A 108,290-nucleotide genomic window follows, 5' to 3' on the forward strand; every position below is an offset into this window, starting at 1 on the left:
AAGATTTCTTAAAATTCTTAGAAATGGCCCTCATATAATAGCTATGGTTCTTTTAGTGTCCTAATAATTTTCTGTCTTATACCAAAAATAGCTCAGAGGAGCTATATATTCTCTTACTCTCTTCATATATATTTTGGGATAATTTTTTTTAAAGATTTTATTTATTTGAGAGAGAGAGAGACAGAGATAGAAGAGAGCATGAATGGGGAGGAGAGGGAGAAGCAGGGTCCTGCTGAGCAGGGAGCCCAACACAGGGCTTGATCCCACAACCCTGGAATCATGACCTGAGCCGAAGGCAGACGCTTAACCAACTGAGCCACCCAGGCGCCCCTATTTTGGGATAATCTTTAATGATGTTTAATTTCTTTTATACCCTTAAGATTTATCTTCATAAAGGAGGAAATATTTTTCTTTTACCTATTATCTATTAAATGATGTTTTCCAAGGGATGGGACTGCCCTCTTCTTTCTTGCTTTCCCTAAACCCAAATGATATTAAAAATACTTTATAGCAAACACAACTTATCACCAAGACTAATAAAAAAAGAGAGAGATATGAAGGAATAAATAATGTCAGGAAAGAAAAAGAGACATTACAGATTCTCTATACATTAAAAATATGTAAGAAGATATTAAGAAACTTAGGCTGTAAATTTTATTTTATTTGTTTTTTAAAAAGTAGTTATTTGAGAGAGTGTGTGCACACGTGTGCATAAGCAGAGGGAGAGACAGAGGGAGAGGAAGAGAGAATCTCAAGCAGAATCTGTGCTGAGTATGGAGCCCAACCTGGGGCTCCATCTCACCAGCATATCATGACCTGAGCCAAAATCAAGAGTTGGACACTTAACTGACTGGGCCATCCAGGTGCCCCTATTTTATTGTATTTTTTTTTATTTCAAGTTTTTATTTAAATTCTAGTTAGTTAACATATATGGGTTGGCTAGTAAATTTTAGAAATAAATATTTAGATGAAATACACAAATTCCTAGGAAAAATAAACTTACCCAAATGGACACATGAATAAAAAGAATAGTCCTATGTACTAAAAACTTTAAAACCATATTTAAGAATTTTCCACCAAACCACTTGGGCCAAGTGGTTTCACCATTGAATTCTACGAAATATATAATGAAGAAATGGCACCATTCATAAAGTAATTTCATGTATACATATTTAATATATAAAAGCCAATTATACTTTTACATAATTTAAAAGATACTAATTAAAGTAGCTTTCAAAACTTCATACTGGGCATAAATCTAATCAGAGATATGCAACACTGTTACATAGAAAAAAAATAACAGATAGTAAATAAATGGAAGAATATATCTTTTTTATGGATTGAAATACTCAAGAACATAGAAAAGTCACTTCTCATTTATTTAAAAAAATTTTTTTTTAAAGATTTTATTTTTAATAGTAACCTTACAGGCAATACAATGGCACTAAATTCAAACCTTTCAGTAGTTACCCTGAATGTAAATGGGCTAAATGCCCCAATCAAAAGACACAGGCTATCGGATTGAATAAAAAAACAAGACCCATCGATATGCTGTCTGCAAGAGACTCATTTTAGACCCAAAGACAACCCCAGATTGAAAGTGAGAGGGGGAAAACCATTTACCATGCTAATGGACACCAAAAGAAAGCTGGGGTGGCAATCCTTATATCAGACAAATTAGATTTTAAACCAAAGACTATAATAAGAGGTGAGGAAGGACACTACATCATACTTAAAGGGTCTATCCAACAAGAAGATCTAACAATTGTAAATATCTATGCCCCTAACACAGGAGCAGCCACTTATAAGGGCCAATTAATAACAAAAGCAAAGAAACACATTGACAACAATACAGTAATAGTGGGAGATATTAACACCCCCCTCACTGAAATGGACAGATCATCTAAGCAAAAGATCAACAAGGAAATAAAGACTTTAAATGACACACTGGACCAAATGGACTTCACAGATATATTCAGAACATTCCATCCCAAAGCAACAGAATACACTTTCTTCTCTAGTGCCCATGGAACATTCTCCAGAATAGATCACATCCTAGGTCACAAATCAGGTCTCAACCAGTACCAAAAGACTGGGATGATTCCCTACATATTTTTAGACCACAATGCTTTGAAACTACAACTCAATCACAAGAGGAAAGTCGGAAAGAACTCAAATACATGGAGGTTAAAGAGCATCCTACTGAAGAATGAATGGGTCAACCAGGAAATTAAAGAAGAATTTAAAAAATACATGGAAACCAATGAAAATGAAAACACAACTATTCAAAATCTTTGGGATGCAGCAAAGGCAGTCCTAAGAGGAAAGTATATAGCAATACAAGCCTTTCTCAAGAAACAAGAAAGGTCTCAAATACACAACCTAACCCTCCACCTAAAGGAGCTGGAGAAAGAACAGCAAATAAAGCCCAAACCCAGCAGGAGAAGAGAAATAATAAAGATCAGAGCAGAAATCAATGAAATAGGAACCAAAAGAACAGTAGAACAGATCAACGAGACTAGGAGCTGGTTCTTTGAAAGAATTAACAAGATTGATAAACCCCTGGCCAGACTTATCAAAAAGAAAAGAGAAATGACCCAAATCAACAAAATCATGAATGAAAGAGGAGAGATCACAACCAACACCAAAGAAATACAAACAATTATGAGAACACATTATGAACAACTCTATGCCAGCAAATTAGACAATCTGGAAGAAATGGATGCATTCCTAGAGATGTATCAACTACCAAAACTGAACCAGGAAGAAATAGAAAACCTGAACAGACCTATAACCACTAAGGAAATTGAGGCAGTCATCAAAAATCTCCCAACAAACAAAAGCCCAGGGCCAGATGGCTTCCCAGGGGAATTCTACCAAACATTTCAAGAAGAATTAATACCTATTCTTCTGAAACTGTTCCAAAAAATAGAAATGGAAGGAAAACTTCCAAACTTGTTTTATGAGGCCACTTATACCTTGATCCCAAAACCAGACAAAGACCCCATCAAAAAGGAGAATTACAGATCAATATCCTTGATGAGCGTGGATGCAAAAATTCTCACCAAAATACTAGCCAATAGGATCCAACAGTACATTAAAAGGATTATCCACCACGACCAAGTGGGATTTATCCTTGGGCTGCAAGGTTGATTCAACATCCTCAAATCAATCAATGTGATACAATACATTAATAAAAGAAAGAACAAGAACCATATGATCCTCTAATAGATGCAGAAAAAGCATTACAAAGTACAGCATCCTCTCTTGATCAAAGCTCTTCAGAGTATAGGGGTAGAGGGTATATACCTCAATATCATAAAAGCCATCTATGAAAAACCCACAGTGAATATCATTCTCAATGGGGAAAAACTGAGAGCTTTCCCCCTAAGGTCAGGAACGTGGCAGGGATGTCCACTATCACCACTGCTATTCAACATAGTATTAGAAGTCCTAGCCACAGCAATCAGACAACAAAAAGAAATAAAAGGCATCTGAATTGGTAAAGAAGAAGTCAAACTCTCACTCTTTGCAGATGATATGATACTTTATGTGGAAAACCCAAAAGACTCCACCCCAAAACTGCTAGACTCATACAGGAATTCAGTAAAGTGGCAGGATATAAAATCAATGCACAGAAATCAGTGGCATTCCTATACACCAATAACATGACAGAAGAAAGAGAAATTAAGGAGTCGATCCCATTTACAATTGCACCCAAAACCATAAGATACCTAGGAATAATTCTAACCAAAGAGGCAAAGAATCTGTACTCAGAAAACTATAAAATACTCATGAGAGAAATTGAGGAAGACACAAAAAATGGAAAAACGTTCCATGCTCATGGATTGGAAGAACAAATATTGTGAAGATGTCAATGCTACCTAGAGCAATCTACACATTCCATGCAATCCCTATCAAAATACCATCAACTTTTTTCAAAGAAATGGAACAAATAATCCTAAAATTTGTATGGAACCAGAAAAGATCCCGCATAGCCAGAGGAATGTTGAAAAAGAAAAGCAAAGCTGGCGGCATCACAATTCTGGACTTTAAGCTCTATTACAAAGCTGTCATCATCAAGACAGTATGGTACTGGCACAAAAACAGACACATATTTCAATGGAACAGAATAGAGAGCCCAGAAATGGACCCTCAACTCTATGGTCAACTCATCTTTGACAAAGCAGGAAAGAATGTCCAATGGAAAAAAGACAGTCTCTTCAACAAATGGTGTTGGGAAAATTGGACAGCCACATGCAGAAGAATGAAATTGGACCATTTCCTTACACCACACACAAAAATAGACTCAAAATGGTTGAAAGACCTCAATGTGAGACAGGAGTCCATCCAAATCCTAAAGGAGAACACAGGCAGCAACCTCTTTGACCTCAGCCACAGCAACTTCTTCCTAGAAACATCGCCAAAGGCAAGGGAAGCAAGGGCAACAATGAACTATTGGGACTTCATCAAGATAAAAAGCTTTTGCACAGCCAAAGAAACAGTCAACAAAACCAAAAGACAACCGACAGAATGGGAGAAGATATTTGCAAATGACATATCAGATAAAGGGCTAGTATCCAAAATCTATAAAGAACTCATCAAACTCAACACCCAAAGAACAAATGATCCAATCAAGAAATGGGCAGAAGACATGAACAGACATTTCTGCAAAGAAGACATCCAAATGGCCAACAGACACATGAAAAAGTGCTCAACATTGCTCGGCATCAGGGAAATCCAAATCAAAACCTCAATGAGACACCACCTCACACCAGTCAGAATGGCTAAAATTAATAAGTCAGGAAACGACAGATGTTGGCAGGGATGCGGAGAAAGGGGAACCCTCCTACACTGTTGGTGGGAATGCAAGCTGGTGCAGCCACACTGGAAAACAGTAGGGAGGTTCCTCAAAAAGTTGAAAATAGAGCTATCATATGATCCAGCCATTGCACTACTGGGTATTTACCCCAAAGATAAAAATGTAGTGATCCGAAGGGGTATGTGCACACCGATGTTTATAGCAGCAATGTCCACATTAGCCAAAATATGCAAAGAGCCAAGATGTTCATCGAGAGATGAATGGATAAAGGAGAAGTGGTATATATATACAATGGAATATTATGCAGCCATCAAAAGGAATGAAATCTTGCCATTTGCAACGACGTGGATGGAACTGGAGGTATTATGCTGAGCAAAATAAGTCAATCAGAGAAAGACACGTATCATATGATCTCACTGATGAGGAATTCTTAATCTCAGGAAACAAAATGAGGGTTGTTGGAGTGGTGGGGGGCGGGAGGGAGGGTAGCTGGGTGATAGACACTGGGGAGGGTATGTGCTATGGTGAGTGCTGTGAATTGTGTAAGACTGTTGAATAATAGACCTGTACCTGTGAAACAAATAATACATTATATGTTAATAAAAAAAAAAAAAGAAGAAGAAGAAGATAGCAAGAAGGGAAAAATGAAGGGGGGGATCAGAGGGAGAAATGAACCATGAGAGACTATGGACTCTGAGAAACAAACTGAGGGTTCTAGAGGGGAGGGTGTGGGGGGATGGGTTAGCCTGGTGATGGGTATTAAAGAGGGCACGTACTGAATGGAGCACTGGGAGTTATATGCAAACAATGAATCATGGAACACTACATCAAAAACTAATGTAATGTATGGTGATTAATATAACATAACAAAATAAAAAAAATAAAAATAAAAGATTTTATTTTTAAGTAATTTTGACACCCAACATGGGGCTTGAACCCACAACCCTAAGATCAAGAGCCACATGCTCTATTGACTGAGCCATCCAGGTGCCCCTCCCCAAATTTATTTTTAGATTAAATCCCAATTAAAATTTCAGCAAATTTTTTTCCTGAAAATTTTCAAGATAGTTTTAGAATCAGATTGAAAATTCAAATGGCCAAGAATAGCCACGCCCTGCCCCCAAAAAGAAAGAAAAAGTAGAATCAAGTTGGAGGATTTGCACTATGATAAAAACAGGCTTTATTATAAAGCTACAGTAATTAAGGCATTGTAATATTTTTATAACAATAGACAAATAGACCAATGGGTCAGAAAAAAGAGTCTAGAAATCAACCAACACATATAAATCAAAATTTGATTTATGGCAACACAGGAGAACAGTGAGGAAAGAATGGTCTCTCGATAAAATTGGATATCCACATAGAAGAACAATAAATTTGGGCTTCTATCTTATAAAATACCCAGACATAAATTCCAGATATATTGTTTTCAATGTGAAAAGTAAAGTATTAAAGCTCTGAAAGATTACATTGAAGAATAACTTTGTGATTTGGGAGAGACAAAGATTTCTCAAGACACAAAAAAGCAATAACTATATGAAAAACAATAAATAGAACTACATTAAAATTAAGGGCATCCCTTCATCAGAGGCACCATTATGAGAATGAAAGAGCCACATGTGGGAGAAAATATTTGTGATCCATATAAACAATAGGCTCATATTAAAAACACACAAAAAACTAAAATCAATAAGAAAAAGAGAGATAACCCAAGAGAAAAACAGGCAAGAAACTGAACACACAGCTCAGAAAATGGAATCTTCAATGACCAATAAGTATTTAAAAATATGCACAACCTCATCAGTCATCAGAGAAATGTGGGATATAATCCCCATGAGATACTACTATATGCCCATCGGAATGGCTACAGTGACAAAGACTGATAATCCGAGGATAAAGTCTAGAGCAAAAGAAGTCCTCATACAAATGTAGTTTGTGGGGATATAATCGGTACAACTGTTTTGACAAACTGACAATATTAGCTGAAGACAGACCTGCACAGATGTGATGCAGCTATTCCACTCTAGGTAACAGAAATGGATATATATGACAAAAGGTTGAGTGTGACTGTGTGTGTGTGTGAGTGTGTATGTGTGTGTGTGTGAGAGAGAGAGGAAGAGGCAAGGCAAGGTGAGGAGAGGAGAGGATGTTCACAGTAGTATTGTTTTCAATGGCCACAAATTAGAAACAACTTAAATGTCTATCAATAGAATTAATATGTAATTTGAGATACTCAAAGTGGCTCATGAATTTGTCGTATTTACAGAATATGAGGGCAGACATCTAGGTACAAAAATAGCTAAATAATTTGATTGTGCCCAATTAAAAGCCTTCCGATAGTGAGACAAAATGGAGAAAAGTCTCACCAAATAGCTGTATCAGTTGTGAAGAGAATATCTGACCATAGCTCACTTCAGAATCATGTTACAGGGGATGTTGTTTGAAGGGCCACCAGGTGATCCCTGAGTAATTGGGCACTTTGGGTCAAATGGTCTCAGTCTTGAGTACATGGACAGAAAGTCATGGGCAAGTTGTAGTTTCTCAAAGAGAAACTTCAGTAAAGGCAGGAGAATGTCTCCAAGGGAAACTGGGGCTTTGGTTTCTCTTCTCGTGTTTCTGGGTCAGGAAAAACTAAATTCTGGTTCGTAAATTCTTTTAAAAAATAGGTAAGAGTTTCAGGTGAGGAAATCACTATTCAGAGAAGAAGTAACAGAAGCCTAATAAGCACAGCATAATTGGCCTGTAGAGATTGTCTCTCTGAGGGAAAAGAAAGTTACTTCTTCCAAATCCCCCATCTTGCCCATCTCTGCTCTTCCTGGGGCAATGATGACCTCCTGTCCCAGAGGTAAGACAGTCATGCTCAGAGGTGTTCCCCTTGAGTTCTTAGGACCAGCATCAGGAAGCCAGGGTATCCTTCACACACAACTTCTTCCTTGGCTCATGTGGCAATTGGATTGAATCGGGCTACTGGAGAAATAAATGTCCCATTTTGGCAATTGGTTTAAAGAAAACATATATATCTTAATTTTATTAAGTTTTTAAAAAAATTATTAAGTTTCTAATTTAAATTTCAGTATAGTTAACGTTCACTATTATGTTAAAAGAAAACATATTTGGGGTAGCCAAACTGGGGAGAAAGTTCTTTCTGGTACCTCTGAGAAATGCAGCACCTAGCACAAGGCTTTGGCCACAACGGTAGGAAGCATTGGGCTTAGCTACTACAGGTCATGTCCCATCCACCACTCTGTACTCCTCCGCACCTACCCGCTCCTGGAAATCTGCACCAGCGGACAGGTTTGTGTTGACCAACATTCTTAAATGATGATGGTCGGAAGGTGATATCATCTGGATAGCTGGCTTCAGACTTTCTGTTGACCTAAACAATATAGGTATGCATAAGGAAGTGGGGATGGGGTGGAGAGAGCAACTTAGCCAATTAACTTTTGGGAAATATCACACTTTCCAGGTGCTCCTTTTTTGAGAAGAATACTTGTAATGTGTAATTTCAGGGAGCTTGAACCACCATTCCAGGAAGAAAAGGTGATGCATGCTTGCCGTTAAATAGGTTACAACACCTCCACCTTACTTTTGAATCCGCTTTAAACTTTTATTTACATATCAAATTTTCAAAACTGTTTTGAACTTTTATTTATTTTTAACCTCTTTTTTAACCTTCCTTTTCTTATTGATATTATGTACTTATTCCATCCTTGTCTCTATTTCCCTCCCTCCAGTGAATTAGGATAAACCTGAATGTATGATCCCTTTAGACAGATGGAGAAACTAGGTAATGAGAATTGAACTGGGAAATGCATGTTTATTGGCAAAGCAGTTCATTCATTCCCAGAGAGAGGCACTTTAAAAACCATGAAGATGATACAGAAACATGATATTTTAACTATGTTTCTTTTTTTTTTTTTAAGATTTTATTTGAGAGAGAGAGAGCTTGAGCAGGAGGGAGAGGGAGAAGCAGACACCCTGCTGAGCAGGGAGCTTGCCACAGGGGCATCTCAGGCACCCTATTGATCTGTGGTTAGCTGCCCTTACTCTCATGAATGCCCTCAATACAAATTGGGATTTTCATAACATATTCAATGGCACTATCTGATCACAGACAACAAGCAGGTAATATCTCCTTGGGACAGCTATGAATGAGTTTCACTTTCTCCATCCAAAGGGCAGAGTAATTAGAGGATGTGGGAAGTTGAGAGTGGACTTCATTTAGTCCATGAGTTTTTTAGAAATCACTTGTGATTTTTTTTATTTTTTTATTATGTTATGTTAATTACCATACATTACATCATTAGTTTTTGATGTAGTGTTCCATGATTCATTGTTTGCGTATAACACCCAGTGCTCCATTCAATACGTGCCCTCCTTAATACCCATCACCAGGCTAACCCATCCCCCCACCCCCTCCCCTCTAGAACTCTTCAGTTTGTTTCTCAGAGTCCATAGTCTCTCATAGTTCGTCTCCCCCTCTAATTGCCCCCCCTTCACTTGTGATTTGAATTAAGATGCAAATAAGATTACTAAGAATTCTAAAGAGAATTTCTGAATACTAGAGCCTTTGAACTTTCTGAAATACTAACACATCAGCAGGATTAGAAAGTTTAGAGATGTTATTGAGCAGACTAAGGTATCACCTTCTGCTCGGGTAAGTTATGGTAGAGGGAGCATTAACACAAGGATGGACTATGACAGTTTCCTAAGAGGGGAAAATAGTCAACTATTTCAGATGGAGATCAAAGTAAGAGGAGATCAAAGGAAAAGATAATCAACAGTCTTTTCACTGAGTTAATTCCAGTTAATGATGTTCCATCACACTATTGTCTCCAAACCATAACTCTCACTACACAGGATACATACAGAGTCAGCAAATGTGCAGCCAGTTTTCCATTTTGTCTTAGTTAATAGGCAAATATGTGTGGCAAGTATTTGAGCTCCTATCATTTATTAGGGAAGCAAGTTAATGCATCTTTGACTTTGATTTGTTTCTTCACAGACATACCCTGCCTATCAGTGCTATGCTGCTCTTCCAAAGGAGGATGAAAACATTACAGATTCTTTCCTCTTACCCTCTCACACTGATAAAAGACAAGCAGGTGAAGATTTTCAAAACAGAGGCTGATCGCCCCAGGTCTTCATTCTTTACTTCCCTGACCCTGAAATGTAATTTTGACAATTTGTTCCTACTGAAAAATCTATTTTATATTTGCTACCTTCTAACTTGCAACCTAAAATTTCTGATTTTAAAAGGATGGAAATTTAGTATTTCATTTTCATAGAGACTCCAGAAGTAAAATAGTAAATTAAAAAAAAAACAGTTAATACCTGTTAGGCCCCATTCAATATGGATTTTGAGGCGAGAAGAGGGAAATACTTGCATCCAACAAAGAAGTAAACAAACTCCATGCCTTGGAATGGGCCCTAAATAAGAGAAGCATGTTTTACAGTTAATCATTTCATCTCAAATGTCTAAGCATTTTCATAAAACCTTTCCTATTTAAGGAAGGAGAAGAGTTTTCTCCTTCCTTGAATCTGAGCCATATCAATGGGTTCTATTGTGGTCCCAAACCCTGAAGGAGACATATAATCTGGGAAAGCACACAGTGCAATGTCACATGGCTGTTTGGTCGAAATGACCTCGTCAGGCCCCCTGCCACCTTAAGTATCTGGTGCTCATTGATTTATAACTTGGATTTGGTCCTCAGAGTCTCATGGGCAGAGAAAACCCAGACATGGATGAATGAGTTCATTCTGCTGGGGCTGTCCAGCTGCTGGGACACTCAGCTCTCCCTATTTGTCCTTTTCCTGGTCATGTATCTGGTGACCATGCTGGGGAACTTCCTCCTCCTCCTCCTCATCAGACTGGACAGCAGGCTACACACACCAATGCACTTTTTCCTCAGTGTCTTGTCATTTGTGGACATCTGTTATACCAACAGCACTGTCCCACAGATGGTTGTTCACTTCCTGTCAGCCTGGAAGCCCATCCCATTCTACAGCTGTGTGTTCCAGCTCTTCATCTCCCTGGCGATGGGCAGCTCTGAGTTCTTCCTGCTGGGAGCCATGGCTTATGACCGCTCTGTGGCGGTGTGCCATCCACTGCACCACAGTCATCATGCATGGAGGACTGTGCCTGGGGCTGGCTGCCGGCTGCTTGGCGGCTGGTTTCATGAATTCAGTGATGCAGACGATCATCATCTTTCGGCTACCTTTGTGCCGTAATGTTATTAATCACTTTACTTGTGAGATGTTGGCTGTGCTGAGGCTGACCTGCGTGGACATCTCCTTCAACAAGGTCATGGTGGCCATCTCAGGATTTCTGGTGATCATGCTTCCCTGTTTCCTGGTTCTGTTCTCTTATGGCCGTATAGTTACTGCCAATCTGCATATTCGCTCTGCCGAAGGACGCTGCAAAGCATTTGAGACCTGTGCCTCCTACCTCACTGTGGTTTCCATGTGCTTTGGAACAGCCATCTTCACGTACTTGAGACCCACTGCTGGTTCCTCAGCAGAGCAAGAGAAGTTGGTTGCCCTGTTCTATGCTGTGGTGACCCCAATGCTGAATCCCTTAATCTACAGCTTGAGGAACAAGGAGGTAATGAGTGCTCTGAGGAGACTGTTGGGGAAACTTAGTGAAAAAAGGTAAAGATTCAAAAGATTTCTCCTTCCTTCCAATAGCCCAAATAACAATATTTCAAACAAAGAGGAAATGATTGACATGCCCTTTTCCCTGGATTAACCAATAAGGTGGATCATGGTGAACACATTTTTGAAGACCAACTTTTCACATTAGTCCAGATTTTCACTATGTATTACTGCCCTACTGTACATAAGGTAAAAAAAAAAAAAAAAAAAAAAAAAGCCTTCAATTATTAAGCTTGGGCCTGCTGGGTTAGCTGTCCTTCTAGAGCTCACATTCCCCCTTCTCCTTTCTTATTCCTCCTGCATTTGCCCCTAGGAAATGCAATGTGAACGGTGAAAGTTTTGGAGCATTGACATCTTTATAATACATTGTCTCATCTGAAGAATGTCTTTGAGGTTATTTAGATAATCTTTTTTGTGCTATTTAAAGTTTTAATATTTTCTCCATATTTGTTTAACAGATATTTGTTAAACATACTATATGGCAGACACTCTTCCAGGTATTGTGGATACAACAGTGAAAAGCAAGCAAAAGTCTCTGCCTTCATGGAGATTACATTCTACTTAAGGGAAATAATAAATATAAGAAACAATTAATGTATATAGTATATTATAGGTATTACTTGCTACAGAGGAAAATGGGAAAAGAAGAGGAAGAATACTGGAAGGACTAAAAGTTTTGGCAAAGAGCTCCATAGAAATCATGTATTCTCTCTGCTGAGAAATTCCTAAATACTTTATAATTTATGTTGCTATTATAAATAGTAGTTCTTTCTTATTAAATCTAATTGTTGAACATTTTTTTCAGATATATAATATTATCTGTAAAAAATGGTAGTTTTCCTTATAATCTTTGTATGTCTCAATGTACTTCTTTTCTCATATATCGTAGCTCAGGACCTCTAACGTCAGGTCAAACAATAGCTGTGATAGCAGGTATCCTTCTGGTTCCTGATCCAAGGAAAGCATCTACAGATTCTCCATTAGGTATAATGTTCACTGTGGATTTAGGGCATTTAAATTTTATTAAATTTAGTTTTTAAGAAAGAAGTGTAATAAAGTGAGAGAGTACCTGCCCTCGTATGCATCAAAGCAGATTATATATAAGTACAATTAAAATTGTAGTATTGTTGTAGAAAAATTCATGAATCCAAATATAATCCCCAAAGAAACTTTTACATATATGAATTTAGTATATCATAGATGTATAAATTCAAGGTAATATAGGAAAATATGTACTACTAAATAAGTGATGTTGGGACACATGGCTATACTAACAGGACAAAGAAATGTCATCTTTCCTATTAATATGCCATGAAAAATTCCAAGTATCTAAAGGTGAGGAAATGATTTTACAAATGAGTTTATATTTGCTCCCTCCTAAAAATGTACTAAATAATGGTAAAAGCATAAGAGACAAGATAATAAATCCATAAAGCAAAGAGGACAATAAATTTAACAAATATATTTTATGGGAAATGCCAACAACATTTTGGAAGCTAGAAGCAACTTTTTTTCTCTTCTCTTGTCTTTTTAAGGTCCAGAGCTAACAGGCTCTACTACATTTGCCCTTCCAACTCCAGCACTCACATAGGCAGCACTCTGCAGGCACATTATTTTGTTCAGAAAGTGGGTCTCAGGGGCACCCAGGTGGCTCAGTTGGTTGAGCTTCTGACTCTTGATTGTTGGCTCAGGTCATGATCTCAGGTTCTGGAGCCCCACGTTGGACTCTGCACTCACTGGGGAGTCTGAGGATTCTCTCTCCCTCTCCCTCTGTCCCTCCCCCTGCTTGCTCTCCCTCTATCTCAAATAAGTAAATAAATCTTAAAGAAAAATAAAGAAAGTGGGTCTCAGACCATTGGCTGGGAGAAAATGCTATTGTCAAAGCTCCATTCTCCCCACCTTATTGGGGAGAATGAATCAGAATAAGTTGGGGAGAATGAATCACAAGCCCATTCCTGGGGCAATGCCACGTAGCTGAGCAGAGGGTGAGAGCAGCCTAGTCACACTCACAGGGACAAGGCACATGAGTGGAAATCTCCCTCCCTCTTGGAGAAGGGAATACACTGGGCTTCTACAGGTTTCACTACATCCTCACTCGAGTTTTCCCACACAGTATGGCTGCACTTTTATTAAGGATTCTGAACACTGAAAATCTCTAAGTATAAACCAGGGTATGGAAGATTATCTCCCTTAGAGGAAAAGTCAAAAGCTCTAAGAAGTTTACAGGATGTGGTGGTAGAATTCCAAACCTAGAGAGCAGCCCTACCCTAGGCTGCATCTGTCCAGGGACTGGCATAAAAAAGTCTCCCTGCCCACACTAAGAGCAGACAGTGAAGCACAAAGCATCCCATTGGCCCCCTGAGTTGCCTGGCTGGGGGCTATTGTTCAAAGGAATGTGGAGATGGGTGAACTGCAATGAGGAATTTGAGATGTAATCACATTTTCATGCTCATAAAGTGGAATAAAATTTCCACCATGTAAAGGTGGTGTCACTGAAGACTCCAGATGCACCCCATCCCCTTGAGAAATTAAAGTTTGGAGAGCTCCTTCCCATGCTCTGGGGACAAGGAAACAAAACTTGGGATTTGCAAAGTTGAAATGTAGGTTAGGCTGTTTGATGCAGAAGCAACCAGACAGAGGAGGAGGGAAAATAAAATAAATCTAACAAACAAAGCATAATTGGCCCCTTGAGATTTCATCACTAAAGTTAGAGAAAGTTACCTGTTCTAATTGCACTTGCCTCAAATTTCACAACTTGCCCACCTCTGCCATCGCCTCCTCCACTCTCCAGAGGTGAGTCAGCCATTGTCAGTCTCTTTTAAACACGTATTTAGCAACATGATTTATGAAACCAGGTTCCTGTAATCCGTAGTCCCTCCTGTATTCTTCAAGCCTAAGAGCATGGCAGCTTGACATGGTTGTCCTCTCCTGGAGATTTGTCCAAAGAACATGTGTTCCGGCTATTCGAATTAGGAAGCCAGAATTTTCAAGTGATTTAAGGGTCCCCCACCTGTGGTGGCCTGAGCCTGCTAACAAGTTGGCACTGGTCTTCATCTTTGCTTTTCACCCATCGACTCCTGGAAAGAGGGTCCAGGTGCCAGGTCTGTGCTGATGGGCCTTTTCTTTGCTGATGCCAGTAGAAAGATGACTCCCTCAGAGACTAGCTCTTTCCCCTGTACACGAAATTTCTGTTTTGAGAACAAGTCTTTAGAGTAACATCCTTGTCTGAAATGCTTCCTGCAACTGTCCATCTGGGGCTGGTCAGGAATCTAATATAGCTTTGCTAGGTCTCACTGTCCACACTTGCATGCTGAATGGGCTGCTTAGCTGATGCATGTTGTTAAAATAGTAATTTTCAAGTTTATTTCCATTTGTTTATTAATTTAATAAAGCATTTTATTACGTTTTTTATTGCTGGATAACTATGTGTATATTCCTCCAGGAAAGGCATAGTTTATGCCATTATCTCTATTTTACAGATATGAAAACTGATGTGCTAGGATTTTAGGGAAATATATGCGTTTCCATAATGCTTCATTCCAGTGGAAGAGGTCTTTCAAAATGAAAATCAAATGTTCAAGCTGCATGAAAATGATCCAAAGATGCAGAGCTGTTGGTAATGATAAATGCAGCTATTCTGCTTGAAATAAAAATTTGTGCGGGTTACTCACCATGCCTGGTTCTAGCTTAAAGCTCATTCTCTAAGTAGTCTGGGGCAAGGTAGAGAAAACAGTGTAACACTGGAGCAGGGCTAGATGGGAGATGAGCAGAGGGGAGGGGAGGGGAGGGGAAGGAAAGGGAGGGGAGAGGAGTCCTTACCTGTAGGAGGCAGCTGTGCCATCCCCCTCTTTCTTTCCTTTTACTTCACCTTTGCCCCATGTCCCTCTCCTTTCAAAACTAATCTAAAAGCTCAGAGGAAAGGGATATGGGTTTCTGATCATCTCTGGTGTGCTTTGGCAATGCTGAGATGACTGGTAAAGTATTTCTCCTCTTTGCAAAGCAGATTATGATAAAGTGGCTGAAGACAAGAAATAATTCAATAATGCCTTAGCTAAGTGTCTTTGAGTCTTCTATCTTTTGGCGAGGAATTTGGGGTTTTTCAATAATGTAACTGAGGAAAAATTTGTCCTAAAGAGGTGTGTGTGTGGGGGGAGGGGTGGGTGGTGGGAGGGTTGTCCTGAAAGATCTCACTGTTCATATTTTCTGAGAATTCATCAATTTCTCTGGTAAATGTATTTTGAGCAGGATTTCTTTTTTTTTTTAATTTCTTTTTTATTTTTTTTATTCTTATGTTAATCCCCATACATTACATCATTAGTTTTAGATGAAGTGTTCCATGATTCATTGTGCATAACACCCAGTGCTCCATGCAGAATGTGCCCTCCTCAACACCCACCATCCAGGCTAACCCATCCACCCACCCCCCTCCCCTCCAGAACCCTGTTTGTTTTTCAGAGTCCATCGTCTCTCATGGTTCGTCTACCCCTCCAATTTCCCCCGCTTCATTCTTCCTCTCCCGCTACCTTCTTCTTCTTTTTTTTTTTTTCTTAACATATATTGCATTATTTGTTTCAGAGGTAGAGATCTGAGATTCAACAGTCTTGCACAATTCACAGCGCTTACCAGAGCACATACCCTCCCCAGTGTCTATCACCCAGTCACCCCAACCCTCCCACCCCACCCCCCACTCCAGCAACCCTCAGTTTGTTTCCTGCAATTAAGAATTCCTCATATCAGTGAGATCATATGATACATGTCTTTCTCTCTTTGACTTATTTCACTCAACATAATACCCTCCAGTTCCATCCACGTCATTGCAAATGGCAAGATGTCATTCCTTTTGATGGCTGCATAATATTCCATTGTATATATATACCACATCTTCTTTATCCATTCATCTGTCGATGGACATCTTGGCTCTTTCCACAGTTTGGCTATTGTGGACATTGCTTTGAGCAGGATTTCTAACATGATAGAACCAAATTCTAGAAAATTTCACTGCAAAGGACTAAAAATAACACTCTGGGATTGAACACTAAGATAAATAAAATATGGGAAGCTCTGGTATATAAAATATTGGATAATTTTAGCAATGTGTTAATTGATTAAATGTCAAGAAAAGGTCATCGATAAATATTTTTTCTTTTCTCCCATTTTCATTGTTCCTTTTCTTCCTCATTTGATTTCATTTCAATTTCCTTTACTTTTTCACTGTACTCTTTTTTTAATTTTGTCTTCCTTTCTGGTTTCTTTTTTCCTGTCTGACCATTAATTCTCTCTCTGACTTTTTTCCCTTTTTCCCTAGAGAGCTTCTCAATGACTTTGCTCATTTATTTATTCTTATTTGCATCTCAATATCCTCTCCTCTTCCTCTGCTTACCTTTTGCATACGTTTCTCCTTCAGATATTTATTTACTACTTGTTTATTTAAGTTTGGGCTAGTTTTAATTTTTTTAAAGAAGATATTTAATGAAAGACATTCAATGAAGATTTTTTAAATTGGGTTATAATTCATATCACACAAAATTAAGCATTTTGTAGTGCATAATTCAGTGTCAGTACATCCCAGAGTTGTGATTTTATGTTGTGAAGGTACAGCTAAATAGTTATCAAAGAACTGTGAACAGCTTGGGCATGAGAGAGTGTATGGGACCATTGTGTGGGACCGCAAGAGGGCGCTCTGGAAGCATTCCTCTGACCGGAAAGAACTGCATCTCTTCGCCTGTATAATTCTTGGGCTTACCTACATGGACACTCAACATTTTACCTCTCTGCCGTGGGTGTGATTACCAAATGACCTGGAAACGTAGCCTGCTTTTTATGTTATTGTGACAGTAACTATTTACACAAACAGAGGGGGGGATATGTTGGCACTATTTATAAGCACTCACCACTAAGGAGAATAGAGTCCAAATTACGTATGGGATGCAGATCAGAAGGGACAAATCTCCCAACCAGACAAGACTCATCCCCACAGTCCAGGATCCTTTGTCGTGACTCATCTTTTCCTTGTTAGGGATAGTCCTTTGGCTAGACAAAATTATACTTAGGTTTAATCATCTTTTGCAAGCTGATTTTAAAAAACTAGCACATACCTTTATCCATTTCTGATATTAGGTGTCCATTATTGTCCACAATCATAGCCCTTCATCTTTTCCTAAGGGAGGAAGAAAGGACTCCCTGCCATGGACCCATCTTGTAGTCATCACTATATGAGACACAAAGTAGAAGCATGATCACCTTTCCAAGTCTGTAAAAGAGGCCAGTGAATCATGTTCTGCAAGAAGAAGAGAGTTTCTAAATGAAGGAGATGTGCTTTGTTTCTCCTTGTCCTGTTATTGGCGAGGACTGAAAGCCAGACTTCAACTTCCCAGGTAAGCGGGAGGCACCTACTCTGTTCCACCAGGACTCAGAGGTGAATGGGATCAAAAGTAGGAGCTCAGTCCTCTTGACATGTCTTGATTTTTTTTTTTTTAAGATTTTATTTATGGGCGCCTGGGTGGCTCAGTTGGTTAAGCGACTGCCTTCGGCTCAGGTCATGATCCTGGAGTCCCGGGATCGAGTCCCACATCGGGCTCCCTGCTCGGCAGGGAGTCTGCTTCTCCCTCTGACCCTCCCCCCTCTCATGCTCTCTAACTCATTCTCTCTCTCAAATAAATAAATAAAATCTTTAAAAAAAAAAAGATTTTATTTATTTGTCAGAGAGAGAGAGAGAACACAGGCAGGGGGAGCGGCAGGCAGAGGGAGAAACAGGCTTCCCTCTGAGGAAGGAGCCCAATGAGGGACTTGATCCCAGGACCCTGAGATCATGACCTGAGCTGCAGGCAGATGCTTAACGGACTGAGCCACCCAGGTGTCCCAATATGTCTCCTGATTTTATGTTAGGTGAATCCATAGCCTTTAAACGGTGACTATCACTGTGCAGCACATGGGTTATGTTGTGCATAGAAGCACTAGGGATGTGCCCCAGGTTATCAGGTAACCCTGTTTACTGCTCACTCCTCCTCTGTCTAGTCTCTTTATCTCCTTTGACGCCTGAAAATAATAGGCCAAAATTCAGGGTGTTGTTGTCAAGATTATTATATCATATTAATTATTAGATATATAAAGTATTTAGTATAATTTGGTACAGAGTAAGGAATAAATAAAATGTTTGTTTATATCAACTTGATATAGAAACAAGTACAGTTACAGTTTTTAATTCTTCTCATAACATTTTTTCCCACCCAGGGAATTTTTGCACTCTCGATGGGCAAGAGTGTTTCAGGAGCTTGTTTTCTTCCCACCATCTGCCCCCAAAAGAACAGATAAGATTAAGATTTTCTAAAACTGAACTGACTATTCTGTGATTCACAGGGCAATTGATTTGGGTAAGTCATTTGAAACAACTTTACAAAGAAACAGGATTTACTTTGACTTTAACACATCACTTTTTTTTAACACACCACTTTTTAAAAATATCAAATATATTTTATTTAAAAAAGCAAAATCACTCACATAAATTATGTATCACTTAGAGATGATTATGTTACTGAGCAAGCATAACATGGCTGTAATAACAAATGCCCCCCCTTTTGTATATGTTTTTGGAGACAGGTAGGAAAACACTACTTGTTTTGTTATTGTTTGTTTGATTTGTTAAAGCTGACATTTGAGTCCTGGTTATAGAAGTGCAAAGAGTGTAAATGAATCTACCATGACCCATCACCTTTGCATTTCGGCCACCTGTGTGCACCTTCTGATATAACTTGGAAAAGTGGCTGCATCACAGTTATATTTGAGCCCTCGTCAGACAGGACTGAAGAGAGGTTATCTGGAGTAAGTCTTACATACAATGTGGTACAAATCACTGGCATTGCTTTAAAGAACAGGTTACAATAGAAATACGCCTTGGAAACAATTCATCTCACTTTGGTATATTTCAGGTCTTTTTTTTTTTAAGATTTTATTTTTATTTATTTGACAGAGAGAGACACAGCTAGAGAGGGAACACAAGCAGGGGGGAGTGGGAGAGGGAGAAGCAGGCTTCCTGTGGAGCAGGGAGCCTGATGTGGGGCTCGATCCCAGGACCCTGGGATCATGACCTGAGCCAAAGGCAGACTCTTAACGACTGAGCCACCCAGGCGCCCCGGTATATTTCAGGTTTTATTAAGTGTGATTTATACAGTTGTTTGGTTTATTTCATGAAATCCTAACACAAAGCAGTAAGCACGAAATACTTTTTTCAACATCTACCTTTTCAGCAATTCTTGAAATATATATGTGTATGTATATTCACACGTGTAGCAAGAGAGAGAGATAATTCTCTTCAAAAACTGCAGATTTATGGATGTCAGAGAGAGACCTGTATTTTCTAGTGTGATCTCCTTAGCTATTGGTGAATCTCTAAAAAGCATTGGAGTGCTAAAAATACATTTACAGAAGGATAGGAAAGCACTATAAATGTATCAGTCCGTATTTTTATCAGGGTTTTCATGACGAGGAAATTTTCTAACCAGTATAATGATATAATAATATTTTGTATTCAACGTAAAATATGGCAAAATGAAAAGAAGCTGATGTACAAATAGGTATAGTGCAACAGAAATTACAAGCAAGGGAACACAAAAGAATTAAGACTATGCTATTGGTTTCTAGCCATGAAGCTAAACAACCTATTAATTTTGAACATTCTGGAAAAATATAACTCTTTTTTTTTTTTAAGATTTTATTTATTTATTTGAGACAGAGAGAATGAGAGAGAGAGAGAGCACATGAGAGGGGGGAGGGTCAGAGGGAGAAGCAGGCTCCCTGCCGAGCAGAGAGCCCAATGCGGGACTCGATCCAGGGACTCCAGGATCATGACCTGAGCCGAAGGCAGTCGCTTAACCAACTGAGCCACCCAGGCGCCCCGAAAAATATAATTCTTGAACTACCTATTTGTCCTGAAGATTTTGAATCCTGTATCTTATTACACAGTGAGGAACTTTACTTACACTTTAAGAGTTGTGAATCTCTTTGCCAATCTTGTAGCTAAGTATCTTGTTCCGGTTAATTCTGGTGTGAATGACTGGAAGTTTCCAGTGCAAGGTCTTGAATGGTTTCTTTTTTTTTTTTTTTAAAGATTTTATTTATTTATTCATGAGCGAGAGAGAGAGAGAGGCAGAGGCAGAGGCAGAGGGAGAAGCAGGCTCCCCGCTGAGCAGGGAGCCCGATGCGGGACTCGATCCCAGGACCCTGGGATCATGACCTGAGCCGAAGGCAGATGCTCAACCGACTGAGCCACCCAGGCATCCCTTGAATGGGTTTCTGATATTGTTTGATCATTTCCACTATTTTCTGTGTAACACCCAGTTTCCGAAAGCTCAGTTTTTAATAAATTCCTTGGCATTTTGGATATTATTCAAAACAATACTAAATCCTGAATATTTAATGACTAATGGTCTGAATATTGCTCTTTTCATGACAATGACTTTTAATCTTAAGTCCCACAGCCCTTTATGTTAGAAGAAGTATGACCTCTAACAATTATTCTAAGTTTTTAGGCTGAAAGTGGAAGTTTTTTTTGTTTTTGTTTTTGTTTTTAATTTATTTATTTATTTGAGAGAGAGAATGAGACAGAGAGAGAGAACATGAAAGGGGGGAGGATCAGAGGGAGAAGCAGACTCCCCGCCAAGCAGGGAGTCCGATGCAGGACTCGATTCCGAGACTCCAGGACCACGACCTGAGCCGAAGGCAGTCGCCCAACCAACTGAGCCACCCAGGCGCCCCGAAAGTGGAAGTTTTTGATAAATGCAGTTATAGTCTGCTGTCCATCAATAATTATAGCATGAATATAGCTTAGGCGCCATTGGAGTAATAATCTTTTTTTTTAGTTTTTATTTAAATTTCAGTTAGTTACCATACAGTGTAAAAGTAATAATCTTTTACATAAATCTTTCATGTACCATCACTAAAATAGCAGCTATATATACTTTCTCTTCATGCAATACCTGATTCTTGAAGTTGGCTGTCTTGGGTTGATCTCACCCAGTGCAGCCACTGTTGTGACCTAGGTAGAGAGGAGACCTTCTACTTGACACTCTCAAAATGACAAGTTACAGCAAATACATTCAAAATCATTTATTAATAAAAATGTAAGAATATTATTTAAAATATCCAGGGTTTCATGGATGCATTCCACTGAGGAGGGGTAAGTAGGGTTGTGTCTGAGATATCTAGAGGGGAAATCCAATAAGCAAAAGGAAGTTAAATAGGACTGGACATCATTCAGGATTCAGAAAAATATCTCTCATGTGAACCAAAAACTTTTTCACCAAAAAGACATGAATTCTCTATAATAACTACAAATTGAGTAGGATTTAAGTCTAAATACTTCATTAATTTCCTTCCTCCATTTAAAAGCAGATGTTTCAGAAAAGAAATTATGATCTAATAAATTGAATTAAAGAATGTAACTTCTTTACTCCTTGATTTCTAGCTGCACAGCTGGGTCCCATTGTGTTCCTCATCTATGGATACATTCAAGCAGGGTTTGGATGATGATTTGGCTGAGATGTTCTAGGAGAACTTTGGTTCAGATGGGTAGGCTCTCTCTATATGGTCTGAAAGTCACCCTTCTAATCCCAAGTTTTTGTGATTTGGCTTTTCAACATCTTCAGAGTTTGGTCCTTGGAAACTCATGGGCCAGGAAAATAAAACCCAGACATGGGTGAGTGAGTTCATCCTACTGGGGTTGTCCAGTGACCTGGAAAACTCAAGTCTTCCTCTTTGTCCTCGTCCTGACAATGTACTTGGTGACTCTTGTGGGAAATGTCCTCATTCTTATTATGATCAGACTGGACAGCAGACTTCATAACCCCATGTACTTCTTCCTTGGTGTTTTATCCTTTGTGGACCTTTGTTATGCAAACAGTTTTGCCCCACAAATGCTGGCCCTCCAGCTCTCAGGCCAGAAGTCCATCCCATTCTATAGCTGTATGCTCCAGCTCTACATCTCCCTGGCATTGGGTGGGTCTGAGTTCTTCCTGCTGGGAGCCATGGCTTATGACCGCTCTGTGGCGGTGTGCCATATGCTGCACCACAGTCATCATGCATGGAGGGCTGTGCCTGGGGCTGGCTGCTGGCTGCTTGGTGGCTGGTTTCATGAATTTGTTGATGGAAACAATCATTACCTTCCGGCTTCCCCTGTGTCACAATGTTATTAATCACTGTGCCTGTGAGACTCTAGCAGTGCTATGGTTAGCCTGTGTGGACATCTCCTTCAACGAGGTCATGGTGGCCATCTCAGGATTTCTGGTGATCGTGCTTCCCTGTTTCCTGATTCTATTCTCCTATGGTCGTATAGTTACTGCCATTCTGCAAATTCGTTCTGCCTAGGAATGTAGCAAAGCCTTTGGGACTTGTGCTTCCCACCTCACTGTGGTTTGCATGTGCTTTGGGGCTACCATCTTCACCTACCTGGGTCCACAGTCAGCCTCCTCAGTGGAAATGGAGAAAATTGTCGCTCTATTCTATGCTGTGGTGGCACCTATGTTGAATCCCTTGATCTACAGCTTGAGGAATAAGGAAGTTATGGCTGCTTTTCAAAAGGTTCTAGAGAAATTCAGAGATTAAGAGTAAAGACTGTTAAGAACTTCTTGTTAGCTATCATCAAAACCAAAAGGGAGATAGGCTGAGGGTATACAGGACTCCCTTACTTACACTAAGGAAGACTAACATGGCCTTGCATATGGATAAAGCATCCCTCCACCTGATTAATGAATTTCCTCATATAGGCCAGTGCAAGATAAGTCACATGTCAGTGATCCATGAGAGGACTTCTTCTTAGATCATCTTCCCTCAGATATCCAGTGGTATTTAGACTTCATCTGCCCATTTTAAAAATTTTATTAGCATATCAATGTATAAAGAAATGATCTGCAGCTTTGTCCAGCAGACCTGGTGTGGAATGAATGGAGAGATGAATTCCACCAATTAGTTTTGCTTTTACCTGGTGGAGCAGAATGGAGAATGTATTTTCCTCTTTCTATATGACAATGCTCCATTTATTGTAGAACAACCTTATTTCCTCCAGGATAAACACAAATGGTTTCTTTAACTCTTTCTCAAATGATGGCAGTTTTAGAACTTTCAACACCATTTGTGCTTTAGTCTAGAGTATGACATGATATTCTGAAATAAATAATATATGATGCTATATTTGTTCACCCCAATATGTTGGTTCTCATTTTCTTCTTTTTTAAAGATTTTATTTATTCATTTGAGACAGAGAGATACAGAGAGAGAGCATGAGCAGGGGGAGAGGCAGAGGGAGAGGGAGAAGCAGACTCCCCGCCGAGCAGGGAGCCTGACATGGGGCTCCATCCTAGGACCCGGAGATCATGACCTGAGCCAAAGGCAGATGCTTAACCATCTGAGCCACCCAGGTGCCCCTCTTGTATGCTTTTCAAGGATCAAATTTGTTTGTAATATGCAAAATATCTGTGGCTTCACTATAGTCTTTTTTTTTATTGTAGCAATATATATATAAAACATTAAAATTTGCCAATTTAGCCATTTTAAGGGTACAATTTGGTGACATTAATTACTTTCTCAATGTTGTGCAAACATTACCATTATTTCCAAAATTATTCATAACTGTAGTTTTTTATTAAACTAATTTCCCAAGACCTATAAACTGTTCACAAAATCTCCATACCCACTGCATTCTTATTTTGTTAAAGCTTAAATGAAGACATGTGTATTTAGCTCTGCTAATTATTATTATTGATTTTCATGCATTACACCAGCCCACCAAGAATATTTTGAATCTTGATTCTCAAATTTATTCCATTAGTTTGCTTTCTCTGTTTCATAGACATAATAAACACAAAAATTATGAAAAGAATTACCAAGTACTACATGTCAGTTTTATATCACTGTGAACCTATTTCCACATTGAAAACCTTTATTGAGGAGATTTTGTACATGCTTTTAAATCTACTTTAAAATAGATTATTCAAGCATATTTTAATCATTTTATCTAGAAGCATATAATAAGACTTTGTCAAATACCTTTTTAACTGTTATATTCTGGTCCTCGCCTGTTTGCATATAAGTGTGCTAAATTTACATAATAACAATTCCTGATGTTCTGAGCTCCATCTGATTATAATCTGGAAGTGGAGTATATTCTTGTACTTCCTATGCCCAGATCTTGAACATCCCCAGGGATGTTAATGTGTAACTTGAAGGTCTTTATATTGCACTCATCTCTGGTTCTCTGGAACCCCTGCAAGGATGGGTGTCAGGTGAAGTAAAAAATGACCTCACACATCAAAGCCAATGCCTATGCCTCTGTAAAATTCCTCTAGATTCATCTTTTAGTAACAGATTATCTTCAGTTTCTCAAGAGTATGTTCTTCAAAGTACAGCTGTAAGACTAATGAATCTAGGTCTTTTATGCTAGAGCTCTATACATTTATTGAGGGTGGAATAGAGGGAGAGAGGGAAGGAGGGAGGGAAAGACTGGCAAGTGGTCAACCATCGCCTAAAATGGTTGAATGTGACATTAGTACAGACTAAGTCAACTATAGTGAAATTGTTTACCAAAGGAAAATCAAAGACTAAGTCTGGGTATTTGTGTCTGTGCACTGGACATTCCATAGCAGTAAAAAAGTCCCTTTGACATTCTTTGATACTCAGAGACTGGTCTGTCCAGCCTTCCTTGAAGACATCTAGTGAGCAATAGATGCTGTATTAGTTTGCTAGGGCTGTCATAACAAAATATCACAGCTTGAGTGGCTTAAACAACAGAAATTTATTTTCCTACAGTTTTAGAGGCTGGAAGTCCAAGATCAAGACATTGACAACGTTATTCCCTTGGAGGCCTCTCTCCTTGGCTTGCAGGTGGCTGCCTTCTTGCTGTGTCCTCAGATGGTCTTTCCCCCATGTATGCATGTCTGTGTCCTAATCTCCTCTTCTTATAAGGATATCAGTCATATTGCATTAGGGCCTGCACATATGACCTCATTTTACTTTAATTACATTTTTAAAGCCCTTTTCTCCAAATACAGTCATATTTTGAGGTACTGGGGGTTAGGGCTCTAACATATGAATTTTGGTGGGACATAATTAAGGCTGTAACAAATCGGAACCCCACATCCTGAACTATCAGCCTGTCTGCTCTGGTCGAACCAAAACTAACCTATACACTGTGTTGTTAAAAAGAAAAAAAAAACTTATTGTATCAATCTATCAACCTATTGATATAGAAAGCATACATAGTTAGTATGCATTATTTGTTCTTATTGAACTTCAACTTGTTCCTGGTGAGTGCTAACAATAGGCTACTAAATGCTCACAGTGTTTGATAGTTAATCCTAGAATTTTGCCATGCTAATATGTGTTTTCAAATCCAATGTCCTGATAATTTTGAAAATTTTAAGTAAATACTCTATATTTGTTTGTCCTTAACTTCCTGGTACAGATCCTATTCTCTGTGGTTCCTCACAGATTACAATAGGGAGCAGGGAAATAACATATACTAGTCTTCTAGAATCCTGGGATAAAATTCAGAATCCGGATGAATGCAATTAACTTAAAATAGCCAGTTTGTTCTTTTGTGCATCATGGGAGGAAATCATTTTCTTTCCTTTATTATATACAGGTCATTTCATTTGATGAAAAGATTAGCTTAGCCTTCTGTCTCACACCTTTTATCTGTGCATTAACATCAGATCTTCTTCTCTAAAGAGAGCCCTGTTTTTTTTTTCTTCTAGGTCTTTTACTTAAAATATCATGAACTTCTTAAATTCTTCACTTTATTTATTTATTTATTTTTAAAGATTTTATTTATTTATTTGACAGAGAGTGAGAGAGGGAACACAAGCAGGGGGAGTGGGAGAGGGAGAAGCAGGCTTCCCGCTGAGCAGGGAGCCCGATGCGGGGCTCGATCCCAGAACCCTGGGACCATGACCTGAGCCGAAGGCAGCCGCTTAACCGACTGAGCCACCCAGGCGCCCCTCTTCACTTTATTTTTAGCATTTTAAGTCACACCTTGCTTAGTTTTCCTGTTATTAACTGTAATTACTGAAAACTTCATTTAAATTAAGGAGGAACTGATGTTGTATATGAAAGAGTCTCACCATATTAAAAAAAAGTCTATAGATGCATTGGTGAAATAACTGAACTTCAAGTGTAATGAAAATTTACAAAGATCTAGAACATAAAACAAAAGAGTCACTTAGAAAATATTTTTTCTATTGCTGTATAACAAATTATTACAAATTTAGCAGCTGAACACCACACAGATTTCTGTTTCTGTTGGTTGGTTCTATTTCTGTTGGTCCAGGCACAACCTAAACACGCTGTCTGCTCAGGATCACACTCAGCTCAGGTCAAGGTGTCAGTCAGAGCTATGACCTCATCTGAGATTCAGCGTCCATTTCCAAGTTCACTCACTGTTGGAAGAATCCATTTTCTTGCAGCTGTCTGACCGAGATGCCCATTATCTTGCTTGTTGTTAATTGGTAAAAGTTTATAATAAGCTCCTAGAAGTCTTTGCTACATGTCTTTGCTACATGTCTCTGTCCTCACAACATGGCAGTTTGCTTCTTCAAGAGCTGCAGGAGAATCTCTACTGTTTTGAATCTCTGACTTCGAGGAAAGCCTGGATACCTTTAAAGGGTGCACTTGATCAGGTCAGGCTCGCTCAGGATATCTCTCTTCTGAATAAATAAAATCCAACTGATTAGGGGTCTTAATTACATCTTCAAAATCCCCTCTTCCATGTAGTGTAACATTATCACAGGAGTGAGATCCTATCATATTCACAAGTCATATTCATACTCAAGGTGAGAGAACTCTACAGAGCATAGACACCAAGAGGTGGGAATCCCAGGGGCCAAATTAGAATTCTGCCTATGAGAGCTGGAATCAGTCTTTGCAATTTTAGATGACAGAAGGCGATGGAATATCTATATACAGAATCCTGAGAGTAAATGTTAGTAAAGAAAAATTCTTTATTAGATCAAGGCACTATTCACTATTTTTAAATAGGCTTTATTGTTTAGAGCCATTTTAGGTTCACAGTAACTATGAGCAGAAGATACAGAGATTCCCTATATCTTCCTTGTCCCCTCCCATGCATAGCCTGCCTCATTACCAACATCCCCCACCAGAATGGTGCATTTGTTACCTCTGATGAACCTATATTGATACATTATTATTCCAAAATCCATTGTTTACATTAGGGTCCACTCTTATTGTTTACATTATGTGGGTTTGGACAAATTTGTGATGACATGTATCCACTATTATAGGATTATACAGAGTAGTTTCACTGATCTAGAAATCCTCTATACTCCATCTTTTCATCCCTCTCTCCCCGCAAGTCCCTGACAACCATTGTTTTTTTTTTGGTTTGTTTGTTTGTTTGTTTTTTATTGTCTCCATAGTTTTGCCTTTTCCAGCATGTCAGAGTTGGAATCATACAGTATGTAGCCTTTTCAGATAGGCTTCTTTCACTTAGTGATATGCATTTATGTTTTTTCATGGCTTATGGCTCATTTCTTTCTGGAACTGAATAATGTTCTGAATATTCTGAATAATAATTTGGAACTGTATAATTGTCTGCATGTACCACAGTTATTTATCCATGCACCTACTGAAGAACATCTTGGTTGCTTTCAGATTTGGGCAATTATGAATACAGTTACTATTAACATTTGTGTGCAGGACATAAGTTTTTGACTCCTTTGGGTAAATACCAAGAAGGATGATTGCTGGATTGTATGGTAAGAATATGTACTTTTGTAAGAAACCTCCCAGCTGTCTTCCAAAGCACTTGAAAGAGGTTTAACTAATAGGCCAATAAGTGTAAAACAAAATAATTAGGATAATTAATATGAAAAGGTAGAAAAGCAGAAAGGGGAAACAAAAAAGTGAAACAAAAATAGAAAGCAAATAGAAAATCAATAGATTTAAATGTATGTTTACTCATAATAATATTAAATTAAAATGGCCTAAATACAGTTATTAAAAGACAGAGGACATGATGTAGGATAACATAGATCCAAGTATGTGCCTTCTAAAATCAATCCATTTTTCGTATGAAATTTCCTTTCCCTCCAAATCTTGAAAATACTGTAATTTTTCCAATCTTTACCAACTTGAAAGAATATACAGATCTCATTCTTAATTGCTGTTCTTTGTTTACCAAAGATCAAATAAATTGAACATTTCCTTAAAAAAATAAAATAAATCCATTTTTTAAAAGATTTTATTTATTTATTTGACAGAGAGAGAGACAGCGAGAGAGGAAACACAAGCAGGGGGAGTGGGAGAAGGAGAAGCAGGCCTCCCGCCAAGCAGGGAGCCCCATGCAGGGCTTGATCGCAGGACCCTGAGATCATGACCCAAGCCGAAGGCAGTCGCTTAACCAACTGAGCCACCCAGGTGCCCCGAAATAAATCCATTTTTAATATAAAGACATAAATGGATTCAAAGTAAAAAGATGAAAAGTATATACCTTGCAACACTAAAATCAGAAAGCTGGAGTGACCATATTAATATCAAATGAAGTAATCAGCAGAATAAAAAATATTACCAGGGGAAAAAGTATGACATTAATGATAAGAGTATTGATTAATCAAGAGCACATAAATATTCTAATAATCTAATAACAGAGCTACAGATACATAAAAAATAAATAGACAAATCCACTACTATTATTGGAGATGTTAACATCATTCTTCCAGTATTTGATAGATCAATTAGACAAAAACCGATAAATATATGCAGACTTGAATCAACCTGACCTAAATGGTGTGTTTAGGATAGTCCATCCAGAATACAAATGTCAATACATTTAACTAATTGAAATCATGCAGAGTATTTTCTTTAAACATAATGGAATTAAATCAGAAATAAGTAATAGAAAGACCATAAGAAAATCCCCAAATATGTGAAAATTCAACCCCATTCTTCTAAATAACCGTTAGTCAAAGAAGTAACAAAAGAAATTAGAAAAATATTTTGAATTGAATAAAAAGAAAATGCAATATATGAGAACTTTGGCAGCTGAAAAAGGGCTTACAGGAAAATTTTAAGCATTAAATGCTTATGTTAGAAATGTCTCAAATCAATGACTCAAGCTATCACTTTAAGAAACTAGACAGAAAAGATCAAATTAAGCACACAGAATACAGAAGGAAGAAAACAAAACAAAGACAATTTAAGAAATTCTCAGAAAAAACAACGGAAAAATTCAATGGAACTAAACATAGTTTCTTTGAAAAGTTTAATTACATTGAAAAACCTCGAGCCAGATTGATCAAGAAATAAAGAGGAAAAACACAAATAACCATATCAAGAATTAAAGAGGGCATATTTCTACAGACCCATTAGATATTGAAAAAATATTATGGCAATTTTTTCATAGATTTATATCAATCATTTCAAGATTTTTTCTTAGATGAAATAAATTTCTGGAAAATAAAAAAGCTACCAAATCCCTCATTAGAAGAAATAGGCAACCTGCAAACTTTCTATCTATGAAAGAAATTGAACATAGAGTTAAAAATTTTTCCACATTGAAAACTTCAGGCCCACTAATAAATTTTATGAAACACATAAGGAGCATATAGTATTAGTGCTATACAAACTCTGAGAAAATAGAAAAGAAGGAAACATTCTTTTGGCAAATGCCACTGTGAAGCCAAGATTACCTTCACACCAAGACCAAACCAAGGCACTAAAAGAAAAGAAAGCTACAGAATGATAACCTTCTGAACAGACACACAAATTTCTAATAAAAGATTATCAAAATTCAATGACTTACAAAAATATAATAGATCACCACCTTGGGGAGTTTAAGCAAGGAATGCAAGTTTGGTTCAACAATCAAAAATAAATCAGTGTCTTTCATTATATTAATAGACTACAGGAGAAACCCAGTTTATTATCTTAATAGAAGCAAAAAACTAGCTAATATAATTACAAATCAATCATAATAAAGGTCTTTAAAAACTAGATATAGATAGGAACTTTTTAAATCTTAATAAAGTTATTCAAATAACTTAACAGCCAAAATCATACTTAATGGTGGAAGACTGAATGATTTCCCCTCAGAGATTGAGAACAAGACCTGGGTGTCCATACTCATCATTTTCCTTCAACTAGAGATACTAGTCAAAGTGGTAAGGCCAGAAAAGAAAAATAGAAGGATGCAAATTAGAAAGAAACAAATAGAATCATTTTTATTCTTAGGCAGCATTATCATCTACATAGAAAATCCCCAAGAACATACAATATAGGTCCTAGAATTAAAAAGGGAACTTGGCAAGTTTGAAAAATGCAGGCAATATATAAAGTATGTATACCAATATACTTAAGTATAAATTTTTACTTTAAGGTAATGATGTTTCAGTAAACATCACTGAAAATGGTGGAACAGAGAATCCCAAGACTCCATCCCTCTATAAAAATAGCTAATAAGCTATCAAAAACTTTCAGAATTGCCTTTTGTAGGACTCTGGGATCTAGTATAAAAATGGCAATGATGGGAAAGATTATGAAGTTGTTGCATTGTGGTGCCACGGGGCTGGGACATCCAAATTGCCCACCTATCATCTCCCACCTGTCTGACCATGACTGGTTGCAGCCATGAAGGTCATAGCCCACACTCTTGGTGCAGGTTGGTAGCCAGAACCAGTAATATGGACCTTACTTTCAGAGAATTTTGGTTGAATGTTTCACCCTATATGGCAGCTATCTGAAGGATTGACATATAGGTTACCTTTGCTTCGCTGACTCAGAGCATTCTCAGGGCTGGGGTGGCTTCCCAGGTGGCATTTGCCAAAAGTATTTAAAAGTAAAAGAACTGGCTACAGCAGCTTGAGGCTAGCGATAACCATTGAGATGAGCAATAGGCTGACAGATTGAGAAAGAAGAGGTTGGGAATGGACATACATGGCAGAGCAAGGGCTTTTAAAACCTCAGGTTTATATCAGGGAATTGAGAAGACTACACGCATGCCCAGGACTGAACGTATGCTTAGAAAAAGCCTGAAAAGACCCTAAGATTTTACCTCTGGGTGACCTTCAAGGCTCTGTATGCAAGGGAATAAAGTTTGAGGCCGAGTTTTACATGACTAGGTAAGGGTTGAAGGAGAGCTCCAAACAGAACAGTCCATCAAGAGGTGAATGCATAACACGCAGCGAAAATATCCATATATTGGGATATTACTCAACAATATAAAAAATGAACAGCCCCTTACTGTTACAAAATCTGGATAAAACACAACAGATACAACAAGACTGACCAAAAAAAAGACAGATAGCCAAGGGATCTGGGGACCTGAAGAACAACACGACAGTGAGTTTCTTGGATTTCCTTATTGCTTCCCAACATATCCTAGACAGGGGTCTGCAGAATTCTCCAATCTGGACCTGCCAACAGGTACAAGTGGAGAAAAAAAAAAAAAAAACCTCCAAGGAAAGCCTACATAGCTGAATTCTAGGATAAGATAGTGCTCCATTAAGATACTCCATTTGTATCAGCTGAACATCTCCAACCTACTTGGGGGATTATTTGTAGGAAATTCTGACCCCAAACCTCTTGTATAAGGGATCGTGGTCACAGTAGTTCATAGAACCCGCTCACTACAGATGTGCATTCCTTGTCTTTGAGGGAGAAGTATGCCCCCTGCAGCCGGGTTCAGTCTGCCTAGGGCACGGCCACCGCAATAGGTGACCGGAACAGTTAGCTCAACTGTTGTTTGGTGGGCGCTCTGTCATTTCTATTTCTATCACAATATATTTAAAATCCATATTAGAAAATTGTGGATAATACCAAATTATACACTTTAGGGGAAGTCGGAGTTTTTATAGAACTTAGAGATAGATTGAGGCCAGTGATTTGAAAGACATGGCTTAGTTTTATTAGTTTTATTTGTCACGGTAATTTTGTTTTACACTTCAGTCCTATAAGGAAACTATGTTAAAGAGTGCTGTGAGTCTTTTCGTGGAATGTTCTTAAAATTAAAATAATAAAATGTATCATTTCCTTTAAAAAAAGTAATTGCCATAACCTTGTGTTGCAGACTGAATTGCTTATAGCTGTCAGCATCTCCATTTACCATTTCACGGAGGCACAGTGAATTTGACAACTTTTCTTTATGTGAAAGCTACTTAAGATTTCAGCAGGCTGCAGAGAAGTGATGTTTAGTAAAATAGAGTTTTGTTTCAGAAAATGAAATATTGGTCAAGGGGTTCCCAAAGGCAGCTGACAAAGTAAGGATGATCACATCATGATAAATGTATTTGGGATACAGTTATGGCACAGCATTTAAAACAAAAACTTTTATTTAAAATTTTAATGAAGAGTGGAGCCCCTGAGTGGCTCAGTTGGTTAAGTGACCGACTCTTGATTTCGGCTCAGGTCATGATCTCAGGGTCATGAGATCAAGCCCCGTGTTGGGCTCCATGCTCAGCATATGGAGTCTGCTTGGGATTCTCTCCCTCTCCTTTAGCCCCTCCACCCACCACTCTCTAAAATAAATAAATAAAATTAAAAAAAAATTTTACTGAAGTGTAGCAATATAAGTCTACTTTGGGTACTGATGTCTCCCTTGAAGAACCGATCGATCATCTTGTTTTAAGTAATGTGAAGATTGAATAATAATTGAAAATCTGCAGAGAGATTTAAAAGTAGTCATTTTTCTTCTTCATGTTTCAACAAAGAATAAATTCAAATCTGGTTCTTTTCAAAGTGTGTGACCGTAAGTGGATTTTTCCCCGTGTGGAACTACTATTATATAAAACAAATAAGACTGTCACAATAGGCAGATAGAAATTTCTCATGGTTCCCACAAGAGACCTACTGCCATCATCAAAGTACTTTTCTCCTGGGTCTTGGCAGAGATGTAGAAAAAGTCTTGATACCATTTAAAGCCCTCAGAATCCAAAGCTCTTCACAGCTTGGTGAGTCTAAGACCACTGCAGCTTCCACCAGGAAGGCAATGGGTGCTCTGGCCCCGCGGTGCTGGGAGAGACAGCCTGGTGACATATCAGGCACAGATGTGATCCTAGAGCCTGGTGCTCACCTCTCAGTTAGTCCTGGCTCTCAGGCTGGAAGCATTTGGGTAATCTGTGCCCATTTACTTGTAGGTTTAGGGAGTGGGTTCCTCACATCTATTCAGTACCTGAATCATTCTTTTGTACTTCTTCCTATTTTAGAATCAGTGAAGAATTTCTTTTCACATTCCACCCCAGCAGAGGCTGCTGAGCCAAGGTAAGTGTCTCCTCTCAGAGCATCACTTTCTAACTATGCAGGCAGCTCCCCTTCAGACTCCCATGGCACAGGAATGTTTAATCCTAAATATTTAACACTATCGTTGTGCCCCTCTCTTATATTCACCCCCAGTTCCCATCAGTGGGTCAGGGTGATACTCCCATCTGTCATACTGTAAGTACGGCCAGGCATGCAGTGAGCAGAGAGCACACTCACCCTGCTGTTTTTGAGGGACATCTCTTGGTGTTTCTCAGAAATAGGCACCCCAGATTCTGACGCCAACCTGCAGATCCTGTCCATACCTCTTGGGGTCCCTATGCTGCTGCCTCCTCCCAGTAATTCATTTATGAAGGAGGTTACAAAACCACTGGACTTTTGGCAGGGACAGAGGTTATGTTTTCATCAAATTTAAATTACTGAAACCTACAGTTGTACAGAATCCAAACAAAATGAAGGGAAAGTGCATACACAGCAGGCACAAGAATGGAGAAGAAGCTAAAATGTTTGATTCTAAATCAATGGTAAAAATCTGCCATGAGGGATCACTCTCATGGAATAGGAACTATTATGAGTGAAAGGTCACAAATTTATGGTGAAATAATACATTGACAATGAATATGGCCAGCTCAACTTACTAGTATCCATAATTAGTGCCTATATACTCTTCCTTTAGTTGAGAAATAGGACAATCTTTTTTCTTCTTTTTTGGGAGCTTGTGGGGAGTCGAGCTTCCTCTAGGAATGCAGTTACTTGTGTAATTTGTGAAGAGGTATGTCTAAAGGTTAACTTTGTTTCTTTAACAAACATTGTAAGTAGGGTGATTGTTCTCTTGTGTGTCTTCAAGTGTCTGCTATGAGGGTGTTTTCCAACTAGTCTCTTGATCTCTGGTTTACTAGTTCTGTCCCATGCAAATCCATCTCCCTGCATCAAAAGCCAGGGTGAAATATGAGGATGTTATCAGCTACTGAAAACATTCAGCAACTATTTTTTGTTTAGACTACAGGACAATTTTTAAATGCCTTAGTATTTCACATGGAGGGCTCCATCATCTGGCCCTCGACACTATTTCTCTCTGTCTCTGTTTCTCTCTCTCTCTCTCTCCATCCCTTTTCTACTCATTCATTCTCTCATAATTTTCCCACGCACACAGCAAATAGGTCTTAATCAGCTGCTTCCCTGAAAATGTCAGGCTGTTTCATTCTCCTGTGTCTTTGTTCACTCTGTTTCACCTGCCTAAAATGTCTCATCCTCTCACTTATTTATGTTTCAAGTCTTAGTCCAATGATTGCCTCTTCTCTGATACAGTTACTAAGCATTTCTATATGTCTATTTCTGGTTTTGTGTGTGTGTGTCACTGAATATGTATTTATGTCATATTAATATTTTTTAAAATTTGGGTTCATCTCTCATAACTGGTGTCTATAATGAAATTTCAGTAGAACTAGAGGATATTTCCTAAAATAGCCAGACACTTTAAATATAACAAGGTGGTGATGAGCCTCAAATCTGTAGTCAGCCTAGGTGGTCAGGCCATGCCTTTCCTCTCAGACAGCTCTCAGTTTGGCTGTCAGGATGATCTCACCACTCTCTAACTTGGAAATGTTTCTTACTCTGTCTAAACCAGTGTTTTCTGGGGAATTAGAATACAATACCTCATTAGTATTGTCTTGTGGATTAAATGGGATATTGTATGAAAAGTACTTTTAACTGAGCAAACTTCTCAGCAGCTAGTAAGTGCTCAATAAATTATTATTAGAGAATATTCTGGACTGACTGTTTAAGCTTCACATTAAAACGAATCAAAACACAACCCTACCTCTCTGCCATTTCTTCAACTCTGAGGAAAATGCCTGTAAGCATCCCAAGTTGTCCCTTCCATGTCACCAGCTGTATATCTGAGAGTCCTATATCTCTCTTTCCCTTATCTTCTGTATTCAAACCATCAATTACCATTAAAGATTCTTCTAAGATGCATCTGAAACCACTGTATTCAGGGCTACCACCACCTTCTCTGAATAGCCTGCTACCAGGCTCCCCACCACTCTTGCTTCCAGAGACGTGTGCACTGACAGAGTTATCTTTGCACTCATAAATCATAAACCATACTGTGTCCGTACTGGGCTTTAGCCCTTCTCATACTTCTCATTGTATTGAGATCGCCATTCAGAGCCCTTATTATGACCTCCAGGGCTGCCTATTTTTCCCATCTCTTGTGTCCCTTACCTCACAGACCACAGCACATGGTGGTGGCCCCTTTTCAGGCAGTGCTGTCCCTCCTCAGCAACAAAGGACTGGGGCCCTGGAATCCTTCTCTGCCCGGGTCACCTCCTCAGAGGTCCAAGTGAACTTCCCTGATCACATTCGTATCACTTTCTGTTCTGTAATCTTCCTAGAGAATGTCTCAAGTTTTATTATGCATTTCTTTTTGCTTGCTTATTTTAAAGACTCTCCTCCCAGAGACTCCCAGCCCCACCTGTGAGGACTTGCAGCTGCCTGAGAGCAAAGCCCATGTTTGTGTTATCTCTACTCTGCTTGGCTCACAGCAGCTCCTCTCCTCCCTCCTGTTAGCCCAGGTTCCTTTCCTCTAATAATAAGGGGTCAGAGCCCCTTTCACACTTGCTGTCATTTACAGTTCATATAAACTTTCATTCACATGTTTCCATTTGGGTTTTGATCCATGGCGACATAAGCTGAGTGAATATTAATATTCACGTTACAGAAGAGAAAATTGGGTTTCAGAGAGGATAAGAGGTCAAGGTCATATAGCAAACCGGGGCAGACCCGGTGCTTGACTGAGGTCCAGGTCTTTAACACGGAAAGCCTGACTCTCCTGATCTCAGCGCTCACGTAATGTGATCGTCATCATTAGCTCGTGACAGCTGCACTCCATCTCCATGATGGTGGAGGGCAAGGATGTAATGGTATGTGAGGGGTAAGTGAGTCTTAAGGAAGAACTTCCAAAGCACTGTGTAGACATGGGCCAGGAGCGCTATGCATATCCTTTGGAACTGGCAGTGGTAACATGGAACATGTAGACTGGATATTGTTTAATTTGGGGGTGGTTGTGAAGGCAGTGTAGAATAGAGCATGGGCTTTGGATGAAGACTTCAAGGTGATTCCTGCCTTGTTACCAGTGGGAAGTTGGTAAGTTGCTTAATGTCTTTCCAAGACTCAGTTTTCTTATCACTAAAATGGGTATAATAACATGTAAAGAAGCTATGTAAGAATTAAATTACGGGGCGCCTGGGTGGCTCAGTTGGTTGGGCGACTGCCTTCGGCTCAGGTCATGATCCTGGAGTCCCTGGATCGAGTCCCGCATTGGGCTCCCAGCTCAGCGAGGAGCCTGCTTCTCCCTCTAACCCTCCCCCTCTCGTGTACTCTCTCTCATTCTTGCTCTCTAATAAATAAATAAATCTTTAAAAAAAAAGAATTAAATTACATTAGTGCCTACTGTACCCAGTGTATGGTCTAGTCTATAATATGTTATGAATAAATGATATATTACTATTACTGCTAGTCAGAGAAGGCAGAGGATGGAAGAATCTAACTGGACCATGGACTCTGACCAAGTGATTTTTTCCCCCCAAGAGAGCTAAGTCCTGTATCTCCAATATGGAAGTGGAGAACCAGACCCAGGTCACCAAGTTCATTCTGGTGGGGTTCCCTGGGAACTGGGGCATGCGGGTAGCAGTGTTCCTGATGTTCCTCATGGTCTATACTCTGACAGTGGCCGAAAATGTGGTCATTATCCTGCTGGTGCAGCAAAACCAGCCACTGCACAAACCTATGTACTTCTTCCTGGCCAACCTGTCTTTTTTGGAGACCTGGTACATCTCTGTGACTGTGCCTAAGTTGCTATTTAGTTTCTGGTCTGTGAGCAACAGTATCTCCTTCACTCACTGCATGATACAACTTTACTTCTTCATTGCCCTCATGTGCACAGAATGTGTGCTCCTGGCTGCCATGGCCTATGACCGCTATGTGGCCATCTGCCGTCCATTCCACTACCCCACCATTATGAGCCACAGGCTTTGCTTCCATTTGGCTCTTGGCTCCTGGGCCATTGGCTTTGGCATCTCCTTGGCTAAGATTTACTTCATCTCTCGCCTCAGCTTCTGTGGCCCCAATGTCATCAATCACTTCTTCTGTGACATCTCTCCAGTACTTAACCTCTCCTGCACAGACATGTCTGTAGCTGAGCTGGTGGACTTCATCCTGGCGCTGGTCATCTTTCTCTTCCCCTCTCTATCACTGTCCTGTCCTATGGATGCATCCTGGCCACCGTTCTGCATATGCCCACCGGAGAGCAGAAAGCATTCTCTACTTGTGCCTCCCACCTCGTGGTGGTCACCATCTTTTATTCAGCCACGATTTTCATGTATGCCAGACCCCAAGCCATCCATGCCTTCAACATGAACAAAGTGATTTCCAATTCTATGCTGTTGTCACCCCTGCTCTCAACCCTTTCATTTATTGCCTAAGGAGCAGAGAGGTCAAAGAGGCTCTGAAGAAACTGGTCTATTGCCAAGCTATGCAATCGGACTAGTCACTTACAAATTATTAGAAAGAAATTATTTGACTTGGGGCCTGCTCTTCCCTCCTTGGTCCTTCTCCTTTAATGCCTGAGCTCATAGTACTCATGCTGATATGATATCACCACATCCACATCAACCACAGGCTCTTGGCTGCGTTGTGTTGTATGCATAAGCACACGTGGTCTGTGGTCTGAGGGCAGATCCCTTGTAGAGAGAGTTCTCTTTGGCTGAGACCTAAAATGGGGTTTCTGACACTGTGGGTAAATCCCTAATGGGTCAAAGTGGGTGAGCAGGTTGGTAGTATCTGAATTAGCTGTTTTGGGATGTAACAAGCCTTAAGCATTGTGGGCCAACAGATTTGAGATGGCTTCCTGACTGAGACAGAGGTAGCAGCGTCCTCAACAGTCCCATCCTGGGGATGTTGTGCTGGCCATCAATCTTGGTGGCAGAGACTAGAGACTGCTCCTCTAGTCCCCCCAGCACTTTTCGTATGTAGCCGTTTCCCTGCCTTACACACATTTCTGCTGCAGGTAGCTAGAGTGCTTCCTGTTATCTGTACATGAACTATACTTAAAGCAATTGTAATTTGTCTTCTGACATAACTTATACTGTTGCTTTGTCCTGAATTTCACATTTCCCTTCTAGATGTTACAGTATGTTTGTATCCTCTAGTGGTTGAGCAGAAAGTAAATGATAAATAAATATCAGCAAATATGTTATTTGCTGAAGGAAAACTTTGCCCTCATTAATCATCTTTTCTTTTGACCTCAATGTTCTCCTTCCTCTTTAATCTACTTCTACTCCCCCTGGCCTTCATCTCTCAGCACATCATCTCAAATACAAGCAACTAGTCCAAGTTTAGGACTTGACAGATTATCATCCTATGCCACAGTGACTCTCAGCTCCCCTACTTGTTTATCTGACACCCTACCTATGAACACTAGACTTGCTGATCAAAGGTGCCACACCCACAGAAGGTATAGATGTGCCCACTCTTGGTTCACAGTTTTGTCAATGGCAAAGGGAGCCATACTTTAAGCTGTATTCAATATAATATGCCAATGTCAGCAGGAATTTAAATCTTCCATTAAAACAGTTGAAAATAGAATGGCTTTTAGCATTTTCAACATCTTTTACCTAAAAACAAATAACATTTTCAAAAATGTTTTCTTTTTTTTTTTTTGAAGTAAGAGGCATTAGGAAGGATTCTTTGCTACATTTTACAAACTTGTGGAACAGAAGCTTAGGAAGTAAATACGTACAATCACAGAAAATCACAGACAGTGGGGAGCAGAGGTCAAAAGCCCAGGCTTCCGGACTCTGAGCCCTGGGTCTGTCCTTAGCTCATGGGATCTTTCTAGAGAGAAAACATGCTTCTTCAGCAGACTAAGTGTGTAGGGGTTTGGTTAGAAACATCAATTGCTATACCTGGAGAAACTGTTAATAAAATAAAAATGGACAAATGTGAAATATATTCCTTAAGAAAGCAAAGAAACAAAGATAACATGCAAGCCTACCTTACTTTAGAGAATAAACATACAAAAGGCAATGACTCTCATAATGGAAATGATTTAATATTTGCTCCTGGAGCATATTTTGGTTTCTTGATGCAGTAAAGAAGTGATTATACGTATATTTCCACTTAAAACCAGACATATAAGGGAAAGTGTTTATTTTGTGAGCTAATTCAGATAAACCAGTCACAATGTTGCAGTGTAATAGGGCTATCAAATGCATGTGCTGAAAAACAGGAAGTAGTGAATGGGGGATAAAAATTACCAACTGGCTGCTGACGATCTGAGTTCTAGTTCTGGATACATCTTTGTCATGTGACGTGGGACAAACCATCTAAACTCTCTGAAACACTGATTCTTCATATGTAAAACAGAAATAATAATGCCTGCTTTGCATCCCTTCCACAATGGTTATGAGGATAAACTGACATGATTCCAAAGACTTTGGTTGTTCAAGATCTGGGTCAGTGTAAGATCTAGGCAGGCCAAAACTTGGTTACAGTTTATTGGGGGAAACAAGCTGCAAAGTGTCTGTAGATCTCCCAAACCATCCTGTACTGACTGAGCTCCACATCCCACGGTCTGGGAGACTCCAAATATAAGGGCTGTTTGTTTCTTTATTATTTCTCATAAGTGTCTGGGTGAGAGAGGGTGTAGAAGTAGGGTTTCTTCACCAGTTCTATTCAATTGTGTTTCAAAGAGCAGATGGGAATCAGATCTGTAATCTTGACCTCGTTGTTAGAGGAACGCCTAAATGCATAAGCTAAGCAAATTAGAGGGTACAGATCAGACCAACGTAGGAATCAGCCTCAACAGAGGGAAGATGATGTATAGCAGTGTAATGGATAAATGCACCCAAAAGAGTATTATTTGTAAAGTGAGCCACATAAAGCAAGGCGGACATTTTGAACAAGACTGCATGGGGGTAGGTAACCACCTTGTAGATTCTGGTAGTCAGTTTTAGCGGTTTACTTGGAGACCAAGCCTCAGGATTCATTTTTGACCAACCAACTCATAATGGAGTTCATCAAATCAATGAAAATGTATTTTTATAACAAAATATAAAAACTTGTATTTAGGAACAGATGGCAGACAATATAATTATACATACAAAATGCATACATAATATACGTAATGTAGCGGGTTAAATGGCAGCTCCCAGAAAGATTTGTCCCAACTTCAGGCTGGAATTTTTGATTATGAACTTTTTTGGAAAAGTGGCCTTGGAAATGTAATTAAGTTAAGGATCTTGGGGTGTCTGGGTGGCTCATGTTAAGCATCTGCCTTCAGCTCAGGTCATGATCCCAGGGTCCTGGGATTGAGCCCCACATCGGGCTCCCTGCTGAGCAGGGAGCCCGCTTCTCCCACTCCCTCTGCCTGCCTCTCACCCTGCTTATGTTCTCTCTCTGTGTGTCAAATAAATAAGTAAAATCTTTTAAAGTTAAGGATCTCAAAGTGAAGCCATCTTTGATTATCTGTATGGGCCCTAAATCTAATGACCAGTGTGTTGTAAGACAGAGAAGGGGAGAAAGCAGAGGTGAAGGCCATGCGAAGATGGATGTAGCATGGACTTGAGCATCCACAAGCCAAGGAATGCTTGCAGTCACCAGAAACTGGCAGAGCAAGGACTGATTCTCCCCTTGGGCTTTCAAAGGAAATGTGGCCCTGCTGACACCTTGATTTTGAACTTCTGGCCTCCAGAATTGTAAGAAAATAAAATTGTTGTTTTAAGCCACTGAGTTTGTTGTAATTGTTATGGCAGCCTTAGGAAAGCAGTACTCATACCAATTCTGGTGGCAGTAAGCCCAGTGGTGCATGGGGCGGCGGGGGGCGGGGGGGGGGGGGGAAAGGGAATGACAAGTGCTGGTGGAGATTTTAAGCTTTAAATCCAATGGTTACAAAAGCCCTCACTGAGAAAGTAAAGTCTGAGCAAATAGAATGTTGCCAAATGGTTTATTAACAATTTACAACAGACAAAGGTACAGAGTTTAGAGCCCCATGCAGTTAGAGGTCAACTTGTAGACATTGATGGGATGTTAGAATTTTGCAGCCTAGTTAGAGAAATTGAACCAAAGAAGGTAGAATTAATGAGATTTAGGATGCAGAGGAGAAAGTCGATGGTCAAATATTCATCAAATGAAAGTTTAAGAGTCCCTCAGTGTTTGAGAGAACTGAGGCATCTACTACCTCTTAGCACCTGGGTGGCTAATTGAGTTAAACGTCCGACTCTTGATTTTGGCTCAGGTCATGATCTCAGGGTCTTGGGATTGAGCCCCAAGTCAGGATCTGCACTCAGCAGGGAATCTGTTGAGGATTCTCTTGCTCTTTCTCTCTAAAATAAATGAGTGGTAAATATATACAGAGTGATGTTGCTCTTTTACTTTTGTTCACTGCTAGATTCTTCCGAGGTCCAGAAGTATCAATGGGTTGAGCCAGTTATGACCCCATAAGTCTATACATAGGGAAGTGTTACACTGAACTATGAAACTTAGGTCTTTAAGGTTTCTGCTGTATGACAGAGTGTGCACAAAGGTTGGCTCTGGTTTATTTGATATTAAAAATTTTGAAACCTCCAACAGCAATGCAAAGCTTCTGGATCAAGGCAACTTCATCAACCTTGCCTTTTGCTGGGAAAGTTGTCATGGTAATGGTAGGGCTCAGAAGCAAGAGCGGCTAACACAGCTATTACAACTCTACACAGAACGTATCAACACTTGGAGCATTTCCCTTTTGATTCATGGTTAGCCTGGGACGTTGAAAGATTCCATGTGTGCTGAGACCATGTGGTCAATAATAATTTAATAAGAAAAAAATCTGGAGGTCTAGACACAAAATTTAAGAATTATTTGTTTAGGAGTATATGGATTACAAGTGTTTGTCTTTCTTCCTCCTCGCCTGGTCTTCCTTCTCCTTTTTCACTTACCTCATATTTTCTGCTTTTTTTTTTTTTCTGTGTAAAAATGTTGTATTGCTAGTTTCTAAGATAAAATAATTCCTCCAAATTAAAATGCTGCTGTGCTCCCATCATACTCCTCTTTAAAACAGTGTTTCGCTCCACCTTCTGCAAAGATGTGGTCCTTAGCTTGGTCAGAGGCTCTTGTGCTCCTGCTTCTGCATCCAGACTCAGCACCTGCTTCTCCAGCCTCTTTACTCGGTTCTCCCACCTGCACTTGATGTTCTCAAACTTCTGTAGTTTCTACAATACAAATGCTGTTTCAGGCACCCCATCTTTGCTCCAGCAATTTCCTGGGCTTACAACATCTTCTTTCTCCAGCTTTAAGATTAGTGTTTGTTTGTTTGTTTTCCCTTTCTTCTAATTCAGCTTAGACATCACCTCCTCCAGGAAAATTACTAACTAGTGGCTTCCTTTCCTACCTGAGTCACAATCAGCTGCCCTATATTCTCTTCTCTAAGCTCAAAGGAGGAGGAATTGTGTCTTATTCGTCTCTGTGTCCCTAGAGTCTACCACTGCACCTGGGATATAGTTGGTGCTTCTGAGAAAAATGAAAGGAAATAAGAAGTTTCCCAGGACCATGCATGGTATTTCTTTCCAACTATTCTAAATGTTTTGAAAAGATTCCTTAAGGATCCCAAAGGTCGGGGCACCTGGGTGGCTCAGTCGGTTGAACATCTGACTCTTGGTTTTGGCTCAGGTCATGATCTCATGGGTCATGATCTCATGGGTGGTGGGATCCAGCCCCATGTTGGGCTCCGTGCTCAGTGGGGAGTCTGCTTGAAATTCTCTCCCTCTGCCCTTCCCCCAACTTGCTCTCTCTGTCAAAAATAAATAAATCTTAAAAAAAAAAAAAGAATTCCAAAGATCTACACATTCTGTAGCTATTACTAACAGTCTCATCAAAGACCAAGCTATGAGTTATTTGCATTGGGTGGTGCTGCAGTCATAACATTTATTCACCAGATCTCGGAGCTTTTTAAATCCTCAGCAAACGTGCACCATGCTACTAGAACAGAAATTGGGAACTGCCACTGTTGCTGAGCAGAAACTGGGTTTACTGACAGAGAAGCTGTAGTGTCTGCTTCTAAAACTCAAGATGTTCAAATTAATCCTTTTCAAGTTCCTTCATAACCCACAGGAGCAAAACTGACTCCAGTTTTCTCCAGTTGTTATCCGGTTATTACCTTTGTTCTCATTGTGTTCCCTGCCTGATATGCTTCATCAAATGGCCTTCACCATGGCCACCATTCACCTTTAAGCTGTTGTAACCCCTCACGTGAATGTCCTGGCATATCCCTTCTCCCGTTTCCATCCTCCTATTCTCATCAAATAGCCACACCCCAAGCAGATGTATTTTTTTAGATTGCTTTATTAAGGAATCATTGACATGTAAAGAGCTGTACATCATTAATGTACACAACTTGATGAGTTGGGGATAAATATACACCTGAAAGTATACCACCATCATGGCCATAGACATGTCCATCACCTCCTAAAATTTCCTCGCACCCACCCTGTTTATTACTGCTGTTATTATTAATTATTGTTATTTCTGTAACAATATAAGAGCATTTAACATAAGATCTATCCCCTCAAAAACTAAGTATACAATGCAGTATTGTTAGCTATGGGCACTGTGCTGTGTACTGGATGTCCAGAATTTATTTTTGTTGCCTAACTGAAATTTTGTACCCTTTGACTATCACCTCACCATGTCCCCTGTCAATCACCACTCTACTCTCTGCTTCTGTGAGTTTATCTATTTTAGATTCCATATGCAGGTGAGATCATGCAGTCCTTCTGTGAGCACATGTAACTTTAAAACACAGCTCTGATCATGAAACTGTGGAAAAGGCTTCAATTTTGTTTCATTATCTGCTGAATGAAGGTCACAGACCTTAGTTTGAAATTCAATATCCTCCACTATCTGCTTCAACATGCTTTTTGTTTTATGTGACACAACAAATCAAAACCATAACCTAAAATTAATCTAAAATACCCCAATTCCCTTGAAGACTATTGCTGATTTCTGTAGCTGAAAGTAGTATCTGCACCCTCTGAATGTTCTCATTTTTTTACTTTTATTATAGTTTTTTTTAAAAAAAATTTATGTCTCATTTTCCTTTATAAGAGCATCCACGTGTGGTGTGTCTTTGGCCACAAACAACTCTCACACTGCACTCAGTAAATATTTGCTTAATAAAGAATTTGGGGTTGATTTAATAACACTACTTCAAATAATATTTCCTTGGGGATATGTGTTAAGCTGCTTTACGGTTTTAAAAGTGGGAAAAAATCTGATTTTCTATAATTTATTTCACAAATTATAACTATTATACTTAATAGGCTACCTGTTCTGATTATTCATTTCTCCAACTCACTTTAAAAAATGGTCAGTTTTTTCCAGCAGTGTATATTTGGTGTTGGTACCATCTAGTGGGAAGTACGAGTAATGCTCAACAATTAATTTGGCTTTGGAGAGCTAGTTCTGAGCCCAGCTTGAAGATCATCTGGTCCAATGCTCTTCATTATACAAATGATAAACTGAGATTTTGAAGAATTAAGCAGTTTCTCACAGTCTGCATATGGCTGAGCATCTATTATGTGAAATGAACTTACATGGGCTACTAAGAATCAAAGCATGCTTCCTACCTCACATAATTAACCACCAACACAGCGACATAAAACATTAATCTGTAAAAAATGGCAATAAAAATATTTGAATTATTCAATATGAGTGAAAACAGCTGGGTAAAATACACAGACAAAAATCCCTGTAAGAAAAATGTGCTGAGAGCACAGTGCATTAAACAATAAAGTTTCTAGAAGAGGTGGGGTTTGTGCTGAATCCTGAAAGTTGTGTACATAAGGATTTGGACAGTGAGGGGAACAAGGAAGGAGCATTTAGTGCAATGGAAAGGATAGAACAAAGACATATTTAGGGGACACTGAGCATGAGAATAGAGGAGGTAATAACAGCATTAACTGCTTTAAGTGGAATGGAGGCTGGTGCAAATAAGATATAAAGAAATGCTTTGAATCAATTTGGTGTGAGAAGGCAAACAATAAACTGATAACTTGAATCACTAAATTGAGTCAATCTTGTGAATGTACTCAAAGGCAAAATCATGGAGTTGGAATTTAAATTCTTTTAAGTAACAGTGGTTAGATCAAAAAATTATATATAAAGAATAAATTAAATGGGTGCCTAGGTAGCTCAGTTGATTGTCTGATTCTGGATCTCAGCTCAGGTCTTGATCTCAGGGCTGTGAGTTCAAGCCCCGCACTGGGCTCCATGCTGAGTGGAGCCTACTTAAAAAAAACAAAAACAAAAACAGAATAAATTAAAAAGAAATATCCTAATGTTATATGAAATAGCACTTGTAGCTTAGTATGAGATTCACTACAGTATAATACATTGATTCAAAGATGTTGTATTTCAAATAACCCAAGGGAAGGTAAAAATGGTGTGCTTTAGAAAATTGTTAGATGATTCACAAAGTAGCCCTGATGACAGATGCTGATGTAAAGACACTGGTAGAGAGTTGGAGTAAAATCGGGCATGAATGTGACAACATGGATGGATCTAGAGGGTATCATCCCAAGTGAAACACATCAGACTGAGAAAGACAAATACCATATGACTTCACTCATATGTGGGGTGTAAAGACAAATGAACAAATAAATAAGCAAAAAGCAGAATCAGACCTTTAAATGCAGAGAACAAACTGATAGTTGCCAAAGAGCAAGGAGGTGGGGGATGGGTAAAATTGGTGAAGGGGAGTGGGAGGTACAAGTTTGCAATTACGGAATGACTGAGTCATGGGAATAAAAAGCAAGCATCGGGAATATAGTCAATGGCTTTGTAACAGTATTGCATGGTGACAGATGGTAGCTACACTTTTAGAGAATGTAACATAATGTATAAACTTGAATCACTATGTCATACATCTGAAAGTAAGTGACATATGTCAACTGTACTCAAATACAAAAATTAAAAAAAAATGGGGCATGAAATTGAGTTGAAGAAGTATTATGTCTACAATATTATATATGACTTAAGTAAGTATAATTAAAGGAGCAAATTAAATACCATACAAAGAAAGGAAAAGATAACTAAGCTGTTTGCTTTCTTCTTGCATTGAGATTATTTTTTATTGTGTCTTGACAATTTCCTATATTTTCTATATTCCTCATGTTTCTACAACATATGTTCCTTTTAAAATAAGAAAAATACATGATTTCAAAACTGAATATAGCAAAAGGCTCTTTGCATTTCATTTTTAAAAAACGTTTATGCATTTATCATGGTTTAAAATTGAAGAGTATGTAGTGGAAATGTTTCCTTTGCTTCCCCGTGTCTTGGGAATGAATTTGGCTTTCTGGGAGATATAATCGTAGTACAGTGACAGACATAAATCCAATTTTATTATTTTTCTCATACATTTAGTGGGTTCAGTACATTTATTGTGTAATCCATCTTTGCATCAGTGACTTGAGATACCATTCTCATCATGAACACAATTCAATATATATTTGTTTATTTACAGTTTCTTTATTCTGATCCACTGGCCCATCTCTCTAGCCATGTACCAGTAACACAGGGTTTAATGACCGTAATTTTGTGAAGTTTAAAAATATGAAAATGTGAGTCATCCTCAACTCCTCTTTTTTTATCATTTTATTTTATTTTATTTCATCATGATGAGTGTACTCCTTAATCCCCATCCCCTATTTCCAGTATCCCCCCACCCCCCCACACACTCTGATAACCATCAGTTTGTTCTCTATAGTTAAAAGTCAATTTCTTGGTTTGTCTCTCTTTTTTTTCCTCCCCTTTGCTCTCTTGTTTTATTTCTTAAATTCCACATATGAGTGAGATGATATGGTATTTGTCTTTCTCTGACTGACTTATTTCACTTAGCATTATACTCTAGCTCTAGCTGTGTTGTCACAAATGGCAAGATTTCATTCTTTTTATGGCTAATATTCCATTGTGTGTATGTGTGTGTGTATGTATATATATATCTTCTTTATCCATTCATCAGTCAGTGGACACTTGGGCTGCTTCCATAGTTTGGCTATTGTAAATAATGCTGCAATAAACATTGGGGTGCATGAATCCTTTGAATTAGTGTTTCTGTATTTTTTCAGTAAATACCCGGTAGTGTGATTACTGGATCATAGGGTAGTTCTCTTTTTAACTTTTTGAGGAAACTCCATACTATTTTCCAAAATGACTGCACCAATTTGCGTTTCCTGCAACAGTGCATGAGCATTCCTTTTCCTCCACATCCTCTCCAAAACCTGTTCTTCTAGTGTTATTGATTTTAGCCATTCTGACAGGTGTAAGGTGATATCTCATTGTAGTTTCAATTTGTATTTCCCTGATGATGAGTGATGTTGAGCATCTTTTCATGTGTCTATTGGCAATCTGGACATCTTCTTTGGAGAAATGTCTGTTCATCTCTTCTGCCCATTTTTTATTTTGATTATTTGTTTTGGGGGTGTTGAGTTTTATAAGTGTTTTATATATTTTGGATGCTAACCCTTTTTGGATATATCATTTGCAAATATCTTCTCCCATTCCACAGGCTGCCTTTTAGTTTTATTAATTATTTCCTTTACCATACAGAAGCTTATTATTTTGATGCAGTGTCCCAATAGTTCATTTTTGCTTTTATTTCCCTTTGCTCAGGAGACTTAAAAAAAAATGTTGCTATGGCTGATGTCAGAGAGATTACTGCCTGTGTTCTCTTCAAGGATTTTTATGGTTTCAGGTCTCACATTTAGGTCTTTAATCCATTTGAGTTTATTTTTGTGTATGGTGAAAGAAAGTAGTCCAGTTTCATTCTTTTGCATATACTTGTCCAGTTTTCCCAACACCATTTGTTGAAGAGACTGTCTTTTTCCCATTATATTCATTCCTCCTTAGTCAAAGACAAATTGACTATATAATTGTGGATTTATTTCTGGATTTTCTGTCTATGTATCTATTTTTATACTAGTGCCATACTGTTTTAATTACTACCACTTTGTAATATAACTTGAAATCTGGAATTGTGATACCTCCAGTTTTGCTTTTCCTTTTCAAGATTTCTTTGACTATTCGAGCTCTTTTGTGGTTCCATACAAATTTTAGAATTGTTCTATTTCTGTGAAAAAATGCTGTTTGTCCTTTGATAGGGATTGCATTAAATGCATAGATTGCTTTGGGTAGTATAGGTGTTTTGACAATATTTGTTCTTCCAATTCTTGAGTATGGAATGTCTTTCCATTTCTTTGTGTCATCTTCAATTTCTTTCATCAGTATTTTATAGTTTTCAGAGTACAGGTCTTTAACCTCTTTGGTTAAGTTTATTCCTAGATATCTTATTATTTTTGGTGCAGTTGTAAATGAGATTTTCTTAATTTCACTTTCTGCTGCTTCATTATTAGTGTAGAGGAATGCAACAGATTTCTGTACATTGATTTTTTATCCTGTGACTTTACTGCACCCATTTTTCAGTTCTAACAGGTTTTGGTGGAGTCTTTAGGATTTTCTATAGGTAGTATCATGTCATCTGCAAATAGTAAAAGTTTTACTTCTTCTTTACCAATTTGGATGCCTTTTTCTTCTTTTTGTTGTTGAATTGCCATAGCTAGGATTTCTAGTACTAGGTTGAATAAAAGTGACAATTAAAAAGACCTTGTCTTTTCCCTGACCTTAGGGGAAAAGCTCTCAGTTTTCCCCCATTGAGTATGATATTGGCTGTGGGTTTTTCATATATGACTTTTATTATGTTGAGATATGTTCCCTCTGAACCTACTTTGTTGAGTGTTTTTATCATGAATGATGTTGTACTTTGTCAAATGCTTTTTATGCATCTGTTGAAATGATCATATGAATTTTATCCTTTCTCTTATTGATGTGTTGTATCATGTTGTTTTATGAATACTGAACCACTCTTGCATTGGGGAATACATCCCACTTGATCATGGTGAATGATTTTTTAAATGTATTGTTGGATTCGATTTGCTAATATATTATTGAGGATTTTTGTGTCTATGTTCATCAGAGGTATTGGCCTGTAGTTCTGTCTCTCTCTCTCTTTTTTTGTGGTATCCTTATCTGGTGTCAGTATGAGGGTGATACTGGCCCTCATAACTCTTCTTTTATAGAGTTTTTCTGGTGATTCATGCTTTTTACTTTTCCATATGATTTTAGCATCACCCTATCCAATTAGAAAATAAATCCTATTGCTACTTGGGGATTGCACTATATTTATTGACTTGCTTAGGGGAATTGGTGAATTTCTGATGCTCAGTTTTCCCATTCAAGAATATTGTAAGTTCTTCCATTTGATTAAGTTTGCTGCACTAAGATGTGCTTTAAAGTTTTTTTCACAGTGTTTACACATTGTGTTAAATTTTTAAGATACTATGGAATTTTAATTTTCCTACTTTTTAGTATTTTCTATTTTTTGAATTGTTTAGAAAATACCTATATTAATTCTATTATTATTATTATTATTTTATTATGTTATGTTAGTCACCATACAGTAAGTACATCATTAGTTTTTGATGTAGTGTTCCAAGATTCATTGTTTGTGAATAACATCAGAGCTCCATGCAATACGTGCCCTCCTTAATATCTATCACCGGGCTTAGTTGTACTTTTTAAAAATTATTTTCTTTGAGGCTTGATATATGGCTTTTTTCCCCTCTTTTTTTTTTTTTTTGAGAATGTCTACTGGCATTTGAGAATGCCAAATCCTAACCATTAGACTACCAGGGAGGATCTATTGGCATTTGAAAGAAGGTTCATTTTTTTCCGGATTCAGAATCTGTGAAATGTTAATTAGATCTACTTTATTAACTATGATATTTTTAGTCCTGTATATCTTAAATTTTTCAATGATCTGGTATGAACTGAGAAAGATGAATTAATGTCTCCCACTGCTTCTGTTTTCTTTGTTTCCTTTCCCTATTTCTCCTTGTATAGCATGTAGTTTTTGCTTTAGGAAGGTTGACTTTATTTCATTTGAAGTTAATAGTTAAAACTATTTTATCTTCTGTGTTGATCACAGTATTTAGTGTTATTAGTACTCTTGTATAACTTACTCATGCTTCTTTTTGGTCTGAATAAAATCTTGTCTGATGTTAATATTGTTTTACTTTTTTTTTTTGTCTGTGTTTGCCGTTTGCCATTACCTACACTTTTTTTCCTAAATATTCTGAATCCCTTTGCTTTAACTATGTTTCTTGTGAACAGCATAGACTTGAGCTTTTTAAAAAATTCAGTCTGTAAGTTCTTTTAATCGTTTAAGTCTATTTGTATTTATTGTTATATCTAAAATGGTCTGGATTCTATCATCTGATTTTATGTTAAGCTTGGTGTATTTATAACTTTATAGAACTCTTGTGTATTTTATATTCTTGTGTGCTTTTTTATTAAAAATTAGGAGAATTGTGGTTTTATTCTGGAGGTTATGTTTGATATCTGTAATTTTCTACAACATTCTTAATCTTCTACTTCTTTATATGGAATTTAATATACGGCTACAGGTAAGTAATTGCCTGGGATGGGCAATAATGAAGTTTATCTATGTACCCTTTATCCTACCTTCTTTCTCTCTCCTCACCACCTGATTTTACTTAATCATATTATCATTAATTAAATGTACTTATATCTCTTTCACTTGATTTGTCAGATTTAAGTAAAACACTTTGTTACCAGATATTAAAGATGAGGAAGTCAACATTACACAATCTGCTGTCTTTTTTTCCTCTCAACTTTTGTTACTTATAATATGTTTCTACAGGGCATGTTTTAAGCATTTGAATTCTGCTCTACCACCTTAATCCTCATATTTATATTCATCATAGACCTATAATGAAAAAAGATTCAATGCTCATTGCCACTTCTTTTGCCATGGATTTTCTAGGACTAATATTCTTTAAATTCCTTCTATTTCTACCATATTTGTGCCTTTGCATTTGTACAACTATGTGGTTGGGTATAAAATTTGGATGATTCTTTCTGGAGGACTCTGTACGAGGGACTGCACAAACTTTAGCATTGAATATTGCTATGGAAATGTGTAAGTCCAGAGTAATTCTTTTTGCTTTATAAATAGCTTTTTTTTTGGCTTAGCTAACCACATGATCTTTTATCTTTTTAATCTAATAACATTACTAGAATATTTCCTTAAATGGCCACTTTGTATCAGTTTCTCAGGGACACAGTTTGCCTTTTCAATCTCTAGATTCATGTTTTTTTACTTCAGGAAATTTTTAAAATTATATATTAAAAATGTGTATTTTATTACTTAAATTTTCTAGAAAATGAATGTATTAGGTCTTCTATACCTATCTTTCCCATACCTATCATTTTACTACTAATTTAATTCTGTATTTCAATTTGATTATATTTGCTTTCTTTATTTATATGCTCAGTTTTTCTTAATGTGTTTCCAGCTGTGTTTCTATTCTCTTTTCCCCCTTCTAATCTCAACTTCATTTCTGGAGTATTTTTCAATGTTTTTCATTTCTATTTTAAGCTTTGCTTTTTCATACTTTATTTCCTTCTACTACATCAGTGTACCATTCCTAAATTCTGGATTCTCTGAAAAGTCTTAAGTCTCTGCAAAGTTTTCTTGTTTTATAAAGAAAAGAGTTTCATTAATTTTTTTAAAAAATTATTGAGAAATGTTTGATTACCACTGTCACCTGTTATGTGGGAAAATTTCTTTTGTGTGTTCTCTATCAGCCATTAAGTTTCTAGTTTCCCTTTTTCTTGCAGAATATTTTCAGTGATACAGTCAATTCTCATTATTTGCAGATTCTGTATTTGTGAGTTGGTCTATTTGCTGAAATTTATTTGTAACTCCAGATCAACACATGGGGTGCTTTCATGGTTGCTCATGAGTATGTGCAGGATGTGAAAAATTGCAAGTCTCCCAATATGCATATTTCCAGCTGAGGTTGAACGAGCTAATATTCTGTCTTCTTGTTTCAGCTCTCATGTTGTAAACTAATGTCCTTTTCATTGTCTAGTTGGTGCTACATTTTTTCCATTTTGGTGGTTTTTGTTGATAATTGCTGTTTTAAATGGTCCTCAAGTACAACGTAGTGCTGAAGTACTGTCTAGTGTTTCTAAACACAAAGAGATTGTGATGGGCTTTATGGAGAAAATAACCATAAATCCGGTTGATGAAGGCTAGGTAACCTTTTTAAGGCACGATTTATAGTGCTGTTGGCCATGAATCCAATGTTAATGAAGCAACAGTACAATACATTCCGAAAAAGGAAGAGGAAATATGCCAATCTGTATATGAGAGCTCTCCAGAAAGTGCTAACATAACAACTATAGTGCATGATATAACTATGGAAGATATAAAAAAGTGGTTAAATTTATGCATTCATGAGATGACAACTGATTTTTAAAAAGTATAATGGACAGCATTATTGTGAGGCCAACAGCAAAATAAATTTATGGTCATGTTACCCCAAATCAGGAAAATGTTAAATACTTCTTAAACCCTTCTCAGCCAAGCTGGCTGGCTGACATTTTAATAAAGGCAGTATAGCATGGGAAATGTTAAACTTGCAGCCAAGATGTCCTGCAGATAAGATGGCTGCAGAAGAATTTTAAAAATTCTTGCTAAATGTTATACAAGAAAAGGGTTATGTGTAAGAACAGGTTTTCAATATTGATGAGATGCTCTTGTTTTGCAAGGATGTTGGTAAAGTACCCCATATAATGCAAATGGCATTTTGGTTAAATAAAATGTTGCGACCAAAGATTTGCAAGAACCTAACTATATTTCCCCTAGGAGCAATAGTTCAGCATTTGTTAATTCAGTGCTCAAAGCAACTTTATAGAACATAACCACTGCAAATAACAAGAATCAGCTGTGCTATTCTAGTTCCCTTTGACTATCTTTGAAGCAGATGAATTTTCTTAGACAAGCAAAGGAAGAGGCAAACCCAATAGGAAATTTCCTTATGAACCTGAGTAATAGAGTTGATTCCTGTTATTTGTGGTAGTTATGCTCTATAAAGTTGCTGTGAAGACCAAATTAACAAATACTGAATCATTGCTCCTATGGGAAAAACAGAGTTAGGTATTTTTTGGATTTGCTTTAAAATGTTTTTTTTTTTTTTTTTTTTTTTTAGTTTTATAGCAGTTTTAGGTTCACAGTAAAATTGAGCAGAAGCTGCAGAGATTTCCCATATATTCCCTTCCTCAACACATGCATTATCCCTCATTATCAAATTCCCCAGCAGAGTGATATACTTATTATAACTGATGAGCCCACACTGACATATCATAATCATCCAAAGTCCATAGTTTATATTAGGGTTCACTCTTGGTTTTGTACATTCTATGGGTTTGGACAAATTTATGATGACTTTTATCCACTATTATGGTATCATACAGATATTTTCACTGCCTCAAAAATCCTCTTTGCTCTACCTATTCATCCCTCCCTGTTCAACCTCTGGCACCACTGATCTTTTTACTGTCTCCATAGTTTTGCTGTTCCCAGAATGTCACATAGTTAGAACCATACCACATATAGCATTTTCAGATTGGCTCCTTTCATTTAGTAATACACATTTAAGGTTTTTCCATGGCTTGATATCTTATTTTTTCTTTTAGCTCTGAATAATATTCCACTGTCTAGATATAATATCACATTTTGGTTGCTTTTAGATTTGGGGAATTATGAATAAAGCTGCTATAAATATCCATTTGCAGATTTTTACATGACATAGGTTTTCAACCACTTCTGGTAAATACCAAGGAGCATGATTGCTTGATAGTATGATATGAATGTGTTTGTTTTGTAAGAAAACATAAAACTGTTTTCCAAGATGGCCATATCATTTTGCATTCCTACCAGCAATGAATGAGAGTTCCTATTGCTTCACAACCTTATCTGTATTTGGTGTTGTCAGTGTTCTGGATTTTGGCCATTTTTTTTTAAAGATTTTATTTATTTATTTGATAGAGACAGAGTGAGAGAGGGAACACAAGCGGGGGGAATGGGAGAGGGAGAAGCAGGCTTCCCGCTGAGCGGGGAGCCTGATGCGGCGCTGGATCCCAGGACCCTGGGATCATGACCTGAGTCGAAGGCAGATGCTTAACGACTGAGCCTCCCAGGCACCCCGATTTTGGCCATTCTAATAGACACAGAGTGATATCTCACTGTTATTTCAATTTACATTTCTCTGATGACATATGCTGTGGAGCCTCTTTTCATATGCTTATTTGCCATCTGTATATCTTCTTTGGAGAGGTGTCTGTTGAAATCTTTGGCCCATTTTTTAACTTCATTGTTTGTTTTCTGATTATTAAGTTTTAAGAGTTCTTTGTATATTTTGGATAAGAGTTCTTTGTCAGATGTGTCTTTTGCAAATGATTTTCTTTGTGGCTTGTCTTCTAATTCTCTTGATATTGTCTTTTGCAGAGAGAAATTTTTTAATTTTAATAAAGTCCAGTCTATCAGTTATTTCTTTCATGCATCATGTCTTTGGTGTTGTATCTAAAAAGTAAAGGAAACTCATATGATCATTTTAATAGACGCAGAAGGAAGTTTTTAAGATCCCCTTATTTAGGAATAGATAGGAATTTTTCAACCTAATCATGGGTAACTACAAAATACCTACAACTAACATAATGATGAAAGACTGAATGATTTTGCTGAAAAGCAGGAATAAGGCAAAAATGGCTACTTTTACCACTTTTATTCAGTTTTGTGCTGAAGGTTCTAGGATGTGTGATGAGGCAGTAAAAAGAAATAAAATGCATGTAGATTGGAAATGAAGAAGGAAAATGTCATTATCCTCAGATAACATGATTGTGTTGTGTGTGTATGTATGCAGAAGGAAGGACTATAGCATAAAAAAAGCTACTGGAACTAACACATTACTTCAGGAAAGTAACAGGACACCAGGTCAATATACAAAATCAATTATATTTCTAAATGCTAAACAATAAAATTTGAACTTGAAAACTGAAATAATTTACAGTAGCAACACAATTATGAGACACTGGAGGATGAATTTGACCAAAGATGTATAAGACCTCTATTCTGCAAACTATGAAATATTTTTGAGATAACTTAAAGAAAACCTTAAAAATGGAAATATGATATGCTCATGTAAAAGAAGGTTTGATATTGTTAAAATGCTAATTGATTTTTTACAAAATTGATGTATTGAGATTCTGAGTCCCAGTGTGATGATGTTAGGAGGTGGGGCCTCTGGGAGGTGGTCAAGTCATGAAGGTGGAGCCTCATGATTGGGATTAGGGGTCCTATAAAAGTGGCTCCACAGTGATCCCTGGTCCCTTCCAGAATGTGAGGACACTGCTAGAAGGTACCTGTGTCTGAACCAGAAAGCGGGCCTCACTCCATGCTGAATCTGCTGGGACCATAACCTTGGACTTACTAGCCTTCAGAACTGTGGGAAGTAAATATTTGTGGTTTATGAGCCAGCCAGTCTATGGTATTTTATTATAGCAGCCTGAAGAGACTATGACAAATGTATACCTCAATATTAAAACTGGAAGTCCCCCTTTTTACTTCTGAGATTTGGGGATTAAAAAAAATTTAAGGTGACATCGAAAACATGTAAGATTTTAATTGATGTGAAATTCACTAGTAACTTATTAAGATAATTTTAGTGGGATTTTAGTGAAAAGTTGGGTTTTAGGGTACATCAAAGGAATGAGAGCAAGGGTGGAATAGTTCTTCCACAATTCTGGCAGTGCAGGAAAGGACAGGCCAGGAGCTGGTGAGACAGGTTGGCTTGTTTGTGCTTTTTGGGAAGAATGATATCAAGAGCCAATAGAAAGGAAATGAGGAAAACTGAAATCATCCATTTCTTGAGAAAAAGAAAGGGATGGGATCAAGAGCACCTGTGTAGAAAATGGGCTTTCATATGAAGGGAACCCTTTCTCCATTGGTTAGGAAGGAGGAAAGCATAGGTGTGGGCCCAGGGACACTTGAATGTTTTGTGTTGGGAAGTCGAAGGCTGTCCATGTGATGACTTCTGTTTTGCTCTGTGAAAAGGAGATAAAATCATCTGTCATGTGTGACATGGAATGTTGGTGAGTTAGGTGGGTGGTCTGAGGTTTGAATAAAGTGAAAAATGTTTAAAATATCAGTGTGGAGAATGATAGAAAAGATTGCTGGTCAGGGTCAATGGCCCAGATGAGGCTGAATTTTATGGATTTTATTGCAAACCACTTCTCCAGCAATGTCGGGTTTTTTGTTTGGTTTTGTATTTGATTTTTTTTTTTTTTTTTAGCAGTACTCAGCCTGAGTGCCATGGCAAAGATGGTAAGACAGTGGGATTAGTCCAAGGATGGTGTATTTTCCTGGAAGTTTCAGTGACATGGCAATGGAACTGAGCTAATTTATTAAAAATATTCTTTATTGATGGAACTTGGAGTCTAAGCAGGGTAAGAAAAGAAGTGAAAACTAAGAGAAGAAAATGTAGGACAGGGGGAGACTAGAGGTTCCTATGGGATAAAATATCCAGGACAAGTGGACTTAAATGAACAGGAAAGCTGATGAGTGGATTTAATATTCAGAGGTTATGGGTGGCCACAGGGCTCAGGGTGCCAACCATAAAAATAAAATAGCCAGTTACTTTACTAGCAAAATGAATTTATTTGGGAATAGCAGAGAAATTGCAACTGGGGACAAGCAAACTATGGCAAGTCCAAAGACAAAGGGAAGGGAAGCTTTTATTAGGCTTTGGGGTAAATTGGGGAGGGTTGTTTTGCACAGAAGTTCATTGGAGAAGAACAAAAGTTCGAGGTTGTGACGGTTTCTTGTTGGCTATAGGAGGTGGTGAGTGCCTTGTTGTTGGGGCAGGGAGGGATCTTCCTTCTTTTCCTTAAAGGCAGGAGATAAAGTTCTTATGTGAAAAGTGCCCCCCCAGTCCCCACCTAGCAGCCTGCCCCAACACCCTTCCTCCTGCTGGTGGGGCACGCTGCAAGGAGTGGTACGTGTGTGAGCGCCCCCTCCGGGGATCCCCACTTCATTTTCAGTGAGGTTTCCTTTCCCCATTTCACAGGGTGTGAGGATGGCAGCGGGTTAGAAGAGGGGAAATAAAGGCAATTAAGTGACCCATGCTGTGCTGCTGGTTTTTCTTTTCTTTTTTTCACCACATTGGTCTGATTCTAAAATACGAGCTTGGCAAAATTACTAAGCTTTAGCTTAAGTGACTGAATTAAAATTAGCTGAAGCTGAATGACCTGAGTTTCATCAAACTCAGGAGTTCCGTATGAGAGGAGAGACTGTCAAATGGGGGCAGAGAAGGAGAGAAGGTTGGTGTGAGGGCGTCCAGCAGGCTGGCTGGGAAGGGTGTGCTCATTCGTCGGACTGCCCCTTCTGGGTAGGGTTTCTTTGTTTGCATATTAGTTTTATTATTTTTCATAAATAAGACACTGTGTTCTAAAACCTGAAGTCGAATGTGAGTAGGGATGACCCTGATAACAGCTGATGGTTCACGGCTGCCTCAGTGTCAAGTAGCTGGTCTGTGTTGGATAATTTAAAAGAGTAAGAGAAAGCAAATATATATGAACACATTTTTTGGTGTCCTTTTGCCTATCAAAAATGAATCAACATAATAATGAGAGAAGGAGAGTGGTTCAAAGTTAGACTGTCATGTAGTATTCTATATGGTATGGTTTTCCTGGTCTTCTTATTTTTGTGTTATGTTTGTTTGCCAATTCAGTTGATGTGTCATTTGATTCACTTTTCCCTACATTTTTTATTGTGAAATTTTTATAACTATAGAACTTTGGAAAGAATAATATAATGAACATCCATAACTCCTCTTATATTGACTAATTGCTAGTAATATTTTGAAATATTTTCTCAGTCTGTCTACTTACCTACCCAACTACCTACCTACCTACCTACCAACCTATATTGCTTTCTATTGGTTGCTAGCTAGCTAGATACAGATACACAGATATACTTAGACACATATGAGTAGTGGTTTTTCACTTGTTCCTCAGCAGACATATGACAGTGTCTGGAGATATTTTTGATTATTATGATTAAGGAAGGGAGGAGCTACAGGTGACTAGTGGGTAGGGACCAGGGTGCTGCTAAACATCCTACAATGTATAGGACAATTGGCCACAACAAAGAATTGGTTTCCTGTCTAAAATGTCAATAATGCTGAGGTTAAGGAGGGGAATATATAATATAATATAATTTTTGTTAATGTAGTTTATTCTAGCATATAACATATGATATATACAAAATAAATATATATGATTTGCAAATATATATTTTGCTGAATCACTTAAAAGTATGTTTTAGACAGTATGAGTGAACTTTAGTAGAATATATGTACACGAATACCCATTCACTCCTGAATAATTTAGCATGAATCTCCTAAAAACAAATATTAAACACAATACCATTATCACACTCACAAAATTTAACATTGATACAATAATATTATGTACTAATGGCTCTTTGTTTTTTCAATTGGAGATCCAGTAAAGATCATGCATTGCATTTATTTTCTTATCTCTTCAGCCTCATTTATTCTCAAAGTGTTGCCTCTCCCTTTGTCTTTCACGTCATTGATATTTCTGAAGAGTCCAGGTAGTTGTAGAATGCCCTGAAATTTGGATTCCTCATATCTAGATCCAGATAAAACTTTTTTTGTGGAGGAATTCTACCTAGATTATGTTGTATTCTTCCCAGCATTGTATGATGAGGCACATGATGTCAGTATGTCCCACTATTGATAATGTTAAGTTTGGTGATCTGGTTAGGTGATTTCCACGAGATTTCTCCATTGTAAAGGAACATTTTTCTCCACTGAAATTAATTAGTATTCTGCATCATGAATCTTGGAGACTATGTAAGGATTCTGTTTCCTAACAGTATTTTCAGCCAATTATTTTCGAATTCATTGACTGCCTGAATCAATTATTAGGTTGGCTGCAAAATAGTGATTTTCCAATTCTGTCATTACTTTTTACAATTATTAGTTGATAATCTTTTCTAAAGAAGAACTTTCCCTTCCTCTTATCACTATTAAATCCTGTACTTTTTATTGCTATTCGCGATGTTATTTATTCCTGAAGTAAATATTTATGAATACAATATGTGTAGAATTTCCTTGAGATTTCTGATTTGTTGGAGTCTAAAACCGTGGCCAGTTCTGAAAAATATACAAATCAAATTGTGTGTGGACATCTTCCCTCTGCCCCTTCCATATCCATGCTTCACCTTTCTCTGTCATTCTCTGTGCCCAGTAAAACCGATCTGTGTATACTACACCATAGGGTTTTTGTTTTGTTTTTATTATTATGTTAATCACCATACATTACATCATTAGTTTTTGATGTAGTGTTCCATGATTCATTGTTTGCGTATAACACCCAGTGGTCCATGCAGAACGTGCCCTCTTTTATACCCATCACCAGGCTAACCCATCATCCCACGCCCCTCCCCTCTAGAACCCTCAGTTTGTTTTTCAGAGTCCATCGTCTCTCATAGTTCATCTCCCCCTCCGATTCCCCCCCAAAGGGTTTTACTGCCCTCTGGCTTCTTATTGGGTTTGGCTCATTGGAAACAAAAGTAAGAGACTAGATAGAAAGGGAGGAGAATGAGGTCTAGTATTTAATCATTTCCTGCAGGGTCCGCATGGACTAGTCCAACTGACTTAAGATTCCATCTTCTATCAGCCACCCTTTCTACACATTCCTCTTTTCTGTAGGTTCTAGTAACAGCAATCTCCTCTTCTCCTTTAGGCCTATAGTTTGTAAAGAAGTTTTATTACCAGCCCAAGATCCTGCATTATCCTGGGATCTTGTACTATCTATCCCTTCTGGTTCCCACACCCTACACATAGCTTTGGAAGTAGCTTTCTTACCTCATCAAACTTTCTTCAAATTACTGAATTTAGGTAAGCCATCTGTTTCTGGCTGTGACCCCAGGTGGTGCGTGTATATATGTTCCCTTCCTTTCTTCTCTCTCTCCTTCCCAGGAATCAGACCTGAATTAAATGGCTCTCCAAACCTTCACTAGATCCCTCATTTTCTCCCATGGGGTTTCCCCAGTAAATACCATTCACATCTAATCATGTCATGGCATCAGCTCTTGAGGACCCAGACAAACATTGTAACTTATTAACCCCAAGCATTCCTCCATACCTTGGGCCTTAGTTAAGCCTTACAGAAGAACTGAGAAGGTTGAATAATTTGGCATCAGTTTGGTATCTGTCTGTTGAGAAAAATTCAGTTGTATTAGTAGACTAGCAAAGGTTTCTAAATGGACTGTGTGGCAAGGAGATGATGGAATTAGATCTGGGGTTAACAGCAACTGGGACAGACGTGCTAGCAGCAGGAAATGTTAAAATTGGAATAATGTTACTTTGAGGAAGTTCTAGCTTATAACCTTTATCATCGTCTTTATGTTTTGCTATTACCAAGGAAAAAATATACAGGGTGGTTGTTTGGGTGGCTGAACTGGGGACTATGAGTAGGTGTAGGGAGACTGTGCTTGAGTTCATGCTAGACTCTCTCAGCAGAAAAATGGAAAAGGCTTTGGAATCAGTTTTAAATTTTGGATGTGTCACTTATATGACCTTGGATGAGTTATTTAACTTGACTGAACTTGCTTCTTCTTTCATAAATAGGAAGGTAATAAATATTCACTCATAAAAATTATTTTGATGATTACAATAATTCATATAAAGATCTGTTCCTGAAATACATTGGCAGTTATTTGGTTTGTTATTTTATTTAAATGTGTGAATAAGAAAAAGAGCTCAATCCATTGATAAGATGCTTAGAACTCCATTCTCCAAGGAGTGTGTCTCCACATTCCTCTTAGCCTTGACTCTGGGGTCCCACAGTGTAGCAACCAGGACATTTTCCCAAAAGGCATTGTGCCCCATGGTCTCTTGACTAGTTGCCTGCAGAGAGCATTGCTCTGTAATTAACAGAGGCAAGGTTTAATGAACTCCACAAGGAGATTTTTCCTGACACTTTTTAGATCCTGAAATAGTTTCTATTCCTTCGAGATCAATTAAAAAGTTTTTTTTTTCATCTTTGCCAAAATACCTGAGGCAACTTTCCAGCTGTGTCTTTTTAATGAGTTCTCTAAATGGCTCCATGAGGTTCTTTAGTGAACTAACTGAAGTTGTAAGAGCTCTCTGGGAGCAAGAACAAGAAAACTTCTGAAAAACCCTGAAGGTGATTTCCCTGGGCAGGCTCAGAGGTGCACATACCTTTCAACTTAAAAACTTTCTAGATTTTTCACAACTACTCAGGGAGGGGGGAAGGAAGCAAGGGAGAATATGCCAGAAGGCTTTAATAAGTCCCTAATAGGTGAGGCTCTTCCACTTAGGTTCATATTTGAGTACAGCCTTTGAGCTTCTCAGCTTTGTCCTGTTGGCTAACAACTGAAGAAGCCAGAACCCTGACCATTCTTCAGTGAAGAACATAAATACACCCTCACCAACCCCATCCCCAGACTCAGGCTACCTCAGGTCTTTAAATTAACCTGATGGATGTGTCAGGTGACTCCCTCATCCCCAGGAAAGCAGTACACAAAGAATGTATATATATTCTTATACATACACAAACCAGATTGGACATTCATTTGAACTAACAAATCAGTTCATGATGAAAAACATTTAATTCAAATTCTTGTAGAAGTAAGTTTGGGTCCATGAAGCCAAGTAATGAAATAGACTGACATTTATTGCTGAAGTGACCAATTTTGAGTTCTTTGATCTTGCATTTACATTGGTTTTTATACTTACCATCCATCAAACATACCAATGGAGCAGGGTTGGGATTAAGGTAAATGGAAGAAGAACCCAGGATGGATTCAATTCATTATAGACAATCCAGACAGGGAGATACTGACAGGGTATCTCTGATAGAATTTAATAATCTTCACATCATATTTAAAGGTAAACAATCCCCCCATTTATTAAATAACTTCTGAAAAAAATAAGCCAGCAATCCACTAATAGTCAAAAGATTTTCCTGAATATGCTAAGGCAATTTTCTTGTAAAAGATTAGATAAATTCAATTCATTTTAGAGAGAATTCTTAGAGTGAGGAATTAGTGACAGAAATAGATTATTTTAAGTGATAATAAATGGTTTCTTATGAAAAGGAAGATTTATCATACATATTTATCTCATCTTCCCAGATACCACCAAAATGGATAGAGCACAATGTATAATGCACAGGAGCAAATAGAATGGCAGAGGAGACATAGTGAATAAGAGGAATTGCAGCATTTTAAAAAAATATAGATAGAAAGCAGAGGGAGGAGTGACAACTAATTTATCAGACAAGAAACTACCAACTAATGAGCATGCAGAAGGGAAAACTAATAAGAGGTAAGACACATTACTTCCAAGAGCCCCTGAGAGGCTGCAGACTTGAATATATTAGCAACAGTGGACCCTGGGGGTACACAAAGAGGAGAAAACAGGGGGATAAGATGAAAATCTGTTATTAAAGTGGTTGGAACTTCTGACTCTGCACCATTCCACACAGCTAGGTAACAACTCATCCTGGGCAGGAGCCTGGAAGCTCATTTTATGGAGAAATTGAGGATAAGAAGTCCTAAATTTTGGGATTCCAGATGAAGCAGAAGCCACTGAGGCTTCGATCTGAAGACAGAAGAATTAAGTGAAAGTCTGAGCACTGAAGAATGAGAGTGTGTGCCCAATTACTCTCCCTGCACCCCAATCTCTCACACTCAGGTTCATTCTACCCCTCCTGCTCACAAATAGACACAAGACTGAAGACCTCATTGGATAAACCAACCAGTCCAGAAAACATTCATATTTGAGGGAATCTCAACAAAATGGATAGCTGGACCATCCTATCACCTTATATAAAACTCCACATATGAAGTTTCCAATGAAAGACAAATACAGAAAGAAAAGAAGAAATCAGTGGAAACAAAGATGATGAGGAGGAGAAGAGAATAAAGCTATAAAATGCAATAGATATTCCCATCTTTCCCACCTTCTTTTCCTAGAAAAAGAAATCAGCAGTTGGCCAGTTGCATGGTGTGGGTGGGATAATCATGCAGGAATCTGTGCATATGTGCTGGAGGCACTCCAGGATGCAGAGTATAGAGGTAGCATGGTTGGGAGATTGCATGCATTGAACAAAGAAGTAGTTGGTTGAACAAATAAGCAAACACTTTGAGGACTTCTTCACAACTGGAAAAAGTAGTCACAACTATGGCATGATGATAGACTAGAAGCACCAGAAGAGTAGGATTGGAATTGGAGCAAGCAGTACGAAATCATTTTGTTTTTTAGACAACTTTACTGAGGAATAGATTACACACAATTAAGTGTATCTATTTAAGAGTCAAGTCCAATGAGTTATGACAAATCAGCACAATCAAGATATAGATCATTTCCATCCCTCAAAAAATTCTTCTGGTGTCCTTTTACAGTGGATTTATGTCCCCTCACCCTCTGCCCTAAGCAACCACTGATATACCACCACAGACTTCTGTCACTATAGATTAGTTTTGCCTGTTCCACAATTTCATATGAATGCAATCATACAGAATATGTTCTTTTCTGTATAGCTTCTTTCACTACATGATTTTGTGATTCATCCATATTAATAATGCATGTATCAGCAGTTCATTTATTTTTATTGTTGAGTGGTATTCCACTGTATGGATATGCCATGATTTTTTAATCCATTCAATTGTTGATTGGCATTTGGATTGTTTTGCTATTTTTTTAGAAATAGCTCTGAACAGTTGTACACATGTCTTTGAACATATGTTTTCATTCTCTTTGGAAAATACCTAAAAGTATTTACTTACTTTACCACATAGAAGTGTATGTTTTAGTTTATATGGCACTGAAAAATTGTTCCATTTTACATTCACCCTGGCAATATATAAGAATTCCATTTGATCAACATCTTCTCCACAGTTGGGTTTTTAATTTTAATCATTTTAGTGGATGTACTGTGATATTTCCTTGTTTTAATATGTATTTCTCCGATGGCTAATGATGTTGAACATTTTTAAATGTGCTTATTGATCCTTTGTATATCTTCCTTAGCAAAGTATCTGTACAAACCATTTGCTCATTTATTATTTGGGTCATTTGTCTCCTTATTAAATTTAAGAGGCCTTTATATATTCTTGACAGAAGTCCTTTGTCAGAAATATGCATTGTGAAAATTTTATTCAATTCAGTAGTTTGTTTTTTTTCATTTTCTTAATGATGACTTTCAAAGACCAGAAGTTTTTAATTTTGATTAAGTACAAGTTATGTTTTAGTGAATCATGTTTAAAATATATATACATAAATACAGAAATAGTTTTAGATGTATATGTTAGTGTGTGTAAATATGGAAACATGGAAATGCATTTGTTTCCCACCCCTGTTTGCTGGTCTCCTTACAAACACTGACACCCTGCTGAGAGTGAGCACACTAAGAGCCCAGATACTGGTTTTTAAACTTCTCCACTAAAGGGAACAGGGCTGCCTGAAGAAATGGCTAATTCCAAAATAAAATAAAGAAAAAAAATATAAGAAGAGCCTGTAACACATTTACATCAGAAAATAAGAAAATTCTAAAAAAAAAAATAGTGTGGATGTAATAATAGGATATAGGAGTCAACATGAAGGGACTCTCATTGGCCAAATAAAAATAAAAAATGAAAGTAACAGATTATAATCCATTTAATAAAATAGGGATTCATGAATCCATACTGATATAAACAAATAAATGACCAGTAAAATGAGATATGTAAGCTCTTCTTAGAAGAATTAGACAACTTAGAAGAATGACAACTCATAAATGTAGAAGAAACAATAGAAAAAAAACTTGTCATTTGGTGACCATTATAATGGTGATTGATTTAGGCAGGCGGTATCAGTTGAAGCTAAACCTGGTGGATAAAGTTCTGATGAGGGTCAAAATGTTGGTATAGCATCAGAATATCTCCTACAAAACTTTAATAAGTTACAAAGGAAAAATTGTGACTTTATGGTGGAGAAACTTGGCAGAAATCAACATGATCAGATGACCAAGGTTAAAATATTGCCAATAGTGAGATGGGTGGAATGCCAGGTGGCCTCTGATGTACTGAGAAGGGCACAACGTAGTTACTAGTAATGAGAAATATGCAGATTTAAAATATAGAATCCTAAACTAACAAATTACTGAAGTCTAAGAATTATATACATGTACGCAGAAAGACACAAGCAAGTAGATGTTAAGAAATTCTTATATACTTAAGATGGAAAAATTAATTGGATCAATCTTTTCAGAGAGTACTTTCATAACATAATAAGTAATAGTAATCTCTTTATTTTTCTATTTAGATCTGACAAGAACTCTGAAGTATTGATGTTATACCCAATTTAAAAATGAAGAAATAATTGAGACATTAAGTATCTTGCCTAAAGTCACACGCTAATAAGTGGTAGAGCAAGACTCACTGATCTAACCATTTGTTTGTACTGACTTGAGTCATGAAAATATTTCTGATCTTTCATTCAGTAAGTATATATGTATACATATATATATTTTTTCTAAGATTTATTTATTTATTTTAGAGAGAAAGCAGGGGGGAGGGGCAGAAGGAGAGAGAGAACCTGAAAATTCTAGAGGAAACTCCTTGCTGAGCATGGAACCTCAAGCAGGGCTCGATCTCATGATGCTGAGATCATGACCTGAGCCAAAATCAAGAAGTCGGACACTTAACTGACTGAGCTACCCAGGCACTCCTTATTCAGTAACTGTATTTCTTTCTTTTTTTTTTTTTTAGTAACTATATTTCTAAAAATTAAAGCAATAATCCCAAATGAAGTTTTATGCACAAAAATATTCCTCTATTTATAGTATGTGCATATACTATAACTTGTATAGTATTAGTATAATATCTTAAAGTAGTATAATATTTTTAGTATATGGAAAAATCTAAGTATACAAAAATGATTAAGTAAATTATGATATGTTCATATAATGGGTATTATACACCTATTAAAATTAAGTTTGTTGATAGATTGCCTGGATTGTTATGATAAATGGTATAGTAGCATAGGAAGTTTTATATAGAGTATGAGCTCAGCTATGTTAAAACTACATGAAGTCTGACAAAAAAATACAGTAAATGTTAATAAAATTGACCTCTGAATGGTTGCCTTTTGGGTGAATTTCATTTTCTTTTACTTTGAGCATGTATGTTAATTTTTTTTTTAAGATTTTATTTATTTATTTGAAAGAGAGAATGAGAGAGAGAGAGCAGGAGAGGGGGGAGGGTCAGAGGCAGAAGCAGACTCCCTGCCGAGCAGGGAGCCCGATGAGGGACTCGATCCTGGGACTCCAGGATCATGACCTGAGCCAAAGGCAGTCGCTTAACCAACTGAGCCACCCAGGCGCCCGAGCATGTATGTTAATTTAAAATCAAGGAAAGTTGAAAGTATTTTAAAAATGGCTTTGTGTAATAAACACTAAGGCAAAGGGAACTCAGACGTCATGACCATCCTGCATATGGTATATATATTTATGTCCTCCTGGGCTTACCAAATACAACATACCAGACAAAGAATAGGGCAGTAGTTAAGTAATTTATGAGATTTGTAATCAGACAGACCTGGGTTCAAGGTTATTTAACTTCTTGGAGTCTCAATTTTCTCATTCACATGAAGTTATTCAGTTTGGGGTATATTTGGAACAATTGCTGCATGAGAGCAGTTATGCAAAGTTCCTGGCACAGTCCCTGATATACACCAGGAAGTGAACCAATGTGTTAATTATCATTACCAGTTGAGCTCTTAGAAGATGAAGGATTATGTCTCTAGAGATAAATGTGAATTCAATTCAAGGATTTTAGATATAGTTAGAGATTAAACATGTGTCCAGATAGAGAATACAATTAAGTAGAATATACAAATTTAAACTAGACAATTTTTATTTATTTTAAAATAATTTATCAAAGGGGCATTGACTGGCAAGGAATTCACTGTAATGGGCAATTCTCACCAAATCTCAAACGTCTGACCTCCACTGAGTAATGTAGGTGAGACATCTCATGGTCTTTAGGGTTTGGGGATATTTAAGATTCTGTATGTGGGATAATTCCACATCAGTAATCATTAAATCATATGAATTTTACCTAGATCTCAACCTAAGAAGCTTAAGAGACACTTTGCCTTGAACTTCAGGTTCTAAGCACTCCTGAATTTTCTTCTGACTAATCCCCATTCTAGTTATAGAAACATGAAACCCTCTTATTCTCTTGATCAATGATAAACCAATAGTCTTTGATTAATATACCAGTATTACAGATGTTTTATATATTATGCAAGTTGTCATGGAGAAGAAGGGAAATAAATTTATACCACCACCTTCCACTCCTACCGTGTGTCCAGGATTGGCATGAAAACAACTTAAAAGAAAAAAACTTATAAAAGAATCCAAACTTGAGTGTTATGGCCACTATTCCATACTAACCAATGGGTTATAGCACGAGTCCTCCTCATATGGATGTTAGCTCACGCTCAGCCATATTCAGTGAGGAACACTGATATAATTACAAGCAGTCCAGCAGACCTATTCTTTACCTGTGTTACTAAAGATGCATCTATAGGCTATTTGTCAAGAAAGAGGAAAGGACAAATCAAAAATTATAATTAGATTTCTCTTAATATGAAAAATTAGGCCTTCTGGGAGAGGAGGAATAGCTAAGTCAATAGGGTTCCTAACTCAGGTAGCCCATGCATTATTCATACTTATACCTTCTTGGGGTAGATACGAGGAGGAACGATGGGGTATGTAGCCCCCTGAATTAGTCAGCGCAGGAGCTTTAAGATCTGAGGCTGCTAAAAAGCTTTATCGCTGTTGTTTTTTTGTTTGCTTTGATTTTTGCTATTTGTTACCTTGTTATCTCAAGTCCTGTTTGACATTCTTCATTTAATTATGATTCACACCATGCCAGAAAATCATTTACATTCAAAGGAGAGAAGAGTGTTGAGGGGAAGGGCCCAAGAGAACACACAGAAGAGAAGGTAAAAGGAAGAGAGGGAGGGAAGGAGGAAGAAGGCAAGGAAAAGGGAAGGAGGGAGGGAGAAGAAAATAATTGGGGGAGAAAGAAATGAAAAAGGAGATCAGAAAAAAGGAAAAAAAAAAACCTCAGCAGTGACAGAAGTTAGGCAAAGGGAGTTTTGTAACTGAACATCTTACAAGTCCTGCTCAGTGTAATGGAAATGGTGATCCGTGAGCAAACATATGAGGAAAATCTGCTTTTCTAAGGCTATAATAATGTAATCTTTTTCAATAAAAATGTGTATTTCATAAAAAGCATAAATTGACTAATATATTATGTTCTTAACTCTTTTCAATTAGCCACTATGAAATAAGTCTAATTATCATAAATGTGTTGACTTATTTATGCAGCAAATTAATTGAGCACCTACTATAAGAAGCCACTGGGATTTTCAGTATAATGATACAAGACGTAGTCCCTGCCCTTAAGGACTTTGCGTCTAGTAGAGAAGACAAAGAAGCAGCAATGAAAAGGCATACAAATTTTAGCTTGTGCATGTGCTGCTATGAGACATGGTAGTGTGGTAGGAGAGAAGGGGACAAGTGATAACTAAACTGAGAACATACTCCTGGCATAGGGACCCGTGAGCACAAAAACCCTGAGGCTGGCAAGATTTTGATATGATCTAGGACTGGCCTAGGTCCAGTATAACTTTAACTCCCTGATCGAAGAGGAAGATTTCCAGAGATATAGTTTGAGAAGCCGGAAGGGCCAGATCATTTAGCATTCTCATAACCTTCAAAGGGAATTTGGATTTTATATGGTTCAAAGAGAGGACATTGAAAATTTTTAAGCAGGAGGTGGAATAGGAGCTGGAAGTCAAGTTAAAGAGACGTTACATTAGTTTAGTGGATTTTGTCCGCCTTCAACTAGAATAAAGCCTCACAGAGGTTAAGAAAGGCACAGATCAAGTATTTTCATTTGACTAATTAATAATGGAAACCATGCTAAAGGTATGTATTTAAGGCCCTTTATACTATGAGGGTCAAATCTTCCTCCCTTCTTATCCAGATATACACCTTCCCCACCACCCCATGGTGCTTAGATTATGGGCTGTCATGAACAGAATTCAGATACCTTTTGGAGAGGAAGGAGAATCAGGAATGACTGTTTCTCACTTGCGTAACTTGGCAGGGGGTGTAGTGAGGCAACTTACTGTGATAGATAAGTCAAGAAGAAGAAAACCGAACATTTCATTTTAAATACACTAGATTTGAGATGCCTGGGTTCTTATCTGAAATCTGCCTTTAGTCATACCTGTCCTAGCTTCAGTATTCTTATCTTTAAAATGACACCTTTGGATTCAGTGTTCTCTAAGGTTCTTTGCATGCATAAAAGATTTTTTAAAAATAGAACTGTACATTTACTTTGTGTTTTAGAGTTTGCAAAGTGCTTTTTTTTCTTATAAAGAATGAAGTGCTCTTCTCATGCTGGTGGTCCTTGGACCATGCTTTGAGAAACATTTCTCTATCACCTAAGCCCACGCTACAAAATGGGTAATAGTTGAAAGATTAAGGGAGAATTGAATGGTTTTCTTAAAAAAAAAAAACCAACAACAAATTAACAGATATACAATTTATCCTTCAAAACCGTATTGTTTAAGATTTTATTTATTTATTTGACACACACACACAGAGAGAGCACAAGTAGGGCGAGCGGCAGGCAGAGAGAGAAGCAGACTCCCTGCAGAGCAAAGTCCAACGTGGGTCTCCATCCCAGGACCCTGGGATCATGACCTGAGCTGAAGGCAGATGCTTAACCGACTGAGCCACCCAGGTGCCCCCAAAATTGTATTACTAATGCACAGGCCATCTGACACTGACTCTGTGTTTGAGAATGTCCTCGCTCCTTCCCCTTCTTTTTGAGTCTGTACTGTAGTTCTGGAGATATGAAAGATCATGTGGACTTTGTCCCCTAACTGGAGAAAAAAATAAGAAGGTATGAAATCCATTATTTTCCTATTCATCAGCCTTTCTGTGTGTGTTGAGGAATTAATTGATGAGTTACTGGAGGATGGGTATGCTTCCAGGGTACTAACAGAAGCTTCTTTTGAATGTGATGGATTCCTAGCAGGATGAACTATAATTCTCACTTTGGAAATGTTTGGTCCTGTGCGTCTTTATCCTTGGCATCATATGCTATCAGCTGAGTTCTTTTTTACACAGGGTAATAGCTACTTCTCATTTTCACAAGGAAGTCACTGTACATTTGTACTGTAGTATATTTCTGATTAACATCTTATTAACAGGCTCTCTGGAAATTAAAATTTTCTCTACATACTGCATAATGTTCACCCTTGTATGGGTCAATACAAATGGGAAATGATGCAAAAAAAGTGATGTATTTTTCTCGAAGGATAATAATGGCTTTCTCTTAGTAATTTTGGTCTTACTTTATTTTTTCTATAAATATTAACTTCAGTGTATCTCTCTGCAGAAGAATTTTCTTGTATCTAAAAAATAGAATTACTCATAGGATTAAAGTGACTATCTCAGTTTGTGTCCTGGCATAAGACAGAGCATAGCTCACTGATTTCCTTCTTTTCTATTTTCTGATTTGCTATTTCTCTGATCTTTCTTCTCACTCTCCTTTGGAGATTTATCTTCCTCTGTCCATCTCTTAAAAATTGGCCATTCTTAAGATAATGTTCTTGTCCTTTCTTCTCACTGAAACTGCTCTCCTTAAATATTCTTCATTATCATGGCTTTAACTATCACTTATGCATATGATTCCCAAGTCCATGTCTTTGGGCTAGATATCTCTAATGAACTCCAAAACAATTCGGTTAATTCCTTATTAGACGCTTCCACCTGTATGTGCCATAGGCCCATCAAACATATCATATTAAAAACTATGAAAAAACTCTTCTTCAGCCCTTATCGTAATTCTCCCCCAGGTATTCTTTGTATAAGTGAATGAAACCACTCTACGTACAGCCACATAAGCCAGAAATCTGGGAAGTATCCAAGATCTGTTTTTTGCCTCAGCACATACACAACATCACTAAATACTGATAATTGTGTTTCATATGCATTCTCTCTCCCTGTCCCCTTGGCTATCTCCCCAACTCAAGTACTCATTATCTCTCCCTGGAACACATCAGCTCTTCAGATAGCTTGGCCTCATGGTCTCCAATCTTATTCTTTTAAAGTCTTCTACACTAAACAAGAAGTAATCTTTGTAACTACATATGTCGTCATATAATCCTCTTTATTCAAAAGGAAGGCCAACATCTTTGACATGGTACAGAAGCTTGTTTGTGAACTCCCTTTCCAATATCATTCTTTTGCCTTTCCCTCCTTATGCCCTAGGGGAAGCCTGGCATGTCCTGTACACCTTATATCCTCCTGAAGAATGCTTAAGTAACTCATTCATGGTAAAGCCTGTACCAATTCCTTTTCAGAATGATCTAGTACACTCTTACTCAATACCATGGTATACTGTGCTCACTTCTGTCACAACTCCTGTATTGTTTATTTGCATGGCTCACTCTGAAGGGAGACTGTAAGGCCCTTGAATATCAAGGCAGTATCTCATTAATGTTTGCTTTTCCAGTGTCTAGGACAGTGCCCACATATAACAGATGCTCAGTAAATGTAAATTGAATGATTGCATTAATAAAAGAATGACTTAAATTATTAAGTATCTACATGTGGATAATTACAGATATAAAGTATCCATATGTGGATACTATATAGAAACTTAAAATCCTCTTGGCAATATTTTATTTAGTTCTCCAGTTTCAGGTAGTCAATAAATTTATCTTAAAGGCTTCAGTTAATTTTTTAACCACTGTATTTTTTAACTTCTAAACTTTTCACTCCTCCAGAGTTTCAGGATATTTATTCCTTGAGCTTCTTTATTCTGCCCATGGAAATACATGGGCTTTGAATCCTTGACTAGGCTGTCAGCCAGAAACCATAGGCATATATCGTTCCTTCACTTATTAACAGAGAACTACATTGTTCATGCATTAACAATTCACTTCTCCTCTTTTAAGTAAAGAACGAAATGTGATCTGATAAATGAGTTTTGGATATTTCTCTCCAAAACTGCCCATTGAGAAAATACACACACATACACATATAAGACTGACACACATAAGAGAGACAATCAGAAAAATTTTCAAGAAATTCTCTGTTTATGTTTTATTATGTGAATCTAAAGTCAGCACCTCAGTCCAAGTCATTATTATATTAGAAGGTTCACAGAACTTTATGAGTGTATCATAGTAAAGATGTGCTTCCCCCAAATCCCAAAGCTTCTATCAGACTCCTCTTCAAGGCCACTTTTACTTTGGTGTCTGTTTTCCCTTACTTCCAACACCCCATGTCAAATCTCAGGTACTACATGGAGAGGACTCAGCACAGTGTAGGAAGGTTGACAGAAGAGTTTTCCTTATCTACCATCACCCAACTTAGAATTATCTAAGGAGGAAAGAAAAAAATCAATGCCAATTTTCAACCCACTGTCTCATGAAGATGATGCTCTGCCTCCTCCAAGCTTCACAAATCCATCTGGGACAAGATAGAGATCCAGGAACCCATCACCATCCAAATACTTGAGGGGTATAATTTGCATTGTGGTCCCAGGAGTACATTTGTTTTTATTACTACACAAGTTTCATATGTATGGATTCATCTGGGTATTAAGTCATCATTTGCCAGCTCCTTTTCTTCTGAATGTCCATCCCCAGGGCCCAGAGAAATGGAGACAGAAAGACAAACAATTTTGGTTCTCCTGGTAGAGATGTATGTCCTTGTCTCCTCTCCCCCAGGGATACTCAGAGACAATCTGGGTGCGCTTGGGTGAAGACAAGCTTGCTATAAAACCTTTACTGTTGGTGTTCACGGTGAGCAGGCCCCAGTACCTACATCAGCCTGTGTCGAGGGAACAGGGACAAGCCCTGCACCTCAAAGTCTCTCTTTCAGAGACAGTTGGAGGGTGCAAGATCATCAACTCTCACCTTCAAAATCTCTGCTGACTTCTGTGCAGTTTCTTCTAAATCTAATCCTATCTCTAAGATAAGACAAAGGCTGGTATCACAGTGAGTAAGGGGCCTTTTTCAAAGTGTGGTAGTTGAGAGAAGGTGGGGCCTGGAGGAAGGAAGAGCTTCAGAAATTAGCATCCTGAACAAGAGGTACTAGGTCAACTTATGGGCAGGCAGCTTTCTGGTCTTAAGATAGGGTTGAAATTTTCAGAGCTGGAATCATAAGCTGCATATTGAGAATGATCAAGTATATCATGAGTTGTCATATAATAGGTGTATATAATCAGTTCTATGGAACATTTCAGGATTCTGTTTCTGTCATCCCTGTGACCATATGGTTGGTGGAATGGCAGCCAGAAAAAATGAAAGAAGAGTCAAAGATTTGATTAAATTCTGGGATAGGCACTTTGGATGTTATTCCTAATGTAATGCCTTCCATCCATCCATCCATCCATCCATCCATCCATCCATCCATCCATCCATCCAACAAATGGGTGCTATATTAGGTACTGTCCAAATGCAGGGGGGTCCAGAAATAGCATCTACACAGAGCCAGGGAAGCAGTTCTGCAAGAGGGTGGGGTGCGGCAGGAATAGAAACATTATATAGTTAAGTCTTCACATGATAACCACTTGCCCTGACCCTATACCATAAATTACTTCTATGAATGCTGACCAGATTAGTGATGTTGCTCTGTTCGTGCTTAAAAGGGAAACAGTCAGATTTCCCTGTGTAGCATCAGGAAGTAAAAAAGTTAGTGCCAACTTCATTTGCTAAAGCCCTAAAGCTAGTGAACAGAGAAGGAAACAGATCTCTTTGAGGTTACATTTATAAATCTTATTCCTTAATTCATTCATTCATTTATTTACTCTACCATTTATTGAGCACCTGCTATGTGCAATGTACTCCACAAGTTATAAAATAAAAGCAAAACAAATGATAAAAAGAAAATGGGAACAAAATTTGAAAACTAAATCAATTAGAAAGTAAACATATATGAGAATATGGCTATGGGACTTTCCCCCAAATGAAATAATTTGTCATTCTGGAAAATAAATTATTATGTGACTGCCATCATGATAGTAAAAATAAGGGTCTTGTGATCAAAGTTAAATAAAATTCTGTAGACATCAAAATAGTACATGCAACCTTGTGCTCACTTACACTACTTGAATAGTTTTCTTTCTGCTTTTCTGTGGATTAAAGGATTTGACGTAATGGCTCTGAAAAGGATCGCCAGCTGACGTAACACACAGCATCATCCTGGGGCTAATCTGGCTGGACTCCCGACCGCACACCCCCATGTACTTCTTCCTCTTCCACCTGGCCATCATCGACATTAGCCTATGCTTCAAATAATGTCCCAAAGATGCTGGCAAACCTCCTCAACAAGGAAAAAACTATCTCCTTTGTCCCACGCATAATGCAGACGTTTTTATACATGGCTTTTGCTCACACTGAGTGTCTCATCTTAGTAATGATGTCCTATGATCGGTACGTGGCGATCTGCCACCCCTACATTACTCTGTCATCATGAGCTGGAGAGTGTGCTCCATTCAGGCTGTCACTTCCTGGGCATGTGGCTCCCTGCTGGCCCTGGTCCATGTGGCTCTCATCCTGAGGCTGCCCTTCTGTGGTCCTCGTGAAATCAACCACTTCTTCTGTGAAATCCTGTCTGTCCTCAAGCTGCCTGTGCTGACACGAGGCTCAACCACGTGGTCATTTTTGCTGCTTCTGTGTTTATCTTAGTCGGGCCCCTCTGCTTGGTGCTGTTGTCCTACTCACGCATCCTATTTGCCATCCTGAGGATCCGGTCCGGGGAGGGCGCAGAAAGGCCTTCTCCTCCTGTTCCTCCCACCTCTGTGTGGTGGGGCTCTTCTTTGGTAGTGCCATTGTCATGTGCACGGCCCCCAAATCCCACCACCCTGAGGAGCAGCAGAAGATCCTTTCCCTGTTTTATAGCCTTTTCAACCCTATGCTGAACCCACTGATCTACAGCCTGTGGAACGCAGAGGTCAAGGGTGCCCTGAAGAGAGTGCTGTGGAAGGAGAGATCAATGTGAGGGATGCCAGGGACAGTCTTAAAGGTGGAAGACCTGTTTTCGATGAGATTTGGAGGAAAGGTAATAGAAATGCTTTAAGAATCTAATGTCTCAGATTTTCAATATTAAAAATATATATTGGTCAGATTCTGTCCCTAGACATGGGGTACTTCCAGACCACAAAGCACAGGCCATACAAGAAGAATTGTGTACTGGTGAAGCACTGAGCAGAGTCATGGACTCCTCTGGCCAGTTCCCAGTGCTACCTAAGATCCAGTTTCTTTCCTTTTGAGGCTTTTTTTCTCTCACATCTCCCTTAAGATTTCCATCTCCCTTATTGCTGTAAGTATATGCTAATAATGCCATAATATATTCTGTACAATAGTGCACCTCTAATAAGAGGATAAATACTGACCTTGTTACGCAGTCCCCTCCTTGGAAATGCACTAAGGAATTTCAAGTCTAAGGATGATGACATTAGTTCTGAAAAGTTATCTAAATCTGAGCCCAAGGAATCTATTTCTGTGAAAAGTAAAGTTTAATTTTATGGATTTTTTATATGTATATGAGAGGCAGAGAAATATCAGGATCTTTGTTTCTTTTTATTTAATTCTGCTCCATTTAATTTAAGTGAGTTTGTGTTTAGAATAAATATGAGAGTCAGTTATTCGGGAGAGTTTCCTTTTCCAGTGTTCAGATTACAAAGCCAGGTGTAGGTAATAATTGACCGTTAGGATGATGGCATAAAATATCACAAGAGTAGGGGGACCTGGGTGGCTCAGTCAGTTAAGCATCTGCCTTTGGCTCAGGTCATGATCTCAGGGTTCTGGGATTGAGCCCCGCATCAGGCTCCCTGCTCAGTGGCGAGTCTGCTTCTCCCTCTCCCTCGGTGCTCTCGCCCTCTGTGTTCTTTCTCTCTCTCACTCTCAAATAAATAAAATCTTAAAAAAATATATCACAAGAGTAAGAAAATCTTGTAAAAGGAAGACATGAAGGGGGGCCAGTAGCTTAACATAATGATGTAGACTCATGTTTAGAACCACTAACATGACAAAGTCCGGTAAAGACTCGTAGGAACCTCAACAAAATTCCAAGAGCATCTGTTCCAGGCAATATTGATCACTTATTTTGGGCCCAAGTGGTCAGAATGATGAGGAAGAGTAATTTTTTTTCTTTTTAACACAAGTTTGGGAACTAAGTGGCCAAAAGAGTATGACAACAGTGATTTCTTTAACATGTTAAGTATGTCATCTTTTGAATTCTCTTCCTCTGTGGTAGGCTCGTGTGCCATTCAGGTGTATGATTTATGTGATTATATATTATAATCCATGTTCTGTAGATCTATTTTTTTCACATCTTCTCATGTATCAATATCAGTCCCCATTTTTCTTCTTCCATGAAATTAAGATACACCAGGGAAACCTTTGCCTTCCATCTCTCTCCTAATGCATGATTTTCCTTTTGCTTCTCAAAAAGCCTTGTTGCTGACTATTCATCTCCTTGACTATTCTACTCATTAGTTAACTTAGGCAACACATTTTGTCTCTGGCCATTATCTGAGTCTCCTTATCTCCACAGTATCAGGACATTGCTTGCTCAGTACCGCTTTGCTTGTTCTGCTCCCTCCCTCTTTACCCCCTGACCTTCCTCCCCTCTCCCCCCACCAAAAACAATAATTTGAATTAAAAAAATATTAGCTCTAAATGTAACAATAAGCACTGTGGCGCTACTGTGGGACCTATTTTAAAAGTAGAAAAAAAACAAGCAATATTTTTATAAAAATGATGTTTTAACTATACTTAGAAAATTATTATTCACTAAAATATGTATACCTTAAATTAAGGTTAAAATCCAAAGAGGGAAGAAGAAGAGGCAAATATAGGATAATGTGTCTCACAGAAAATATAAGCCATAGGTTTGGATTCAGAATGTTTCTACAAGGACCCATTAGAAAAATCAGGGGATTGCATTCACTTTTATGTCAGTTCAAAAAATACTTGAGACAACATATACCAGAAAGACCAAGCTTTTGCCAAGATAACTGGGATAGATGAGTTATAAAGAGATGTCTGCCAGCAGGTCTCAGGAGAGGCTCTGATTCAAAAAGAGAAAACAAAACCAAAAACTGTATTTTGTGAAGAAATTAAAGAAAATGCCTGAGTGTATGAGAGACTACTCTTAAGTGTTTCAATATTTGAGTTACAGGACTTTAATAAACAGATTATATTTTGTTGTTATGACTTCTTTTTATATATATTCTTTTAATGTTAGTCACAGTTTCCAGAGGGCTGAGGGTGACAGGAGTCTGCTGGGTGCTTCCCAGATGTTATCGCATCTTTCCCCAATGACACTGGAATGTAGATACGGTGAAGTAACAGCGGACTTCTCCTCAGCAAAACAGATGCCAGAAGAGAACATTCAAAATGATGGGGGGAGGCATCACTCTACGATTTTACACTTAGCCAAAAATTCTTTCAGGAATAAGAGAACCAAACGAGAGGAAATCTTATGAGATAAAGCCTAGCAAAATGTATCCCCCACAGGCCTTCAGTGGAAGAACTCTAAACCGATGTACTTGGATCTTTTTTGAAGTGAAAGTATATGATGTAAGGAAAACATGCCGAGCACACAAGTTGCTAAAACATGTTAGTAAATGTAGCTGTTAATGTAGACAAAACAGCTTTTTATATGAGACAAGGAAAAAGGAAATGCTTATCAGCATTGAAAGTTTGATTAAGTAATACCAGTGAGTCATTAAATCAAAAGAAGTCCCTCGTCATGGCTAGCAAGAAGATGAAAATCTTGAATAATTGTAGACTTCATTAGAAAAATTTAGAATTAACGTGTGTGTTAAAAATTTAAAGGGGTGCTTGGGTGGCTCAGTTGGTTAAGCATCTGCATTTGGCTCAGGTCATGATCCCAGAGTGCTGGGATCAAGATCGAGCCCCACATCAGGTTCCCTGCTCAGTGGGGAGTCTGCTTCTCCCTTTCCCAATGCCAACCCCACTTGGGCTCTCTCTCTCAAATAAATAAACAAAATCTTTTTAAAAAAATTTAAAGGTAAATCATCTTTGCTTCCTCTGAAACCTTACCTCATTAGGTGGTTGTAGTGACTTCGAAGTATACCCACCCTGCAGTGATGCCATGGACTTCTAGCCACAGACAAGGACCACTGTTCTGGTGCACAAAGCTCCTGAATTCTGTTGCCAACTGGGTCAGATCAGTGTCTGTGCAGCTCGGCTGCCCTGACCCCAGTAGTCCTGACCCCAGCAGTGCAGTGCCTCACTCGCCACAGGGGACTGTTCCCAAAGGATTTGAGGCAAGAGCCAGTTTCACAGGAGCGTTAGAAGAGGCACCTTGGAAATGGGCACAGCTAGCTAGGAGGTTGGGGATTTCCTGATATGGCCAGCAGGTCTGATGTTCTAGAGTAAAGTAAGCTAGCTGAGTTGGATTGTGATTGGTGCATGTTAGGATTCCTCTGCAGGTGTTTCCTGCAAGTGCAGGACTTAGGTTTAATTTTCAACGTGGGCCAGACCACTGGGGCAGCCTCTGTGCTATGGGTCCTGATATACGAATTAATTATCACAAAATATGCTAGTGAGGGGGTCAAATGGGGTGATCTTTACCTGAAGAGGCAGAATGAGCACAGTTTTGAGGAGTGATGAGGGATAGAAACAGAAAAATGTTCACCGTTAGCCCAGAAGGCTGACCTATAGCCTGCATAGTTCTGATAAGGATCAAATACATACTGGTTGCTACATTCTTCAAGGGACTCATGACTGCCTGTACATCTCACCGCTAGTTAATATCCAGCTGAATGATAAGCACCAGAGAAATCGTGCAAAAGTAGTTTTACGAGTAGAAATTTGAGGAAACATTTATGATCTAATACTCCCTGCATGTCCCCTTAAGCACTAATCATATAACCACCAGCTTCATACAGCAAAAGTGAAGCTCTTATTGCTCATGGGTCCTGTCCCCATGCTACTTAAATAAGCTTACAAAGTTGCACCGCAAAATGTCTCAAGAATTCTTTCTTGGCCGCTGGGCTTGACGACCCCACAACAAGGAGTTGTATTTTTCTTTGAAGGTGTTCAGTTTGTGACTGAGGATTTTGCCTTTCATTTCAGAATAATACTGTTGTTAACCATGAGAACAATAGTATTGACAACATTCAGCCCTTGCCTTGAATGGAATAGCACCCAGTTAGTGTTATCAAGAAATTTCCAGAAGACTGAGCTCGAATAGAACAAAATTAATGATTCTAAAAGAACATATGCTGTTCTCTCTTAATCTGCTAGATAAGCAACAGAATCTATCAGTGTGGTTTATAAACCTACAGAAAACCAGGTGTTGAAATGGGAATTTTTGAAGGAATGAAAGAAAAGGCATAGTCCAAGGAAGAGAAAAAAAGAAAAGAAAAAGATAATCACAAGAAATGGTCCTTGTCCTTGGCTGACCTTGGGAATCACCTGGGAGCTTTTTTTTTTTTTTAAAGATTTTATTTATTTATTTGAGAGAGAGTGAGTGAGAGAGATTTTTGAGAATGGCAAGTTGCTTAGAAAGATGGTCCATAAACAGGATGAAAATATTCTGGAATCCTAAAAGATGACTCAGTTTAAAAAATGAATCAGATTCTGGAGGACCTATGATTTTCCTGGTAGGATTTCTCTTTCAGCCCAATGAGTATTTAATAAGTGAGATATTGACCTGTGATGTTGTGATTTTTAAGAAATATGTTTGGTCTTCATCCATGCTTCCTGGCTCACAGGTCCCAAAACTTTTGTAATTTCCTGAAGGATAAGAGCAATGGGAACATCTTTTATTATAACATTCAGTCTCTTGTCCCCAGTTCCTGAAATTACTTCGGAGCCATAAAGGTGAAATGGGTGTCTTGTTATTCATAACAAGCCCCCTTCCACCACAGCTCTTTATGTTAATGAGGTGACTTTTGGAAAGCACCTACGGTGGGGGCTGGTTGCCAGGGGAACCAGAGGGGCTGGAAGTTGGATCCATCACCAATGCCTAATGGTTTAATCAGTCATGCCTGTGGAATGAAGCCTCCATTAAAACCCAAAAGGACGGGGCACCTGGGTGGCTCAGTCGTTAAGCGTCTGCCTTCGGCTCAGGTCATGGTCCCAGGGTCCTGGGATGGAGCCCCGCATTGGGCTTCCTGCTCAGTGGGAAGCCTGCTTCTCCCTCTCCCACTCCCCCTGCTTGTGTTCCCTCTTTCGCTGTGTCTCTCTCTCTGTCAAATAAATAAATAAAATCTTTAAAAAAAAAAACAACCCAAAAGGACAGGGTTCAGAGGGCTTCCAGGCTGGGGAACCAGAACTCTTCCATGTCTGGGTCCTCTGACCAGGGCCTCACCCTATGTGTCTCTCTGTTCATCTAGCTATTGATTTGCATCCTTTCTGTAAGAAATCAGAAGTGAGTAAACCGGTTTCCTGAGTTCTGTGAGCCGCTCTGGAAAATTAAGCAAACCCAATGATGGTGTCACAGGAACCTAGGATTTATAGCCAGTTGATGAGAAGCACACAAGTAATGACATGGACTTGTGATTGTCATCTGCAGGCCAAGGAGGCAGTAGTGGGAACTTCTGGTCTGTAGCCGGGAGGTCAGAAGCCCAGATAAGGCTTGTGATTGGCATCCAAAATGGGGGGCAACCTTGTGGGGGCAGAATGCTAAATCTGTGAAATCTGACACAATCTCAGGGTAGATACTGTCACATCTGGGTTGAAATGTAGAACGCCTGGCTGGTGTCTAGAGAATCGTTGCATGTGTGGGGGGGACCCCCCAATACACACAGTGGAGTTGGGTGCAGAACCCCTTTAGACCACAGCAAATATAATGAGGTCAGACACAGATAATTCTCATCCTTTCTTCTTTGATAGGACAAAAATTACAGGCCACCTCGTGTTTCCAATAGTGATGAAAGAAAAACTCTTTTTCTTTGTAAATCGGTAAGATTGTCCATAAACTTTGTTCAAACCAAAATCCTGACTTATGGCCTGCCAAGCATGCATTGTACATTGGCTTTGTGAATGAATAGCCTCAAGGAAAGCCATCTTGTCCTTGAGATATTGATCAATGCTCCTACTCCCTGCATTCCTTGATGTTAAAACTCATGATTCCTGCCTATATGACAAATGCATGATTTTTTGAGCTTTTACAAGACATAAAAAAGGATATAACCCTGTAAAAACCATTCATTCTCTGGAGCACTTTCTTCCCTGTGAAGATTGCTTCCCTTGGGCTGTCCTACCTTGGGTTCTAATAAAACTCTATTTTCTTTTTATATTAGAGTTTTCTCTCTGTGGTAAATTTGTGTTGACAATTGCATGTAAAGAAAGGAAATCACTCTGGAAACTATTAATAAACAGCAGAAATGTAAGCCATGTGGAACTAGTCTAACATAGAGCAGAAAGATTCCTAGTGACTCTTACTTCGAATAATTTTGTCCTTCTGAAGCTCTTGAGAGTGGGGACCTGTCAGCTGATGTCAATGTTTTCCTTCTGCAGATTATGAAGTGGGGTACTTTTCCAATGGGAATAGCTCCATGATAATGTAATTATGAGAAAGGCTGTTGAAAATAATAATGATGACTGAGATAAAGAAGTCCATGGTGAAGGATTTTTGGTAGGACTACATTTAGTAATTATAAAATTTTGCTGCTTTGAAGATTTTTCAAAAAATTTTATATGATCTTGCCTCCTTTAGGGAATATAGTCAGTGGTATTGTAATGGCATTGTATGGTGACAGATGGTGGCTACGTTTGTGGTGAGCATGGCATAAGGAATAGAGTTGTGGAATCACTATGTTGTACCCCTAAAACTAATGTAACACTGTGTGTCCGTTATACTTAAAAAAAAAAAAAAAAGCTTTGTATGACAGGAAAGCTAATCATAATCATAAGGTTATCTTTTTATCATTATAATGTTAATTTTTTAACTCAGTTACTAACTGGAGTTTAACACACTTAAAATATCAGTATTGTAGAATAGGATTAGCATTCACTTTGTATATAAATTGGGTAACATTTCATGAAAGAACAAAACATTAATAAGACTGTGAGTCTCCTGGGGGTCCTGATTGATTCTGTCAGAGAGTCCTTGTGACAATGAACATCGTTATCAGGCAGGAAGACTACCGTATTTATAAGATGTCAACTCTCGTTTACTGACCTTAAGTGGAAGCTAGTCCAGAAACAACAATACAGTACTTAGGGTACAGTACTTTTTTAGAGTGTTGGGTAATGTTTGGGTTGGGGATAATTGTGTATGATGGAGGTGAGCAGGGAATAACTACCTTTTCCTTGGAGGAATCAACATGGAGGAGATTCCTGATTGTCAGCTTCTGAGACACAACTGTGCTTGGCTTCCCATCTTCCTCTCTCCTTCCCTCTGGGTGTCAACTATCAACACGAAGCACACATTCTCCTCTTCCCCTCTGTGTTGTAAGTCTTGTAAGGAAGGCCAGTTGTTTTATAATGTTTCCTGTGTCTTGACAGTGGGTTCTGTTCAGAGTAACAGTTAATAAATCTATTTGGGTAGCACATCTTTTTAAAAAAAAAAAAGATTTTATTTATTCATTTGAGAGAGAGAGAGCACAAGCAGGGGGGAGGGGTGGAGGGAGAGGGAGAAGCAGACTCCCCACTGAGCAGGGAGCCCAATGTGGGGCTGGATCCCAGGAGCCTGAGATCACGACCTGAGCCAAAGGCAGATGCTTAACTGACTGAGCCACCCAGGCGCCCCATGAGTACCACATCTAAATCACATGCTCCACTTAGTCTTTCTTCAATAGCTCTTGTCTCTCTCCCTTAATTAATTCTCAATAGGAGTGATGTAGAAGCTTGTTCTTTATTGACAAACTTGAATACCCTAGCATATTGTACCCACGCTTACAGTTGAGACTCAACACACTGGGGCATTTGGATTGTAGATTTCAGTGGCTTACAGTTGCTTGTGCTGTGTGGGAAGAAGGGAGCTCTAAAGGACGCTGGGAGCTGGGACAAGGGGTAAAGGGACTTGCTCCTTCCTGTTTGCTTGCTGGTCTTGTCAGGATTGCTCAACCACCCTATACATTGCCAGTGGCTGCTGGTGCCTGTCGCTCCAGTCTTTATTTTCCAACTTTCCCAGAATGAGCCTCCTTCCTCCCCCTGGAAGGCAACAGTGCAAGCTGGGGAGCACCTCCCCCTCAGAGGTAAAGTCTGAACCCTGACTCCTCTGACCTTCTAGTTTGTAACTACGCCAAACTCTGCTCTGGGTCTTAGTCTTAGGGATGGTGGCTGCTTCACTCAACTCCTATCTGTGTATCACAGAGCTCCATTTTTACTGTTGAAATTCTGCAATGTCACTTTAACCATTTTGTTACATTAAAATCTCTATTGAAAAATCTGTATGACTTCTCTTTTCCTGTGGGATTCCCATCTGATTCAAAGAGAGGTTTGAAAAGCACTCTGAAATTTGGGACAGCTATACAAGTTATTACATAAAATATCTGGGCAGGTATGAGAGTTAAAGAACAGAAAATTACTCTGTAATGTTTCTAAAATTACCCGATGTGTTTCAAGGTGATCCAGTAATTATAGGTGTGGTGTGTGTTCCCTGTACCCATGAGTGAAAATGCCCAAGACATTTAGGAATTTTGTTCACTAAGTGAAGACAGAACAATGAAGTAAAAAAAAGAAAAAGTGGGCACCAGGTCAGACAATGGTATAGTATCTCTTTATAAAGGGAACAGAAGAAAGAAACATAAAGGTCAAGAAGAAGAGTGCTAAACAGAAAACAGAAATGGTAGACAGTCTAGTTATCTCAATATTTACATTGAATGAAAATAGATTACATCCTCCTATTTTCACACTGATATTTTCAAACCCATAAAATATAGCTATATATTGTTTGCAAGAGCAACTAAAACACAGTCACAAAGAAAACCTAGGAATAAGCGTATTGAAGAACATATCCTGTGCAAATATGTGATAAATTGAAGCAACAATGTAAATACTAGGCAGATATTTACATTTATGTTTATATAAGGCAGAAAACATTAATTAGTATAGAGAGAGTTACTATATACAAATTCAGGTAATAGGCTATCAAGAAGATGTAACAATCATAAATATGTATGTATGTGACAACATAGCTACAGTATAGAATTAGGGGAAGAAAACCCAGAGAATTATCATGAAAAGTTGTTAAATCCAACTTGGTAGTGGGGGATTTAACAAAATGTTCTCAGAAACAAAGTGATAATACTGAAAAAAATTAGAAATACAGGTTCTGAAAAACAGAATTAACCAGCTTGATCTAATACATAAAGAATCCTACACCCAAGAAATAGAGAGGGGCGCCTGGATGGCTCAGTCAGTTAAGCATCTGACACCTAATTTTGGCTTAAGTCATGATCTCAGTGTTGTGAAATCGAGCCCTGCGTTGGACTCCGGGCTCAGCATGGAGTTGGCTTGAGATTCTCTCTTTCTCTCTGCCTGTGCCCCTCCCCCCATTCATACTTGCTCTCTCTCTCAAAACAAACAAAATCTTAAAAAAAAGAAATAGAGAATATATATTACATGCAAATTATATAAAAATTACAAAATTTGAATATATACAAAGCAACAAAACCTCTCCGATTTTCAAAGAAAAATATCACAAGGATTCATTATTTTACCACAGTGATAATACATTTAAAATTAATAATAAAAGGTAACTCAAATATTTGGAAACCTAAAAATGTACTTCAACATCATTTGTGTTTTAGAAATGAAGGTAATGATGAAAGTTCTAATTGCCACACTTGAGATATATAGCTAAAATGGTAAAAAAAAAAAAAAAAAAAAGCAAATTTATATCTCAGGTTACATTTATTAAAAAAAAGACACAAAAAGTAAGTTCAATAATCAACTCAGGAAGATGATCAAGAATTAAAATAAACAGGGGCGCCTGGCTGGCTTAATCGGTTAAGCATCTGCCTTCGGCTCAGGTCATGATCCTAGAGTCCCAGGATTGAGCCCCGCATCAGGCTCCCTGCTCAGTGAGGAGTCTGCTTCTCCCTCAAACCCTCCCCCGTCTCATGCTCTCTCTCTCTCACTCTCTCTCAAATAAATAAATCTTTTAAAAGAGAATTAAAATAAACATAAGATATAGTTTAATGAGCAAACCTTAATGATGAAAATAAATAATTTTGAAGATCATTAAAATATAAACCTAGTTCTTTTTACAAATACCAATAAAATACATAAGGCTGTGAGAAAAAAAAGAGAAAAGATCTACATATACAATGTTAGGAATAATACATTATATAACCAAAAAAGTAGAGATTTAAAAACAGAATTCTATGAATAAAATTTATTTCAATAAATTTTAAAATTAGAAATATTACTAAAACTTCCTTATGTAGAAATAGAAAATCTGAACAATAAATATTCAAAAAAATTGAATCAATGACCAAAATTATCCTACAGTCAGTGAACACTAAGTCAAATAGTTTTAAAGGCAAATTTTACCAATCTTCAAGAAATGGCTAATTTTCTTATTATGTAAAACCTTTTTGAGAACAGAAAAAGAGGGACTACTATCCAGTTCATTTTACAAGGCTAATACAACATTGATGACAAAACTAGAAAAGGATAGTAGAAGAAAAGTAATTTATTGAATAAATCTCAAAAGGTGAAATAAATACAAAAATCTTAAATAATTAGTAAAGTGAGCACAGCATTTTCAATATCAAACAAAAGATATTTTTCAGATAAAATAGAATATTAGGCAAAAAATTTTTTTGAGAAAAATAGGAGCCTTATATGCTAGTAGAATTAGAAGAGGAGGAAATATGGTAGGTTTAGATGTTTAATAAATTGGACCATGAACAACATACAGGTAATGGTGACTGTTTCTCTGTAGGCACTAGAGGCCCTTGGACATTATCAGTATGAGAGGGTAGCATCTTTCTGACATGTCAGGGTACAAATCTGGACGTCAGTCACCAATAAGCCTCTCCCTGAACAGGTGTGATGGAGAAAAGCCCATTTCAGATCTACTGCAGGTCAGTGCTCTCAGGGTAAAAAAACAATTGGTCTGTCCATAATTTTCTTGGTTGGCATGTACACTAAAATAACTTTAACTTAGGAAATTCTACTTCTTTTATATTTGAGTATAAGAATAGATTTAGATAAAAGAACAAAAGAAATTTAAGTCACAAAGCCACCATCAAATGGATTCCGTTGTATTCTGCCATTTTAGGAAGAAGAGAAAATATAGTAGCGACAGACCTAGGGGAGCCTTGGTCTTTCCACCCCCTTGAGCTCACAATCTCCGGAAACTAAAAAATAGAGATTGTTTCCTGCTGAGAATTTTCCTTCCCTTTCTGCACTCGAGTTAAATTCTACAAAACAGGATTTAACAAGTCCCATTGGGATACCTTATCCTATTTCCTGACTCTTTACCCTGTTCCCCATAGCTTCTATAGGTCCTGCTACCTGGTCTTACTTTATAAATTGCATTCCTTGTGGTGACTTGATGAAAAAAATAGAATGCATGGTCAGTTGGGTCAGGTGTCGTATAAAACTTAGCCAACACCAGAGAGCATGGGAAAAATATATGAGTTTCATCTGCCCTAAATACCACGTAATCTATTTGTAGGGCTAGTGGGTGGGGGGGTGTTGGAGTTTTTGAAACCGAAATAAATCCAAGGTTCTGTTAATTGTGCTATATGAAGGAGCCTGGAAGACATTCTAATGCTTCTTACATTTAGGATCATGGACTCCATAGTGAGTGAAGAAATCATCAGCAGCAGCATTTTGTCATGAATGTCCCTCTAAGAAAACCAGAGCTAAGTACAGTGAGAGCCCCTCTTCTCCAGGAGCAGATGACGGTGTGCAGGATGGGTCTTCATCTCTCCCCCGACACCAAACACTCAGAAGCATCTTGAGAGGTGGGTGAGCTGAGCAGAGAATAAAATGCTCTCTTCTGAAAGAAATCCCATTGCCTCTGTTGAGAAAGTTTTTCTTCCAAGAGATCATTGGAAGAAAGTAATTTCAACACTAACGTACAGATGCCGTTTACTTTATTGGTATACTTGCACTTCACCCAACTTCTATCCAGCTGGTCTCCTCATTTTTAGCTGTAAATCTGAGATAAGTGTATTATCTAGTCTTTGTTCACTGTACAACATCAGACAGGCTGTAATGAACAATCACAATACAAAATTAATTGTTAGGGTCTGTCAATGCCAAATTTAGCTAACAGGATAATTTAAAAGTTATCTTCCCTTTTAGATACACCTAATATGTACCATTTACTCTCCTGAATTTAGTGTTGAATTTCTTGTTTAAATTATAACATAGCTGTTTGAAGAGGTTTGCTTACAAACCTTTCTATCACCTGATGGTATTTTCATGAAATAATGGGTTTGATTGACCAAAAAAGGAATTTGTTACAGAAGAGGGGTGTCCTGAAAGTTTTATTTTTAAAATATGAAATTTCTTATGGTGATTTATTTAAATATAAGAATTATCATCTTTGTGAATCCTTTTAACAGTGCTGTCATTCCAACCAGGTTATATACACCAGCAGATATGAACTGTCTTATATACCCTCAGCTGAGACATGAAGCAGGACATAGAGTATGTTTAGTAAATATCTGTGGATTTTGTATTTTGTCTTTTAGCTATTTGCAGGTAGGAGGAAGATGAGGTACTCATTGGTCCTTCCACTTTGGTTTATTGTGTGCCTTCATCATATGAAATTTTAGAAATAGCATTGTGATCTTTATTGGCTCCAGATATTGCAAGAAAGTTGAACTGAATATGACTAACACTTTTCTAAACAGTTAGGGCCAGTGAATCCTATAGTTGGAAGGGACCTTGGCATTCTTCTGGTTCAACAAGGAATCCTGTCTTAAATAGATGGTTAGTCAATTTCTGATTTAAAACATTCACTGACCTAAAGTTCAACTCCAATAAAACAACCAGTTTTCAAGGAGGTGATTCCAATTGTTACAGCTATTTTTTGAACTAAGATAAAATCATCCTTCAATAATTTCTACTATGAATTCTGATTCTGCCTTTGAAACAGGGCAAAAGATTAGTTGCTTTTGTTTATGAAATCTTTCAAATACTAACTTAACAGAAAAGTTGAATGGGAAACTGATAGGAACTCAATTATGAATTCTTCTAGGATTCCTATTTTAGTGAAATTCAGATGGACTCTGGACTAAAGAAAGATACGGAATCAGGCAAAACAGAAGCAATGACTTAAAAGCTACAATGATTCAAACTTCAGAGTACCCACTCTGTTACAGAAAGATTCTTTTAAAATTTGATAAGCCACAAAAACCTAAAGATTCATGATAAATAATAATTTTTTTACATAGAGTTAAGCTATAAAATATGCTAATGATTTTATGAATATGAGTCCATAGTTAGGGCTCTTGCTCTAGACTTGGATAGGGATCAGTACTTGTTAAGTCCCAGGCTATGACCCATCCTGAAATCATTCAACCAACATTTTTACTAATTAAATAGAATACAATAATATAGAAAATACATTGCACATAATAAGGACTCAAGGATATGTATACTAATGCATGTATGTACCTAGTAGTATTTCTTACTGTAGGAGATGGCAAAATATTTGGGAAAAACTAGATAGGTAGGTAGGCAGGAAGATAGATACAGAATTTAAATATAACAGAGTATAAGAGGGGTGACAGGTGTAACATCCTGATGATGAGATAGCACAATCAAAAGAGAACATCTGTAGGTGCAGAAGTCGAAAGACAGAGGTCTCCATTTGAAATCTAGCCAAATTTGTGACAAAAAGCCTGCCATTCTCTTATTTCATTCAAGATTATGCTCTCAGTAAAGATCACAAGGCTTACAAATAATTAATATATTGAAGGAACAAATTCATGAGAAAACCTGATGGAAGAATCACTGACATGCACCTTACCCTTCTTTCCATCCTCATTTTATAGATCCTTGAAATAGCAGCACACATTCGCACATACGGATATATGTATATCGCCAACCAGGAACACACATGGGCAAACCTTTGATAGAATCATTACAAACTGAAGGAAGTGCCCAGGCCTATGAAGGCAATTTAGGTATTATTAACATTTTGAACTGTGGTGAAAGTTGGTCAATAAACACAAGACTTACTGAAGACTGTAATAGCATGCTAGGATTTAGCTTATTGCAGTGAAAAAATTTTCCTTGTGTGTCATTTGGAATGCATAGTTTCCACTTAGTAAGTGACAAATGGGACAAAAATCTCATTGAAGATGTTTTCTTAGGAAATAAATGATGACACACACAGACCTATCATGTTTAAACACTTCCCTCAGGCATTCAGACTTGGTGAGCTCCATTATCTCTTTCACAGGGAAATGGGGGGAAATCAGACCTCTGTCACAGAGTTCATCCTACTGGGATTTCCCCTCAGTCCAGGGATTCAGATGCTTCTCTTTGGGCTCTTCTCCCTCTTCTTTGTCTTCACCCTGCTGGGGAACGGGCTCATCCTGGGGCTCATCTGGCTGGACTCCCGACTGCACACCCCCATGTACTTCTTCCTCTCCCACCTGGCCATCGTCGACATAGCCTATGCCTGCAACACCGTGCCCCAGATGCTGGTGAACCTCCTGAAGCCAGACAAGCCCATCTCCTTTGCTGGCTGCTTGACACAGACCTTTCTTTTCTTGACTTTTGCCCATACTGAATGTCTTCTTCTGGTGGTGATGTCCTATGATCGGTTTGTGGCCATCTGCCACCCCCTCCGATATTCTGCCATCATGAGCTGGAGGGTCTGCATCACCCTGGCATTGACTTCCTGGATTTTAGGAGTCTTCCTGGCCCTAGTACATCTAGTATTACTCATACCATTGCCCTTCTGTGGACCCCAGAAAGTTAACCACTTTTTCTGTGAAATTATAGCTGTCCTCAAGCTTGCCTGTGTAGATACACACATCAATGAGATTGTGGTATTGGCTGGAGCAATTTCTGTGCTAGTGGGACCCCTCTCCTCAATTGTAATCTCATATATGTGCATCCTCTGTGCCATCCTTAGAATCCAGTCTGGGGAAGGTCAAAGAAAAGCCTTCTCCACCTGTTCATCCCATCTCTGTGTGGTTGGACTCTTTTATGGCACAGCCATTATAATGTATGTTGGGCCCAGATATGGGAACCCCAAGGAGCAGAAGAAATATCTCCTCCTGTTTCACAGCCTTTTCAATCCCATGCTCAACCCCCTGATCTATAGTCTGAGGAATAAAGAAGTCAAAGCTGCTCTGAAGAGGATGCTTGAAAAAGAGAGAATGTCATGAAAACCTGTAGAATGATAAAATAACTGAGTTTAAAGGGACCTGAGAAATCATCTCATCCAATATTTACCAGGATTCATAAATATCCTCTGGGGCATCCTTTTCATCTTCAGATTTTCCTAGCACTCTCTCCCAAGAAAGATCATTCTACTTTCCTCCCTCTGACATTGAAAGTCAATGCTGCACAAGAAAATGAAAATAACCCCACTAGCTGCACAGTGGAAACACTTTTAATATAATTCTGTGAAATATTCTGAATAAAAGGAAGTAAGTTTGTATATTTTTCTGTAATCAGAACTAGTAGACAACATTTTGTAAAATAAAGCAAGGAATTGGCAGAATGTTTAAGATACAGCAATTGGGAGAGATTGATAATGTAATAATTTCAATATTTGAAATTCAGCAGCTGTCATCTCCCTCAAAAATAGGTCTACATTGGGATTCTCTCTCTCCCTCTCCCACTTCCCATAAGTATCTCTGTCTCCAGCCAGAGAAACTAATGGGAAATGTAGAGAAATACTCATGTGCTTTCAGATTTATTCTCATCATATCTAATAACCCTCTAACTGTGATTGAAAACATCCAAGATTTCCAATATTAGAATATAGGTAAAATATATATTTAAATGGAACATGCATACTAAAGAATATCTTCTTAAAAATCAGGATCAGGTTTTATTGTATATTTGTTGACTCATAATATATTTATAGTTCAAATTACATGAAAAAGGAAGATTACTAATGCCATAAGCATAATCCAATTTTTTTAAAAGATTTTATTTATTTAAGAGAGAGAGAGCATGAGCAGGGGGAGGGGCAGAGGGAGAAGGAGAAGCCAATTTTCCGCTGAACAAGGAGCCCAATGCAGGGCTCGACCCTAGGGCCCTGGGATCATGACCTGAGCCAAAGGCAGAAGCTTAACTAGCTGACCCACCCAGATGCCCCAATAATATCCAATTTTTGAGGGAAAACTCACGATAATAAAGAAAGGATTTTTCTTCTATTTGCTTAGCTGAATTTTCAAATCCAACTGAGGAATCTGTATTGTTTATATAATGAAGAAATACAAAGTTTTTTGAAAAGCACAATTTTAAAAATAGAAAGTCTGTGAAACAGTTAAATGCAGGTTTATAAATAATCTGATCATGTAGAGACAAAAAAAATTATGGACTGGAATAATTGGAAAATATAAGAAAACACGAATCGAGTTATGCATCAAATAATTTGCAAATAGATGAAGAAATGACATTGAAAATGGGAGATGATGAAGGTACCATCGAACAACACTTAAGCGGGAAACTGGAATGGGAAATGTGGAAGAGTAAAGAATAATGTTTAGTTGAGAAACAAGGTTTTATAAGTAGGTGCTGAAAGTGACCTTGGGTAATGACAGGGTAGCTCTGTTTGCACTGAGTAACTTACTTGCAAAGAGAAATAGCAATTATTTGGCTTCCTTTCTACATAGACTAGTTTTAGGATTTCTAAAATAGAAACAATAAGCAATATAGCAGAGTACCTATCTTGAAAATCATGTTATGATAAAGCACCTAAAAATACTGGATAAAATATTTTAAAAACCATAATTTTTAAGTGCACACCTGGGCTTGCAAAAGCATAAATAAAATTCTCAAAGAACAAAGATGAGGCACAATCACCAACTGAGTGGTGAGACTGTAAACCAGCATCTGGCTTTCAGGTCACTTTCAATCCCCAGGATTCCAGGTTGCAATGACTGCAAGCCCATGAGAGATATAGCCTTCCCTTATGTAAGGCAGGAAATCAGAATAAAGACGCCTTCATGAAACTGGACCCTTCCTCCATTACCATCGGGAATACAGTAATAAGCAGCTAACTGAGAAGTTAACTTCGCAGTTGAATCTACAAAAGTCATAGGACAGTGGGAGAATATCTTTAAAGCATTTAAAAACAAGTGTCAATCAAAAATTTTATATGCAGAAGAATACCCTTCCAAAACTCAGATGAAATAAACACGTTCCCAGACAAAAACAAAAATAAAACCAACAAGCAAACAAATGAATTTGAGTCTTTATTGCCAATAGGTCTACACTGCAAGAAATCCTAAAGAAATACCTTTTTTCTAGCTGCAGGAATGCTCCTAGATCATAATGGGTATAATTTTTTTTCTCTAAATATTAAGAATATTTACTTTATCTTTGGTTTTCAAAAATGTTACTATAGAATTTCCAGTTATCTTTTATATCAGTTTATCCTGCTTATGACTTGCTGAGATTTATGCATTCATGGGAGCACACTTTCACCATGATTGGGAAATGCTCAAAAATAATTTCTCCAAAATTTGCTTTTTTCCCCATTATGTTTTTCTTTCCTCTTGAGTATATGTTAGAATTTTTTTTACCACACTCCTTTATATCTTTCAGACTCAACTTCATTTTTCCATTATTTTTCTTTTTATGTTTTTATTTGATAGTTTTCTGTTAATCTTAATATGAGACATTGGTCCTGCTCTCTGCTGGGGACAATCATCTGTTAAATTCATCCAGTGTTTTTTTAATTTATTATATATTACTGTTTCAGAATGAATATTTGATTCTTTTTGTAGATTCTGATACTTCACTGAAATACTACATTTTTTATTCTTTATATCTTCATTTCCCTTTTCTTTGACAGATTATAGTTATTTGAGTTTTTATTTGTAACTTTAGTATCTGTTATATCTGGGACCTCTACTGTTGACTCTTTTACTTCTTGATTAGTTATAACTTCTTGCTTTTTCACGTGTTAAATGATGCATTTTAGAAGCTGTAAATTTTGTCAGACTCCTATAAAGATTATTGATATGTTTTTGTTTTTCCCTGAAAAAGCAGTGAAATTTGTTGAGGATCACCTTGTTTCTCTGGGGGTTCCATTTTAGGTTAGTCAAAACTAACCAATTCCAGCGTTACCCCTACTGCTCAGGCATCATTTCTGTGCCTACACCAAGGTCTTTATGAAGAGATCTCCATCCTGGCTAGACTGTAACTCCAAATCCCCTGGAACATTTTGCAACTTCTGAAGTTTCTGTTCAGCTCCTTTCAATTCCTCTCAGCTCTCCTCATCTTTTGGCATCTCAGCCATTGGTCTCCTTTAGGTTTCAGCATCCATGTACTTAGGACTAAGAAATGCCTAAGAAAACTCCCCACTCCCCTCATACAGTTCCTTCCTTTTCCATGTCCCCATGCCAACTCAATTCCCAGTTCTTTTATTTTTCTGTAACTCCAGTTTCTGTTGCTTGCACCCAGCAAGACTGCAACTTTCTGCTTGGACTCTGTTTTTATGGCCACTGTTTGGGAATGTCTTCTGGAAGAAAGCCTCTGTGAATGTGAGCTCACTTTATATATCTTTTTCTCAAGGAGCACAACCCTGTACTATTGGTGTACTTCCTAAACACCCTCATGTGAAGCCTAAACTCATTTCTAATTGTCTTAGCAACTTTGCCTTGCTCAAAAAGCATTAAATATCATCAAATAAAAATTTTGTGAAAAATTGATCTTATTAATGATTAAAGCAGCATGAAAGTAATGTTGCCAGTTTGAAGAGGGCTTAGAAAGGGCATTTATATGTAATTCATCCAAATGGCAAACTGCTCCAGTTTTGTTTTTATACTGAAGTCTCTCTTAATAGGTAGGTAAGAACTGAGGCAATATAATCCTGAACGATATTCCAAAAGATATGATTATTCTGAAATCTCAAGTCATGTACCTGAGAAGCAAATGTTAAGGAAGCTGACTTGTGGTTGTTAATCATAGATACCATGTGACAAGGTTTCATTGTCTGACAAGCAAGTAATTAGATGGGTTGGACTGAATTGTGTTCACTCAAAATTTATATGTTGAAATCATGGTGCTGTAATATCTCAAAGAGGGACTTTTTGGAGATGGGGTTTTATAGAGGTAATTATATCAACATGAGGTATTTAGAGTAGCTCTAAACAATATAGCTGGTCTCCTTATAAGAAGAGATTAGGACATAGATATAAACATGTGAAGACACAAGAAGAAAGCCATCTACAAGCCAAGAAGAGGGACCTTGGAAGGAACCAACCTGCTCCATACCGAAATCTCAGTATACTAACCCACAGGACTGTGAGAAAATAAACTTCTATTGTTTATGCATCCCAGACTGTGGTAATTTGTTATGGCAGCCCTAGCAAACTAATAGAGAGGTGAAATAGAGAATCAAATGAATATTAATTAGCAGAGAGCCAAGCATTGTTAGGTGCAAGTCAGTTACCAAAGATACCGTTTAAGCAGCTACTGGAAAATTCTTCTCCATGACAAAGAGTTTATTTCAAGTTTAGGAACAAAAAAAATTTTTTTTCTTAATTGTGAAAGTCTTTTATTGAGGTCTTTTGGAAAAAAAATAGCATCTCTAGTATCATTACACAAAACTCTTATCTTAGATATCTTCAGGTTAACGTTCACTTTATGAAAGCACAATGATCACATCAAGATTATCTACAAATTTGCCAAGCATTGCATTTCTCTGAGACCCTCTGAGAGAATCGTATAAGCAAAATTTACCTTAAAAATTAATTGACCCTGCATGAAAATAAACACCATTATGGACAGTATGGATGTATATGATATATATATATTCTTCAGTCACTACACCAGGTTGATGATTAGCAGATTGAATTCAAAAGAGCAAAAAAGGAATCTCATCCATGCTAACTCTTCCCTAACTTCATGTTTTAAACACCAAGTGCAATAAAGTTTGGAGAAATCATCAGAAACCTAGTTATAAGGCTTCTAAACAGACAAGAGTTAGAGATATGAAAGGCTAGAAAAGTTTCTTTACATTTATCTAAGCTTATATGATGTCAAGAGCAGCTGTATGCTATCTGTGAAGATGAGAAATATGCTTTTTCTTCAAAAAAATGTAGGCAGTGGTCAATAGAAATAATGTAGTAAGGATCTCCGAAAATCCTCTGCTCCGTAAAGAAAAAAGTACACTGACAAATTTGTAGAAATCAACTCTTTCAGAACTCAGGGGGGAAAAAGGCACAATCTGGGGAGTGTGCATGCAAGAAAAACTGCTGACCTTGTTATGAACCATGAGCTTTGGGGTGGTTCAACTTGCTGTGTTTCCATCACCAACTCCCCAGTTTTGCGATATCCTCAAAAACCAATAGCCCCACAGTCATCGTGGAAACCAACATCTCTGCAGCCTCTGGAGGGAGAGAATATGGTTGAAACAATAAAAGAGCAAATAATTGGTAATCTATTGAAATTAAGTTGATATTAACCTAAACCATATTATTATAAATTAAAATGCTAATCATAATCCCCAGGGGTAGCCCCTAAGAAAATAACTCAAAAATATATATTTGTGTGTGTGTGTGTGTATAAAGAAACAACAAGAGAATTAAATAGTGCACTATAAAATATTTAACAAAAAGGGGCCAGTAATGAAGGAATGAACAGAGGAATAAAACATCATAAGATATATGGAAAAGAAATAGCAGTTAGTATACAAATGTTGATATTGGGTTTGGGGGCACCTGGATGGCTCAGTGGGTTAAGCAGTCAGCTCTTGATTTCAGCTAGGTCATGATCTCAATGGAGCTGGGATTGAGCCCAGCCTGGAGCCCCGCGTGGAGCCCACATGTCAAGCCCTCCATTGAGGCCTGCCTTGGGCTCCATGCTCAGTGGGGAGTCTGCTTCTCTCCTGCTCCCTCTGCCCCTCCCCCCACTTGCTCACTCTCTCTCTCTAGAATAAATAAATAAATCTTAAAAAAAAATAAATGTTGATGTTGGGCTTAGAGCCCAGGTAGACCTTAGGTCCTGTACTCTTACACTCTCATCCAAATTGTGGAATTAAGACTAAATTTTATCAACATCTGAGCATACAATGTACATTTTCAATGTTTAATAAGCAATACAAAAACACATATAAACTGATAGCAATCACCAAAGACAGCTAGAAGAAGGGAAGAGAGAACAGAGGGCATAAGGGTCTAGAAGTGCATCTCTAAATGTATACTGTGGATCAGCCTCTACATAAAGCAGGTACTCTCTCAACAACAGAGGGAAGACATGAGAGGGAAGCTTATAATTGGAGTCTTGTAAGTCTCTTTAAAGATGTTGGATTTCCTCTCTTGAGATACGAGGTCAGTGGGCACTGCTGGTACACACTGATGTGCACTAGGCTAACATTCAGTCTGGAACACTGCATTTGGGAAGAGGCCTGGTGGGACACACTAATTTAAGTGTTATCAGCATGTAAATTGCAGTGAAATCCTTGGGGCTGATGAGGCCCCATAGAAAGTGGACGGAAAACAGATACAAAGAATAAACCTTGAAAAATGTCAGTGTTCAGAGGTTGGGGAAATGAGGAGAAACCCACCAAGGAGACAGAGAAGGAGCCACCAGGAAGGTAGAAGGGCCACAGGGGGAGCAGAACATCATGAGAGTCTTAAGGAAAGGAGTGTTTCAAAGAGAGAGCACTGTTGGCTGGGTTAAATGGTGCTGGCAGGTCAAGTCAGATAAGGACAGAGAACTACTGGTCATTGGGTTTAGCAAAATCAAGATAATTAGTGTCTTTGAGAAAAAGAGTTTCACGTGCTGACTGGATGTGTTCAAGGGAATAGGAGCAAAGACATTTTAGACAAATTGCTGGAGAGAAGTTCTTGAGTAGGCAGGAGGGGTGGGATTCACAACCTAAGTGGCAGGCTGTCCTTCATGAGGGTCGAAGCCAGTAACTTCACAGTGACAGCAGAGGAGTTGGGAATGAATGCAGATCCAGGATCGTGGTCAATGTTTTAGTTAAGATTGTGAATTATCATCGGATAGCTTCTGCGTTCTCAGTGACTGTCAGTCAGTAGCTGGGACTGTGGGTGGGAGGACTCCTGGGAGGTTAAAGAGAGAAAATATGGGGGGGAAATCCTCTTAGAGAGGAGACTAGGGAAACAGAGTTCTGGTGGCATCGAGGACCAAACTGATGTGAATACTCATGAATTTAAAGTGGCCTGAGTCATCAGGGTTATGTGTTTTTCTTCAGATGTGTGGAGGTGGGCAAGGCCATCCACCATTTAAATTCAGTCTAACACCTAAAGGTGTAGAACAGAGGCATTAAAATTACCTCTCTAAGTGTAGGATGGAAAAAGAAATGTTAAAAAAATGAACACGTATTTAGGGGGTGGTTTGTAATCAAAGGAAGACAGGAAAGCACTGAGGGAATATGGTTCAATCTCTGAGTTTCCATGTAAAAAATATTTGCGATGGAAATTTTTGATAATTCACTTTACAGTAACACTTCTCAGCAGACAGAGATTGTTCACTCCCTAGGGAGGATATAGTCCTTTGAGGTGCTGCCGTAACAAGCCCCATGGGGGCACACTTACATCATAACATTTAAACCATTCCAAGAGGAGACATGGAAGCAGGCACACTTGAAGATCAAGTACATAAAAAGTCCGAATACTTGAGGCTTGTACTATGTGACATAAGCCATCAAGTATGACTTGTATCTGCTACATTTTCATGCCAACATCCTCCTGAGTAGGATCACTCATGCCATTCTTCCTGAGTTCTCACTTTTCTGCATAAGCAGGTGCGCACACACACACACACACACGGATAACAGAGCTGGAGAACTCTGCATAGGTTTTACACTGCTCTGTAGGGAAGACAGAATGGTGGGAAGACACTTTGTAATGTGTTTCCTGGATGCCACAGGTATGCCTCTGGTCAATGGGTTTGTTTTAGGTGATCAGAGTATAAAGCTCTCCCATCTAGATACCTCCTGAGCACCTCTGAGTACTGTCCTCTTGGTCAAGCTAGAAAGGATATCTGGGACTCATCATCCACCAAACCTGCTTCAGGGAGTAGGTGACTCATTTGCCCATCTCTGTGAGTTTTCCTGTACATTCAAGCCGAGTTTAAGGGATATACCAGAAATAGCATCCCCCTTTTACAAATCATTGTAGATAAACTGGTTGATGAGTAACAGAAGAGCAAGACAGAAGGATGGCAGAAATCGTCAGGTTTAAAAAGAAGAAAAAGCCACCTTTGTGAGACCTCTTTCTCCCATTATGCTGGGGATCTCAGTAGTACCAGTATTATTGACCACTATGCTGTCACAAGCCCTCCTCAGTCACACTTATGGGGAGAGGCAGATACCATGTGACTCATGCTATCTAACTGAAAGGTGCATAAGAGCCATCTAATCCATTTGCCTCTTTTTACAATTGAAGAACATGAGCCAGAGGTCTTCCACAATTTTCCTTGACTTGTCATTTCTTCCCCAGCTGCACAATCTGCTCCTACCACATCTTAGAAATATCTTCCAACCAGAGAAGTGAGAACACTAGGGGCCATCTATATGCTGCCCAGGAGGGAGGTCTTAATCAGTAGCAGGGAGAAATCCTATAGCTAGTTGATAAAACTCCATTATTATTTTTTGTTTATCTGTGAAGCTTCGTAGAGATCCCTGATTAGCTTTTTCTTATTTGGTGTTCCAAGCTTGCTCTTCAGGGATGGTAGTCCTCATCCTGGGGGAACACTTTGATCCTAAATGGGATTATGTGATCACTAGTTTGCGTAAAATTAGGATGAAAGTATAGCTGGTGGAAATATGGTAAAAACCACTACTACAGAGCTTCTCTCTTTCACCTCTGTTTTGTATCTGGCACCATATTCAGTGAAAACATTTGCGCTATAAAATTTAAAAAATTTAAATGCTCTCTTTACTTTTTAAGTCACTTTTGAGAAGTGTTTTTTTTTTAAACAATAACTAAAGTGAAAATATGTTATTCTTAAATTTAAAAAATGCAAAAAGAAATAGAAGAATCCAGGTCAGTGTGTGTAATATGACATAATGAGATGATCTTTTCCTTGTTTGAATTCGATGTAAGAAATATTTGCGCTTGAGTGGGGGTGCACAAGTGCATGCGTGTGTTTCTGAATTTCTGAGTTAATCAAGTTGTTCCTTTGGTCTGACTGTTTATCTTTGCCCCAATACCACACTGACTTAATTACTGTGGCTTTATGATAAGTGCTGGCAATGGAATAACTCCTTCCTCATTCTTCTCAAGATTTTCATGGCTATCCTTGACATTTGCATTTTCATGTAACATTTAGAATAAGATTATTAACCTCCACACATTAAAAAACCTGCTGGGATTCTGATTTGAATTTCATTGAAAGTATAGATAATCTGGAGAGATTTAGAACTTTATAAATCATCTAATCTGTAAACACATGCACATATAAATATCCTTCACTTTGTCCATTGACCTTGAATCCAGAGTTTTTATAAAATCACTCATTGATTTCAAGAGTTTATCTATAATTTTTTTTTAAGATTTTATTTATTTATTTGAGAGAGAGAAAGCATGCGAGAGAGAGAGAGCGAGAACATGAGCAGGGTACAGGGGCAAAAGGAGAGGGAGAAGCAGACTCCCACTGAGCAGGGAGCCTGATGCAGGGGCTCCATCCCAGGACCCTGGGATCATGACCTGAGCTGAAGGCAGACGCCTAACTGACTCAGCCACCCAGGCACCCTATCTATAATTTTTTAAAAATTTCTACATACATAATTGTGTTTTTGTGAATAATGACATTTTATAGTCTCCATTTTAATTCTTATGCCTTTTACTTTTTATTCTTCCTATATACTCGTTAGTTATTGAGTCAATGTTAAATAGACATAATGTTATGATAGCAGAGTAGGCTTGTCTCCTAGCTCAGAAAAAGCTTCTAATATTTCATTAATTAGATGTCATGTTTCTATAGGTTTTTTAAATATTTTCTCAGATTAAAGTTCCTTTCTATTTGAAGTTTGCCAAGTCTTTTTTAGGAAATAGATCCTGAATTTTATCTTGTTGGTGGATTTTTTTCCCATTAGTATTGTACATATCTCCTCTGTGCCAATAAATACTTTGGATTGATATTACTATGGCCACTACTAGTTTCTATGTGCCAAGAACATGTTTTTTCAATATTTCTTTTTAAACTTTGTGTGTGTGTATATGTGTGTGTGTGTGTGTGTGTGAGAGAGAGAGAGAGAGACAGACAGACAGACAGACAGATAGAGACAGAGAGACAGAAAGAGAAGAGTTTGGATTTATGTTTGGGTGGTTTAGGTATGATTCTTGTAAGATTTTGTAAATTGATTTTCTGATTTTCATCTAATATGATTAACTCTATCTTTTAGTGACTTATATTTATGTATAATGCAGTAATATATATAGATTTATTAATGCCAGCTTTTTTTGTATTTCTGTTTATCAAATCTTATTTGCTTTTTTATTTCTTTTTTTTCCCCTTCTGCCTGCTCCTGGATTGACAATGTTTTCAGTTTCTTTTATTTGCCTTATAATTTTGAAAACTATAGATTTTATGTCTGTTTTTGATGATTTTCATTAATTGGTAATATCCAAGTTTAGTAAATTATTCTAACAAATTTAAAGTCATTTGGGGTTTCAATTCTCATCAAGGAAATTTAGTACTCATTACCTATCAAACATCCCTTCCTTGTTTACTTACTATTTTTAGATTTCATCTTGCCCCTTTAAAATACCAAAATAATTATTCTATAATCCATAGGTCATAAAATTTACCAGCATATTTTTTCAAGTGATGTGTCAAAATTATTTGTGTCAATATTATTTTTGTATTTTAAAAAAAACCTGATTCACGCTTATTCTATTGAGGAATATACCTTAATAGTGTACTGAGGATCTGTAGGTTTCAATACCCTCCTTATCTGTATGTCCAATAATGTCTTTGCCGTCATTCATTCAAGAGAGTTCTTGAAGATACATTTTACTTATTTTATTTTTTTTAAGATTTTACTTATTTATTTGACAGAGAGAGACACAGCGAGAGAGGGAACACAAGCAGGAGGAGTGGGAGAGGGAGAAGCAGGCTTCCCGCTGAGCAGGGAGCCCAACGCGGGGCTCGATCCCAGGACCCTGAGATCATGACCTGAGCCGAAAGCAGACACTTAATGACTGAGCCACCCAGGCGCCCCTTGAAGGTACATTTTAGAACAACAGCTTACCTCTTTGGCAAATTAAGGTAGCAGGTTGTATCTTTAGACCCTTTCTTGCTGATGAGAAGTCACTGGCACTTGAATTATTGTTCCTATGTATTTCATTGTTCTTTTATTTGGTAACTCTTAATATTTCCCCTTAATCCTGGAAAAAAGTAAATGATAAAACAGTCTAACAAAAATTACTGAAGAGACAAATGAAATTAGTGCTTCTATTAAAGAATCACAAAGTCAGGGTGCCTGGGTGGCTCAGTCAGTTAAGCATCCAACTCTTGATCTCAGCTCGGGTTTTTTTTTTTTTTTTTTTTTTTTTTTGCCTTTTTTGTAACTGGTATTTTTTTTTTTTTTTAATTTTATTATGTTGTGTTAGTCACCATACAATACATCATTAGTTTTTGATGTGGCGATCCACGATCCATTGTTTTCAATATAACACCTAGTGCTCCATGCAGTACGTGCCCTCCTTAATACCCATCACTGGGCTAACCAATCCCCCTCCCCTCTAAAACCCTGATTGTCTCTCAGAGTCCAGAGTCTCTCATGGTTCATCTCTCCCTCCAATTCCCCACCCCCCATTTTTCCCTTCCTTCTCCTAATGTCCTCCATGCTATTCCTTATGTTCCACAAATAAGTAAAACCATATGATAATTGACTTTCTCTGCTTGACTTATTTCACTTAGTATAATCTCCTCCAGTCCCATCCATGTTGATGTAAAAGTTGGGTATTCATCCTTTCTGATGGCTTAGTAATATTCCATTGTATATATGGACCACATCTTCTTTATCCATTCATCTGTTGAAGGGCATCTCGGCTCTTTCCACAGTTTGGCTATTGCGGACATTGCTGCTATGAACATTGGGGTGCATATGGCCCTTCTTTTCACTACATCTGTGTCTTTGGGGTAAATACCCGGGAGTGCAATTGCTGGGTCATAGGGTAGCTCTATTTTTAAATTTTTGAGGAACCTCCACACTGTTTTCCAGAGTGGCTGTACCAACTTGCATTCCCACCAACAGTGTGAGAGGGTTCCCCTTTCTCCACAACCTCTCCAACATTTGTTGTTTTTTGACTTGTCCATTTTTGCCATTCTAACTGGTGTAAGGTGGTATCTCAATGTCGTTTTGATTTGAATTTCCCTGATGGCTAATGATGATGAACATTTTTTCATGTGTCTATTAGCCATTTGTATGTCTGTCTTCTTCAGAGAAGTGTCTGTTCATCTCTTCTGCCCACTTTTTGACTTGATTATTTGTTTTTTGGGTGTTGAGTTTGAGAAGTTCTTTATAGATCTTGGATACCAGCCCTTTATCTGTAGTGTCATTTGCAAATATCTTCTCCCATTCTGTGGGTTGCCTCTTTGTTTTGTTGACCATTTCCTTTGCTGTGCAGAAGCTGTTTATATTGATTAAGTCCCAAAAGTTCATTTTTGCTTTTGTTTCACTAGCTTTTGGAGATGTATCTTAAAAGAAGTTGTAGTGGGCGATGTCAAAGAGGTTACTGCCTATGTTCTCCTCTAGGATTTTGATGGATTCCTGTCTCACATTGAGGTCTTTCATCCATTTTGAGTTTATCTTTGTGAATGGTGTTAGAGAATGGTCGAGTTTCATTCTTCTGCATGTGGCTGTCCAATTTTCCCAGCACCATTTCTTGAAGAGACTGTCTTTTTTCCATTGCATATTTTTTCCTGCTTTGTCGAAGATTACTTGACCATAGAGTTGAGGGTCCATATCTGGGTTCTCTATTCTGTTCCATTGGTCTATATGTCTGTTTTTGTGCCAGTACCATGCTGTCTTGGTGATCACAGCTTTGTACTATAGCTTGAAATCGGGCAACGAGATGCCCCCAGCTTTGTTTTTCTTTTTCAACATTTCCTTGGCGATTCGGGGTCTTTTGTGGTTCCATACAAATTTTAGGATTGTTTGTTCCAGCACTTTGAAAAATGTCATTGGAATTTTGATCGGGATGGCATTGAAGGTATAGATTGCTCTGGGTAGCATAGACATTTTAACAATGTTTATTCTTCCGATCCATGAGCATGGAATATTTTTCCATCTTTTTGTGTCTTCTTCAATTTCTTTCATGAGTGTTCTGTAGTTCCTAGAGTATAGATCCTTTACCTCTTTGGTTAGGTTTATTCTGAGGTATCTTATGGTTTTTGGTGCTATTGTAAATGGAATCATTTCTCTAAGTTCTCTTTCTACAGTTGCGTTGTTAGTGTATAAGAAAGCAACTGATTTCTGTGCATTGATTTTGTATCCTGCCACATTACTGAATTGCTGGATGAGTTCTAGTAATTTGGGGGTGGAGTCTTTTGGGTTTTCCACATAAAGTATCATGTCGTCTGCGAAAAGAGAGAGTTTGACTTCTTCTTTGCCAATTTGAATACCTTTTATTTCTTTTTGTTGTCTGATTGCTGTTGCTAGGACTTCTAGTACTATGTTGAACAATAGTGCTGAGAGTGGGCATCCTTGATGTATTCCTGATATTAAGGGAAAGGCTCTCAGCTTTTCCCCATTGAGGATGATATTCGCTGTGGGTTTTTCATAGATGGATTTTATGAACTTGAGGAATGTTCCCTCTATCCCTATACTCTGAAGAGTTTTAATCAGGAAAGGATGTTGTATTTTGTCAAATGCTTTTTCTGCATCAATTGAGAGGACCATATGGTTCTTCTCCCTCCTCTTATTAATGTGCTCTATCACATTGATTGATTTGTGAATGTTGAACCACCCTTGCATCCCGGGGATAAATCCCACTTGGTCGTGGTAGATGATCCTTTTAATGTATTGTTGGATCCTATTAGCTAGGATTTTGTTGAGGATTTTGGAATCCATATTCATCAGGGATATCGGTCTGAAATTCTCCTTTTTGATGGGGTCTTTGCCTGGTTTGGGGATTAAGGTAATGCTGGCCTCATAGAATGAGTTTGGAAGTTTTCCTTCTGTTTCTATTTTTTGAAACAGCTTCAGTAGAATAGTATTATTTCTTCTTTGAATGTTTGGTAGAATTCCCCAGGGAATCCTTCAGGTCCTGGACTCTTGTTTTTTGGGAGGTTTTTGATCACTGCTTCAATCTCGTTACTGGTTATTGGCCTATTCAGGTTGTCAATTTCTTCCTGTTTCAGTCTTGGCAGCTTATAGGTTTTGAGGAAGGCCTCCATTTCATTCAGATTGCTCAGTTTATTGGCATATAATTGTTGATAATAATTTCTAATAATTGTTTCTATTTCCTTGGTGTTAGTCGTGATCTCTCCCCTTTCATTCATAATTTTATTAATTTGGGTCCTTTCTCTTTTCTTTTGGATAAGTCTGGCCAGTGGTTTATCAATCTTATTAATTCTTTCAGAGAACCAACTTCTAGTTTCATTGATCTGATCTATTGTGTTTCTGGTTCCTAATTCATTGATTTCTGCTCTAATTTTAATTATTTCTCTTCTAATGCATGGCTTAGGCATCGTTTGTTGCTTTTTCTCTAGTTCTTTAAGGTGTAGAGTTAGTTGGTGAATTCGGGATTTTTCTATTTTTTTGAGTGAGGCTTGGATGGCTATGTATTTCCCCTGTAGGACCGCCTTTGCAGTATCCCATAGGTTTTGGACCGATGTGTTTTCATTCTCATTGATTTCCATGAATTGTTTAAGTTCTTCTTTGATTTCCTGGTTGACCCAAACATTCTTGAGGAGAGTGGTCTTTAGCTTCCAAGTGTTTGAATTTCTGCCAAATTTTTTCTTGTGATTGAGTTCCAGTTTTAAAGCACTGTGGTCTGAGAATATGCGGGGAATAATCTCAATCTTTTGGTATCGGTTGAGACCTGATTTGTGATCCAGTATGTGGTCTATTCTGGAGAAAGTTCCATGTGCGCTCGAGAAGAATGAGTATTCTGTTGTTTTAGGGTGGAATGTTCTGTGAATATCTATAAGGTCTATCTGGTTCAGTGTATCATGCAAAGCTCTTGTTTCCTTGTTGTTTTTCTGCTTAGATGATCTGTCCATTGCTGAGAGTGGAGTATTGAGGTCTCCTACAATGAACGTATTGTTATCAATATGACTCTTTATTTTGGTTAACAGTTGGTTTATGTAGATGGCTGCTCCCTTGTTGGGGGCATAGATATTTACAATTGTTAGATCTTCTTGTTGGATAGACCCTTTAAGAATGATATAGTGTCCTGTGTCTCTAATTACAGACTTTAGTTTAAAATCTAATTTGTCTGATCTAAGAATTGCTACCCCAGCTTTCTTTTGAGGTCCGCTGGCATGGAAGATGGATCTCCATCCCTTCACTTTCAGTCTGGATGTATCTTTAGGTTCAAAATGAGTCTCTTATAGGCAGCATATGGATGGGTCCTATCTTTTTATCCAATCTGCAACCCTGTGCCGTTTTATGGAAGCGTTTAGGCCATTCATGTTGAGAGTGATTATTGAAAGATATGAATTAATTGTCATCATGTTGCCTGTGAAGATGTTGTTTTTATAGATTGTCCCTGTAACTTTCTGTTGTAGATCACTCTTGGGGTCTTTCTCCTTTTATAGAACCCCCCCTTAATATTTCTTGCAGGGCCAGCTTAGTGATCACATATTCTTTCAGTTTCTGCCAGTTGTGGAAGCTCTGCATCTCCCCATCCATTCTAAATGACAGCCTTGCCGGATAAAGTATTCTTGGCTGCATGTTCTTCTCATTTAGTACCCTGAATATGTCTTGCCAGGCCTTTCTGGCTTGCCAGGTCTCTGTGGATAGGTCTGACGTTATTCTGATGTTCCTCCCTTTGTACGTAAGGAATCTCTTCCCCCTAACTGCCCTTAAGATGGTTTCCTTGGTTCTAAGATTTGCCAGTTTTACTATTACATGCCGGGGTGTTGGCCTGTTTTCCTTGATCTTGGGAGGGGTCCTTTCTGCCTCTAGGATGCAAATGTTTGTTTCATTCCCCAGATTAAGGAAGTTCTCAGCTACGATTTGCTCAAATATATCTTCTAGTCCTCTCTCTGTCTCCACTCCCTCCGGAATTCCAATTATTCTGACATTGGAACGCCTCATGGTGTCACTTATTTCTCTGATTCTATTTTCATGGATTCTGAGTTGTTTTTCCCTGGCCTCCTATTTTCCCTTTTCATCTATTATATTGTCTTCCAGGTCGCTTATTTGTTCTTCTGCCTCAGTTACCCTAGCTGTTTGATTATCTAGATTGGATTGGATCTCACTGATAGCATTTTTAAGTTCTGCCAGTTCAGCTTTCATTTCTGCCCTTAGAGACTCTATGTTGCCATTAATTGATTTCTCCATTCTAGCCATTGTCTTCACAATTGCTAGCCTGAATTCCATCTCTGACATCTTGGTTATATCTGCATCCATTTGTAAATCTGCAGCATAAGTCATGATCTCTGAGTATTTTCTATTTTGGGGGCTCCTCCTCCTAGTCATTCTGTTGATGGGTGTTTGAGGAAATGTATAGAGTCCAAATTATTGACCAGAACCCAAGCAAGATGCACCTGTTTTCTTGGGACCTTAGGGTTGCTGGCCTCTTGTTTTCCCAGCCTGTCTTCTGCGGGAGGGGCCTGCCGTGCTGTTACTCAGGCAACCCTGTTTGGGCGGAGTTGCCCTGCCCCCCTGTGGTGGGGGATGGGCTCAGCGGGAATCAGTTTTTGGGGCTTTTGTTCTCTGGCGGCTCTCCCTGGCGTCTTCCCACGTCTCTTCCACAAGTCAGAGCAGAAGAGACCATTTCCAACCCTCTGCCTCAGAGCAGAGAGATCGCAGTCTGTTCTTCAGTGAGCTCTCCAAGCCACACTGTCTCCGTTTCTGTCCGTGCTGCTATAAACTGCAGCGGCCTGGGTTGTGCGCCCCTCCGCGGCGCCCCCAGTCCTGCCTCCAGGTCGGAGCACGTCTCTGCCCTTTGTGCTTCTAAAACTGCCAGCTGCCCCCAGTTCGCAGGTACGACCCCTCCGCTCTGGGTTTCTGCCGCGGGGACTGCCCTAAAGTCCTTTCCCCTCCGCTACCGGTCTGCAAGTCTGTGCCCCATCCCCAGCGTGTGAGGCTGTCGCTCACCAGTGGTGTAGGATCCCCACGGCCAGGCACCCTCCCGCTGCCGTTTATCCTCCAAAATCTGCCT

At 38.2% G+C, this 108,290-nt stretch overlaps 2 protein-coding genes, 1 long non-coding RNA gene and 3 pseudogenes across 3 annotated transcripts; all 6 read left to right on the forward strand.

Moving 5' to 3' along the window:
- Nucleotides 1-10,321: 10,321 nt before the first annotated feature.
- LOC118020584 lies at nucleotides 10,322-11,477 on the forward strand (annotated as a pseudogene).
- Nucleotides 11,478-14,230: 2,753 nt separating this feature from the next.
- LOC118021212 lies at nucleotides 14,231-66,184 on the forward strand. The gene is made up of 3 exons (XR_004682135.1): nucleotides 14,231-14,269; nucleotides 33,676-33,730; nucleotides 66,106-66,184. It is a non-coding gene; the product is annotated as an uncharacterized LOC118021212 (long non-coding RNA).
- LOC118021210 lies at nucleotides 22,137-23,353 on the forward strand (annotated as a pseudogene).
- LOC118021209 (olfactory receptor 6B1-like) lies at nucleotides 37,165-39,090 on the forward strand. The gene is given in 3 exon segments (XM_035021312.1): nucleotides 37,165-37,970; nucleotides 37,973-38,158; nucleotides 38,161-39,090. Coding segments are annotated over 3 exon segments (930 nt in total). The 5' UTR covers nucleotides 37,165-37,342; the 3' UTR covers nucleotides 38,277-39,090.
- A 3,705-nt stretch (nucleotides 66,185-69,889) lies between the features above and the next one.
- On the forward strand, nucleotides 69,890-75,883 carry LOC118020585 (annotated as a pseudogene).
- Nucleotides 75,884-90,197: 14,314 nt separating this feature from the next.
- On the forward strand, nucleotides 90,198-91,188 carry LOC118021401 (olfactory receptor 2A25-like). Its single transcript, XM_035021470.1, has one exon. It carries the CDS (start codon nucleotides 90,249-90,251, stop codon nucleotides 91,179-91,181), a length of 933 nt encoding a protein of 310 aa, XP_034877361.1. The 5' UTR covers nucleotides 90,198-90,248; the 3' UTR covers nucleotides 91,182-91,188.
- Nucleotides 91,189-108,290: the final 17,102 nt, after the last annotated feature.

The sequence above is a fragment of the Mirounga leonina genome, unplaced genomic scaffold (genome assembly GCF_011800145.1).
Source record: "Mirounga leonina isolate KUSES-001 unplaced genomic scaffold, KU_Mleo_1.0 Mir_174, whole genome shotgun sequence".
Lineage (NCBI taxonomy): Eukaryota > Metazoa > Chordata > Mammalia > Carnivora > Phocidae > Mirounga > Mirounga leonina.

What these genes read in the sequence shown, in the direction of transcription:
- LOC118021401 (XM_035021470.1), top strand. Translation starts at nt 90,249, where the DNA reads ATGGGGGGAAATCAGACCTCTGTCACAGAGTTCATCCTACTGGGATTT.